The sequence below is a fragment of the Ranitomeya variabilis genome, chromosome 7 (genome assembly GCF_051348905.1).
Source record: "Ranitomeya variabilis isolate aRanVar5 chromosome 7, aRanVar5.hap1, whole genome shotgun sequence".
Taxonomy (NCBI): Eukaryota; Metazoa; Chordata; class Amphibia; order Anura; family Dendrobatidae; genus Ranitomeya; species Ranitomeya variabilis.
In genome coordinates this window covers 193453020-193597198 of record NC_135238.1, presented here as the reverse complement: position 1 = coordinate 193597198, position 144179 = coordinate 193453020, and the positions used below count along the sequence as shown (strand labels likewise).

The window sequence follows — 144179 nt, the reverse complement described above, 5'->3', positions numbered from 1 at the left end:
GACCTGCAAGGTAGCAAGTTTTCAGCATTCAAGCAACAGTGGCGGCAATTTCTCCTCAAAGAAGACAAGTTGAGGTATTTACTGAAAGTGGATATTAAGTAAGTTTTAGTATTAACCAAACCCGGAGGTCATTCTGAAAAGCTTACGGGATCAGCCAAGCTGAGGCATGTCCATAAGGTTTGGTAGCTCCTTTAAGTAGTCCACGGTGTGTGGCATTAGGGACAGTAGTCACAGCACAACAAATAGATATGTGTGGTCCTGTACTTTGAAGTTGTAGGCCCTCAGCATAGCCTGTTATTCATTTTCAACATGCTACACAAGTAAAGTGCTGCTGTCCACAACAGATGAAAAACTTAAGCATTATTCCTGATACCTATTGTACCCATGTTCCAGACCTAGTATACGACAGTTTATTCTCATAAACCTGTCTGTCTTAGTCATTGCGGAGCTAAAGGGTTCCAGTATCGCACAAATTATGGCAGAACATAGTTATAAGGTGTCAGCCGCTGAATCAGTAATACGAGCACACAACCAGGGACCCTTATATAGCGTGTTTTGGGGCATAGAAGTAAACTTTGGCCTGTCGCATTCTTTACATGTTCACCAGTGAACAGAATTTATTTTTTTTTTTTAAAAAGATACTTCCAGCTCTTGGTAAAATTTCTTTAAAAAGTATCATTCTGATACAAAGCAGAAATGCAGAAAGCGACGGGTTTCGAACGGATGCAACCGTTCTTTCTCAAAGCTAGTTCATAAAGAGCACAGCATCCACCTTAAACTCATGTGTAGACAATTAACATATCAAAAATAGGTGGTACAAAAATGCTAATTCTGCAAAGACATTTCTAGTGCAAAGTTTGAACATATAGAATGACAATGGACGAAAAGGAAGGCACAATTGGCTAACGTCAAAAACCTTTTTGTATGAAAAAGAAAAAGAGAGAAAAAAAAATATTTTGAAAAAATATGCTAATAATGATGTACAATTTCACTCTTCAAATTTAAAAATTGGGGAAAGCAAGAGCCCAGGTTAAAGATCCCAAAAGTCTCCCTGGTTAGGAGGCGTCTTCTCAGGTCTCCACCTCGTGCAGATTTATATACTCGTTCCAAACCACATATTTGTAGCGAAGTAACCTGTCTCTGGTGCACAGAAATAAAATGTTTAGCAGCAGAAGAAATATGGCGGCCCAAGCTGTTAATAGCATTAATATCATTCAGTTGTTCTGAGATGCAAACTTTTATTACAACCTTACATGCGCTTCCAAAGGTTGTAAAAGGAATAAATCCTCCCCCATGAGACCGATTGTTACCGGCATAGGCTCAGCAAATGGGCATTTAAGTGAGTGGTTGGATTCATTACAGAGATCACCTAGTTATATTAGAGACTCTGGAGATATTCTAGATCAATTTTCTAAAAAACTATGGTCTGATAAATTTTTATGGATTAGTTGTGATGCTATTTCTATTTATACATCAATACCACAGCATGTAGCCTTTGAAGCTCTGATTTTTCATTTAGATAAATTTAGTATATTCAGTGAGCTGTCATAATTTTTTCTATTCATCAGTGAACAGCCATTACCAGTTATCCTACAGGGGCCAATAATTAAAGTGAACCACTCCAGATGAGCAGATTGATCCATGGTGGATCGAGTTCATGTTGAATTTCCTGAAATTTGCAGTTTCATGTGAATTTGAACACTTGGAAAATCAATTTGTTGTCCACAAAAAAAAACTTGTCTAGCACCATTTCCAATACTGCTGGAGTATCAGAGCGCGGGCTAATATCATATCAGGGTGCACGACGTGAAAAGACCGGATCAATGTGGCCTATGGACGTCAGATGCTGGCACCCACATCCTCTCCGCAGGACCGTAGCCCCTCCAATGTACCAGGTACTGCAGACACTGGCGAAATAAGCAAGAATCCATCATTTTCGCCATCCGAAATTCTACGTTTCCATCGACAATGACAGGAGATGGTGGTAGTGGCAATGGTACTGAAGATGCAAAGTATTTTTTGAGGAGAGATTGATGAAATACATTATGGATCCTAAAAGTAGGCTGGAAAGCAAGGCAGAATGCTACGGAATTGACGATAGTTACGATCTCAAAAGGCCCGATAAATCTGGGACCCAGTTTCCAAGATGGAACCTTCAACTTAATGTTCCTAAAGGACAACCACACCAAGTCAACCACACGCAGGTCTGGACCCATCAAACGTCTCTGATCAGCCACACTCTTATATTTTGATCCCATCTTCTTCAAATTATTAGTAACCCCCTCCCACATGGATGTAATTGATGATGAGCTGAACTGAGGATGAAACCCATATGCCCGGAAAAATGAGGACTTACCAGTAGATTCATGACAACGATTTACTGCGAATTCGGCTATCGGTACGTAAGGTAACCCAATCCTCCTGATTCTCAGACACAAAACACCTAACATAAATCTCCAGATTCTGCCCAATAGACTGCAGGTGAAATGTACAAGAAAATGAAAGATGGATCCCCAGAGGGAGAAACAATATTGGTCAGGATACCATGTATTTTTACAATTCTGCTGATGAAAATTTGTGCCACGGACTCAGCGTTCGGTAAAGCTGGAAATTAGTGATGAGCAAATAGTAAAATATTCAGATTAGGGAAAATCGACACAAATAATTTCTAGCATCCGTGTTTTCGTACCGAATAACAAATCTAATGCAAGTCAATGGGATATCCGAATATTTTTCTGCTGTACCCAACAAATAGGTCTGGTGGAATGAGAAGAAAGCTGAAATGGATGGGAATGAACTAAAACTAAAAGGGAACAGCATGGAAAACATGCCTGCGTGCCTTTCTGACTATCATATGGTATCTGGGAATAATGTTGTCATATTGCACAGGTTTTATGGATTTTTAAAAATCCTACCAAACCAAAACAGTTTTTTTTAACCCCTTTACCCCCAAGGGTGGTTTGCATGTTAATGACCGGGCCAATTTTTACAATTCTGACCACTGTCCCTTTATGAGGTTATAACACTGGAACGCTTCAACGGATCCTGATGATTCTGATAGTGTTTTCTCAAAACATATTGTACTTCATGATAGTGGTAAAAATTTCTTTGATATTACCTGCGATTATTTGTGAAAAAAATGGAAATTTGGAGAACATTTTGAAAATTGCGCAATTTTCCAAATTTGAATTTTTATGCCCTTAAATCACAGAGATATGTCACACAAAATTCTTAATAGGTAACATTTCCCACATGTTTACTTTACATCAGCACAATTTTGGAACCAATATCTTTTTTGTTAGGGAGTTACATGGGTTAAAATTTGACAAGCAATTTCTCATTTTTACAACACCATTTTTTTTAGGGACTACATCACATTTGAAGTCACTTTGAGAGGTCTATATGATAGAAAATACCCAAGTGTGACACCATTCTTAAAATTCAAGGTGCTCAAAACCACATTCAAAAAGTTTATTAACCCTTCAGGTGTTTCACAGGAATTTTTGGAATGTTTAAAAAAAATTGAACATTTAACTTATTTTCACAAAAAAATTACTTCAGCTCCAATTTGTTTTATTTTACCAAGGGTAACAGGAGAAATTGGACCCCAATAGTTGTTGTACAATTTGTCCTGAGTACGCTCATACCCCATATGTGGGGGTAAACAACTGTTTGGGCGCATGACAGAGCTCAGAAGGGAAGGAGCGCCGTTTGGAATGCAGACTTAGATGGATTGGTCTGCAGGTGTCACGTTGCATTTGCAGAGGCCTTGATGTACCTAAACAGTAGAAACCTCTTTCAAGTGACCCCATATTGGAAACTAGACGCCCAAGGAACTTATCTAGATGTGTTGTGAGAACTTTCAACCCCCAAGTGTTTCACTACAGTTTATAACGCAGAGCCGTGAAAATAAAAAATCATTTTTTTCCCACAAAAATGATTTTTTTAGCCCCAAAATTTTTATTTTCCCAAGGGTAACAAGAGAAATTAGACCCAAAAAGTTGTTGTCCAATTTGTCCTGAGTACACTGAAATGCCATATGTTGGGCACACTGAGAGCTCGGAAAGGAAGGAGCACTGTTTTACCTTTTCAACGTTTGACTTTTCAATGCAAAATTGACTGGAATTGAGATAGGACACCATGTCACGTTTGGAGAGCCCCTGATGTGCCTAAACATTGAAATCGCCCACAAGTGATGCAGTTGTGGAAACTAGACCCCTAAGGAACTTATCTAGATGTGTGGTGAGCACTTTGACCCACCAAGTGCTTCACAGAAGTTTATAATGTAGAGTCGTAAAAATAAAAAATCATATTTTTTCACAAAAATGATCTTTTCGCCCCCAATTTTCCCAAGGGTAACAGAAGAAATTGGACACCGAAATTTGGTGTGCTATTTGTCCTGAGTACTCTGATACCCCATATGTGGGGGTAAACCACTGTTTGGGCACATGGCAGAGCTCAGAAGGGAAAGAGCGCGTTTGACTTTTCAATGCAAAATTGACTTTAATTGAGATAGGACGCTATGTCGCGTTTGGAGAGCCCCTGATGTGCTTAAACAGTGGAAACCCCCCACAAGTGACACCATTTTGGAAAGTAGACCCCCTAGGGAACTTATCTAGATGTGTGGTGAGCACTTTGACCCACCAAGTGCTTCACAGAAGTTTATAATGTAGAGCCGTAAAAATAAAAAATCATATTATGTCACAAAAATTATATTTCTGCCCCCAATTTGTTATTTTCCCAAGGGTAACAGGAGAAATTGGACAGCAAAAGTTGTTGTCCAATTTGTCCTGAGTACGCTGATACCCCATATGTGGGGGGACCACCGTTTGGGCGCATGGCAGAGCTCAGAAGGTAAGGAGCGCCATTTGGAATGCAGACTTAGGTGGAATGGTCTGCAGGCGTCACATTGAGTTTGCAGAGCCCTTGATGTGCTTAAACAGTGGAAACCTGTTATGGCTGGACCTAGTGGTTAGGAGCACCGGGGATGACCTGATAGTCAAAACTGCAAAATAGAGCGAGCTCTGGGAAGTGGGAGCTCTGCTGACCGCAGCCCTAATCTATTATCACACACACTAGAATTAGCCGTGGATCGTACCTGACTCTGCCTAGACGACTCTTCACAGCCTGAGAGGTAACTTCCCCTAAAGAGAAATATAGCCTCACCTTGCCTCAGAGAAATTCCCCAAAGGAAAAGAGCAGCCCCCCCACATATATTGACTGTGAGTTAAGAGGAATGCACAAACATAGGAATGAGACAGGTTTCAGCAAAGGAGGCCCGACTTACTAAATAGACAGAAGATAGATAAAGGGATCTTTGCGGTCAGCACAAAAAACTACAAAAAGCCACGCAGAGTGAGCAAGAAACCCCCCGCGCCGACTCATGGCGCGGTAGGTGCCACTCTGCAACCCAGAGCTTCCAGCTAGCGAGACAATATCATGATAGCCAGCTGGACAAAACTTAGCAGGTACTCAGAAATATATTCAGCACACAAATTAACAACAAATGAGCTTAACAGGGACTTAGCTTCTGCTGAAGTAGACAGGTCATCAGGAGATCCAAGTGAGATCTGAACCAGTACAGATACATTGACAACTGGCATCAGGTAACGATCTGAGCAGAGTTAAATAGAGGAACCAGCCCAGTCTTTAAACGATGCAGCTGAGGAAGCCACCTCCAGACCAGCAGCTCCACTTTCAGCCACCAGAGGGAACCCATGGACAGAACTCACAGAAATACCATTCCTGACCACAGGAGGGAGTTCCAGAACAGAGTTCACAACAATACCCCCCCCTTGAGGAGGGGTCACCGAACCCTCACCAGAACCCCCCGGCCGATGAGGACGAGCCAAATGAAAGGCACGAACCAAATCGGCAGCATGGACATCGGAGGCAAGAACCCAGGAATTATCTTCCTGACCATAGCCCTTCCATTTGACCAGATACTGAAGTTTCCGTCTCGAGATATGAGAATCTAAAATCTTCTCCACCACATACTCCAATTCTCCCTCGACCAACACCGGAGCAGGAGGGTCAATGGAAGGAACCATAGGCGCCACATATCTCTGCAACAACGACCTATGGAACACATTATGGATGGCAAAAGAAGCTGGAAGGTCCAAACGAAATGACACAGGATTGAGGATTTCAGAAATCTTATAAGGCCCAATAAAACGAGGCTTAAACTTAGGAGAAGAAACCTTCATAGGAACATAACGAGATGACAGCCAAACCAGATCCCCAACACGAAGTCGAGGACCAACACGGCGACAGCGGTTAGCGAAACGTTGAGCCTTCTCCTGTGACAATGTCAAATTGTCCACTACATGAGTCCAAATTTGCTGCAACCTGTCCACCACAGAATCCACACCAGGACAGTCCGAAGGCTCAACCTGCCCTGAAGAAAAACGAGGATGAAAACCAGAATTACAATAAAAAGGTGAAACCAAAGTAGCCGAACTGGCCCGATTATTAAGGGCGAATTCAGCCAATGGCAAGAAGGTCACCCAATCATCCTGATCAGCAGAAACAAAGCATCTCAGATAGGTCTCCAAAGTCTGATTGGTTCGCTCACTTTGGCCATTTGTCTGAGGATGGAAAGCAGAAGAAAAAGACAAATCAATGCCCATCTTAGCACAAAAGGACCGCCAAAACCTCGAAACAAACTGGGAACCTCTGTCCGACACAATGTTCTCTGGAATGCCATGCAAACGAACCACATGCTGGAAAAACAACGGAACCAAATCAGAGGATGAAGGCAACTTAGGCAAGAGTACCAAATGGACCATCTTAGAGAAGCGATCACAAACCACCCAGATGACCGACATCCTTTGAGAGACAGGGAGATCTGAAATAAAATCCATGGAAACATGCGTCCAGGGCCTCTTCGGGACCGGCAAAGGCAAAAGTAACCCACTGGCACGAGAACAGCAGGGCTTCGCCCGAGCACAAGTCCCACAGGACTGCACAAAAGCACGCACATCCCGGGACAAGGAAGGCCACCAAAAGGACCTAGCCACCAAATCTCTGGTACCAAAAATTCCAGGATGACCAGCCAACACCGAGCAATGAACCTCCGAGATAACCCTACTAGTCCATCTATCAGGGACAAACAGCTTCTCCGCTGGACAACGGTCAGGTCTATCCGCCTGAAACTCCTGCAGAACCCACCGCAAATCAGGGGAGATGGCAGACAAAATCACCCCCTCTTTGAGAATACCAGCCAGCTCAGAAACTCCCGGAGAATCAGGCACAAAACTCCTTGAAAGGGCATCAGCCTTCACATTCTTAGAACCCGGAAGGTATGAAACCACAAAGTCGAAACGGGAGAAAAACAGTGACCATCGAGCCTGTCTAGGGTTCAACCGCTTGGCAGACTCGAGATAAGTCAAATTCTTGTGATCCGTCAAGACCACCACGCGATGCTTGGCGCCCTCAAGCCAATGTCGCCACTCCTCGAATGCTCACTTCATGGCCAACAACTCCCGATTGCCAACATCATAATTACGCTCAGCAGGCGAAAACTTTCTAGAAAAGAAAGCACATGGCTTCATCACAGAGCCATCAGAACCTCTCTGAGACAAAACAGCCCCTGCTCCAATCTCAGAAGCATCAACCTCGACCTGAAAAGGGAGCGAAACATCTGGCTGACACAACACAGGAGCCGAAGAAAAACGACGTTTCAGCTCCTGAAACACCTCAACGTCCGCAGAGGACCAACTTACCACATCCGCACCTTTCTTGGTCAAATCAGTCAGTGGTTTGACAACACCAGAAAAATTAGTGATAAAGCGACGGTAAAAATTTGCAAAGCCCAGGAATTTCTGAAGGCTCTTCACAGATGTAGGCTGAGTCCAATCATAAATGGCCTGGACTTTAACTGGATCCATCTCGATAATAGAAGGGGAAAAAATGAAGCCCAAAAAGGAAACCTTCTGAACTCCGAAGAGACACTTAGACCCCTTCACAAACAAGGAATTAGCACGAAGGACTTGGAACACCATTCTGACCTGCTTCACATGAGACTCCCAATCATCCGAAAAGACCAAAATATCATCCAAATATACTATCATGAATCTATCCAGATACTTTCGGAAGATGTCATGCATAAAGGACTGGAATACAGATGGCGCATTAGAAAGCCCGAATGGCATCACCAGATACTCAAAATGGCCCTGGGGCGTATTAAATGCGGTTTTCCATTCATCGCCCTGCTTAATACGCACAAGATTATACGCTCCTCGAAGATCTATCTTGGTAAACCAACTAGCCCCCTTAATCCGAGCAAACAAATCAGACAATAGAGGCAGAGGGTACTGAAATTTGACCTTGATTTTATTAAGAAGGCGGTAATCTATACAAGGTCTCAGAGAACCATCCTTCTTGGCCACAAAAAAGAACCCTGCTCCCAACGGTGATGACGACGGGCGAATATGCCCTTTCTCCAAGGACTCCTTTATATAGCTCCGCATAGCGGCATGTTCTGGCACAGATAAATTGAAAAGTCGGCCTTTAGGAAACTTACTACCAGGAATCAAATTAATAGCACAATCACAATCCCTATGAGGAGGCAGGGCACTGGGCTTGGGCTCATCAAATATATCCTGGTAATCCGACAAAAACTCAGGTACTTCAGAAGGAGTGGAAGAAGAAATTGACAACGCTGGAACATCACCATGGGCCCCTTGACAACCCCAACTGGACACAGACATAGATTTCCAGTCCAATACTGGATTATGGACCTGTAGCCATGGCAAACCCAACACGACCACATCATGCAAATTATGCAACACCAAAAAGCGAATATCTTCCTGATGTGCAGGAGCCATGCACATGGTCAACTGGGTCCAGTACTGAGGCTTACTCTTGGCCAAAGGCGTAGCATCAATTCCCCTTAATGGAATAGGATGCTGCAAGGGCTCCAAGAAAAAAACACAGCGCCTGACATACTCTAAGTCCATCAAATTCAGGCTGCGCCTGAATCCACAAACGCCATAACAGAGTAGGATGACAAAGAGCAAATCAAAGTAACGGACAAAAGAAATTTAGGCTGTATAGTACCAATGGTGACAGACCTAGCAGACCGCTTAGTGCGCTTAGGACAATCAGAGATAGCATGAGTGGAGTCACCACAGTAAAAACACAGCCCATTCTGACATCTGTGCTCTTGCCGTTCAGTTCTGGTCAAAGTCCTATCACATTGCATAGACTCAGGCCTCTGCTCAGAGGACACCGCCATATGGTGCACAACTTTCCGCTCCCGCAAACGCCGATCGATCTGAATAGCCAAGGACATTGATTCATTCAGACCAGCAGGCGTGGGGAACCCCACCATAACATCCTTAAGGCCCTTAGAAAGACCCTTTCTGAAAATCGCTGCCAGAGCACACTCATTCCATTGAGTAAGCACAGACCACTTTCTAAACTTCTGACAATACATTTCAGCATCATCCTGACCCTGACATAGAGCCAGCAAGATTTTCTCTGCCTGATCCACAGAATTAGGTTCGTCATAGAGCAATCCAAGCGCCAGAAAAAACGCATCTACATTAAGCAATGCAGGATCTCCTGGCGCAAGGGAGAATGCCCAGTCTTGAGGGTCACCACGCAACAAGGAAAAAATGATTTTTACTTGCTGACTAGGGTCACCAGAGGAGTGAGGTTTCAGGGCAAGAAACAGTTTACAATTATTCTTGAAATTCAGAAACTTTGATCTATCCCCAGAAAACAAATCAGGAATTGGGATTCTAGGCTCTAACATAGGATTCTGAACTATATAATCCTGAATGCCTTGTACCCTTGCAGTGAGATTATCCACACAAGAGGACAGACCTTGAATGTCCATATCTACACCTGAGTTCTGAACCACCCAGAGGTTTAGGGGAAAAAAAAGACTAAACACACTGCAGAGAAAAAAAATGGTCTCAGAACTTCTCTTATCCCTCTATTGAGATGCATTAACACTTTCTGGCCAGTTGTACTGTTATGGCTGGACCTAGTGGTTAGGAGCACCGGGGATGACCTGATAGTCAAAACTGCAAAATAGAGCGAGCTCTGGGAAGTGGGAGCTCTGCTGACCGCAGCCCTAATCTATTATCACACACACTAGAATTAGCCGTGGATCGTACCTGACTCTGCCTAGACGACTCTTCACAGCCTGAGAGGTAACTTCCCCTAAAGAGAAATATAGCCTCACCTTGCCTCAGAGAAATTCCCCAAAGGAAAAGAGCAGCCCCCCACATATATTGACTGTGAGTTAAGAGGAAGGCACAAACATAGGAATGAGACAGGTTTCATCAAAGGAGGCCCGACTTACTAAATAGACAGAAGATAGATAAAGGGATCTTTGCGATCAGCACAAAAAACTACAAAAAGCCATGCAGAGTGAGCAAGAAACCCCCCGCGCCGACTCACGGCGCGGTAGGTGCCACTCTGCAACCCAGAGCTTCCAGCTAGCGAGACAATATCATGATAGCCAGCTGGACAAAACTTAGCAGGTACTCAGAAATATATTCAGCACACAAATTAACAACAAATGAGCTTAACAGGGACTTAGCTTCTGCTGAAGTAGACAGGTCATCAGGAGATCCAAGTGAGATCTGAACCAGTACAGATACATTGACAACTGGCATCAGGTAACGATCTGAGCAGAGTTAAATAGAGGAACCAGCCCAGTCTTTAAACGATGCAGCTGAGGAACCACCTCCAGACCAGCAGCTCCACTTTCAGCCACCAGAGGGAACCCACGGACAGAACTCACAGAAATACCATTCCTGACCACAGGAGGGAGTTCCAGAACAGAGTTCACAACAGAAACCCCCCTCAAGTGACCCCATATTGGTAACTAGACCCCCCAAGGAACTTATCTAGATGTGTTGTGAGAACTTTGAACCCCCAAGTATTTTACTATTTTACTACAGTTTATAACGCAGAGCTGTGAAAATAAAAAAACTTTTTTTTTCCACAAAAATGATTTTTTAGCCCCCAGTTTTGTATTTTCCCATGAGTAACAGGAGAAATTGGACCCCAAACGTTGTCCAATTTGTCCTGAGTATGCTAATACCCCATATGTGGGAGGGAACCACTGTTTGGGTGCATGGCAGAGCTCGGAACCGTAAATGTAATCCAAACCCTAACCCTAACTTTAGCCCCAACCCTAACCCTAGGAAAATGGAAATAAATACTTTTTTTAATTTTATTATTTTTATCTAACTAAGAGGGTGATGAAGGGTGGTTTGATTTACTATTTATAGTGGGGGGTTTTAGCGGATTTTTATGATTGGCAGCTGTCACACTAAAAGACGCTTTTTATTGCAAAAAATAGTTTTAGCGTCTCCACATTTTGAGAGCTATAATTTTTACATATTTTGGTCTACAGAGTCATGCGAGGTTTTGTTTTTTGCGGGACAAGTTGCCGTTTTTATTGGTAACATTTTCGGGCATGTGACATTTTTTGATCGCTGTTTATTCCAATTTTTGGGAGACAGAATGAACAAAAACCAGCAATTCATGAATTTCGTTTGGGGGGAGTGTTTAAACCGTTCCACATTTGGTAAAATTGATAAAGCAGTTTTATTCTTCAGGTCAGTACGATTACAGCGATAACTCATTTATATCATTTTGTTATGTTTTGGCGCTTTTATACGATTAAACCATTTTATATAAAAAATAATTATTTTTGCATCGCTTTATTCTGGGGACTATAACTTTTTAATTTTTTCGCTGATGATGCTGTATGGCGGCTCTTTTTTTGCTGGACAAGATGACGTTTTCAGTGGCACCATGTTTGTTTAAATCCATTTTTTTATCGCGTGTTATTCCACTTTTTGTTCGGCAGAATGATAATAAAGTGTTGTTTTTTGCCTCTTTTTTTTTTTACGGTGTTCACTGAAGGGGTTAACTAGTGGGACAGTTTTATAGGACGGGTCGTTACGGACGCGGCGATACTAAATATGTGTACTTTTTTTATTATTTACATAAAGAAATGTATTTATTGGAAAAATATTTTTTTCTTCTTTATTTAGGATTTTTTTTTTTACATATGTAAATATATATATATTTTTTTTACATTATCCCAGGGTGGGACATCACTATATAGTGTCATATCACTGATCTGACACTTTGCAAAGCACTGTGTCAGATCAGCAATCTGACAGGCAGCGCTGAGGCGCTTGCAAGCCACCTCCCTGCAGGACCGGGATCAGCCATCTTGGATCTGGGGCCTGCAGGGAGGAGATGGTCGGAACAACGCAATCATATCACGTTGTTCCGAGGGTCTCAGGGAAGCATGCAGGGAGCCCCCTCCCTGCACGATGATTCCCTATGCCACCGAAACGCTGCGATCATGTTCCGTGGGTTAATGTGCCGGGAGTGGTCCTTGACGGCTCCTGGCACATAGTGCTGGATGTCAGCTGTAATAATCAGCTGACAGCCGGCGGCGATCGGCCATCCTCCCCTGTGAGCGCGGCCGATCGCCTATGAAGTACTATCCCATCCCTGGGAATTTGTCCCAGGTCACCTCGATGGGATAGTACGTCAGATGGCAGAAAGGGGTGTGAGGCTGTGGCCTCTGATACAGCTAGGGGGAGCTGTCTGTTCTCCCCAGAATGTGCATGCAGACAGATGAAGTCCATAGATGTGCATGAGAGTCACGGATTTCCAGTCCGGGTTTTCCATGTGGCTGAAGGCCAAAGGTTTCTGTGTGTGTTTAAAAACCCTGCAGTAAGGGGTATGGGTGTGTCAGGCCGTGTCAGGGGTGTGGGGTGCATGTCAGTGTCAGTCTGGTGTGTGCTGGTCTGCAGAGTGCATGGAGGCACAGGCCAGCAGAGCCAGCACCCAGGGCAGCTGAATAGCCTGGCACCCACAGCGTACACAGAGATGCAAGTCGTCTATGGTACTGGTCTCGGATGTGGACAGTCCTGTGCCCGGAGGTGGATGTCCTGTGCCCGAAGGAGTCGGAAGTGGACAGTCCTATGCCCGGAGGTGGATGTCCTGTGCCTTAAAGAGGACTAGCATGTGCAACGATTGCAAACAGGTTGATATGGTGCCTGGCTGCTATCCGGAGGATATCCTGAACTATGTACGACTGTGTGAGTAAATAGTCTGTAAAGAGACTGTGATACAGCAATGCAGGACACCCACGAGAACTAGTCAGAGGAGGGCTGGCATGTGTAGTGTCTGCAACATATGAGGCTGTGTGTATGGAGACGTATAGAGACTGTGAGATGGCAAATTTAAAGCCATGTGATATGTATTGCTTTGAACCGGTGTAAACTGGTCACTGATATTATCCACTGAAGTTATATGCATTTATGTGAATTGGACTTTAATGCTGTGAAGAAACACATTAAAAGAGACTTTTCTGTTTGAATTTGTGGGTCACTGCTTCTTCACTGTGTACGATGCTACTGCATCTTTACATATGGTGGAGAATGCGAACAGTGTGAAATGAGGCATACCCCAAAGCGTGCTGCATAGCATCATGCAAAGTCGGCTGGAAATTTTTTTTTTCTTCTCAAGACAGCTTGCTGTGGCTTGGCGGCGCCATGAAGATTGAAGGCTTCTGGCGGTAACTCGGTGGGTTATGAAGATTTGCTGTGGAATGGCGGGTCCACGAAGTCTGCACAGCAGGAGCTGCAGTTCTGGCAGCAGCAGCTAGAGGTGCTGCAGTTGCAGCAGAGAATGTGTTTATGTACTATTTTGGGCGTAGAACCTGAAAATATTGAGATACCTGCCATAGGGGTTGCCAAATTAGGGTCAGAGTGTAATCCCGATAGGCTCCCCCTAGAGGTATTGGCAGGAGAAACTGAAAACGTTGTTTTGGGTGGGGATGTCACAGGGTCATACAGATGCCTTATTATCTCGCACCCATACGGGGTAACAAGTGTTCAACCCCACTGGTATGAACAGGGGGGAGGATATGTGAGGCTGTCGCCTCTAATACAGCTAGGGGGCGCTGTCTGTTCTCCCCAGAATGTGCATGCAGATGGATGAAGTCCATAGGTGTGCATGAGAGTCACGGATTTCCGGCCCGGGTTTTCCATGTGGCTGAAGGCCACAGGTTTGTGTGTGTGTGTTTAAAAACCCTGCAGTAAGGGGTATGGGTGTGTCAGGCCGTGTCAGGTGTGCGAGGTGCATGTCCGTGTCAGTCTGGTGTGTGCTGGTCTGCAGAGTGCATGGAGGCACAGGCCAGCAGAGCCAGCACTCAGGGCAGCTGAATAGCCTGGCACCCGCAGCGTACACAGATATGCAAGTCGTCCATGATACTGGTCTCGGATGTGGACAGTCCTGTGCCCGGAGGTGGATGTCCTGTGCCCGAATGAGTTGGATGTGGACCGTCCTATGCCCGGAGGTGGATGTCCTGTGCCCGAAAGAGGACTAGCATGTGCAACGATTGCAAACAGGTTGATATGGTGCCCGGCTGCTATCCGGAGGATATCCTGAACTGTGTACGACTGTGTGAGTAAAGAGTCTGTAAAGAGACTGTGATACAGCGATGCAGGACACCCATGAGAACTAGTCAGAGGAGGGCTGATGTGTGTAGTGTCTGCAACATATGAGGCTGTGTGTATGGAGACGTATAGAGACTGTGAGATGGGGTACGGTCGCCCAGGGAAACTGGACAAGGGAAGACTGGCCTGTTTAGGGACCGCAAATCTAAAGCCATGTGATATGTATTGCTTTGAACCGGTGTAAACTGGTCACTGATATTATCCACTGAAGTTATATGCATTTATGTGAATTGGACTTTAATGCTGTGAAGAAACACATTAAAAGAGACTTTTGTGTTTGAATTTGTGGGTCACTGCTTCTTCACTGCATACAATGCTACTGCAGCTTTACAGGGGTTAAAGGGAAAAATTCTTAGAAACATTTTTTCCTTCATATTTACAAGCATGTAACGCAAAATAAAAATGTAAAAAAAAAAGAAAATAAATTATATCTCCCGTTTAGCATATGTTCACACGGAGCGTTTTGGCTTTATTTTTTCCTTTAACATTTGTGAGGGCTCTCATTCCTGCATTTGGGAGGTTCCTACCTCATGCCAAATAGTTAGCAAGATAGTTGAATACATATTCCCCATCCCTTTACAATGTCATTTCAAACATGTCCATTTGAATTTTGGGTATTGCCCGCTACCACCCTCATGTCCATCGCCATGTCATTATGCGGACCTCGCTTCAAATTTGCAGCGTGCCAGCAGGTGCCATGAAACCTGAGTTTGGTAAGGGCCCTCAGGTCGCCCTTTATCATACATTTGTGAGGGCTGTCACTGCTACATTTGGGAGGTCCCTCCCTTATGCCAAATAGTTAGCAAGATAGTGGAAAACATATTCCCCATTCCTTTACAATTTCATTTCAAATATGCCCATTTGAATTTTGAGCTTTGCCCACACCACCACCATGTCCACCGCCATTTCATTATGCGGCCCTCAATTCAAATTTTCGGAGGGCCAGCAGGTGCTGTGAAATCTGCGTTTTATATGCCCCAAAGTTCATTTTGGCCACCGAATCCCAATGGAGCCACTGTCGTAATGGGTGAAGCCGCTGTAAGGTGAATATAATAAAGGAGTTGGGGGAGCTGTATGATCAGTGTCAATAAATTGGATTCTAACAGACACCCAAAGCATTAGAATTAAATTCTAAATTCTAAATACAGTGCATGCAAGCGAGGGCCTGTATTGTGCTTGAATATGTACAAGCCTCATTTTACTTGGAAGCAGCCTCCTCAAGGGAAAGAGACAGGAGTGCTTTTATTCTTTTATTCCCATTTTTTACATTTTCCATCACTTGCAAGTATTTAGGATAGGTTACCAATGGATATGTATAAATCAGTTCATGTAATCAGCTATTTGAGGATCCAGCTATGATCAGCTGTTATCTGCTCTGGAGGATGCCGGCTATCAGTCAGCAATTTACTGGCAGCAGCCGAGTACTGCACCTTATGTCCTACTAACGTGAATAGGAGACATCGTGCAGGTCATCAATATGTAGCTCACAGATAACCTTTTTAATGTGGATAAATGTAATGTAAAATACCTACTCCAAAATAATCGTACTGTTACATATATATTAGATATAACACAACAGGAGGAAACCGAAAAAGAAAATTACCTGGGTATTTTGCTTACAAATAGGTTAAAGTGCAGGACTTAAAGGGATTGCCTACTTTATATTTAATTTTACAATTAATTTAACAGATATGATTTTGAGGCGCGTCTTAATATACATGTTACAGGTTCTCACTCTGCACTTGCTAATATGGCCTCCCACAAAGGCTGCACAACACTCCTTCCTACAAAATGGTCCCTAATGGTGAAACATGTGACCACTCTCCTCCAATGGAAAACGCCGTATAATTGCGATAAATCTTTTTTTTTTTAAATGGAGTAGGTTTATGTACAGGTCTGGTTATATGCAGCCATTAATAAGGACTGCAAATTTGCAAAATGTGAAATATGTGGTAAATCTGCATCAATTTAGCAACTATATCCTGAAAAAATCTTCATGACTTTGTGCATTTGTGGATTTCCAATTTGCAAATTTTTTGATAGATCAGACGTTTATGGATATAGTAATACCAAACATGCGTATTTTTTTATTTTTGAAAATTCTTTTTAACTGTTTTTTTTCACTTCACCCTTTCTTAAAGTCCCTAAATGGGATTTTAACCTGCGGTCGATTGATAGCTTATGCTACACATTGCATATAGTCCTAATCACGGTCTCCTATGAAGCCCAATCACAGGCCAGGCTTCATGGGAATGACAAAATGGCAACAACATGGATCTTCATTAGACCCTCACCTACTACTGCCACCCATCAGCACCGTGTGATCATGTCATGGGTTGAGAGACAATGGATACCAGGAATGGCGCTGATAATAATTGGAAGAGGCATTTAAGGTGTTAACAGCGGTGATCTGAGCTAGCTTCTATGGCTGGGGTTAGAGACATATACATTGACAACACTTCATGATATAATATTCATAATGGGACAGGAAATAGTTAATGCTTATTTTTTCCTCTTATTCTGTATAATTAAAGTAGTTGTTCACTTTTTACGTATTTGAAAATATATTAAAATGGGGGGTGAATTTCTCCTGAATTTCAGCCTGAAAGGTCGCATCATGCCACCATTGAGTTTGAAATCCAGATGTAGCAGAGGTGGATTACAGCATGAGACAGTACGGATTATCTTTTCATCAGACATTTGAGGAATGTGGTTGTTTATTATTTTTGGTCTTTTACAGGGGACATGGGCTTCAATGGATTGTAGGCAAAAAGGTGAGTATAACTTTGTTTTGTTCCAAATATTATGTGTTTTACTTCAAATAAAGGATTTTATTCTTGTTTTGTGTTTATTTCAAAACATACTATGAGGTTAGTAGTATAGACTACTTATAGACGCCTCTCCATTACTAACCCCTGGGTTTGATGTCAGCTGTCAATACAAAGCGGACAGCAACCCCAATACTATTACCCCACTCGAAACCACCACACGGCAAGTGGGAAGAGCGAGGCTAAGCACCAGATTTAGAACATTTTATATATGTGCCATTTCTGGGGTGGCTGAGAGCTGATGTTGGTAGCCTGGCAGAGGGGCAATATCCATGGTCAGTTCCCAGGCTATTAATATTAACTCACAGCTGTCTGTTTAGCCTTTGCTGGTTTGAATTTATAGGGAGACCCTATGTTATTTTATTCTGGGATCCCTGTAAACTCATCAATAAAGGCTAAGCAAACAAAGTGAGCTGTTATTAATAGCCTGAGAACCATTTGGGAAATTGTCCCTTTTACCAGATTATTAACATCTGTGGGGTTTCCCTCTGCTGGTTATGACAATTATGCTTAAGTCCATGGCATTTTTTCATTTAATTCTAAATTTTACACAGGAGGTACAAAGTGGGTACTGAATACAACTCCGATCATCGTCGTCTGGTCGAGCTGATCACAGGGAGACCAGTCGACAAAAATGAGAGCTGCCTTCAGCAGGTGATGCCTGGGATCAGCATCTTCACAGGTGCCAGTATGTGTCACACTGATGGCATACGGATATCATCAATGTGTCATCAGTGTGCACGTGTGCGGCATGCATTTTGTCCGTGCTGCATGTAAAAGACTGACATGTCTGTGGGTTTTTCACATGAACACGGTCTGTGTAAGAAACCTGATGTGTGCACCACCATTGAATACAATGGGTGTGCGTGTGTCCGTATTTGTGGTTCTTAAAAAATGGACCACATACGAACATAAAAAATGGATGTGGGAAGGGGGCTTTACACAGCACTATCTAGGCTATATTACTACAACTCACATGTGGAGATATAAAACTTACCACCTAATAAAATTACCATGATCCACAATAAAATTCTTCCTGGATTATGTGATTTAGTCATGGAATTGTCCCTCTTTCTCCTTCATATTAAACTACCTTTTTTAGCTTTAAACATATTTTGAAACAATATTTAGGTTCTTAACAAACCTCCTAACACATTAATTGTATTTTCTCAAAATCTGCACCAATATATTTGACCTTATTTTAAAAAACATGTGTCAGGCACAAGCATCAGGCCACAGACTGCAGGTAGGAGGAAGTCGGAGAAAGATGCCGCTCATCGTTTGAGGGAAGTGAGGTAAGGGTAATCCCTTCAAGCCTGTTTTCACCTTCCTGACCAGGCCGAATTTTACAATTCTGACCAATGTTACTTTATGTGGTAATAAATCTGTAACACTTCAATGGATCCAACCGATTATGAGAATGTTTTCTCATTGCATATTGTACTACGTGATAGGGGTAAAATTTGTTTGATATGACTTTATTTGGGAAAATATTGTAAATGTGGCAAATATTTAGTCATATTCAAACTTTTAATTTTCATGCCCTTAAATCAGAGACTTATATCGCCCAACATAGTTAATAAATAACATTTCCCACATGTCTACTTTACATCAGCACAGTTTTTGAAACTTTTTTTTATGTTGGGAAGTTAGGAGAGTTAAAAGTTGACCGGCGATTTCTCATTTTTCCAACAAAATTTATAAAACCATTTTTGTAGGGACCAAATCACAGTTGAAGTGACTTTGAGGGGTCTACTGTTGTGAAATTGGATTTTGGGCTCCCCCGGTGGCCACTGGTGGAATTGAACTGGTGTGCATCATCCTCTCTGTTCACCTGTTTCCATCAGGATGTGGGAGTCGCTATTTAGCCTTGCTCCTCTGTCACTTCCATGCCGGTCAACATTGTAATCAGAAGCCTTTCTGTGCATGTTCCTGCTGCTAGACAACTCCCAGCTAAGTTGGACTTTAGTCCTTGTTTGTTTTTGCATTTTGTTCCAGTTCACAGCTGTAGTTTCGTTTCTGTGTCTGGAAAGCTCTTGTGATCTGAAATTGCCACTCTGATGTTATGAGTTAATACTAGAGTCTTAAAGTAATTTCAGGATGGTGTTTTGATAGGGTTTTCAGCTGACCATGAAAGTGTCCTTTCTGTCTTCCTGCTATCTAGTAAGCGGACCTCAATTTTGCTAAACCTATTTTCATACTACGTTTGTCATTTCATCTAAAATCACCGCCAATATTTGTGGGGGCCTCTGTCTGCCTTTCGGGGAAATTTCTCTAGAGGTGAGCCAGGACTATATTTTCCTCTGCCAGGATTAGTTAGTCCTCCGGCCGGCGCTGGGCGTCTAGGGATAAACGCAGGCTACGCTACCCGGCTACTGTTAGTTGTGCGGCAGGTTTAGTTCATGGTCAGTTTAGTTTCCATCCTTCCAAGAGCTAGTTCTTATGTTTGCTGGGCTATGTTCTCTTGCCATTGAGAACCATAACAGTTTGACCGGCCCGCAAAGGGTTAAATTAATTGACAGAGAAAGGAGAGAAAAGAGAAGTCTGCTGAAGTTGTTTTTTTTTTTTTTTTTTTTCCTTCAGTTCTGAGTGTGCTTGTGATTGAATCTCTTGCAAGTCTGCCTATATTGCAGCCTTTCTCTCTCTCTCTCCTTCTAATCCTGGAATGGCTCTGTGTTCACCTGTTTAAAATGGATATTCAGAGTTTAGCTGCAGGTTTGAATAATCTCACCACGAAAGTTCAAAATTTACAAGATTTTGTTGTTCATGTTCCTATATCTGAACCTAGAATTCCTTTGCCTGAATTTTTCTCGGGGAATAGATCTTGCTTTCAAAATTTCAAAAATAATTGCAAGTTGTTTTTGTCCCTGAAATCTCGCTCTGCTGGAGATCCTGCTCAGCAGGTCAGGATTGTGATTTCCTTGCTCCGGGGCGACCCTCAGGATTGGGCTTTTGCATTGGCTCCAGGGGATCCTGCGTTGCTCAATGTGGATGCGTTTTTTCTGGCCTTGGGGTTGCTTTATGAGGAACCTCAGTTAGAACTTCAGGCGGAAAAGGCCTTGATGTCCCTATCTCAGGGGCAAGACGAAGCTGAAATATACTGCCAGAAATTCCGTAAATGGGCTGTGCTTACTCAGTGGAATGAGTGCGCCCTGGCGGCGAATTTCAGAGAGGGTCTCTCTGATGCCATTAAGGATGTTATGGTGGGGTTCCCTGTGCCTGCGGGTCTGAATGAGTCCATGACAATGGCTATCCAGATCGATAGGCGTCTGCGGGAGCGCAAACCTGTGCACCATTTGGCGGTGTCTACTGAGAAGACGCCAGAGAATATGCAATGTGATAGAATTCTGTCCAGAAGTGAACGGCAGAATTTTAGACGAAAAAATGGGTTGTGCTTCTATTGCCGTGATTCAACTCATGTTATATCAGCATGCTCTAAGCGTACTAAGAAGCTTGATAAGTCTGTTTCAATTGGCACTTTACAGTCTAAGTTTATTCTATCTGTGACCCTGATTTGTTCTTTATCATCTATTACCGCGGATGCCTATGTCGACTCTGGCGCCGCTTTGAGTCTTATGGATTGGTCCTTTGCCAAACACTGTGGGTATGATTTGGAGCCTCTTGAAACTCCTATACCCCTGAAGGGGATTGACTCCACCCCATTGGCTAGCAATAAACCACAATACTGGACACAAGTAACTATGCGGATTAATCCGGATCACCAGGAGATTATTCGCTTTCTTGTGCTGTATAACCTACATGATGTGTTGGTGCTTGGATTGCCATGGCTGCAATCTCATAACCCAGTCCTTGACTGGAAAGCTATGTCGGTGTTAAGCTGGGGATGTAAGGGGACGCATGGGGACGTACCTGTGGTTTCCATTTCATCATCTATTCCCTCTGAGATTCCTGAATTCTTGACTGAATATCGTGACGTTTTTGAAGAACCTAAGCTTGGTTCATTACCTCCGCACCGGGAGTGTGATTGTGCCATAGATTTGATTCCGGGTAGTAAATACCCTAAGGGTCGTTTATTTAATCTGTCTGTGCCTGAACATGCGGCTATGCGAGAATATATAAAGGAGTCCTTGGAAAAGGGACATATTCGTCCTTCGTCATCTCCCTTAGGAGCCGTTTTTTTCTTTGTGGCTAAGAAAGATGGCTCTTTGAGGCCGTGCATTGATTATCGGCTTTTGAATAAAATCACGGTTAAATATCAATATCCGTTGCCACTGCTGACTGATTTGTTTGCTCGCATAAAGGGGGCCAAGTGGTTCTCTAAGATAGATCTCCGTGGGGCGTATAATTTGGTGCGAATTAAGCAGGGGGATGAGTGGAAAACCGCATTTAATACGCCCGAGGGCCACTTTGAGTATTTGGTGATGCCTTTTGGTCTTTCAAATGCCCCTTCAGTCTTTCAGTCCTTTATGCATGACATTTTCCGTGATTATTTGGATAAATTTATGATTGTGTATCTGGATGATATTTTGATTTTTTCGGATGACTGGGACTCTCATGTCCAGCAGGTCAGGAGGGTTTTTCAGGTTTTGCGGTCTAATTCCTTGTGTGTGAAGGGTTCTAAGTGCGTTTTTGGGGTTCAAAAGATTTCCTTTTTGGGATATATTTTTTCCCCCTCTTCCATCGAGATGGATCCTGTCAAGGTTCAGGCTATTTGTGATTGGACGCAACCCTCTTCTCTTAAGAGTCTTCAGAAATTTTTGGGCTTTGCTAACTTTTATCGTCGATTTATTGCTGGTTTTTCTGATGTTGTTAAACCATTGACTGATTTGACTAAGAAGGGTGCTGATGTTGCTGATTGGTCCCCTGCTGCTGTGGAGGCCTTTCGGGAGCTTAAGCGCCGCTTTTCTTCCGCCCCTGTGTTGCGTCAGCCTGATGTTGCTCTTCCTTTTCAGGTTGAGGTCGACGCTTCTGAAATCGGAGCTGGGGCGGTTTTGTCGCAGAGAAGTTCCGATTGCTCCGTGATGAGACCTTGTGCTTTTTTCTCGCGTAAATTTTCGCCCGCCGAGCGGAATTATGATGTTGGGAATCGGGAGCTTTTGGCCATGAAGTGGGCTTTTGAGGAGTGGCGTCATTGGCTTGAGGGGGCTAGACATCAGGTGGTGGTATTGACTGACCACAAAAATCTAATTTATCTTGAGTCCGCCAGACGCCTGAATCCTAGACAGGCGCGCTGGTCGTTGTTTTTCTCTCGGTTTAATTTTGTGGTGTCCTACCTGCCGGGTTCTAAGAATGTTAAGGCGGATGCCCTTTCTAGGAGTTTTGAGCCTGACTCCCCTGGTAATTCTGAACCTACAGGTATCCTTAAGGATGGAGTGATATTGTCTGCCGTTTCTCCAGACCTGCGGCGGGCCTTGCAGGAGTTTCAGGCGGATAGACCTGATCGTTGCCCACCTGGTAGACTGTTTGTTCCTGATGATTGGACCAGTAAAGTCATTTCTGAGGTTCATTCTTCTGCGTTGGCAGGTCATCCTGGAATCTTTGGTACCAGGGATTTGGTGGCAAGGTCCTTCTGGTGGCCTTCCCTGTCTCGAGATGTGCGAGGCTTCGTGCAGTCTTGTGACGTTTGTGCTCGGGCCAAGCCTTGTTGTTCTCGGGCTAGTGGATTGTTGTTGCCCTTGCCTATCCCGAAGAGGCCCTGGACGCACATCTCGATGGATTTTATTTCGGATCTTCCGGTTTCTCAGAAGATGTCTGTCATCTGGGTGGTGTGTGATCGTTTCTCTAAGATGGTCCATTTGGTTCCCCTGCCTAAGTTGCCTTCTTCTTCCGAGTTGGTTCCTCTGTTTTTTCAAAATGTGGTCCATTTGCATGGTATTCCGGAGAATATCGTTTCTGACAGAGGTACCCAATTCGTGTCTAGATTTTGGCGAGCATTCTGTGCTAGGATGGGCATAGATTTGTCTTTCTCGTCTGCTTTCCATCCTCAGACTAATGGCCAGACCGAGCGGACGAATCAGACCTTGGAGACATATTTGAGGTGTTTTGTGTCTGCAGATCAGGATGATTGGGTTGCTTTTTTGCCTTTAGCGGAGTTTGCCCTCAATAATCGGGCCAGCTCTGCCACCTTGGTGTCTCCCTTTTTCTGTAATTCGGGGTTTCATCCTCGATTTTCTTCTGGTCAGGTGGAATCTTCGGATTGTCCTGGAGTGGATGCTGTGGTGGAGAGGTTGCATCAGATTTGGGGGCAGGTAGTGGACAATTTGAAGTTGTCCCAGGAGAAGACTCAGCTTTTTGCCAACCGCCGGCGTCGGGTTGGTCCTCGGCTTTGTGTTGGGGACTTGGTGTGGTTGTCTTCTTGTTTTGTCCCTATGAGGGTTTCTTCTCCCAAGTTTAAGCCTCGGTTCATCGGCCCGTACAAGATATTGGAGATTCTTAACCCTGTGTCCTTCCGTTTGGACCTCCCTGCATCTTTTTCTATTCATAATGTTTTTCATCGGTCATTATTGCGCAGGTATGAGGTACCGGTTGTGCCTTCCGTTGAGCCTCCTGCTCCGGTGTTGGTTGAGGGCGAGTTGGAGTACGTTGTGGAAAAAATCTTGGACTCTCGTGTTTCCAGACGGAAACTCCAGTATCTGGTCAAATGGAAGGGATACGGTCAGGAGGATAATTCTTGGGTGACTGCCTCTGATGTTCATGCCTCCGATTTGGTCCGTGCCTTTCATAGGGCTCATCCTGATCGCCCTGGTGGTTCTGGTGAGGGTTCGGTGCCCCCTCCTTGAGGGGGGGGTACTGTTGTGAAATTGGATTTTGGGCTCCCCCGGTGGCCACTGGTGGAATTGAACTGGTGTGCATCATCCTCTCTGTTCACCTGTTTCCATCAGGATGTGGGAGTCGCTATTTAGCCTTGCTCCTCTGTCACTTCCATGCCGGTCAACATTGTAATCAGAAGCCTTTCTGTGCATGTTCCTGCTGCTAGACAACTCCCAGCTAAGTTGGACTTTAGTCCTTGTTTGTTTTTGCATTTTGTTCCAGTTCACAGCTGTAGTTTCGTTTCTGTGTCTGGAAAGCTCTTGTGATCTGAAATTGCCACTCTGATGTTATGAGTTAATACTAGAGTCTTAAAGTAATTTCAGGATGGTGTTTTGATAGGGTTTTCAGCTGACCATGAAAGTGTCCTTTCTGTCTTCCTGCTATCTAGTAAGCGGACCTCAATTTTGCTAAACCTATTTTCATACTACGTTTGTCATTTCATCTAAAATCACCGCCAATATTTGTGGGGGCCTCTGTCTGCCTTTCGGGGAAATTTCTCTAGAGGTGAGCCAGGACTATATTTTCCTCTGCCAGGATTAGTTAGTCCTCCGGCCGGCGCTGGGCGTCTAGGGATAAACGCAGGCTACGCTACCCGGCTACTGTTAGTTGTGCGGCAGGTTTAGTTCATGGTCAGTTTAGTTTCCATCCTTCCAAGAGCTAGTTCTTATGTTTGCTGGGCTATGTTCTCTTGCCATTGAGAACCATAACAGTCTACATGACAGAAAATGCCCCAAAATGTGACACTAGTCTAAAAACTGCACCCCTCAAGGTACTCAAAACAGCATTCAAGAAGTTTATTAACCCTTCAGTTGCTTGACAAAAAAATTTCTTTATATATTTCAGTGCAGCTGTCACGCTAGGGTCGGGAGAGCCATGACCAGTCCAAGCAATTGCCAATGACCAGTCCAAGCATTGCGGTCTGATCTTGGTCCAATTTATGAAGCCGTGTAACTGCGCTCTAAGTATGATTGGTGATGGTGTGTTGGTGACTATTGCTTTCTTAAAAAAAAATTAGAGTTATTTGTTACTATGTAAGTAAAAGGTGTAGTGCAAACATTGTTACAGATATTATGCCCAGAAACCGAAAAGCTGAACAACTCTTAGTCACTAAATCCCTGCTCTATTTACTATTATTATAGCTACTAGACCGACACTGATTTGCGCACACCCACAATGACACACGCTCTAAGCAAACATGCTACGTTAAGCTCCTGCAAATATTCAGGACATGAGGGAGATTTTGTAAGGGCAGGGCTAATTAGGAAAAGAAATCAAGTGTAGCACAAAAACTAGAGAGTGGGAAAAAGGGTAGGAAAATGTAATATAGCAAGGGCTCAATATAATGAAGAGATTTATTATTATTGTTGTCTTAAATTAAAACGACATAAAAAATGATGTCTATTGAGATGTAAAAATTGCCTAAACACATAATAAATCTTCCAGAATTGTGGGGCATTTTGCTTCTTAATTTTGCCCCAATGGGTATTAAAAACCAGTTATGTCTGTAGACAGTAGTTGGATCTTGATGTTATGCTGGTACCACTTAAATCGCTTTGGGCTTTTTATTACTTTATCAATTATTATATTTTATTTAATAACATTGAAAAAATACCTTTTCATGTTTATACAGATTAGAAACACAACTTTTGTGCAGAGTTTATGATGATCATTAAGCAATGAGAAAAGGTTTCAGGGGTATGACAAAAAAATCAGATGGGAACAAATGTCTATTGCGCATCTTATGTGATTGGGATCATCCATCCATTTTCCCTGACATCATGTGAGCGAAGGTTTGAGGATGTTTAATTTCAATGTCTGATTATATTATTCTCAGGAAACATAAGCCACCAGAGGTATCTGTTCAAACCAGGTCAGGCGAAATAGTTATAGCCTCAATGCTCGTAATGGACCTTTGGCTCCTTTAGAAGGGACCTCCGATGACATTATGTCCAGCGGCTGAGATACCCAACTATCATATGCATTCTGATTGAAAATTCTCCTGTAGTCCCAGCACAAGAAGATGAAGGAATTACCTAGGTCTAACTGTAAGGCCGGGGTCACACTTGCGAGTTCAGCGTGAGTCTCTCGCATCAATACCCGGCACTGCTGCCAGCACTTGGGACCGGAGCGTTCAGTTGCATAGAAAAACATGCAGCCTCAAACTCCGGTCCCGAGTGCCAGCGGCAGTGCCAGGACTTGATGCGCGAGTTTCTCGTGTTGAACTTGCAAGTGTGACCCTGGCCTAATCAATAGTCTCGCAGTGAAGTGCAGGGCATTTTCCTCTATAGGAAATGCTTGTAGCTGTCCTCTGTTCTTGTTGATGAGGCTCGCGAGCTGTGGATCGTTCTCTATTATCCTACATCAGAAACAGGGTCCTGCTTGTAAGCTTTCGATCTGTGAGGAAATAGATGTAAAAAGTGCTTCCTACAGAGGAAAAATATAATATTATCTTTACCATGATTTTATTGCAACTTACATACAATTTCATGTCATTGTGAAGACCTAACAATGTAATAATTGAACAACAAAAATGCAGAAAAAAACACAATTCAGCACAGTAAATTTACTCAAGGATTTGTGTCAATCGGTGCAATAAAATGCTGAAACCGCTAATAATAGCACTTTGTTATTTAATCAGGGCTATCACTAAGCTAAAAGAATTCAAGGATGCAGACGACAAAAACCCAGCCTATTTTGAGATGAATATATCACAAACAAAGGCTAATTGTAGTGTCCCAGTTCCATGCATTTCCACATCCTTATCCCAGAGAATAAATGTAGACATGTTTTAAAGACCTGACCTTAGGAGCCAAGGCTAAATCCTTGAAAGAGCAGCAGTCCAAATCCCTAAGGGCTGTTTTCCCATATGGTTTCTCTCTACCTATTAAAGAGAACCTATCATCCCCAGATACCGTGACAATCTGCAGATAAATATTGTTTGAGCCCTTCCCGACATATGACAAACTATTATGTCATATGTTGAGTTCTAGTCTTTGAAGCAGTCTCAGAAGCTGAGTCTGGATTATTAATGAAAGATGATGGTTGTGATATTCAGCCATTATTTACCTCTAACTACAGCGGGTAGAGCTGAGCTCCATGTGCTGATAATTCCTTACTCTCCGAGAGCGGCATTTACAGCGCATGACCTTGTGCAGCACACTGTACCAAGATCATGGTCCGAGACGGCGCAGTGTTCCATGTGCTCATCAGCCCTCCTGTGATGTGATTGCGGGGTACCGATTGGTTGACATGGCATACAGGGGTCTGTCATGATGGTGCTCCTATGAAAACCAGCCTATGGTGCTTCCCAGAGATTATAATTATGTATCAATATTTTAGAGAAAAGCATTTGCACACTGAATTAAATTTACGCAGATCATACAAACTACGATACTGTATTTTATCTAAAAATATAGATGCAAACGATCCCAATGTTGCACGATACTGTATTCATAATCCTCTAAGACCTGTGCAAAGTGTGGCCCGCAGGCCACATCCGGCCCTCTAGCTTCTCCAGTCCGGCCCATGGATCGAGACAACCAAAGGACTGAAAACAGTGGCCCACAAGCAGGACCCGCTGTCACCGTTGTCTCCTCTGTTGTTAAATGCATTGATGGAGGAAGAGCAGCCGACAGTTTCTTCCACTAATCAGCGTGTGAAACAGGTGATGCGATGATGTCATTTCATCATGTCAGCTGTGCACTGCGGAGAGTCAGTGCATTGGAGACAGGAGCCGAGCACCCGGGGAATGGGAGCGAGGTGAGTATGTAGAGATCTTTCCATGTGTATGGGATGTTTGGCTGAACTTGAGGAGGCTATGGGGGTCATCTCCTGCTGAACATGGGGAGTCTATGGGGGTCTCCTGCTGGACATGGGGAGGCTATAGGTGTCTCCTGCTGGACATGGGGAGGCTATAGGGCATTTCCTGCTGGACATGAGGAGGCTATGGGGGGCTCCTGCTGAACATGGGGAGGCTACAGAGGTTTCCTGCAGGACAAGGGGGGCTATAAGGTGTCTCTTGCAGGACATGGGGAGGTTATGTGGGATGCTCCTGCTGGACATGGAGAGGCTATGGGGGGGCTCCTGCTGGACATGGGAAGGCTATAGGGGCTCCTGCTGGATATGGGGCTATGGGGGGTTCATGCTGGACATGGAGAGGCTATGGAAGGCTCCTGCTCGACATGGGGGCTCTTAATGGACATGGAGAGGCTGTGGAGGGCTCCTGATGGACATGGGGAGGTTATGGGGGCTGCTGCTGGACATTGGGAGTGTGAAGAATGGCACCAGAGAGATCACACAGAATCCCACCACTGCTACCACATGTGTTGAACCTGCACCTCGCAACTGTGCCCTCGCCCAGCCGCCCGTTGTCACCGCTGTCTCAGCCATCTGCATTCACTTGGAATGCATTAGTGATGGAGTCAGTGTCAAAGGCACGGTTACAGTCGTTGTTTTCTATACACAGAGCTGTGACTAAACCAATGCCAGTGCCCCCACCACTCCTGTAACTGAGTCGGACATAGATCTCCCCAAGTATCTGCCTTCAGAGCTTATTTTAAATGTTAAACAAAAGGGCGTGTTATCCGTGTAACATGCATTGACTGACAGTCTGCTCTCCTGATTTACATGTCTCACACTGGTAACGCTACCTTTTATTTAAAATAAGCCCTGGAGGCAGATTCTCAGTGAGATCTATATCCAGCCCATAGATCTTAAAGGGAATCTTTCGCAGACTTTTGCTAAGAAATCTGAGAACACCATGAGGTAGGTGCTGAGACACTGATTTCAGCAATGTGTCACTTATTAGGCTGTGTGCTGTGGTGACTATAACGGCTCCTTTTATCTCTCTAGTGACTCATTTTATTTGTGTATCCACTGCCCCAATAAGGAAGGCACATGATTAAAATGCTCTTTACCTGTGGATTCCCCCTATACCTCTTCAGGTAAATAGCATTTCTGGATGTCATAGGTTCCCTTAATATAGTGATCTGACAAATACATTTTTCTGTTTGCTATGTGGTTTGATGTCCAATAATTAACAATCAAAAGGTTGACTTACAAAGATTTATTTTAGTATTATATTGTATGTGTTGAGATAATTGGCAGTAATTAGTCACTCTGTGTCATGCATGTTTTCTTGGTGTGTTGTCTATATTACATCTGCTGTTCCTGAATGGGCTAGACTTTCTTTATTGCATATAAGTATTTCCTTATGTTTCCTCTGTAGCTTCAGGGTACAACATTTTGTTACCATCTGCTTGAAAAAAAAAAATTAGTGGTCTACGTAGCCCGTGACTTAATTCTGCTAAGTAAGTAGAAACAGCCAAACCTAATAGTATCACCCACCGCAACATGTAGAGAAAGCGTCATTAGTACGAAAGTACAGCAAGTGAAATCAGTGACAATGTGCAAGACACAGATAAAAACATACCGTATATTAATTTATTAAAGTTCAAAAATGCATAAAATTGTTTCAATAGATAAAGTGAGAAAACATAAATAAAATAAATACATACAGTAGGTATTAAAAAGAACAAAAAAGTACAACAGAGCAGGCTATTTATAGGCTAGCAATAAACGTCAAGCACAATGCCAGCAAAATGTAAAGAGGTAGAAAACAAAACAGGGAATTTCCCTGTAAAAGAAAAGTTGGAAAGACCAGAAAAAGTCCTAAAGGACTGTAGTATATTGAGTCAAATAGAAAACCAAAGTGTATACAGAGGTTAAACAACCAACACACTTCCCATGCGTCATCATTTGTCCTTTTTATTTTCTTTTTATTGCTGTTTTTTTATTAGTTATTTCTGTTAAATTAGGTACATATGCTGCATCCTATCACTACACTAATGAGAGCATAATGGCGGCAACACTCATGATCCAGCCTTTCAACAAGCTTTATTAGACTGGAGAACCCAAACAGGAAACCGGACACACAGTAAAAAGTCTTTGTTCGTGGTTTGGTACTGGACAGTAGGTGTCCAGTACGAACCCCAAACTTTCTAGTTCACGTTCAACCTATTCATAATGTGAAATGAAATGCTAAAGAGTAAAACGTATTGTCTCATGAACTTAAACTTTTGTAGCTCGAACTGGTCTGGTGTTCAACTATTTACCACAGGTCTGGCTTCAGGAGTTAGATATACATTGAAGTATGTAATACTGCAGCGCCCCAGAGTCCTGGTCGTTGCAGTAACGTCGCTCTGCCGCTAAGGGGAGTGATGGTACGTCTGATGGCACTAAAAGAGTTCACCTGACCAGGTATCACAGTCACACATTACACTTCACACTCCGGCCACCAGGGGGAGCAAAGGGTTCTATGTATTAGGCCACTCCTCACACTTTGGTAAAACTGGGGGTTGGATAGGAAGTTAGAGAGAAGCTGACTGGGTTTTGCCCAGGTAACATCTAGTGAGAGGGGAGCGTTGCTTGGGAAGATTCAGGGGGGTCCCTGTCAGGGGTGGGATCCTGACAGAGGCCTAGCAAAAGGACAGATCGGTACAGAGCCGTGCCTGCACCTCATTGCGGCGGCATCTTAAGAAAGGACACAAAGCGAAGGATATTGTGGAGAAGTGAGAAACGAGATCACAGCACAAAGGCGATAGAACCAGTAGGAGTCGTGCCCAGAGATCGGCAACATCCTACTGAGGCGCGTAGCCGGTGGCCGGAACGCCGAGGAAGTAATAGACTACGCATTACTTCGAACCAACGGCAGGGCAGTTAACTTTAGGTTGGCTGTCTCACCTTTTACACCTAATGAAGACAACAGAGGCAACTGTGGGAGAGGGGCATCTCTAGGGTCCCTATAAAATAACTCCAGGCCTACCCCGTCATACAGGTGCGTCCTAGCCATATCATCTGGGGGACGGAGAGAGAAAGACCAGAAACATACACGACAGTTGTGAGGACTATCCCGTGGTGCTCAGCAGGGAAGTACTACAACACCCAGGGGCTAGTAGGTAGGCTACTGATTTCCAACTGCAAAGGGAACTCTGGATGTGCCTTCAGACCGGCCGGTCTCAGCCAGCCCTGTTAGCAGTGCTCTGGACTGTGGATACCAAAGCCTTCAGTAAAGAGGTAAAGAGACTGCAACCCCGTGTCCTCGCCGTTTACTGCGACCTACACCGTCACCTACATCTTTAATTGGGCTCCCCTTAGCAGGGCCACTGACCGGGTCAGGCCACCGTGACATCCTCAGAACCGAGAGAGAGACCCGGTACCGAGTACCCCGCTGCCCTGTGCTTGGGGGCCGCTCCAAACCTACATACTGGGCAAGCAAAGTATTGTTAGGCCGGGATCACACATGCGAGAAACTCGCATCTCAATACCCGGCACTGCTGCCAGCACTCTGGACCGGAGCGCTCAACTGCATAGAAATACATGCAGGCACACGCTCTGGTCCCGAGTGCCGGCGATAGTGTCGGGTATTGAGATGCGAGACTCATGCGAGTTTCTCGCAAGTGTGATCCTGGCCTTAATGTAATACCTACATGAACCAAAGCCACCAGAGCAAGAGTTTATCTTTGTTAGGTTTGGGAAACATGACAAGTTTGGCCATGACACTGGTCACACATCTAAAGATCACGATGCAACATTACAGTGTATTGCGAGTGAATTGGACTGCATTGGAACACACAAAGAACCTCAACAAGTCAACAGCCAAAAAATTAAACTGGTTCCAACTTTTTGCAACTGTCACGTTTTCTCAACACCATCCTACTCACTGTGTTCACCGCTATGCTCCTCCAAGTGTTAGGCCATTGTGCTGAACGGCCTCTTGCAGCATCACCAGCACTGCTGCAATTCCCTGTTTCTGGAGAGTCTCCACTCGGCTATAGGGAGGTGTGGCAAGGGTCTGCAGGAATTTAACATCCTGTGTCCTGCAGAGTTTTGTTTCAATGTCCTATTGTCATGCTTGGATATGTGTAAGTCTGGCGGAAAACACAGCATAGAAATACGACAGGATGGAATCGGGAAGAGTAAGGCCCTAAAGGTAGGGAGGAAGGGATTGGACGCCTCCTGACACCAACCTGTGCCTGTCCCTAAACTCCCCTAATGCCCTATGTGGGTCCTCCCCTGCTGCCGTCACATGCCTAGTCCTTGATTGTCTCCGCAATGTACTCTGGCTAGTGCACTGGCCAGCAAGGACGCTAGCCTCACTGCTGCAGATGGTAAAATACAGAGGAAGAGAAACATGGGACAGACAAAGAAAAATGGACAGAATACAGAGTTTCAGGCTCTGCTGCCAAACTCTACAGCAGCATAAAAAACAGCACCAGGAACCTGAACTCCCACAGCAGGAGCAACACCACCGACACAAGAGAGCTCCTCACTCCAGGCTGGTCTGCATAATATAACTATTACCGATGATCAGCTGATGGGTCATGTGACTATTTAAAGGATGGTGCGAGTGGTTACCAACCAACATCAGCTGACCAGCCCAAAAGCAACTGCCAGCAAGAGACAGACATTAACTCTTGCTGGACCAAAAGGAAAAAGTAACAGTTAAATTACAGCAGAACCAGAGCTGCCACGAATCCCATGATGAATCGTGACAGTACCCCCCATTCAGTGAGTGGCCTTTGGACGCTTAAGATCAGACTTCACCGGAAATTATGTATGACAAGGATGCATCAACCCACTAGTGTACACCTACGTAGTCACCTGATCCTCAAGGACATGGCAAACGCAGCCTGATGGTGATGGCAATAACATAGCAAGCTATACACTTTGACTTATGAACAATATCTATTTGCAGGGAAAAATTTGCTAATAATGATGGAGACACTAAAATATGCTTTACCAACAATACTGAATAGACCCAGTCACATCCATATATCTATAATATGCATTATTCACCTCTCTTTAGTTAAAGCTTATTAAGAAAACATATTTCAAATATGAGAGAAAAGTATTTTTATTTCCTTTTATATGTTAAATATATTCATATTTTCTCGCATATAATATCCACATTAAAAACGTACTCCTTGGTTACAGATATTCTTTTAGTAAATGTCAGTGACATTCACCATAAAAATTATTTTGCTTCCTATTTCTGGCTATAGCAAAAAACAAAAAAAAAGAATCCATTTGCAAATCTAGAAAATTACTTTATTTCAGAACAAGCACAAAGTGAACAAGAATACCTGCTTGATTAAGTAGAACTAAAGTATATGTTAAAAAAAAGCATCAAGGACGGAGTGCACATAACAGTCACAAATGCAATGGATTAGTAGAGAATGTATATCAAAGCAAAAATTAGAACTCATTGATTTTTTACTGTGCTGAAATCACTTCTTTCCAGAACTCAACATAGTCAACTGCTATATCCTGAAGCATGAAGGAGTTAATTGATCAGTCATTAAATGCACTGTAAACTGCAAAGTAATACAATACTTTTATGCTAAATTTGCACAATTTTTTCTCCCCAGGTTTTTTTTCATAAATCTATGGCAAATTCACAGCAAAATTCACAGCTTTAAATCCGCCGTGAAGATCCATGACAATTCTCCAACATGATGAGTCGGGGAACTGAAAATCTGCAGAATGCTTGTTTTATGGTGTGGAAGTTTTTCTCCATGATGTTAGGGTCTTCTAAACTTCTTCCACATACAGTTCTGGCAAAAATTAAGAGACCACCATATCAAAACCCTGTCATGGGCAGCCCAATCTCCAGACCTGAATCCCATTGAAACCCTCTGGAATGTAATCAAGAGGATGATGGATAGTCACAAGCTATCAAGCAAAGAAGAACTGCTTACATTGTTGTGCCAGAAGCAGTGTGAAAGACTGGTGGAAAGCATGGCAAGACGCATGAAAGCTGTGATTAAAAATCATGGTTATTCCACAAAATATTGATTTCTGAACTCTTTGTGAGTTAAAACATTAGTATTGTTGTTTCTAAATGATTATGAACTTGTTTTCTTTGCATTATTTGAGGTCTGAAAGCACTGGGTTTTTTAAAAAAATTTTGACCACTTCTCCTTTTCAGAAAAAAAATACAAAATTTATTGCTTGGAAATTCGGAGACATGTTGTCAGTAGTTTATAGACTAAAAGAGCAATTTACATTTTAGTCAAAAATATACCTATAAAGAGAAAAATCAGACAAACTGAACATTTTACAGTGGTCTCTTAATTTTTCCAGAGCTGTATATTGCACTGTAATGCTGCACTGAATTCAGCAACTGATTGGTGCTTTCAAACACACAGGATCAATCCAGAATATGACACCACAAGTATTATGATATTCAATAACTAGTACGTGTCGAGGTACACAATAAATTTAAAGGGAATCAGGTCCAATGTGGTGACAATCTGAACCATCCACCTCTAAGTATATGGGTCTTGACACGAACGGTCACACCTGAGACAAGGGTCTCCTGCCACTGCAGGGTCCCAGTATATATATATATATATATATATATTCTTTTACCACTAGCATTACTTTATTTAGCTCCCCTGATGAATCCCTTCCATTGGGGAGAAAACGCGTAGGGTGATTAACTTGTTTACGTCGATGGTGGGTAATCCGTAGCAGTCTACACTTGGGGACTGTCCTTGTGAGGACAAGGAGTACCGGTGCCAGAGCTTGGTTTTAACCTGCGAGACTCGGCCGTATCTTGCTGTGTGTGATCCCGGCCTAATCCTGAGGGTACATCAATAGTGGAATCTGAAACAAAACACTATAGCTGTTCTTGAGAGTGTGGGGTGTAGCCAATACTGTCTTGAAAGACAGGAAAAATAATTAAAATAGCATGAGAAAAACAAAAAAAACAAACTTAGAGATGCAAAAACATAAAAAATAAAGGAATCATAAACACATAGGTAACACTGAGATTATTAATTTATGTATAGATCAACTGAATGAGCACCGATATTAACATTATTAGAAGACGGAGAAAACTACCGTATATACTCGAGTATAAGCCGAGATTTTCAGCCCAAATTTTTGGGCTGAAAGTGCCCCTCTCGGCTTATACTCGAGTCATGATCGGTGGTGGGGTCGGCGGGTGAGCACTGTCATATACTCACCTAGTCCCGGCGTTCCTGTCGCTCCCCCTGTCTGTCACACTGTCTTCGGTGCCGCAGCCTCTTCCCCTGAGCGGTCACGTGGGACCGCTCATTAGAGAAATGAATAGGCTGCTCCACCCCCCATAGGGGCGGAGCCGCCTATTCATTTCTCTAATCAGCGGTGCCGGTGACCGCTGACAGAGGAAGAGGCTGCGGCACCAAAGACCAGCTGTCCGGGGGAAGGAGCGGGACGCCGGGAGCAGGTAAGTATCGCATATTCACCTGTCCTCGTTCCACACGCCGGGCGTCGCGCCATCTTCCCGGCGTCTCTCCTCTCTGACTATTCAGGCAGAGGGCGCGATGACGCATATAGTGTGCGCGCCGCCCTCTGCCTGATCAGTCAGTGCGGAGAGATGCCGGGAAGATGGCGCCGAGGAGCTGCAAGCAAGACAGGTGAGTATGTGTTTTTTTTTTTTTTTTAATGCAGCAGCAGCAGCTATGGGGCAATAATGGACGGTGCAGAGCACTATATGGCACAGCTATGGGGCAACGGTGCAGAGCACTATATGGCACAGCTATGGGGCAATGGTGCAGAGCACTATATGGCACAGCTATGGGGCAATGGTGCAGAGCACTATATGGCACAGCTATGGGGCAATAATGGTGCAGAGCACTATATGGCACAGCTATGGGGCAATGGTGCAGAGCACTATATGGCACAGCTATGGGGCAATAATGGTGCAGAGCACTATATGGCACAGCTATGGGGCAACGGTGCAGAGCACTATATGGCACAGCTATGGGGCAACGGTGCAGAGCACTATATGGCACAGCTATGGGGCAATGGTGCAGAGCACTATATGGCACAGCTATGGGGCAATGGTGCAGAGCACTATATGGCACAGCTATGGGGCAATGGTGCAGAGCACTATATGGCACAGCTATGGGGCAATAATGGTGCAGAGCACTATATGGCACAGCTATGGGGCAACGGTGCAGAGCACTATATGGCACAGCTATGGGGCAATGGTGCAGAGCACTATATGGCACAGCTATGGGGCAACGGTGCAGAGCACTATATGGCACAGCTATGGGACAATGGTGCAGAGCACTATATGGCACAGCTATGGGGCAACGGTGCAGAGCACTATATGGCACAACTATGGGGCAATAATGGTGCAGAGCACTATATGGCACAGCTATGGGGCAACGGTGCAGAGCACTATATGGCACAGCTATGGGGCAATGGTGCAGAGCACTATATGGCACAGCTATGGGGCAACGGTGCAGAGCACTATATGGCACAGCTATGGGACAATGGTGCAGAGCACTATATGGCACAGCTATGGGGCAACGGTGCAGAGCACTATATGGCACAGCTATGGGACAATGGTGCAGAGCACTATATGGCACAGCTATGGGGCAACGGTGCAGAGCACTATATGGCACAGCTATGGGGCAATGGTGCAGAGCACTATATGGCACAGCTATGGGGCAACGGTGCAGAGCATTATATATATGGCACAGCTATGGGGCAACGGTGCAGAGCACTATATGGCACAGCTATGGGGCAACGGTGCAGAGCATTATATATATGGCACAGCTATGGGGCAACGGTGCAGAGCATTGTATATATGGCACAGCTTTATGTGGAGTATCTATGGGGCAATGGTGCAGAGCATTGTATATATGGCACAGCTTTATGTGGAGCATCTATGGGGCCATAATGAATGGTATGGAGTATCTATTTTTAATTTTGAAATTCACCGGTACCTGCTGCATTTTCCACCCTAGGCTTATACTCGAGTCAATAAGTTTTCCCAGTTTTTTGTGGCAAAATTAGGGGGGTCGGCTTATACTCGGGTCGGCTTATACTCGAGTATATACGGTAATAACTCTAAGGCTGCCATCACACTAGCAGTATTTTACATCAGTATTTGTAAGCCAAAACCAGGAGTGGAACAATTAGAGGAAAAGTATAATAGAAACATATGCTCCACTTCTGCATTTATCACCCACTCCTGGTTTTGGCTTACAAATACGGATGTAAAATACTGACTAAATACTGCTAGTGTGACGGCAGCCTTAGACTCTGACTTGGGAGGTAATGAGGAAATTGCTTCCTGACTTTAGCGAAGCCTCTCCAAGATGGGCTTATAAAAGAAAGAGAATATGATTAAGGTGAATAGAATACTTTAAATTAACAAAAACTCTATTGGGTTTAAACATCTATATAGTATGCTAGTAACAGCAGAGAACATTTTTTTTTGCTAGTAGAAAAGGATCATTAACCACTTTTTTGCTTATGAAGTTAAGAGGCAGCTAAAACAATTTTTCTTGATCCTGATCCAGCTTCAGTATCATATATAATAGCTTTCAATGCTTATTTGAATATGACCGGGTGGGAGTGGGTCAGAAGCCCCCATACACATTAGATGAAAGTTGTTTGAACTTGCGGTGGGACCAGCTGATCATCTGATCTTTGTGGGGGTGTCAGGAAATAGGAAGAAGTTTTTATTACTTCAATTACACATACAGAGCTCTCAGCTGCAGTTTCCTCTGCCTGCCAGCACAGGCTGGAATTCTAAGCCACTCTTCCTCCCTCCCCCCTGCTATATAGCTGTAATGTGAGACCGGTGTGCCAGCAACATTCACTGAGGAATTTTTATGGCTTTGAGCTGGGAAAGCCAGTCTTCTGTCTAAACGCCTCATCCCCCCTCCCACCTGATACCAGCTATAACTGGTACAGCAACTTTCCAACCGCATGGGACTCGTTTGTTCTTGAAAAGTTATGTATAATGGCACCAATCAGGGATATAGATATAAAGGTTACATATTCCGGATGTCCACCGAGAGATCTATAACTCACAGAAATCGCTAGGATCTAAACCCAACGAAATGCAAGGAACGGATTTCTCCGTATGCGGGTCATATATCTACTTTATGTTTATACTTAAAGGAACCCCCATGATGTGGTGAGCATCATGATCATTGTGTTGTTATTCTACAAGGTTCAAACAGTGAGTTATGTATAGAAATGGCTTGTGATAACTCTAAGAAAGGGGAGTATTCTGCCTCTGTTTGAGGTCACCACAGGGGGAGTGCCTTGGTTTTGGGCATGGAGATAAGTGAGTGAGCCATCAGACTTTACTAGCCTTTTGTCCCGGGTCTAGCTGAGAGTCTGTCATGCACTGGGATATATGTTCGCCCTTCCCCCGAGCCACAAGGTTTCCCATGATCTGAAATGATATGAGAGTACTGTAAGTGTTTCTTTTCAACTTTAATCCTTTTTTTTATTTGTAATTGTTTGTACATGCGATACTTGTCTACTTTTATAATATCTTTTCATACTTTTGTAAACACTGCCTACCTTTTTGGAGTAAAATATATAAAATTACTAGCTTTGTTTCTCCTTGCTCTATAACGTACTGTCATGTCCTCTCAAGTGAATTACACTACTAATTTGGGTGGGCTCCGGACCCGTTATTAAGAAATCAGAGCTGGTGGCAGAAGATTTGTCCTGTGCGTTTGGGAGACTTTGTAGCGACAGACGGCATTGATAACTATGTTTCCCGACTGAGTGGGAGTAGTTATATCGCCCTCGCAGCAGCGTGCCCATTAGCCAGGACATAGTAAGGCAGCCTTTCTGGCGACTAATTATCCTAGGTGCAGTACCCTGTCTGACCTGAGGATAAGGGTGGCGCCAGAGAGCTGCAAGTTCCAAACTGGAACTGGGAAGTGGGATATAGATAAATCCCCTTCAGAAAAGAACTGAGCAAACACACAACCCCGCTTCATGGCATATTTGTGTGAGCGGCGGGGATGATAAAGGTATCCTCCCTGGGATATGTGATAGGGGGACAGCACAGCGTGCCATAAAACCCAATATTGGTACAGGTGGGGGGTCTATGTCTGGTTGCTATAATATGATTGCAAACGTGAGGAGGTATTACAGCCAGAGTTCTTATTTTTTCATCACTAATTAGGAAGGTGATTATAATCATCGGCATGCTTTAGAGACCATTTAAAGAGGAGGTCCCAAACTATTAATTATTTTAATTCTAAGTGACTATCTGTTTAATGTAATATATAATCCAAAATCTTTTCTAATATATTTTGTTTAAAAAGTCCCTAATGTAACTGCTTTTTTTTTTTTACTACTTCCTCTTTTTTGAGGCTTTACTTGAGAATCCAGTGCAGGCTGGGATAGTCAAACAAGTTGACATCAGGAAGCATGGGCTGCAAGAACTCCCCCTTGCATCGGGTACTCGGATATGCTCCGAGTATCGCAGATCCCTGCATTTTGGGGGGTATCTAACAGCCACGAAACATGCAGGGCGGAGACTCAAGAATGTCACTCAAGCACCCTGCGATATTTGGTGCATACCCGAGCACCTGATCCAAACTGGAGTAGCGGGCACTCAACACTAATGATGACATATTCAATATGACGACCTAATGTTATCAAATTCTGTGTCGTACCTGTATGTTCATATTGCTCACTATACTCCATTATAAAATCCTTGAGGGGGTATGGTTTCCAAAATGGGGTCACTTGTGTGGGGCTTCCACTGTTTAGGCACATCAGGGGTCTCCAAACATAGTGCCCACCATCGATTCCAGCAAATTTTGCATTCAAAAAGTCAAGCGATGCTCCCTCCCTTCCAAGCTCTGCCGTGCGCCCAAATTTCCCCCCCATATGGGGTATCCGTGTACTCAGGAGAAATTGCACAACTAATTTTGTGGCTCATTTTTTCCTGTGAAAATAAAAAAGTTTGGATCTAAAGTAAATTTTTTTGTGAAAAAAAGTTAAATGTTAATTTTTTCCTTCCACATTGCTTTAGTTTTGGTGAAGCACCTGAAGGGTTAATAAACTTCTTGAATGTGGTTTTGAGCACCTTAAGGGGTTCAGATTTTAGCATGGTGTCACTTTTGGGTACTTTCTGTTATATTGACCCCTTAAAGTCACTTCAAATATTATGTGGTCCCTAAAAAAAATTGTTTGGTAAATTTTATTGGAAAAATGAGAAATCGTTCGCCAACTTTTAACTCTTACAACTTCTTAACAAAAAAATTATGCTTCCAAAATTGTGCAGATGTAAATATGACATGTGGGAAATATTATTTCTGAACCATTTTGTGTGACATGACTCACAAAAATTAAAAGTTTGAAAATTGCAAAATTTTTGCCAAATTTGTTTTTTTCATAAATAAACAAACACAAGTCAAATCAAAGAAATTTTACCACTAACATGAAGTACAATATGTCACGAAAAACTCAGAATTTGTGGGATCCGTTAAGGCGTTCCAGAGTTATAACCTCATAAAGTGACAGTGGTCAGAATTGTAAAAATTGGCCTGGTCATTTTCAGGAGTTGTTTAAGGGGTTGTTTAAGAGCATAGACTTAACCTTGGTGACACCGCCAATTTTGACCTTAAAGGGAACCTGTCACCCCCAAAATCGAAGGTGAGCGAAGGCCACCGACATCAGGGGCTTATCTACAGCATTCTGGAATGCTGTGGATAAGCCCCTGATGTATCCTGAAAGATGAGAAAAACAGGTAAGATTATACTCACCCAGGGGCGGTCCCGCTGCGGTCTGGTCCGATGGGTGTCGTGGTCCGGTCCGGGGCCTCCCATCTTCTGGTCTTCACGCTGCGGCTCCAGCACAGGCATACTTTGTCTGCCTGTTGAGGGCAGAGCAAAGTACTGCAGTGCACAGGCGCTGGGAAAGATCAGAGGCCCGGCGCCTGCGCACTGTAGTACTTTGCTCTGCCCTCAACAGGACAGACAAAGTACGCCTGCGCTGGAGCCGCAGCGTGAAGACAAGAAGAGGACGTCATCGTAAGAAGATTGGAGGCCTCGGGCCGGACCGCGACGCCCATCGTACCCGGACCGCAGCGGGACCGCCCCTGGGTGAGTATAATCTAACCTCTTTTTCTCATCTTTCAGGATACATTGGGGGCTTATCTACAGCATTACAGAATGGTGTAGATAAGCCCCTGATGCCGGTGGGCTTAGCTCACCTTCGATTTTGGGGGTGACAGGTTCCCTTTAAGTTCAAAATTGGCGGTGTCACTAAGGTTAAGTCTATGCTCTTAAACAACCCTTGAAAATGTAGCAGTCTCGAAAACTTGATATTTGTTATGGCTTTTTAAATTACTAAAGTCACACTTAGTTTTTAGATTGGGATTGCAGCTAGCTGTCGGTATTTAGACCTACGTAGTTATTAACTGCAATTATTTGCCATAATCTTAGCCAATAGGTAAGAAGATTTAAAATACTCTAGAGAATATCCTTGTACGGCTCTTTTGTTTTGGACGATGACCTTCTCTGGTTTTAAAAATAACATTCCAGCCCACTAATAGATTAGTTACTAAGCCTAATTGATTTTTCACATGCTTACAAGTTTTATCTGGGAAAGCTGCATTTATACTCTAGTGCCTCCCTGCAAAACGCAGAAGGAAAAAAATACAGAAGTCTCAAGTTCACTTCTTATTAGAGAACATTTCTTTTTAAACCATCTAGGATTTGCATTACATCATTGTACAGCATGACACATCAGAGGTCAGGAAAACTTTCAGATGAAATATTTAGCAGCGACACAAGCTGCCATCGAGGCAATGTGAATGCGTTATGCTTCTGCAAATAGAACTGTATAAAACCAGCTAAATGTTAGTGATTGTTAGGGAACCTGTCACTCGATTAATGCTGCCCAAACCATGAGCAGAATGAATCAGAGTCTGGTTCCATTATTGCATTTCAGAGAAAACAGTCTAAAAATCTGGACCACTGGAATGGACCTGACTAGTCCAATGCAGCCCCCAACTGAGTTTTATTTGCTCCAATCCAATTGACCAACAGGTTTCTCCCATATTTGTACTCAAGGACAGACCTGTCAATTAACTGGAATAAGCTATTTCAAACTATGTTTTCACTGGAATGCTGGAGCGTTTAAAGGGAATCTATCACCAGGTTTTTACTATCCCATCTGACAGCAGTATAATGTAGAGGCAGAGACCCTGATTCCAGCAATGTATTACTTACTGAGCTGCTTGCTGTCATTTTGATTAAAATTACTTTTTTATCCTTTGCAGGTCTAGCAGTTCTCTGAGTGCTGAGCACTGTATAACTCCGCCCACACCACTGATTGGCTACTTTCTGCCTCTGTACAGTGCACACAGAAAGCAGCCAATCAGTAGTGGGGGCGGGGTTATTACAGAGCTCAGGAATATGCTTGACTACCTAGCAGCAGGTTTACTAGTTCTCTAGTGATAATCTCCTGCTGATAAAACAGTGAGTTTATCAAAACTACACTAATCAGCCTGGCAAGTGATACATTGTTAGAATCAGGATCTCTGTCTCTACATGATTCTGCTCTCAGATTATGTGGCAAAAGTCAGCTGATAAATTCTCCTTAAGAGAAAAACATACTGTACCCTTCGGCAGTTGTGCATCCAGGCTCTGATTCATGCTACCCATAGTTTGGACAGAATGAATTAAGTGACAGGTTCCCTTTAAAGACTCATCTGCCATTCTGCTATGTCTAATCAATGCATATATCCACCAATGCACACACTATGGCAGGACTACTACCTAAAAGATTGCTGTAAAGTTGCAAATATGATGTGTAAATTTGCCAAACATCAACTTTTAAACAAGAAATAGTAATGTTGGAGCATTTTTCTTAGATCTTGACGTTATAGCATTCATTTGTTATTCCTCCTGTAAATTTATAAACAGAATTAGAAGAGGATTACTATTTTGGACTAGTGAGCTGGTGGGGCCTATTTAAAAGGGTAACTGAACAGGTAAGTGCTGCAGACCCTTTGTGCTGCAGACCCTTTGTGCTGTATTAATTCTTGAATTTTTGGAGGATTTTTAGGCCTCTTTTGTGCTTTTTTTCCTATTTAAAGGGGTCATCAATTTAGAGTAGAATCTGTAATCCTTTCATGTTAGTCATCATTTCCAATACATTTGTAAGGATATGTGCACACAGAGTTTTTTGAGGAGTTTTTGGGAGCAGAAACTGCATGGAAAATCTCAGAACTCCTCAAAAACTTTTGTTTTTAGAGCAGAAACTGAGCCAAAACTCACAGAAAAAAGGCTCCATGCACATTCCCTTATTGTAAAGTCTTATGATGTGTCTCACCTGTGAAGTGAATCCTTGAAGCCCTTGGTGCTGCCCTTGGCACTTATTATGCTGCATAGATAGGTGGTGTTGGTGGAAAGGCAGATAAGTAAGAAGCATAGTCGCAGATGAAGCAGAGCTGGAAGTATGACAACTGGAACAGCAGAGTCAGAACCGATGCAGCAGAGCAGTAAGAGGAAGCAGCAACGTTTGAGTCACAACTGCTTTACTAGAGTAGGAAAAGTGATGAAGCAGAGCTAACTTAGCAATGAAGAACCGGAAAATCAGCACTGAGTAGTACAAGGGCTTCCCGTATGGGTGATCTGACCAGTTTGGATGATAACATGATATCAGGCTGCACTGCTGTAATAAAGCATCTTTTGGACCAAGATGAGTTTTTATTTCCACAATGCGTTTCAAACGCTGAGCTAGCGTCTTTTTCAAATAAATAAACCAATTATTTTGGTAGTTAGTTAGAAAGTTCATCTGTGAATCTGAGCACAATGTTGGCTACACATATGCATTTAGTTTAGAGAACAATAAAGTGCTTGTCCTGCAGCCCGGTTGGCGACTTTCTATACCTTACCATCACCCTCCAGGTGCCAGCACTGTGTCCCAGCCATCATCTTCCTTTCCATGACAATCCTGAATTGCCACAAGGTCCTGGCAGACTGAAAAACTCCTAGGACTTAACTAAAATTACAATTACCCTCCCACAAAAAAAATATTTCATGAAACCAATTGCTTTGTATTAATTGTGGTGTATGCTTTGCATCTGCAGCGGCTAGAATTTTTCCCAGCTGTTTAGTATTCTGTGGAGACCAAGCAATGATAAGTTGCTAAGCTTCGCCCCCCTAAGTGTCGGGTCACAACATGAAGAAAAAATAAAGGTGAAGGATTACTGTTTGTTTGCCAGATTTCCGCAAGATTTTCTTTGACGTATTTTTTCTTTATTTTTTCATTTTTTTTCCCCTGGTCTACCGTCCCTTTACAAATCGTGGTTAATATCCCTAAGGACAGTAAAGATTATAAGATAGTTCAAACATGTTAAAATTTTAGAAATCCCTTCTTCATATATTTCATGGACTTCCTGACTTTGATTATTTTATCAAAGAAGCCTTTGGGAGTCCAGACGGGTTCTCGGCTATTCTGCAGTTATAGGAAGAAATCATCTGATCAGTGATAAAGTGGAACGTGCAATTATCTCGCGTGTATCTTCTATCCATAAAATTGCACTTTTATACTTGTGCTATTTACATAAATGCATTCTAAGGTCTCATTCAAATGTCAGTGATTTTCCATCAGTATTTGTATGCCAAAACCAGGAGTGTCTCCAAACCACAGAACAGGTGTCAGTCTTTCAATTATATTTTTTCTCGGTATGTTCCGCTCCTGGGTTTAGAATTGAAACGCTGATAAAAAAAAAAAATCACTGTCATCTGAATCAGCCCTAAAAGTGCAACAAAAAAGTTTCAAATCTGCTAAAAATAAACTTAGTTTTACCTCCTGATGGCTACTGATGTATAAGCACAATTGTCGGAATGTAAAATCGTGCAGTACTAACAAAGAACACCACATTATCATCCTTCTTTCAGCTCTAACATGCAGTTCTCATTGCTAAATGTTTTATACTGGCAATAGTGAGGAAATGAAATACCGTATTTTCCGCTTTTGTAAGACGCACTTTTTTTTCCCCAAATTGGGGTGGGGGGGGGAAATGGGGGTGCGACTTACAATCGGAATAGTGAAAAAAAAAATAGGGAAAAAGTGAAGAATCTCTTACTGTGGTGCTGGCGGCGGTTGTGGTGCTGGCGGTGGCTGCGGAGCAGGCAGGCTGGCAGAAGGCAGGGTCACCGGTGGGGCAGTGCAGCGGGCCTGGAGCTGGGGGTGGTGGTGCGGTTTTCTCTGGTGTTCGGGCAGCACAGTGCAGGGCAGCACCATTGCACTTCTGGTATCCGGAGTTTCCGGAATAAGCGCCTGTGCCTACTGCACAGGACTTCAAGAAAATGGCTGCCGAACCAGCGCATGCGCAGATGGAGCTCTTGGTCACTGAGCTCTCGATCTGCGCATGCACTGCAGTAGCTCTTGGCAAATACTAGCTGGCAGCAGGGTGAATACTGGGCTCCGCTGCACACGGAGCCCTAAAGCAGAGGAGGGAAAGAAGCATGATTCTCCTCCTCCTCTGCAGGGATAGATATTGATTAGTGGAGGGAACTGTTGCTGAGTTGACTCCACCAATCAGATATCTGTCCCTGCACAACGTATAGAGTGTCCTCTGCAGATGCCCCATAACAGTGTGCAACCACAGATCCCCCATAACAGTGCGTCACCACAGATCCCCCATAACAGTGCATCACCACAGATCACCCATAACAGTGTGTCCTCCACAGATCCTCCCATATGTGTGTACCCTGCAGATCCCCATAATAGTGCATCACCACAGATCCCCCATAACGGTGCATCACCACAGATCCCCCATAACAGTGCATCATCCGCAAGTTTTTTGCACACTATTTGGCTCAAAATATTTTTTCCTTATTTTCCTCCTCTAAAATCTAGGTGCGTCTTATAATCAGGTGCGTCTTATAAAGTGAAAAATATGGTAAATAAACAGCAATAGTGCATGAAAATAATATAGGGTAAGTACTTAACATGTTTTTTATCACAAAAATGCAAAAACTATCCCAACACTTCATTGTGACCCTAACTGGGATAGTCCTAACTCTAATAAGCACAGTGCTTGGGGATGTGCGAGCCATGTGCAGGAGGAAGAGCGGGAAAGGTGAGTAAATCGGTGTCTCTCCCGGGGGGTGGTAGGAACAGTGCAGGGATGCCGGCACTTCGGATTGTATTTATTTATCATAATTTTACAGTTTACGATGAATGCAGCTAAAGTCTTCATATCAGAATTATAGGCTGTAGACATGTATCACTTATAATCATAATGATTTATTATGGTTTTCTAATGTGTCTGTAAAAAATATTGTCTGTCAGAACAAGTCAAGATTGCATCCTTGAGAATACGATGATCGAGCAGGGAGCCCACAGCTTCACCTCACAGCTTGCGCGTCACAGTCTCGGTGGAACAAGTGCACAGCATATAGCAAAGCAGCTGATTGAGGGAACAAGGCCAGGTGAGCAGGTTTTTTTTACTTTTTTCAGGCAGTCCTATATTGGAAGTCACTGTGGAGCCTCAAAATGTGTAAGGTGACTGTGTGGGGTATCATACTGTTTTGGGGTTATTGTGTGGGAATCATATATTGAGGGAGACTGTAGGTGTGTTATACTATATTACGGGTGTTATGGGGGCATAATACTTTTGGGGTGCAGTGTGAGGGTATCATACTGTGCATATGGGGGCAAATAATTTGTGGAAATTCACTGTGTGGGCATCATATTGTGTGTATGTGCGTGCGTGCGTGTAGGCATCGTTATGGGATCCTAATGCCCGGGCACCATGAAAGGGATATAGTAGTGGGTGGGAGAACTAAGGATTAGGGGCACTGTTTCTTCTGTGTGCTGCAGAATATGTCCCTTTCTAGGACTTTAAAAGTTGAGAGATATATCCCTCTGTGACTGTTCCTATGTGCCATGACCCTGCTTGACACAGCTGAATGTTTTTGTTTGTTTTTTTGAGGGTGGGATTGTGCTCAACATGCCCCCTTACTAAGTGGTCCCAGAATTTCAATGTTTTGAGATTCAGTTACTATATGGACTAATGCAGTATAAATACATTGACTTTTCCTTTTCTTTTTTAGAGACTTGACTTTGAAAGCCTCAGTCATAAATATTCTATTTTCTTTAAAGTAAATTGCCGATAATTCTGCGACTCGTTCACTGTTGGGATCAAATAAGGTGAAGTCCCTACAAGTATTTTATTTGTAATAGTTTTATAACTTTTAACAGATTTACAGTATTTTATACACTTGGTTCTTTTCAAGTCCTTCTCTAAGAACGCAGAAACTCATCATTAATTTTCAGTCGGTGTTTGTTTCCAGGATGAGCAGCGCTGTCTAATACATCAGCACTAAAATAAAAAATATGTGTTTGTGGGAGCAGATTACTCATCATTTTAGGAGGCTGGAATCACTTCCTTGGCTTCCCTGGCTCGTTCTGCAAGTCGTCTGCTCTTGTGAGACTCACACGTCGGCTCCTACATTGATCTGTTTTAGTCTTATTTCACAGTCTGTCTGGTTTTCATCATAGTAGCACTCCGAGGCTCACACTGTGTCCAATGAATAAATGTTAATACTTTTCCATAAATGTGCCATTATTAAGGCCAAATTATTTAAATCTTGCAACGTCTCTGCTATTAATTAGTACAATACAATAAGGAGAAAAATTAAGCTACACTGACCTCATGATAGCAAAAATAAAAGCTAATAAACCAAAAAAAGCAAAAACGTTTCTAATTTTTCAGTATTTGAGTTAGCAATTGGTAAAAATTAGAAAGGAGTAATTGAAACTTTTTCAGCAGAACATCTGAAGTAGCGATCAGCAATCCTCAAGGTTTCATTATACTCTGGATTTTTTACATATTAATTTTTCTTTTTTTATTCTTAATACAGTTCCATATGGTCATATTGTAGAGTTAAAGTAGAATAATGTAGCTACATTATACAAAATAAGATAAAAAAAAATCAATTACAAACCTTTGGGACATAAATGCTGCTTTTGGCTTAATTAGAAAGGTTAGAACTAGAAGTTAATGACGTGTAAACTTTCCTAACAAAGAGGCATCTGTGTCACAAAAGTAGGATTCTTTTTGCACAAGAGAGGATCCTTCTCCTCTGCAGTCAGGAAGTCACTAAATATCCACTCATGATCATCAATTAAAACAGGATCTTAATAAAAGATAAATCAAGGTCATATCAAAGGAAAAAAAAGGGACATTGGCTGTAAATGTGAATTTTGGGCAACATGGCAGCTCAGTGGTTAGCAGCACTGTTGCTTTGCAGCGTTGGGGTCCTGGGTTCAAATTTGGCCAAGGGCAACTTCTGTAAGGAGTTTTTATGTTGATGTAGATTTTTCTCCAGGTGTTTTGGTTATCTACCACACTCCAAAGACATACTGATATAGAATTTGGATTGTCAGTCTCAATGGGGACAGTGATGATGAAGTGCTGTGGAAATGAATGCTGCTGTACAAGGACACAGGCGACCGTATAAATTGGACCACAATGCATGGACTGGCTGGTGCATCTCCAGACCCGAGCATGCCGGCTTCATACAGTGACAAGTAAAAGTTTGGTCAAAATCACTGTTATTGTAAATTAAAGATTTAATGGTCTCTCAAGGGGCTAAATTTACATATGACATTTCCTTTGTATTTTAGGCAAAAAAAAACTAAATATTTTCATCTTTTACATTTTAAAAATAGAAAAATGGGCCTATGCAAAAGTTTGGGCACCCTTTGAGATTTGTGTGCTCAGATAACTTTAACCAAGTTTCAGACCTTCACCCCTTCACCCTCGGAGCTTTTACCGTTTTTTCGTTTTTCGCTCCCCTCATTCCCAGAACCATAACTTTTTTATTTTTCCTTCAATATGGCAATGTGAGGGCTTATTTTTTGCGGGACGCGATGTACTTTTGGAAGATACCATTGGTTTTACCATGCCCTGTAACAGAAAACAGGAAAAAAATTCCAAGTGTGATGAAATTGCAAAAAAAGTGCAATCTCACACTTGTTTTTTGTTTGGCTTTTTTGCTAGGTTCACTAAATGCTAAAACTAACCTGCCATTATGATTCTCCAGGTCATTACGAGTTCATAGACACCTAACATGACTAGGTTATTTTTTATCTAAGTGGTGAGAAAAAATTCCAAAGTTTGCTAAAAAAAAAAAAAACAAATTGCGTGATTTTCCGATACACGTAGCGTCTCCAATTTTCGTGATCTGGAGTCAGGTGAGGGATTATTTTTTTGCGAGCCAAGCTGGCGTTTTTAATGATACCATTTTGGTGTAGATACGTTCTTTTGATCGCTCGTTATTGCATTTTAATGCAATGTCGTGGCGACCAAAAAAACGTAACTTTGGCGTTTTGATTTTTTTTCTCGCTACGCCATTTAGCGGTCAGGTTAATCCTTTGTTTTTGTTTATAGATTGGGCGATTCTGAACGCGGCGATACCAAATATGTGTATGTTTGATTTTTTTATTGTTTTATTTTGATTGGGGCGAAAGGGGGGTGATTTGAACTTTTATATATTTTTTATTTTTTTTATATTTGTAAACACTTTTTTTTATTTTTATTTTGGCATGCTTCAATAGCCTTCATAGGAGGCTAGAAGCATGCACTACACGATCACCTCTGCTACATAGAGGTGAAACACAGATCACCTCTATATAGCAGAAATGCTGGGGTGCTGTGAACGCCGACCACAGGGTGGCGCTCAAAGCAATCGGCCATCAACAACCATAGAGGTCTCAAGGAGACCTCTGGTTGTTATGGCAATGCACCGCTGACCCCCGATCATGTGACGGGGGTCAGCGGTGCAAGCACCTCCGGCCGCACGGCCGGGAGCGCTAGTTAAATGCCGCTGTCAGCGCTTGACGGCGGCATTTAACTAGTTAATGGGCACGGGCGGATCACGATTCCGCTCGCGCTCATTGCGCGCACATGTGAGCTGTACAAAACAGCTGACATGTCGCGGCTTTGAGGTGGGCTCACCGCCGGAGCCCACCTCAAAGCAGGGGATCTGCCAGCTGACGTACTATTCCGTCAGCTGGCAGAAAGGGGTTAATTAGCCTGTTAGGGTTATCATGACTTGTTCACTATCATTGCTAGATGATGAAAATTTTCCAGCTTTATAAAAACCCAGCCTCCTCTAACCTTGTGCCAAATAACAGCAGCCATGGGTTCTTCTAAGCAGCTGCCTAGTATACTGAAAATGAAAATGGGGAAGGCCCACAAAGCAGGAGAAGGCTATAAGAAGATAGCAAAGCGATTTCAAGTTGCACTTTCCTCAGTTCAAATTGTAATTAAAAAATGGCAGGAAGAGTGGAGGTCAAGATAAGGTCTGGAAGACCAAGCAACATTCAGTGAGAGCTGCTTGCAGGATTGCTAGAAGGTAAGTAAGGTACACCTGATGAAGAGACCGGAGTAGCCTCGAAAGCTTGCAATTTCTTACCATCTTTTCAGTTAGCCATAAAAAGGTATCAACCACTGAGGACTCTCAAATCTTAATATTTTTCTATTAATTAAAAAGGAGTTTAACTTCGAATCAATGACATTTATTTTTCTGTATTTCTTAGCCAAGTTAATCAATTTTGGGGATATAAGAGACTTCGGGTTACTTTGCTATTTTTCATACTTAGACATTTGTGAGTTAATTTCATGCACATAACCACCCTCGTCAGATGGTTTAAAAACAAATGATTTATCCTGCATAATGGTATTTCATGTTGTTCTTTCTGCGCTTTTTAGGTCGTTATGGGCATGGACCATGAGACAAGGATTTATAAATGCGGCATTAGGGTGCGTGCTCACGATGAGTTTTTGACGCGGTGAATTTTCACTGCGGTTCAGGAAAAGTGGATGGGATTTATAGAAATCTCATGCCCACTGTGCTATTTTATTCAGCGTATACTTACCTGCGGTGCATGTTTCAAATCTACAACATCTCAATTCCTCTTCAGGGTACGCTGAGTTTTATGTGCAGATTTTTTCTATAGACTGGAATTAAATGCGGAAAATTTGCAGGTAAAAAAACTCATTCTTTTCGGGTGCGTTTTAAGCGCATGTAATCCGCACACGACTTTGTCAGTAACGCTTTATTAAAGCCAAATGCCAGGAAGCATAAAAATAAAGCAGCTTTATTTAAAGCATGACTTACCAGAAAGACACAAAAACCGAAGGATCAAAAGAACGAGAAAAACGCACTAAAAAATGCAATGGAAAAAAAATGTAAATAACCTAATTTACTTAATAGGTACAGAAAATCTACAATATCAGAAACTCACCAAAAGCTCATTGTGAGAATGTAGCCTTAGTCATAGCAAATAGCATTTGTCTCCAATTAATTTTAATGGCATCAAATAATTTTATAAATCATGTAATATTAGCCGTTTCCCAGACTTTACGAAATCAGACCTCGTTTTTTTAAAAAACGGTAATCATGGCTACAATGCCACTTGTCCAGCTTCTTATACTAATTTTAATTTTGAAGAACACAGCCAAATATCTGCAATGATTTTAAAGGGACTCTGTCAAGACTGAATGACTGTTCAAACTAACTACAGACGCTTGGTGCACACTCGCCATGGTCAAACAGTTCAGCACATCTTTGTTCTACATCCATCTTTGCCATTTTCTGGCTCTTGTTAACCCCTTTCTGACATTGGACGTACCATCCCGTCGAGGTGGGGTGGGCCCGTATGACCACCGACGGGATAGTACGTCATATGCGATCGGCCGCGCTCACGGGGGGAGCGCGGCCGATCGCGGCCGGGTGTCAGCTGACTATCGCAGCTGACATCCAGCACTATGTGCCAGGAGCGGTCACGGACCGCCCCTGGCACATTAATCCTCGGCACACTGCGATCAAACATGATCGCAGTGTTCCGGCGGTATAGGGTAGCATCGCGCAGGGAGGGGGCTCCCTGCGTGCTTCCCTGAGACCCCCGGAGCAACGCGATGTGATTGCGTTGTTCCGAGGGTCGCTTACCTCCTCCTCCCTGCAGCAGGCCCTGATCCAAAATGGCCGCGGCATCCGGGTCCTGCAGGGAGGTGGCTTCACTGCGCCTGCTCAGAGCAGGCGCCGGGAAGCCTGGATCTGTGCACGTCAGATCGTCGACAGTGCACAGCAAAGTGTCAGATCGGCGATCTTACACTATAACATGATGCCCCCCCCCCTGAGGCAATGTTATAGTGTAAAAAAAAATATATATAGACATGTGTAAAAAAAAAAAAAAAAAAAAAATATTGTTCCTATAAATACATTTCTTTATCTAAAAAAAACAATAAAAGTACACATATTTAGTATCGCCGCGTCCGTAACGACCCGACCTATAGAACTGTCCCACTAGTTAACCCCTTCAGTGAACACCGCAAAAAAAAAAAACGAGGCAAAAAACAACGCTTTATTATACCGCCAAGCAAAAAGTGGAATAACACGCGATCAAAAAGACAGATATAAATAACCATGGTACCGCTGAAAACGTCATCTTGTCCCACAAAAAACGAGTTGCAATACAGCATCATCAAAGCAAAAAGTCCTCAGAATAAAGCGATGCAAAAATAATTATTTTTTCTATAAAATAGTTTTTATCGTATAAAAGCGCCAAAACATAAAAAAATGTGCCCAAACAGTGGTTTACCCCCACATATGGGGTATCAGTGTACTCAAGACAAATTGGACAACAACTTTTGGGGTCCAATTTCTTCTCTTACCCTTGGGAAAATAAAAAAATGGGGGCGAAAAGATCATTTTTGTGAAAAAATATGATTTTTTATTTTTACGGCTCTGCATTATAAACTTGTGTGAATCACTTAATGGGTCAAAGTGCTCACCACACATCTAGATAAGTTCCTTAGGGGGTCTACTTTCCAAAATGGTGTCACTTGTGGGGGGTTTCAATGTTTAGGCACATCAGGGGCTCTCCAAACGCAACATGGTGTCCCATCTCAATTCCAGTCAATTTTGCATTGAAAAGTCAAATGGCGCTCCTTCCCTTCCGAGCTCTGCCATGCGCCCAAACAGTGGTTTACCCCCACATATGGGGTATCGGCGTACTCAGGACAAATTGTACAACAAAGTTTGGGGTCTATTTTCTCCTGTTACCCTTGGTAAAAATAAAACAAATTGGAGCTGAAGTAAATTTTTTGTGAAAAAAAGTTAAATGTTCATTTTTATTTAAACATTCCAAAAATTCCTGTGAAACACCAGAAGGGTTAATAAACTTCTTGAATGTGGTTTTGAGAACCTTGAGGGGTGCAGTTTTTGGAATGGTGTCACACTTGGTTATTTTCTATCATATAGACCCCTCAAAATGACTTCAAATGAGATGTGGTCCCTAAAAAAAAAAATGGTTTTGTAAAAATGAGAAATTTCTGGTCAACTTTTAACCCTTATAACTCCCTAACAAAAAAAAGTTTTGGTTCCAAAATTGTGCTGATGTAAAGTAGACATGTGGGAAATGTTACTTATTAAGTATTTTGTGTGACATATCTCTGTGATTTAATTGCATAAAAATTCAAATTTGAAAAATTGCAAAATGTTCAAAATTTTCGCCAAATTTCCATTTTTTTCACAAATAAACGCAGGCAATATCAAATAAATTTTACCACTATCATAAAGTACAATATGTCACGAGAAAACAATGTCAGAATCACCGGGATCCGTTGAGGCGTTCCAGAGTTATAACCTCATAAAGGGACAGTGGTCAGAATTGTGAAAATTGGCCTGGTCATTAACGTGCAAACCACCCTTGGGGGTGAAGGGGTTAAAGCCAGAGCTGTTGATCAACTAAGAGAACGGAGGAAATAGATGAAAATCAAGTAGATGGGAAAGTGCACTGAACTGTTTGGTCACATCAAGGGAGCACAGTGCATCTGTGCTTGTTTTGAACAGTCATTTTCTGCTGACAGATTCCCTTTATTTATAGATAATATTGAACATCTATCTCATTAGCTGCAGGAGAAGGCTTAAAATGGAACAGGAGTCAGAAGACTGTCAAATTACTTTATATATATATATATATATATATATATATATATATATATATATATATATATACTATATAATTGTCTAAGGATTACTTCTGTCTGTCTGTCTGTCCTTCTGTCTGTCTGTCACGGATATTCATCGGTCGCGGCCTCTGTCTGTCATGGAATCCAAGTCGCTGATTGGTCTCGGCAGCTGCCTGTCATGGCTGCCGCGACCAATCAGCGATGGGCACAGTCCGATTAGTCCCTCCCTATTCCCCTGCAGTCACTGCCCGGCGCCCGCGCCATACTCCCCACAGTCGCGGCTCACACATGGTTAATGCCAGCAGTAATGGACCGCATTATGCCGCGGGTAACTCACACTGTTACCGTCGCTATTAACCCTGTGTGACCAAGTTTTTACTATTGATGCTGCCTATGCAGCATCAATTGTAAAAACATCTAATGGTAAAAATAATAAAAAAAATAAAAAATCATTATATACTCACCTTTCCCGCTCCTCGCGACGCTCCAGGCAGGTTCCGGTGGAAGGATGGTCTGCGAGAAGGACCTGCCGTGACGTCACGGTCATGTGACCGCGACACGGTCATGTGACCGCGACATCATCACAGGTCCTGCGCGAGAAGCAGGCAACAGAACTACAAGGGTACCATCGGAAGGTGAGTATATATTTATTTTTTATTTTTTAACCTGTCACATACATGGCTGGGCAATATACTACATCGCTGGGCAATATACTACATAGCTGGGCAATACACTACGTGGCTGGGCAATATACTACGTAACTGGGCAATATACTACGTCGCTGGGCAATATACTACGTAACTGGGCAACATAATACGTGGGCTGGGCAATACACTACGTGGACATGCATATTCTAGAATACCCGATACGTTAGAATCGGGCCACCATCTAGTATATATATATATATAATGAAACCTACTACTGAAAAATATAAAGGGTTTAGGCCTCAATCAGACATCTATCTTTCACATATTTCTGTTATATGTGTTTTTTTGGATGAAACATGTACTTGATAAAGTCCATGGAACTATTGGCATATTGTAGATTTTTTGCAAGCCGCTTGTTCGCAAACAAAAAAAAGTGAGATGCACAATTTTGATCTAAATCACAGATCAAAACCAACCATACATTTAAGGCCGGAGACACACTGGTGCGAGAGACGGCCGAGTCTCGCTGGTTAAAAGCAAGCTGTGGTACCTGCATTCCGGAGCTGAGCGTGCGGCTCCATGTATTGCTATGGAGCCGCACGCTCCGCTCCGGAGTGCAGGTGCCACAGCTTGCTTTTAACCAGCGAGACTCGGCCGTCTCTCGCACCAGTGTGTCTCCGGCCTTAGTCTATAGATCCATAGAAAAGCTCAAGCTGCGCGCTGATGGCATCCTAGTTGCATTTAATTTCTGATAGTCTTTCACTGACTGTTAGCTAGGAGGTAAAGTCTCTCCTTGTCTAGAAGGACATGTCTGACATGATAAATTAAGGAGACTTATAGGCCTCTCTGGGAAATAAATATCCAAATTGCCTCTTCAGGGATGAAGACAACTTGAACTTTAGAGCCATTTATTGGAAGATATTGACTTTTAGGATTGCTACTTCTAATAGGTGGCATTAGAGTCCTCATGCTCTCTAAAGAGTCAATTTGCATATTTAATTTCCCAAAAGAGAATAGCATTGCCTATAATTCTCTTTACACTGGCATGTCAGACATGTCACTCTCCACAATGAGAGAAGTTACCCCTTACACTCCAGTCAGTGGCCTCTCAGCCAAATCAGATCTCATGCTTTGCCCTGAGGAGGGGGTAACACCCTGAAACATGTGTTCACAAATTGAGAATCTGTTTTGGCTTTTATGATAAGTCATATGGCAAGGCTCAGTATTGATATTAACTTTTAGGATTGCTACTTCCATTATTTAGCATTAGAGGTCAAGTCCTCATCCTCTCTAAAGAGGCAATTTGCTTGTTTGCTAATAAATACCAAAAAGAATTTAATTCTCTTTAACAAAGTTTGACAATTAATAACAAGAAAATTTTATTCCAGAAATCCTACATATAAAGGACGTAAACCCCAATTAATCAAGGCCGGCGTTGTTAATGCCAGTCTTGTAGAGGGGTCATGTTGTAGTTATACGTGACTGATTCATTAAGAGGCCCACACCTCTTAATGAATCAGGTGCACCATAAAACTGCAAATCTTACTCCAGATAGAGACTGGAATAAGATTAATGGTGTAAGGCAGGGGAGGGGAACCTTAGGCCCATAGGAACCGACCCTTGATGACCTTTTATCTGCTACCCTCCTGGGTCGGCAGCTGTATTTTGACGGCCATTGGCCCATTAATTTCTTCTCGCTCTGTGAGCATGTGCATGGAGTGTTCACTACTGAATACTGAGGTGCGTGCAAAGAAATATTATGTCCTGACTAGTGTTGAGCATTCCGATGCTGCAAGTATCGGGTATCGGCCGATACTTGCTGTATCGGAATTTCCGATACCGAGATCCGATATTTTTGTGATATCGGGTATCGGTATCGAAACAACATTAATGTAAAAATGTGTAAAAGAAAGAATTAAAATAAAAAATATCGCTATACTCACCTGTCCGACGCAGCCTGGACCTCAGCGAAGGAACCGGCAGCGTTGTTTGTTTAAAATTCGCGCTTTTACTTGGTTACGTGAATTCCCGGCTTGTGATTGGTCAGGGCGGCCATGTTGCCGGGACGCGGACCAATCACAGCAAGCCGTGACGAAATTACGTCACGGCTTGCTGTGATTGGTCCGCGTCCCGGCAACATGGCCGCCATTAACCAATCACAAGCCGTGACGTCACGGGAGGCTGGACTTGCGCACTTTTTAAAAAACGCGCGTGTCCAGCCTCCAGTGACGTCCCGGCTTATGATTGGTCAAGGCGCCATGTTGCCGGGACGCGGACCAATCACAGTAAGCCGTGACGAAATTACGTCACGGCTTGCTGTGATTGGTCCGCATCCCGGCAACATGGACGCCATTAACCAATCACAAGCCGTGACGTCACGGGAGGCTGGACTTGCGCACTTTTTAAAAAACGCGCGTGTCCAGCCTCCAGTGACGTCCCGGCTTATGATTGGTCAAGGCGCCATGTTGCCGGGACGCGGACCAATCACAGTAAGCCGTGACAAAATTACGTCACGGCTTGCTGTGATTGGTCCGCGTCCCGGCAACATGGCCGCCATTAACCAATCACAAGCCGTGACGTCACGGGAGGCTGGACTTGCGCACTTTTTAAAAAACGCGCGTGTCCAGCCTCCAGTGACGTCCCGGCTTATGATTGGTCAAGGCGCCATGTTGCCGGGACGCGGACCAATCACAGTAAGCCGTGACAAAATTACGTCACGGCTTGCTGTGATTGGTCCGCGTCCCGGCAACATGGCCGCCATTAACCAATCACAAGCCGTGACGTCACGGGAGGCTGGACTTGCGCACTTTTTAAAAAACGCGCGTGTCCAGCCTCCAGTGACGTCCCGGCTTATGATTGGTCAAGGCGCCATGTTGCCGGGACGCGGACCAATCACAGTAAGCCGTGACAAAATTACGTCACGGCTTGCTGTGATTGGTCCGCGTCCCGGCAACATGGACGCCATTAACCAATCACAAGCCGTGACGTCACGGGAGGCTGGACACGCGCGTTTTTTAAAAAGTGCGCAAGTCCAGCCTCCCGTGATGTCACGGCTTGTGATTGGTTAATGGCGGCCATGTTGCCGGGACGCGGACCAATCACAGCAAGCCGTGACGTAATTTCGTCACGGCTTGCTGTGATTGGTCCGCGTCCCGGCAACATGGCCGCCCTGACCAATCACAAGCCGGGAATTCACGTAACCAAGTAAAAGCGCGAATTTTAAACAAACAACGCTGCCGGTTCCCTCGCTGAGGTCCCGGCTGCGTCGGACAGGTGAGTATAGCGATATTTTTTATTTTAATTCTTTCTTTTACACATTTATATGGTTCCCAGGGCCTGAAGGAGAGTTTCCTCTCCTTCAGACCCTGGGAACTATCAGGAATACCGTCCGATACTTGAGTCCCATTGACTTGTATTGGTATCGGGTATCGGTATCGGATTGGATCCGATACTTTGCCGGTATCGGCCGATACTTTCCGATACCGATACTTTCAAGTATCGGACGGTATCGCTCAACACTAGTCCTGACACCAGTGCCAGCATCAGGACGTACTTTGTGGGAGGAGTTAGCTCGCAATTTGTACGGCCCCCGAAGGATGTCTTAAATATCCAAATGGCCCTTGGCAGAAAAAAGATTCCCCACCCCTGGTGTAAGGTTAGCTGTAGGTCATCATGAATTAGAGGCGGCGGGTGTCATCATGCCCCTCCTCACCCGGCTTTGCCCATTTTGGCTGAGCTGACTGACACTAGTGTAAAAACAACAAAAATTGCAAAACCTTTGGGCTACCTTGCATTGGAATTTTTTTTTTTCGCCACTTTTCAAAGCGATTTCTGACATAAAAACTGATTAATCTGAGCCATAAATAACATTGGACAGGATTATAATATGATAAAATCATATAAAAGGTGGTGGGCAGTGGATAGGACGTGTGATAATTATAGATGCAAAATCAATATGGGTTTACATGATAGAATAGTTGTTTTTTATACAAATAATGGCTCAAAATAGGGTAAACTTATAATTATGTGGCTAATGGAAATAAATAGAATGATATTGTAAATTAATAATAACAGCAGCTTCATGACAAGGTAAACATATAATTAATTAGGATAAGCACCAATAAATAATAATACATGTCATTCCAAAAAAAATATTAAGAATCCACTATGATAGTATTTCACAAAAATCTATGAAGTTATCGTTTATTAATAGTATTGCACAAACCTCATAGAAAGAAATGTCATCGCTGCCAACACCATTGATTATTATTTAGGAAGTCATTTTAATAATGCACCACAAAAATTGTACTGAGCCGAAAGTAACGAAAGCATATCCGTCCTCTCACACGCCACTCCAATGTGCTATCCGATTCAGCTTCACTCTCCTCTCTCTTCTATTTTGATTTTTATCAGATTTTAATTATCTCCAGTTTGATTTATGGCTTTTGTTTGCAGCCTTTGTTGTAATAAAGTTATTTCATTATTATTATTCAAATTTTTTTGCCAACTTTTTTCTTTAATGCAATTCTTTTGGGTATCTGATGTACAGTAAGTGGTATTCGCTGGCAGCAATTTATTTATATTAAGTGTTTACTTTCATCTAATAAAAGGGAGAAGCTTGGAAATCCTCCATTGTTTTGTATACTAAAAAAATCATCCCCTCCATGGATTGGTAGGTTGTTAGTGGTTGTCTCATCAGTATTTGCACCTGTGTTGCCGCCATCTTTGCTGCATTTGTTTGGAGACCTGGGCAGGTAAGCATTGCTGCCCTTTTTCTGCTCCTCTAAAGAATTGGTTGCCCAGTTGGGACAACTCTTATAAAAGGGTTGTCCATTATTATTGTACACTACAGCAGATAAAACAGGGATTCTATCAAAACTGCACCAATCAGCCCAGTAAGTGACACATCGCTGGAATCGGGGACTCTGCCCCTATATCATTCTACTCTCAGATTTCATAGCAAAAAAACAACTGCTGACAAATTTCCTTTAGTGTCTGTGTCAGTAATGACTAAAAGCGAGTGTACACTGGCAGTGTTGTTACTGGCATTCAAAGGAAAGGTTTTTCTCCAGAGTGTGGCTTTACATGCTGCTGTTTTGCAAAGACTACATTTAAACTTGAATATTATGATTGCAAATGATTACACAGGTCAACAAAAAAAATTTTTTTTTCTGGTGTCCAAAATATTTTAATGAATTTGGGGTATTTTTGGGGTGCTGATTCTGAATATGCTATCAGTTTTGCCAGATTGGCTCAAGTTTTTGAGATTTTTGGTATCTTATTTATAGCACTTGTTGGTAAATGCGACGCATCATCTCATTAATTTCTTTGGATTAGTACTTGAACTGAGCAGTTCTCAATATAGTTTTGTGTTAATTAGTGTTCTAAAAGTTTGTTCATAGCTTGATTTTTGCACTAACTTTATGTTGTTGTCTGTTTTCCAGTGAAAAGCATGAACTCATCAAGAAGAAGTTGTCTTAACGATCCAGACTCATTCTGTTACATTTGTGGTGAATACACACTGCCAAAACATAGAAGAAACATAACAGACTTCGTAAAAAAAGTGTATTTTGCCTATTTTGGGGTTATGCTTGGGGACCAAGACAAGTTTTGGGCACCACACATAGTGTGCAAAGCATGTATCGAATTATTACGAAAATGGAGCAAAGGACAAAGAAAAAGCTTCAAATTTGGTGTTCCAATGGTGTGGAGAGAGCCAAAAAATCATCATGATGACTGTTATTTCTGTGCAGTGCAAGTGCAAGGATTCAATAAGCATAAGAAACGAAAATGGGAGTAACATGGAATCTGCAGGAAGGCCTGTCCCTCATTGTGAAGATGTGCCTGTACCTGTGTTTACCATAAATAACAGTCATCATGATGATTTTTTGGCTCTCTCCACACCATTGGAACACCAAATTTGAAGCTTTTTCTTTGTCCTTTGCTCCATTTTCGTAATAATTCGATACATGCTTTGCACACTATGTGTGGTGCCCAAAACTTGTCTTGGTCCCCAAGCATAACCCCAAAATAGGCAAAATACACTTTTTTTACGAAGTCTGTTATGTTTCTTCTATGTTTTGGCAGTGTGTATTCACCACAAATGTAACAGAATGAGTCTGGATCGTTAAGACAACTTCTTCTTGATGAGTTCATGCTTTTCACTGGAAAACAGACAACAACATAAAGTTAGTGCAAAAATCAAGCTATGAACAAACTTTTAGAACACTAATTAACACAAAACTATATTGAGAACTGCTCAGTTCAAGTACTAATCAAAAGAAATTAATGAGATGATGCGTCGCATTTACCAACAAGTGCTATAAATAAGATACCAAAAATCTCAAAAACTTGAGCCAATCTGGCAAAACTGATGACATATTCAGAATCAGCACCCCAAAAATACCCTAAATTCGATGAAATATCTTTGGCACCAAAAATGCTGTTGACCAGTGTTATTTGAAGAGTGTTAACACAAGTCAATTTTTCAACAACATTGATCAAAGTGTGAGATTATGAAGCTACTTGTTCCTAAGAAAATAACTGCCTGCCAACAGACTGTAAATTACATAAAAATAACCTTACGGCAACTCACATGTTAACACATTATAGTGTGTGCAAATCGCATCTTCAGTGAGGAAGAGGACTGGAACTCGATAGCGCCACCTGTTGGAAGCAGCGATCCTACAGGTCACTATTGAACTTTTACCATATTATAATGATAGCAATCAACATCAATGGCAGATTGCAGACAGAATTCACTGGATCACACCCACCCTGGCACTCGGATGGTGTATTGCAGTAATGTAGTGCCGGGTGGTCTTTGCATTGGTGCCGTATGTTGGGGATATTCTAGTTCTGTAAAGTATAACTGGAGCAAGTGACAGAGGTTGTGAAGAGCCATATGAGAAAAACTGATAAAACTCTGATGGTTAAAGTGATGAAAATCTGATCACAAACACTAATGAAACTCAGACGTTTGTGTACGTAAAAAGAAAAATCACGGACATCTGAATAAGGCTTTAAGGCTCCCGTACACATTGGACCAATGTTGGCTGAAACGGCTAATATCGGCGAGTTTGGCCAATGGCGTAACGTACATGAGGGCGCCATGCCCTGCTGGTTGGAAGAAATGTTAATCACACATGTCTGATTTCAGACTGCCGATCACATTGTTGTCTCAGAGTTAAAATGCCGGCCGATGTGTCAGTCGGAGGCTCTCTCAAAAAGAACACATGAGCACTCGGCAGAACGAGAATCAGCTGAGATGACTGTTAGCGGAAAGGCCGGCAAAAGCATTGTTTGACTGACAGCCATCTAGTTTACATGGCCGGTTTTAGACTATGGGGTTGATTCATCAAGACTGGTGTAGTTCATGCTCATGCTACACCTTTCTTGGAGGACTAGTAGGAACTGAATTGACGACACTTAATAAATTCAGTGCATCTTCTCAGTAATGTCAGAGACTGGAGTAACATTTCTGGCATACAAAACACTGTCACTTTTTGGTGAACTTGACAATTGGGTGTTACCATGCCCCCATCCCATCTTGGCTTTTTCTGCGCTCTGCCCATCTTGGCAAAGCTGATTCAAAGTGGCATGAAAACACCCAAAGCTGCAAATATTTGGTGCAACTCCCCATTGTGGCTGGTGTAAAAGCTTTAATGAATCAGCCCCTATGGTTTTTTTTCTGAAACACAACAGCGTTGCTTGCAGTGAGAGAGCCTATCCCTGATCCAGGCAGCAAGAATCCCCCGACAGATTCCCATTGTCTGGCCTCCAATCTGTTGCCCGTCCCAGATTTCACATCTGTTGACTGTCTCTTCTATACGAACAAGGAACAATACTGGATATATACAACATAGCATAGCACAGCGCAGCTTATTCCACTCAATGATGATACTTGTGCTCTTTAATAAATCAATGACTTTATGGCTTTGTGATTCATTAATACAAGACCAAGCCTGTTTCTAATTGCACATTCGGTGGAAATGCGAAGCAATCTCAAGCCATTAATTTATTTAGACGTTGTAAAATCAGGTAATGTTTTAACACTCTGACGCAGGAGTATTATTACAGTGTACTTCTGTGCTTCTGAGTGCTTGGCTATCTAATTAAAGTGCTCTGATAATTGTAGACTTGGTTAAACTAGACGGCACCGAAGACTGGCTCACATTCACAAATCATAAATTACTCAGTATTGTAGCTTCTAATGTTGATCAAGTAACCACATTTAGTTCACAGACCTAAAAATTGGTGCATGCCTACCAAAAATCAGTTATTAAAGACCTGTATACAGAATTAAATGCACCTACCTACACTTTTCCAAGTTTTTCTACGTGTTATGGGCATTATCATATCCCCTTGAGAAAGCACTGTACAAACAAGAGAAACGCGCGTTGGGGTCTTCCTGGATCCAGCCCGGTGCCCTCAACTCCCTCCATATACTGGTAGGCTTTGCTCTCAGCATAACTACCCTTTTTCTATTGTCATTTGACAGTTGCTGACATTGTTCACTTGACTGAGCAGCATTTTTGCCAGCTCTAAGCAGGTTTCAGGGTGTTGATTGGCACCGGTGGTCTTCCTTTTCCGTCCTTGTCCACCTTAATATTACTACTATTTTGTACTTTTTGCATTATTTATCTATTATATGTAAACTAATAAAAATGTATCTTTTTTAACCAAGAAACTCCTCCTTTCTCCTTTTTTACTATGTTATGTGCATTGAACAGCTCTCTGGCGCGGTGGGGGTCCGGGACCTGAGACCTTCAATGACATACTTCAATAAACTGTTCTTTAATGCTCTGTACAGCACGCAGAAGCGTTGCGATCAGGAGGCAGAAGAGCTCAGCTCCAATTTTTACGGTTGTCTGCACAAGCCCTAATTCTCTATACAATATTTTAATGACTCGACTTTGGTGGACATGCATCAATTTTTAGTAGAGATCTCTAGGATATCCTATGGCTTTCTGGTTGTTGGTGGGGGGTGTCCAAGTGTCAGGACCCCCACTGATCATTAAACTCATAGTTTTCTCTCTGCATAGTATCACTTTCCTTAGCTTCCTGTGCAGGAGACTGAAGCACAGTCACATTCACTTCACTGGATGAGCTCCTAAATGTCACACCACCTTCTACCCCTCCCCCGATGGTAACATTTTCAGAATTTCCTAATATGCCATAACATTCAATGAGCAAATAAATAAAATAAAATTTTGGTCATTTCAGTAGCTACTATCATCTCTTTATAAAGACATGAGAAGCGCTAAAAAGCCTCTTTAGTATGTAGTTATTGGGCAGCACCACCTTAGAAACAAGTTTGCCTTATGTTATTTAGGCTTTTAGAATAAAGGGAATCTGACAGCAGGTTTTTGATAAGTAATCTAAGGACAGAATGAGGTAAGGGCTGAGATACTGATTTTAGGGATATGTCACTTTCAGGCTGTGATATTGTTTCCATACAATGAATGTTTCATCACCAGGAGATTATCATTGCCTGGACTACAGCTCTGTGAGCTCTTATCTGACCACACCCACTTCTCTAATAAGCAGCTCACTGTCAATAGACACAGATGGCCCAGTGTGGGCGGGATTAGCTTTCTCACCTCTGCTACAAGATAAATCTAAAAGCTCTGATTGTGTCAGAACTGCTGTACCGAGTAAACTAAGTGATACATCGTTGGATTCAGGGTCTCTGCCCCTAAATTATGCTGCTTTCAGATGAGGTAGCAAAAACCTGGTGATAGATTCTTTTTAAGACCACATTAAACATGGGGAAAGAAGTAAAATGAAATATTGGCAGTAATAAAAACAGGCTTTTTTTCCTACATTTACGATTAATATTTTTTTTAGTAAAATACATTTCCCATGCGGGTAATCCCTTACATGACTATGGGGTGCACAGGTCTAGAGAAGATGGTGGGTGGCATGTACATGAAGCATTTGTTTTGAGCCCTTGCTGTATTATATTTTATATCGATGCCGCCCCAATCCATCATGGTTTTTCGTGATGTTAATTTACGGAACATAGAAAAAAATTCTGCAGCGTCCTTTTACAAGCAGTTCTGCCCGATCAGTAGGAAACAAAGTAAATTGTTGGCTTTTTATGCAGTGCTGATGCATTTCTCAGCGTATCCCTATGTGAACCTGATTTCTTACAGGCTGCCGTGCGAGTGATGCTGACCTACTCTAAGCTCAGGTGTTACTGACTATAAGGCTGCTGTCCTTGCAGACAATGGCATTCTACATTTATTGCTGTGAGTATAAGGAGGTGAAGGCCATTTGCAGCCAGCAGGGCAATGCAGGCAGAGTTTCTCAGGAAGTAAACACATGTTAGGCTGCCCCAGGCATGGAGCAAGCGCGACGTATGCGGAGGCGGGGAGGATGATATACCGTAGATATGAGCACTGGGAATAAGTAGGACGCAAAGTTTAGACAACGTTAGTAAAAATATTATCAAGCTCGTTGGCAACGGAATGATCGTAGTATACATTAATGTAGATGATCCTAGTAATATTCACAAGCTACTGAATGATCAGGTGGTTTTGATAAAAAATGACAGATGTAATTATATATACAGTACTTTAGATTAAAAAAAAATCCTAACATTTTCATCTGAAGCAGGTTATGCTGTAAATGTTTCATTTTGGGATTCTTTTTAAAGGGTTGTCCAGTAGTGATCAGCGAGTGTACTCATTGCACGCTCGGGTGGTCTCCGAATATTTTGTAGTGCTCGGAGATTTAGTTTTCGTCACCGCAGCTGAATGATTTACAACAACTAGACAGGCTTAATACATGTGGGGATTCCCTAGCAACCAGGCAACCCCCACATGTATTCAGCCTGTCTAGCAGCTGTAAATCATTCAGCTGCGTCAACAAAAATTAAATCTCCGAGCACTTACAAATACTCGGAGACCACTGGAGCGTGCTGGGGAAAACCCGAGCAACGAGTATACTCGCTCATTACTATTGTCCAGGAGTGAGATATTGATGACCTTTTCTTACCTAACCTTAGGATAGGTCAATAATGTAGATTGGTGGGGGGTCTGACATATGGCACCTCCACCTATTAGCTGTTGCCAGGTCCTGTGGCCACCAGGAACCTCATAGCACACAGACACCAAATAGCACAGCTCTGTATGCTTAGTTCTGGCCATTCCCGTGTAGGTCAACTCCCTTTCACTTGAGCGTTCAGTGTCCCTCACTTTACCTGGGGACTGAGGCCAAGAACCTCAAATACAATATCATAGTCTATGATACCACTTATTGTAGCAAGGATGACTCCGCAGCCGGTTTCTCTGCAGAAACTCAGCAGAACTCAGACATCCGTATTTCACAGTCCATGTATAGACCACGATTCCAAGACCAATTGCAGGTCTCCTGAGCCAAAACTGCAGCCTAATAGACATATATGAGACGGTTAGTTCAGGACAAGACACTTGAAGTCAGTGATACACGGCTGTCTGAATTTACCCTCCACATTCGGCCATTAATGAGCCTATTAAGTCCATAGCCTGGACTGTTCCAAATTAAATGGAGCCTTTTCTTTCTTTGAACGCCATTCAAGAAAAAAAATATCACAAAGAATTCTGCATTATAATATTAACTCTGCAATAAAGCCACAGGGGCCGATTCATCAAGACCGGCGTAGCGCACGGTCTTGCAACGTCAGCCTTGAAAGAGTACACAATCCCAGATTAATTAAGAGGCACATGCCAATTAATGAATTCTCTAGTAAGTGGACTGTACTGGGGTAGCATTTTTCGTGTAGCAAATTTGATGAATTTGACGGGCAGTATAGCCATGCCCCATACCCTTCCCAGCTCCGCCGTGAAAATGGCTAAAGTCACAATTTTTTGCGTAGCTCCCTCGTTTTGCAACTTTGCAAAGCTGTTATGACATTCTATTGGGTTCAGGTCTGGAGACTGGCTAGTCTCAGGTCTCCGCAAAGGAGATGTGCTCACTAACACAGATTTAGATACATTTGTGAACAATATTGGTGAGAAAATGTCTTAGATCTTTGAGTTCGGCTCATGAAAAATGGGAGCAAAAACAAAAGTGAGTTTGTATTTTTGTTCACTATATTTTGTCCTGATCTCTAGGTTTAGGTGTAGCGGTGCTCAGACCTGCGTATCTTGACAATGCCCACCTTTTGGTACTATTAGAGGTGGTGTGTACTAGGACCACTAGCTTCAATATTTCAGCCGTGTGTACCTGAATAGGGGATATCCTCCCTGGACAAGCTCTGCTTCTGTTTTAAAGGAGAATGTCCCTTTGTTGGATCATAAAGCATTTATGTATAGCGGGGTTGTGTCCCTGTCCTCATTGTTTATGGAAAACATTCTGCAGAAAATAAAAAGGTTAGTTCAGTTATGTTTGCTTTATGCATCATATTACAGTGTCAGAGGGGGCCCCTGTCCACAGTGTATAGAACGCATGCTGCTCCATATTACATGTATGTTATGGGTTCCTTGTCCACAGCATATGGAAAAATGCTGCTATTTATTACATTTACATTACAGGGTCAAGGGGGTGCCCTTTTTTCAAGTTCTTCCAGACAAGTTGTTCCTACATGCCAAAGGAAACTACCATTCTCCTTAAGGAATTCCTGACCAAACAGATTTTAGACTACGTTCACACATTCAGTATTTGGTCAGTATGTTACATCAGTATTTGGAAACCATATCCAGGAGTGGGCGAAAAATGCAGAAGTGGTGATGTGTTTCTATTAAACTTTTCCTCTGATTGTTTCTCGCTTGGTTTTAGCTTATAAATACTGATGAGAAATACTGACTAATATACTCTCGTGTGAACATAGCTTTATCATCAAAATGGAAAATGAGTCTTTCCAGGGCTGAAACCCATGGTAGAAATCTTGTAGCCTAAAGACTTTATGATCAATCTAGACCTTTTGGACACCTATTTGCACATTCCTATTTCAGCGGAAGAGAGTACATTTTACAGGAATGATGTGATTCAGGGAAAAGTTTCCACTCTCCTATCAGCGACAGCGCACGGTGAGACAGATCGGAAAGGGAGTTCTGCCACTAGAGAAGGAAACAAGGGGTACTCCTGATTCTTTCCCTGTGCCACCCTGAGCTCCCCTGGTATCCCTAGACTAGTTCATTCACCCCGTGCGGCGATCACGTTCTTATCCCTGTCTTACCCTGAGTATCACCCTGGCTAGTGAGTAGGATAGCAGGAACGCTAATCCTGCATTAATGTAAAGACACATAAGGGATCACACAAGGATAAAAGAAAACTGCAATCATAAAAAAAATACAAACAAGTGAAATATAGCAAAGGAGAAGGGGAGGCAAACAAAATGGGAATAAGGATAGAGAGACACACACAAATCAATTTCAGGCAGATATCTCCTGATACAACTCCAAATGCCTGCTCCAATCTCGGCACACTCCTCCAACTCCAACCAAGGAAGTTGAAAGCTATCACTGACAACTCCCAAGAGCAAGTGGTGAACATACAGTGGGTACAGAAAGTATTCAGACCCCTTTAAATTTTTCACTTTGTTTCATTGCAGTCTTATGGTAAAATCAATGTTCATTTTTTTCTCATTAATGTACAACTCTGCACCACACACATCTTGACTGAAAAAAAACCTGAAATGTGGAAATGCTTGCAAATTTAATAAAAAAGAAAAACTATGGTCATACCTATTCAGACCCTTTGCTCAGGCACTCATATTTAAGTCACATGCTGACTATTTCCTTGTGCTTCTTGAGATGGTTTTTAATTAAACTGATAGGACTTGATTTGGAAAGGCACACACCTGTCTATATAAGACCTCACAGCTCACTGTGCATGTCAGACCAAATGAGAATCATGAGGTCAAAGGAACTGGCAAAGGAGCTCAGAGACAGAATTGTGGCAAGGCACAGATGTGGCCAAGGTTACAAAAGAATTTCTGCAGTACTCAAGGTTCTTAAGAGCACAGTGGTCTCCATAATTCTTAAATGGAAGAAGTTTGGGACCACCAGAAGTTTTCCTAGACCTGTTCATCCAGCCAAACTGAGCAATCGTGTGAGAAGAGCCTTGGTGAGAGAGGTAAAGAAGAACCTCAAGATCACTGTGGCTGAGCTCCAGAGATGCAGTAGGGAGATGGGAGAAAGTTCCACAAAGTCAACTATCACTGCAGCCCTCCACCAGTCGGGCCTTTATGGCAGAGTGGCCCAAAGGAAGCTTCTTCTCAGTGCAAGACATAAGAAAGCCCACATAGAGTTTGCAAAAAAAACAAATGAAGGACTCCCAGACTATGAGAAATAAGATTCTCTGATCTGATGAGACGAAGATAGACCTTTTTGGTGATAATTCTAAGGGGTATGTGTGGAGAAAACCAGGCACTGCTCATCACCTGCCCAATACAATCCCAACAGTAAAACATGTAAAACATGGTAGTGGCAGCATCATGTTATGGGGGTGTTTTTCAGGTGCAGGGACAGGATGACTGGTTGTCATTGAAGGAAACATGAATGTGGCCAAGTACAGAGATATCCTGGATGAAAACCTCTTCCAGAGTGCACTGGACCTGAAACTTGGCCGAAGGTTCACCTTCCAGCAAAACAATGACCTAAGCACAGAGATAAAGTAACAAAGGAGTGGCTTCAGAACAACTCAGTGACCATTCTTGACTGCCCCAGCCAGAGCCCTGACCTAAACCCAATTGAGCATGTCTGGAGAGACCTGAAAATGGCTGTCCACCAAGGTTCACCATCCAACCATAAGGAACTAGAAATGATCTGCAAGGAAGAATGGCAGAGGATCCCCAAATCCAGGTGTGAAAAACTTGTTGCATCATTCCCAAGAAGACTCATGGCTGTACTAGCTCAAAAGGTGCTTCTACTCAATACTGAGCAAAGGGTCTGAATACTTATGACCATGTCATATTTCAGTTTTTATTTTTTATTAAATTTGCAAAAATTACTACATTTCTGTTTTTTTCAGTCATGATGGAGTGCAGAGTGTACATCAATGAGAAAAAATGAGCTTTTTTGAATTTACCAAATAGCTGCAATGAAACAAAAAGTGAAAAATTTAAAGGGGTCTGAATACTTTCCGTACCCACTGTATATACCGGAGGAAAGTGGCAAACACATTACAACTGAGACAACTCAAGGCAGAGAGCACCAGGAGACAAACAGAAGTGATTAACCCTTGAAAATAACAGAGCAAGGGGAACTTGCACTGCAAATAGGAAGGTCAAGTAGTTCTAATAAAGTAGACATTCATGTAACCAGATGCCATGATCATCTGGCCCCTCTCAGACGCAGTATCCCCGTGACATCTCCTCACCGAATTATCACCAACTTCAAGGGTGTTTCCAAAAATGTCCATTGTGGCCATAACAGCTTTATGTCTTCAAAGAATATGTACAGTATAATTAGTGATGAGCGAATATACTCGGTACTCGAGAGTTCCCGAGCACGCTCGGGTGTCCTCTGAGTATTTTTTAGTGCTCGGAGATTTAGTTTACCTCACCTCAACTGAATGATTTACATCTCTTAGCCAGCTTGATTACATGTGGGGATTCCCTAGCAACCAGGCAACCCACACATGTACTTATGCTGGCTAACAGATGTAAATCATTCAGCTGCGGCGATGAAAACGAAATCTCCAAGTACTTACAAATAGCCGGAGTACACCCGAGCGTGCTCGAGAAATCTCGAGTACCGAGTATATTCGCTCATCACTATGTATAATTCTTATTTAGATGATTGGTTGTTTATGACATCTTTCTCCAATAACTCTGCAGTCTCACCTGTGAAGGACTCTCCATTTTCTCCAGAAACTCAGGTTTCTTTTCAACCTCATCTATATCGAGCAACCAAGAAATTGTTGCTTGATTTCATGGATTACTCTATATAGAATCTTCCTGAGGAAAAGATTTCTAAATTCAAGAAAGTTGGCCATCTTACTTATTCTCCGTCTCTCCCAGTACAATCTGCCCTCAAAGTTCTGGGGTAGACAACTGCTGCCATATTTTCAGGCTCTGCAGCAGGAAATTATTTCTGTCTCAGATTCTCCAAGTTTTCACAACTAGTGATGAGCGAGTATACTCGTTGCTTGGGTTTTCCCAATCACGCTCGGGTGATCTCCGAGTATTTGTGACTGCTTGGAGATTTAGTTTTTGTTGACTCAGCTGAATGATTTACAGCTACTAGCCAGCATGAGTACATGTGGGGGTTGCCTGGTTGCTAGGGAATCCCCACATGTATTCAATCTGTCTAGCAGCTGTAAATAATGTAGCTGCGCGATGAAAACTAAATCTCCGAGCACTCACAAATACTCGGAGATCACCCGAGCGTGCTCGAGAAAACCCGAGCAACACGTATACTTGCTCATCACTATTCACAACAAATCTAATGTTGGTCCCGTTCCTCACTAGAGTTGTTGTGGTGGACATAGCATACCAACCTTTTCTGAAGGAAATGTTTTCAACTGAAGGAGCAAATTGTTATGACTATAGATGATTCTGTTCAATGTTGGGGAGTCCGTTCAATCAAGCAGTTGGTGAGATATTCCTGGTCTTTCCTAAAATAGAATACATTCATTAATCCCTAAAGACTTGCTCCGTTTCACTTCAAGAATCAAGCAAAGACAAGGTCTGGTCAGATCTGAACAGAATAAGCAGTTTTGTACTCTGCATCAATAAGTAAGGGAGCATGAGAAGTCTGAGGGCATAAGACAAGACTGAATTGGAAAGAGTGAAATCTGACTGAGGAAGCCAGCATTTAATAGGTCCTGTGATTATTTAGGATGATTTTCAGAGGAGTCTGAACCCAGCAGAGTAACCTTTCCATGAAGGATTTCCTCAAATAGACCTATGGCTGACCAAGGAACATTGCAAACTGACTCCCTCAGTAAGATGTCATAGATGCATTTGCCATTCCTGGAAAGTCCTGCTTCCTCTCATCTTCCCGGAAGTTCTACACCAGTAAAAAAAAGTTTTGGCCAAAATCATGCCTAAAATTCTAGTAGTCCCGTTCTGTCTCTGAGGAACCTGGTTTCAAGCATAGTCACAGCTAAGGATTAACGAATACTGGAATCGTCTTCAGTACAAAGATCTTCTAATCCAGTCGATTTATTTTATCACCATCAAGATAGACTGCTTATAGGCTAATCAAGCTAGACCGAAGGAAAGAGATGTCTCTCAAAAAATGATTAACTTGATGTCTACTAGAAAGCCTTCTACTAATAGTGTGTTGTCAATGCAGGATTATTCTTTACAAATCTACCTATTGTGCATGGAATTCAGCAAAATGATGTCCATAAGACCTCCATACTGATGTCCGAATGTTACCTGTGTTTTTCATGGAGAGCACTTGTACCTGTGAATGTCAGATTTTTTTTTCCTCAGACGAAGTGGTCCGCATAAAATATCAGAGACATGTCTAATTTTTATCCGAGGGCTGGATCAAAATCAGCAATGAAAGTCAATGGGTCCGTGAAAAAAATGGACTGCACTCGGATAACATCTGAATGCGGTCCAAATTTAACGGACTGTCAGAAAGCAGAAGATGGAGACATTTTTTATAAGAATATCTCTGTGTACAAGAAAATCGGATGACACTCATACCACACTCTGATCAGAATAATTGTCCAGTTTTCTGCACTGCTTGCTCCAGTTTTTATTAAAAAAAAAAAGTTTTCTCTGCTGCAGATGTAGCAGCACACCACTGACTGCAGCTTTGAGTGTACATTGTGCATAGGGAGAAAGATGCCAATCAATGGTGGCGGCGGGGTTATACAGAGCTCTTGAATATGGAGGACTACATGGAAGCAGATTTAATGGTTCTCTAGTGATAATCTCCTGATCGGACTACTTGCAGTAGTTTTGATAAAATAAGTGATACATCGCTGGAATTAGGGATTCTGCTACATTATGCTCCTCTCAGATTAATATACAGATTCTCTGTAAAGTATGCTTACTCGCTATAGACATCAACGTAACATACAGGTGACTCGCTATAGACGTCAACGTAACATACAGGTGACTCGCTATAGACATCAATGCAACATACACTGTGTTCCAAATTATTATGCAAATGACGTTTTTCTCAGATTTTCCTAAATGGTCGGTGTAAATGACAGTCAGTCTAATAAAAGTCATCACCCGCTAGAGTATACATCAAATTTTATTGAAGAAACCTCCCAATGATAACAGTATAATCTCCAAAATGAATAAAAACTCAAAATGCACTGTTCCAAATTATTTGGCACAGTAGAATTTCTAAACATTTGATATGTTTTAAAGAACTGAAAATGCTCATTTGTTGAATTTGCAGCATTAGGTCACATTCACTGAACAAAAAAAGCTATTTAACTCCAAAACATCCTAATAGGCCAAGTTACATGTTAACATAGGACCGTTCTTTGATATCACCTTCATAATTCTTGCATCCATTGAACTTGTGAGTTTTTGGAGAGTTTCTGCTTGTATTTCTTTGCATGAAGTCAGAATAGCCTCCCAGAGCTGCTGCTTTGATGTGAACTGCCTCCCACCCTCATACATCTTTTGTTTGATGATATTCCAAAGGTTCTCTATAGGGTTGAGGTCAGGGGAAGATGGTGGCCGCACCATGAGTTTATCTCCTTTTATGCCCATAGCAGCCAATAACTCAGAGATATTCTTTGCCGCATGAGATGGTGCATTGTCCTGCATGAAGATGACTTAGCTCCTGAAGGCACGTTTCTGCTTTTTATACCATGGAAGAAAGTTGTCAGTTAGAAACTATATACTTTGCAGAGGTCATTTTCACACTTTCAGGAACCTTAAAGGGCCCTACCAGCTGTTTTCCCATGATTCTGGCCCAAAACATGACTCCTCAAGCTCTTTGCTGACGTTGCAGCCTTGTTAGGACATGGTGACCATCCACCAACCATCCACTACTCCATCCATCTGGACCATCCAGGGTTGCTCGACATTCAAATTAGTCTTCATGTATGTCTGGGCCCACTGCAACCGTTTCTGCTTGTGAACACTCTTTAGGGGTGGCCGAATAGTAGGTTTATGCACCACAGCAAGCCTTTGAAGGATCCTACACCTTGAGATTTGAGGGACTCCAGAGGCACCAGCAGCTTCAAATAACTGTTTGCTGCTTTTTAATGGTATTTTGGCAGCTGCTCTCTTAATCCAATGAATTTGTCTGGCAGAAACCTTCCTCATTATGCCTTTATCTGCATGAACTCTGTCTGTGCTCTGTTTCAGTCACAAATCTCTTCACAGTATGATGATCACTCTTAAGCTTTTGTGAAATAGCTAATGTTTTCATGCCTTGTCCAAGGCTTTGCACTATTTAACACTTAGCAGCAGAAAGATTCTTTTTATTTTCCATATTGTTTGAAACCTGTGGCCTGCTTAATAATGTGGAACATCATTTTTAAGTAGTTTTCCTTTAATTTGAATCACCTGGAAAAATAATTATCACGTGTTTTAAGATTGATTTCAGTGATCTATTGAGCCCTGAGACACAATACCATCCAAAAGTTTATTTGAAAAGCGAAACAATTAAATCTTTATGACACTTAAATGCAATTTGCATAATAATTTGGAACACAGTGTACAGGTGACTCGCTATAGACGTCAATGCAACATACAGGTGACTCGCTATAAATGTCAACGCAACATACAGATGACTCGCTATAGACACAACATACAGGCGACTCTCTATAGACACATCATACAGGCGACTCTCTATAGACACAACATACAGGCGACTCGCTATAGACACTACATACAGGTGACTCTCTATAGACACTACATACAGGTAACTCTCTATAGACACAACATACAGGCGACTCTATAGACACAACATACAGGCGACTCTCTATAGACACTACATACAGGCGACTCTCTATAAACACTACATACAGGCGACTCTCTATAGACACTACATACAGGTAACTCTCTATAGACACAACATACAGGCGACTCTATAGACACAACATACAGGCGACTCTCTATAGACACTACATACAGGCGACTCTCTATAGACACTACATACAGGTAACTCTCTATAGACACAACATACAGGCGACTCTATAGACACAACATACAGGCGACTCTCTATAGACACTACATACAGGCGACTCTCTATAGACACTACATACAGGCGACTCTCTATAGACACAACATACAGGTGACTCTCTATAGACACAACATACAGGCAAATCTCTATAGACACAACATACAGGCACATCTCTATAGACACTACATACAGGCGACTCTATAGACACAACATACAGGTGACTCTCTATAGACACTACATACAGGCGACTCTCTATAGACACAATATACAGGCGACTCTCTATAGACACTACATACAGGCGACTCTCTATAGACACTACATACAGGCGACTCTCTATAGACACAACATACAGGCAAATCTCTATAGACACAACATACAGGCGACTCTATAGACACTACAAACAGGTGACTATAGACACAACATACAGGTGACTCTCTATAGACACAACATACAGGCAAATCTCTATAGACACAACATACAGGCACATCTCTATAGACACTACATACAGGCGACTCTATAGACACAACATACAGGTGACTCTCTATAGACACTACATACAGGCGACTCTCTATAGACACTACATACAGGCGACTCGCTATAGACACTACATACAGGCGACTCTCTATAGACACCACATACAGGCGACTCTCTATAGACACTACATACAGGTGACTCTCTATAGACACAACATACAGGTGACTCTCTATAGACACAACATACAGGCAAATCTCTATAGACACAACATACAGGCACATCTCTATAGACACTACATACAGGCGACTCTATAGACACAACATACAGGTGACTCTCTATAGACACTACATACAGGCGACTCTCTATAGACACTACATACAGGCGACTCGCTATAGACACTACATACAGGCGACTCTCTATAGACACCACATACAGGCGACTCTCTATAGACACTACATATAGGTGACTCGCTATAGACACAACATACAGGTGACTATAGACACAACATACAGGCGACTCTATAGACACAATATACAGGCGACTCTCTATAGACACAACATACAGGTGACTCTCTATAGACACTACAAACAGGTGACTATAGACACAACATACAGGTGACTCTCTATAGACACAACATACAGGTGACTCTCTATAGACACAACATACAGGCGACTCGCTATAGACACAACATACAGGCGACTCTCTATAGACACAACATACAGGCGACTCTCTATAGACACTACATACAGGCGACTCTCTATAGACACTACATACAGGCGACTCTCTATAGACACTACATACAGGCGACTCTCTATAGACACAATATACAGGCGACTCGCTATAGACACAACATACAGGTGACTCTCTAGACATACAGGGACTCTATAGACACTACATACAGGCAACTCTCTATAGACACAACATACAGGCAACTCTCTATAGACACAACATATAGGCGACTCTATAGACACTACATACAGGTGACTCTCTATAGACACTACATACAGGCGACTCTCTATAGACACTACATACAGGTGACTCTCTATAGACAACATACAGGTGACTCTCTATAGACACAACATACAGGTGACTCTCTATAGACACAACATACAGGCGACTCGCTATAGACACAACATACAGGCGACTCTCTATAGACACAACATACAGGCGACTCTCTATAGACACTACATACAGGCGACTCTCTATAGACACTACATACAGGCGACTCTCTATAGACACTACATACAGGCGACTCTCTATAGACACAATATACAGGCGACTCGCTATAGACACAACATACAGGTGACTCTCTAGACATACAGGGACTCTATAGACACTACATACAGGCAACTCTCTATAGACACAACATACAGGCAACTCTCTATAGACACAACATATAGGCGACTCTATAGACACTACATACAGGTGACTCTCTATAGACACTACATACAGGCGACTCTCTATAGACACTACATACAGGTGACTCTCTATAGACAACATACAGGTGACTCTCTATAGACACTACATACAGGTGACTCTCTATAGACACTACATACAGGTGACTCTCTATAGACAACATACAGGTGACTCTCTATAGACACTACATACAAGCGGATCTATAGACACTACATACAGGCGACTCTCTATAGACACAACATACAGGCGACTCTCTATAAACACAACATACAGGCGACTCTCTATAAACACAACATACAGGCGACTCTCTATAGACACTACATACAGGCGACTCTCTATAGACACAACATACAGGCGACTCTCTATAGACACAAAATACAGGCGACTCTCTATAGACACTACATACAGGTGACTCTCTATAGACACTACATACAGGCGACTCTCTATAGACACAACATACAGGCGACTCTCTATAGACACAACATACAGGCGACTCTATAGACACAATATACAGGCGACTCTCTATAGACACAACATACAGGCGACTCTCTATAGACACAACATACAGGCGACTCTATAGACACAATATACAGGCGACTCTCTATAGACACTACATACAGGCGACTCTATAGACACAACATACAGGTGACTCTCTATAGACACAACATACAGGCGACTCGCTATAGACACAACATACAGGCGACTCTCTATAGACACTACATACAGGCGACTCTCTATAGACACTACATACAGGCGACTCTCTATAGACACTACATACAGGCGACTCTCTATAGACACTACATACAGGCGACTCTCTATAGACACTACATACAGGCGACTCTCTATAGACACTACATACAGGCGACTCTCTATAGACACAACATACAGGCGACTATAGACACTACATACAGGCGACTCTCTATAGACACAACATACAGGCGACTCTCTATAGACACAACATACAGGCGACTCTCTATAGACACTACATACAGGCGACTCTATAGACACTACATACAGGCGACTCTCTATAGACACTACATACAGGCAACTCTCTATAGACACTACATACAGGCGACTCTCTATAGACACTACATACAGGCGACTCTCTATAGACACAACATACAGGCGACTCTCTATAGACACAACATACAGGCGACTCTCTATAGACACTACATACGTAGGCGACTCTCTATAGACACTACATACAGGCGACTCTCTATAGACACTACATACAGGCGACTCTCTATAGACACAACATACAGGCGACTCTATAGACACTACATACAGGCGACTCTCTATAGACACTACATACAGGCGACTCTCTATAGACACTACATACAGGCGACTCTCTATAGACAACATACAGGCGACTCTCTATAGACAACATACAGGCGACTCTCTATAGACACTACATACAGGCGACTCTCTATAGACACTACATACAGGCGACTCTCTATAGACACAACATACAGGCGACTCTCTATAGACACTACATACAGGGGACTCTCTATAGACACTACATACAGGAGACTCTCTATAGACACTACATACAGGGGACTCTCTATAGACAACATACAGGCGACTCTCTATAGACACTACATACAGGCGACTCTCTATAGACACTACATACAGGCGACTCTCTATAGACACTACATACAGGAGACTCTATAGACACTACATACAGGCGACTCTCTATAGACAACATACAGGAGACTCTCTATAGACACTACATACAGGAGACTCTCTATAGACACTACATACAGGCGACTCTCTATAGACACTACATACAGGCGACTCTCTATAGACACTACATACAGGCGACTCTCTATAGACACTACATACAGGCGACTCTCTATAGACAACATACAGGCGACTCTCTATAGACAACATACAGGCGACTCTCTATAGACACTACATACAGGCGACTCTCTATAGACACTACATACAGGCGACTCTCTATAGACACTACATACAGGCGACTCTCTATAGACACAACATACAGGCGACTCTCTATAGACACTACATACAGGCGACTCTATAGACACTACATACAGGCGACTCTCTATAGACACAAGATACAGGTGACTCTCTATAGACACTACATACAGGTGACTCTCTATAGACACTACATACAGGCGACTCTCTATAGACACTACATACAGGCGACTCTCTATAGACACAACATACAGGTGACTCTCTATAGACACTACATACAGGCGACTCTCTATAGACACAACATACAGGTGACTCTCTATAGACACTACATACAGGCGACTCTCTATAGACACAACATACAGGCGACTCTCTATAGACACTACATACAGGCGACTCTCTATAGACACTACATATAGGCGACTCTCGCCAGTGACTATTTTCCCCCCATTATCACAGCTCTACATCAGTCGGTGACAGACGAGTTGCACAGATGTTTGGCCGTGAGACACGTGCGGTCCCAGACTGATAATGTGCACGGTCGGTTAATAATCGCTCCCTGATCTGGATCTCCCTCTTCTCACCAGCTATAAGGGATTAATGAGCCCCCTAGATTTGTATCCCTGTCTGTCCGGTGCTGTGGAGGGTTAATGAGCGCGCCCCCGGAGCCGCGCGCACACAGCACAGGCCCGTGCACGCTCGCAGGTGGACGCGCCGGGACTCGCTGACTTCACCGTTCTGCAGCGGGGAAGCAATGGGCGGAGCTTTAGTCACCGGGAGAAAGCAGGAGGGGCGGAGCCTGTGAGTGGGCGTGGCTTGTTTCCCTTGATTCCTCTCGCTCTTCTCACATCAGTCTTAGGCCCGCCCCTATGATCCGCCCGCGCCTTCCCCCCGCCCATGTCTCCGCCCACCACCGACTCGCCAGCGCCACCAGCAGCCCGTAGAGGCGCAGTACAGGCGGCTCCCCATTCCCTCCTCCCCCTCCGCCTCCTCCTTCTTCTTTCTTCCGACTCTCAATGTTCGGCAGCCGGCCGGAGCCTGCTCGTTTTCCCCCCCCGGGCTCGGTGTCTCCAGGATTCCCCCCCTTCCCCGGCACGGCATCCAGCGGGCGTGAGAGCAGGGAAGGGCAGAGCTGCTGAGGTAAACGAGGAGCGGGGGAGGGATCCGGGCAGAGCCGGAGCTTTGTTCTTGTTTTCAGCCCCGGAGAAGGCGACGAGGGGGGGCCGGGACTGACTTCACGCATCACTTGGTACAGACACCGCGGAGTGCCCCTCTCAGCGCCCCCGCCCGCCGGACCTGCTGACACCCCCCTCCCGGCCAGTCATAATGGTTCCCCCCAGGTCTGTCCTTACAGCGCCCCCTGTCCTCGGTGAGCGCCCCCACTCTGCTCCTCACACGGGGGGGAATCCCTGGTGGGACTGTGTGATCCGCGCTCCCCCCACGGACAGACGCCTCATTGTGGCTCCCACTCCGGTTATCTCTGCTCCGTGGGTCCCCACTGTCCCCCTCATCCACGGCCGGGAAGGGGTTACACCGCCATCCCACATTCCTCCGCTGTGTAAATATTTACATCTGAGACTTGTCTTATTTACACACATGTCAGAAGTTCTTCATGGAGCCTGGAGTTCCCCCATACTTTACACTGCCATTAGTATTTTCGCAGCACATGTGATTGTTGTGTGTTTATTTATTTATTTTTTTGTTATTTATCTATTTTTTTTTTTTCTCTGTATAAATCCCCAGTATTTGTCTGGCGGGTTTCAGCGCTGTTCACACATCCGATTGTGATCGGTTTTTAAATGGATCCAGTAGAAAAAAGAGAAATGGACGTGTAAAAAACAAAGAAAAAAAAGATACCAAAGTCTCCGGTTTTGGAAGCTTTGTTTTTTTTTTTTTCTGGCGATGTGGTCGGGGCATGAACGGCTGTTATGAGTCATTGTTGAGCGATACCGTCCGATACTTGAAAGTATCGGTATCGGAAAGTATCGGCCGATACCGGCAAAGTATCGGATCCAATCCGATACCGATACCCGATACCAATACAAGTCAATGGGACTCAAGTATCGGACGGTATTCCTGATGGTTCCCAGGGTCTGAAGGAGAGGAAACTCTCCTTCAGGCCCTGGGAACCATATAAATGTGTAAAAGAAAGAATTAAAATAAAAAATATCGCTATACTTTACCTCTCCGACGCAGCCGGGACCTCAGCGCAGGAACCGGCAGCGTTGTTTGTTTAAAATTCCCGCTTTTACATGGTTACGCGAACTCCCGGCTTGTGATTGGTCAGGGCGCCCATGTTGCCGGGCCGCGGACCAATCACAGCAAGCCGTGACGAAAATACGTCACGGCTTGCTGTGATTGGTCCGCGTCCCGGCAACATGGCCGCCATTAACCAATCACAAGCCGTGACGTCACGGGAGGCTGGACTTGCGCGCTTTTGAAAAAGCGCGCGTGTCCAGCCTCCAGTGACGTCCCGGCTTATGATTGGTCACGGCGCCATGTTGCCGGGACGCGGACCAATCACAGCAAGCCGTGACGAAAATACGTCACGGCTTGCTGTGATTGGTCCGCGGCCCGGCAACATGGCCGCCATTAACCAATCACAAGCCGTGACGTCACGGGAGGCAGGACAAGCGCGCATTTTAAAATTGCGCGCGTGTCCAGCCTCCCGGCTTGTGATTGGTTGATCGCGGCGCAACCAATCATAAGCCGGGACGTCACTGGAGGCTGGACACGCGCGCTTTTTCAAAAGCGCGCAAGTCCAGCCTCCCGTGACGTCACGGCTTGTGATTGGTTAATGGCGGCCATGTTGCCGGGACGCGGACCAATCACAGCAAGCCGTGACGTATTTTCGTCACGGCTTGCTGTGATTGGTCCGCGGCCCGGCAACATGGGCGCCCTGACCAATCACAAGCCGGGAGTTCGCGTAACCATGTAAAAGCGGGAATTTTAAACAAACAACGCTGCCGGTTCCTGCGCTGAGGTCCCGGCTGCGTCGGACAGGTGAGTATAGCGATATTTTTTATTTTAATTCTCTCTTTTACACATTTTAACAATGTTAAAATGTGTAAAAGAGAGAATTAAAATAAAATGTTGTTCCGATACCCGATACCCGATACCACAAGAGTATCGGAATCCCGGTATCGGAATTCCGATACAGCAAGTATCGGCCGATACCCGATACTTGCAGCATCGGAATGCTCAACACTAGTTATGACCAGTTTCCCATAGACCTTAATGTTAAAAAAATAAACGACATCCATCTTTTGAGGATGGACAAAAAAGAAAAAAATTCTGCAGTCGGATTTAAAGGAAACCTAAAAGCCCATGAATGTGTCCCGTAATTCCCCAGGTCATAAATCACGTGTGTGAACACGGCCTTAAATCTTCGGCCCCTTGTAGCCTTAAGGCCCCATTGCCAGCCTGTGAGCCAGAATTTGCCACATAGTGGCCAGTTGTCTCGTCCTTGTGCATATACTAAATAACCATTCCCCCCAAAAAAAGATAAATATTGATATTTAGAGGAGTGGGTAATTTTAGCCCAGGATTTTTCCTCTGTACTTATGCCCAGAGTATTCTGTGTCACCAGGATCAAGGGTTTGATATCACAATCTTGGAAAGTTACAAGAAACTTTTCTCACTAGTTCCGTTTGGAATTTCCAAGAGTTCTCAAACTTTTTTTTTTGTTACTTTTTAAAATGGACTCTTACATGTTTTCTTCATCGCTGCCATTTTCATCTAAAATAATGCAAATTTTATATCCACAGGATATCGATAAGGAATAAGTCAATCTCCCAAGATGTCCAGTGATCGGCAGAGGTCAGATGATGAGAGTCCTAGTACCAGCAGTGGAAGTTCAGATGCTGATCAAAGGGATCCCCCGGCCCCTGAACCCGAGGAGCAAGAGGAGAGGAAACCTTCCGCTGTCCAACAGAAGAAAAATACCAAATTATCCAGTAAAACCACTGCAAAGCTGTCTACTAGTGCAAAAAGGTAAAATCATGGCATTGGCCTACAGTAAATAATATTACCATATTAAACAGTCACGGGGAATTGGGGTAGGAGTCCCGATTTCTAAAAAAATGCATCCTATAAACTATGCCAGTCGTAATGGGATTTGATCTATTTGGTTATCAATGAGATTTTGTATCTCTTTAATTTGCATTAAAGGTGTTAATGGGATTGTCACCCAACTTTCCTAAACGTCCGAATGGCTTGTTATATTAGTAGCTATATAAGAGTAAGATATTCTACTAAATAACTGTGACACCCAGCATCCCGCCGATCAGCTGTTTCTCTCCCTGGCAGAAGCAACTGCTCCACTGTATAGTGTGTGTGTGTGTGTGTATATATATATATATATATATACACTGTATAGTGGCTAGATACTGCATATCCACCCCCTATTGATTTGAATAGAGGCAGATGTGCAGTTCCCGGCAGTGGCCACTATACAGTCGATGGAGCCGTGCAGCTCCATAACTGAGCAGTTTTGGACATCGGGAACAGCTGGATGGCGGGATGCCCCCCCCCCACCAACCAGACATTGATGACCTATTCTAAAGATAGGCTATCAGTGTTAAAAGTCCTGGACAACCCCTTTTAATAATGGGTTTAGATATTTGAATTGATACCCACTTTTTCCATCTATGGCCCCCAATTATGGAGCTTATTTAATAATGAACATTGTATATTAAGCTTTTAACTTCTGGGACCCTCTAACCTTGTTGCACAATGTGTGCGATACCCTAGACCCTTTGGGCTTTAGATCTACAATTAAAGGGGTTGTCTTGCATTAAAGCAATACATCTTTTTTTCCCCCACAGAAACAGCGCCACTCTTTTTTTCCTTAGTCTCTATCTGGTATTGAACTTGAATAGGGATGAGCACATGGACAAGAGTGGAACTGTTTCTGGGGGAAAAAAAAAAACACTTTTTTTAAGTGGACATCCACTTTAATATTCCACCTTCAGAATGACTGTAGTTGTAAGTTGTATCACACTTGAGATTTACCAGATTGTCTTCTTCATTCTTGATTCCAGAACTATTCTACAAAATCCGTTTCTGACTCAGACTCCATATTGTATCGGAGGGTTGTTAGTGGGAAGGTTTTATTTGTCATATTTCTGCTGATGTGTTATTACCTCTTGTGGATGTGGATAGACATCCACTGAAAGTCTATTTACAGGCTAAATCCATGTAGGATTTATCTACTAGAAACCCTCCCTCTTCCTATTGATTGTTCTGGGGTTATTGATTGTGATAAGTAAGCAATACTTCACTATGGGGCTCTTGTTTGCACACTGTCACTTGCCTTATTGGCAGATTATGAGGTGGATGACCCATGGGAAAGTTTGGGGTTTTTTCTACCCAGGTTGGAATCCTCACTTATGCCAGGGACCTTCTGATGTGTAGATGATTATTTTACATTTGAGTCCTGAATGTAACATTAGCCGATGAGAAAGTCATTCATGTCTCTCTAGGAAATTCTGAAAATGACACAGATAACAATATAATGAAAATAATTAATTGCCCATTATTGTCTTGTGCTTTTTCTTCTATGACTGTAGTCTGAATTGTCCATTGTAGTGCTGGCGGCAAATATAAGCACTTGGTTTTTAGGACAGAAATTCTACACTGGTGGCAAAATCCATAAGTTTATCTGTGCGGGCTGATCTTATAAGGGTCACTTCTTGATCTTACTGTAAAATTTGGCGATGTGGAATTTTCTTATACTGTCTTAGTTTGGGAATAATGCCACAACTGGAACATGATATGACTTAATTAATTTTGGAAATCCACATGCCATAGTTTAATCTATTCTCCTTCATATTGAAGATGTATGGGCTCGAGATGCCTTGTGCATGCTGCTTAATCAGGAAGACCTCCTTTGAGGTTAGGCTTTCACAAAAGCGTCTATTACATTATGTTTTTGTGTCTTTAATGCTTTGAGTACAGACTCATTATCGTCTGCACATCAGTGTGAATGCATTAATCCATTTTTGCAGGCTGTACGTGTAAACCAGGTGTGATTATTGTGCATCATTTTGAGTTTTAGTTCAGTCACCTCTGCATTTTCTGACCATGATGTATTCAACAGGGGTCTATGCAGCTAATATATGGCGAGACTTGCTAAAATAATAATTACATTTATCCCGATAGAGGCAATATTGGGGAGTCTTATTAATATGGGTGCAGTAGAAAAGTAGTATAGTTGACCATAGTAATTTATCAGTTTTTAGCTTTCATCTTTCTTTCCGGATACCCTTTAAAAAAAATTCTTAAATAGATGTCATGTAGTTTATCAACAGAATTAAAATTTAGCTCCTAGGATGAGAATGTATCTCTAGGGATGTGTCGATCATGTCCAAAAAGCAAATTGTGCATACATCTGTTTTCTTCTAAAATCACCAATTATAGACTGAATTATAAATTGGATTTTTTTTTTTCTCCCGTGTTATTAGAAAGTTATAGATTCTCGTTAATTAATGTACAGAGATATGTTGCATTATTTTTTACTGTTTGTACTCCAATGAGATCTTATCAGTCGCTGTCAATAGTTGGGGAACTTTTTGATCAGATGTGTGGCTGCAGATCTGTTGGAGTTGGAAGTTTTTCTTGTTCTTCATGTTTATGGCTGAATGATGTGTAAAATGATCATGTACATGGAGCCTCAGTCACAGCATTGGTTTAAAGTCATTGTAAAAAAAAACAAAAAACGCTGGGGTTCACCCCTCCCTTTTCTGCCTCATTTGCATATTAGCTAGAAAGGGAATTCTCCCCTGTAAAAAGTGTCTGGCACCAAAACATTTTCACTTTTTCAAGGACGTGGTGGGCTCTTCTTGCTTCCTCCAGGGTCTACATGCGGCATTTCTGCCTGGTTGCCCCTGGAATTGAGCCTCTAAGTTCCTGTGTTCTAGGATTTGGGTTATGCCTCTGAGAACAAAGAGGAAGCAGCCATGTTAGCGTTACTGAAGGCAAAGCCAATGTTGCATTTAACAACATGATGGTAGAGGGCAGTGTATTCCCTGATTCATTTCTGCAGAGTGTCTGAAACCTTCTCATTTCACTTCCAGAATTCAGAAGGAGTTAGCAGAAATAACCCTTGATCCTCCTCCAAACTGCAGGTAGGTAACCATTCCTGTTTTGTAATTGCTTTGTTTCCACAAGAAATTAGCAATCTAATGGCCTCTTAGTTCAGCAGTAAAGGAGATGTTTGGGCTTTGAAACTGCTTTTGATGTGCAAGGAGAATCATTGATAAAGGAGATGGTGCAGCAGTAATTCACACCTTGCATGCTTTATCTCCTGACTCCGGCAAAGTTTTTTTTTAGTTTGTGAATTCTGTGGCGATGAGATCATTATTTTATATTTATTTCTTAATATGTGCAGTTCATGTCTACTGAACGCCTGCATCGGTGTCCTCGTAATAAAGGAAGCTTTATATGCTTTGTGTATAGTCTGCTTGCAAGGTCGAGTACTTCTTGTTGCAAAAAGAGGATTTTCATTGCTAAAAAGTTCTTGAATGCATGTAATAGAATGTACGGTATTATCTTCAGGGTTACAGTGTGAATAAGGGAAAGTTTTATGTCTACTTTTGTTTCCTGTGTTTACACCTTGTTTGTCGTGTTTACAGAAAATATAAATATCCAGCAACTTGATACTGTGTTTCTGTAAATGTGTTTTCTACGATGATCTTCTAAAATCCTTATATACTATTTATTTATTGTTTTTTTTTTTATTATTTGCAACAATCTGCCACCTTGTACAACACGAAGGGAAGAATTAATTTCTATTTTCCTTGACCAGAATCAATTTGCCATCGACATCTTAATAGCCAGTCAACTCAAAAGTGAATGTGTAACAAACGTGGCATTTTATTTTCTTCTTCAATACATGCACAGAAAAAGATTAAGCCACAGTCAAATTTTCCAAACTTACTGATTACTTATAATAATATAGTTTAAAAATTAATATGATTTTTTTTTTTTTTTTTTAAATCTTTTTTTTTTTTTCTGGTCAGTCTCTAATAAAATTAAATTACACCTTAAATTAAATTTAGAAAATTGCTACAACTATAAGTTTAGTGAGGCAAAAGTTTTGATCACACAATTATCAATATCTTGTCTGTTGTACTAGTTCAATGGTCTTTAACCTATGGTTCTCCAAGTGTTTTGAAAATGCAACTTCCAGCATGTACTGACAGCTGCTGAGTGTTGAGGCTTGCTGAGAGCTTGCCCATGGTCATTTTTCAATTTAGATTTTTTTCTCACTTTATCACAGTTTTTCAGAATTCTATTTTTTTGGTCTTTTATGACAATATAAATATCACTGTCAGGTGTTGACTAGTGATGAGCGAATATACTCGTTATTTGAGATTTCTCGAGCACGCTCGGGAGTTCTCCGAGTATTTTCTAGTGCTCAGAGATTTAGTATTTCTTGCGCAGCTGAATGATTTACATCTGTTAGCCTGCATAAGTACATGTGGGGGTTGCTAGGGAATCCCCACATGTACTTATGCTGGCTAACAGATGTAAATCATCACTAAATATCACTAGTATATACTATGATATTGAACACTAAGCTGTGTACTGAGCTGATAACGGCTGGGTTGTTGGATACTCGATAATCTGTTATTGATGGCTTAATCTAAGGGCTTGTGGCATCCTGTAGAGGTAAGTGGACATAGCTGTACACTTGTGTGGCCACCTCTATTCACTCTGTGGCTCAATATGGCTGCTACCAACCACCTTACCTCTAGAGCAGCAATAAAAGTTTTGAAATGGGGGATCCCACATCTTGTATGTCCTATTGGAGAATGGCCCTTATCTACATCATCTCTTCCCTTTTTACAGAATGCACCTCCAGACTAAGGTTTGTAGGACCTATCCCAGTAATTCGCAAGTGAAACCATCAGCCATACAGTTAAATTAACAATAGTGGAAGGAATTAAAGAAGCTGTCCAGTTTAATAAAAAGAATTAAAAAAAAAAATAGGGTCTCAGCTACTTCTTTATTTACAGGGGAGCAGCAGTGCGGGCTTCCTCGAGTCACTGCTGACCTCTTTAAATATCACTTGCCATACATTTATTACATCACTTTCTTATCAGTAGAACATGTCAGATAAGATTTTTTCTTTCCTCTTTTCCCTCTTTCAGCACAAGTTATTATTGTAGTGAACACACAGTCTGCCTGTTTACACTCCAACCCTAATAATAACAGACGTGGGACATAGTGCAAATACTTATACAGTGTGTTTGGGAATGTATCACCTGAGTGAACTTGTTTAGCTATCAGAAATTGTGTCTGGATTCCCACGTTGCTGCATGTGGAGTATTAGGATTTATTTATTAATTATATTTGTGTTGGGGGATATGCAGCAATGTTCCAAAAATTGAATTTTGTTTTGTGCTGTAAATTTTAAAAGTTAAACACAAACTGCCCCTCGGCAGTAGCTGACACAAATAAACTATTCAGTTATCTGCCCTTCTACAGCCTGAGAGCTGAAAAGGGTATGGTGATGTCTTCATATTATCAGTGCAAGCCGTGTAAGGACTTATGCACATACAGAACAGGCTCCTTCATACTCTTATTTGTAAAGAGATCATTTTCCTCTATAAGCAATGCCTCCAGTAGAAAGAATAACAAGCGAAGCGTGGTGTGTATGTATGTATGTATATATATGTATGTATGTATGTGTGTATATATATATATATATATATATATATATATATATATATATATATATATATATATATATATATATATATATATATATATATATATATACACACATATGGTTGTAGTTGAGCTTTTATAAAACATTTAAACATGTTCAGTGTCAACCATCATTTATTCGAGATAGAAGCTAATGTCGTAAAAACCATAGTTTTTTCGTTCTTTACTGTTCTGACTGCTTGGGTTTTTTATGTGTAACAAGTGAGTGTGTAGAGCCTCAACTCTGCGTTCATAAAAATCCTTCAGATTACATATACATATTTTTTTCCATCTAATCTAAATTTTTAAAATGTTTGTCAATTATCCTCCGACATAGTAACGACTAGCTTTCCATCTTGCTACTGTCTCATATAGAATATCGTATTTATAGACAAATGTGGTCAGCAGTGGAGGAAGCCATTGGGGAGAAGAAGGCATTTGACCCTGTAGAAGAGAGGAGATTAGTAGAGTCTATGCTGTAGTCTTGCACTGTATCTTGATCATTCATTTGAGAAAATTGTCTGCTGGAATGAAGGGCTGTGGAGCTGAAGTTGGAATAGAGTCAGTATAAAATGGACCAACCTCGACTCCTAAAACATACAATACTGGGTACAGTGGTACAATGCAGGATGTGCTGTAAATGTTTTCATAAGAATTTGGGAAAGTTATGAAACTTCTGTTCTATCCCTGATCTTAGGATCTGGGGTTTTAGTTGAGATTAATCTGTGCTGCACTTTATGTACATGCTCAGTAGTGACCAGTGCTGTGGAGTCATAGTGGAGATGAATCCGTGCTGCACTTTATGTACATGCTCAGTAGTGACCAGTAGGGTTGAGCGAAACGGATCGTTCATTTTCATAAGTCGCCGACTTTTGGTAAAGTCGGCGTCTCATGAAACCTGACCCGATCCCTGTGTGGGGTGGGCCATGCGGTACGCGATCTGGGCGCCAAAGTCGCGTTTCGTATGACGCGTTTAGCGCCATATTTTCAGCCAATGAAGGAGCGCGGGCAGAGTGATGACATAGGGGTTAGGGGCGTGCACGCCTATCATCATTTTATCGCTTGTGCGCAGTAGCGATTTGGAATGTGTAACACGAAATTTTCTGTGCTGAGAGAGAGAGGAAAAAAGAAAAAAAAAAATCCCCATTGATGTGCATAGGGTTTCGTGTTCCGGCCGATCCTCGACTTTGCGCAGTAATCGGCCGATTTCGCCCGACTCGACTTTTCCAAAAGTCGGGTTTCGCGAAACATGACTCGACCCTAAAAAAGTCAAGGTCGCTCAACCCTAGTGACCAGTGCTGTGGAGTCGGAGTCAGGGAAATTTAGGAGTCAGAGGTTTGGCTTACCGACTTCACAGCTGTGCTTGAATGTCCACAGAATAGGTGATAACTTGCTAACATGAGAATAACCCTCTCAAAGTTGATAATTTGACCCAACCCGAGGTTTCGTTGAAGGAGGTTGTCTGGGCTTACTAACTATCAGATTAGTGGGGGTCCAACACCCTTCAGCCCCACCAAATAGGTTTCTTTCAGCTCCAGCAGTGGTCAGGTGTAGCAATGAACCTAACCAGGACCTCACAACTCCTTTCACTGCAGTGACCGCTGCCAAAATATGCACTTCAGCTTCTATAGAATTGAGTGGCAGCTGAGCCGTTCTTATAAACAGCTGATCAGTGTGGTGAGCTACATGTTTGATCGCCTGTAATCTGATATTGATGACTTATTCAAGGGTTGGGCAATCAATGTCAACCACACTGTTACCAGATAACAAAAAGTGCCCAAATTTTGTTTTCAATTTATTCCTGCTGCTCCCCTGAGTGTTCTGTTTTTGCCTTTTTTTTAAAATTAAATCTGCCATTTAATATATGGTCCTTTACGGTGTTTTCCAAGGGGCATTGCTCACAGGGTATTAATAGAGCCATGTAAAGACCTGCCCAAGAGGATCCTGTAAGCACCACACTATTGAAGACCATAAAAAGAAGCATTAAATAAAAAGGCCCATAACTGGGGAAGAAAAGGGAAACTCAGGAGAGCAGGAAGCATAAAACATGAGTAAGATCTGACCACTTTTGACCTGGTGCTGTTCTCCTATGAGAAGATCTCTTGGCTTATGGATATCCTTTAGGAGGATCCTCAGCTCAGCACTGTTCTAGGGGTAATAAGAAGCCTACAGGTCTGGAAATTCTTCCTATGCTAAAGGGGTTGTTTATGCAGAGACCACCCTTTAATAATGTAACTAATTCTGTATAGGTATATATTGTACAAAACCTTGTAATAGGCAGCTCATCCAGAATCCTTTACCTTGACTGTACGTTCAGTTATTTCATTTATCGTTTGCCTCTGTGAACTGTTCTCAGGCCATTCGATATATATTGTCCCATGCCGGCAGATTGTACGTATGCAACTCGCACTCGCTTTTACATCATCTCACAATGCACCAGTTCGCTCGTAGACTTTGGCCTTGGCTCCTAACTTTTATAGACATTTATCTACGACTGATTATTAGGTAAAATTAAATTTCTCCTGCTAATAGCCGGAGCAGACAATGCGCTTACTGCTTGGCTGGAAAGTAAGGAACTAATGACAGGCCAGCGATAGCGGAGTAAATTGAACGTTAACCTCAGTGAATGCTCTCACCTAGTCCTTTCATCCTTTTGTCATTGTCACTGATAATGGATATTACTGAGCGGCCTTCTCACTAACAATGACTGGCTGTGGGTTAACCGGAGATAAATCACTGAATTGACATCAAATGGGTATTAATCTCAATTGTAAGTCCAGTCCAGGGAGATTCAGAGGAATATATTTTGTATTTAATTGTTCGGAATGCCAGCGGTTATAAAGAGATGAAGATCCACAAATATTTAATAAGAACTGTAAAGATTAGGGAAAGCTGAGGTTTAGGGTGTTCACCATTGATTCAAAGATTTCCTGCATGTGAACAGTGTGGATCTGCGGGTCAGATTGGGCCATTGTTTATGGTTGTACCTTGATATGACCCGATCTGGTGTCCTGAAAAATATTTGTGTGCTTAACATTTTCATGATTGTGCAGCAATCTTCGTTTTGACCAATGGGGTGATTTTACACCTATTATATAACAAGGTGACATACATGTAGAAACCAGAAAAATAAAATATGGATGAAAACCGGATGATTTTTTTTTTTTTTTTTTTTTTATGCTTACTTGATCTTGGCCTTAGGGAGGATTTCAGACGCACCAATAAATCATAAGTTAATGCTCTTTCCTTGCCAAGCACAAGCTTAATTTATTTTGCTTGTTTCCTAGCGAGATACTGCTACTAGGTCATATCATTGGTGCAGCCACACAGGGGCCCCAGGGGTAAGAGGGACACATCCTCCTCCAATGCAGTAGAGACTGTGCATAATGGTGAGCTTTTGGATGGCAAAGGGTCCATATATCCTTGCACTGGGGCCTCTCCTGTCTGCTAGTGGGCGACTGTGTGCTGCCACTCTCGGTTCATGTGGCTATTGGTGTCGTCTACTTCTGGTTTGTTGGACACTTTGCCTATTAGGTTTCTATGATTATATCGTCCATAAAAGAAATAAATAACAAGAGTTGTATGCTATTAGAGTAGTCATGGGTGAGCTAGTCTTTTTTTTTTTTCTTTTGAGCTTCCTTATGGTAAAGAGGTTGGATGTTGGAAAAATGTAATCCTAATTTAACTTTTTAAAAAGGACTGGTTGCAATTTTCTTTCAGATTTTTGCTGTAGTCTTGGAGGGGTTTTCTCAAGACACCACTTCTACATATAATAATAATTTTTATTTTTATATAGCGCTAACATATAGCGCAGCCCTTTACAGTTTTGCACACATTATCATCGCTGTCCCCAATGGGGCTCACAATCTAGATTCCCTATCAGTATGTCTTTGGAATGGGAGGAAACCGGAGAACCTGGAGGAAACCCACGCAAACACGGAGAGAACATACAAACTCCTTGCAGATGTTGTCCTTGGTGGGATTGATAGCGATGCAAGCCTGCAGTGCTAACTAGTGAGCCACCGTGCTGCCTAATATGAGCTATTAGTGCATATGAATGTTATAGGGGAGGATCCTGAAGAAAAAAACAAGATGGTTAATTTTCAGCCATTTTCGTATTATCGTGTATGAGAAAAATAATTGTCAATCCAGAGCGAGCCACATTATACGAAACAAACAGTAATATTATTATTTATTATTATAACGCCATTTATTCCATGGCGCTTTACATGTGAGGAGGGGTATACATAATAAAAAACAAGTACAATAATCTTGAACAATACAAGTCACGACTGGTACAGGAGGAGAGAGGACCCTGCCCGCGAGGGCTCACAAACTACAAGTATGAAAACTACCGAAAAGTAGTAAGGAATGTAACTCGGCGCAATTCATAGTCTTTGTCCCTTCTGCTGTCAGGGCATCATTAGCCTAGTGGCGGATTCCTGTTATGCTGATGATGAAAATATACACACATTGTAATCCTATTTGTTGGAGGGCTGTGCCAAGTTTTGTAGTGTTTCTTGGAAATCTAATGTCTAGTGGTTATAAACCCTATCCCAAGCTCTCATGACCGGATTTAATAATGAATGTGGGGGTATCCGACAGTCCCTCATCCATAGAGGTAACGTGAATGGTGAACATTACTTCAGATATTATGGTAGCCAAGCATTCATTTTTTTTGTTGTTGGTTGTTTTACATAATGGGGCATAAATAAGGAGGGGGAAAAGGGAGACAAAATCAAACAGTTGCTAAAGGTACCTTCACACTAAGCGACTTTGCAGCGAGAACGACAGCGATCCGTGAAGTTGCAGCGTCCTGGATAGCGATATCGTTGTGTTTGACACGCAGCAGCGATCTGGATCCCGCTGTGATATCGTTGGTCGGAGCTAGAAGTCCAGAACTTTATTTCGTAGCTGATCACCAGCTGTCATCGCTGGATCGGTGTGTGTGACACCGATCCATCGATGTGTTCACTTGTAACCAGGGTAAATATCGGGTTACTAAGCGCAGGGCCGCGCTTAGTAACCCAATATTTACCCTGGTTACCATTGTAAAAGTAAAAAAAAAAACACTACATACTCACCTTCTGATGTCTGTCACGTCCCCCGCCGGCGGCTTCCCTGCACTGAATGTGTCAGCGCAGCGCTGGTCGTCCGTAAAGCAGAGCACAGCAGTGACGTCACTGTCCCCATCTTTGGACAAATCGAACATGAGAGGAAGTCTGGGCTGCAGCTGATCTCTGACTTCCTCCTCATGTTTGATTTGTCCGAAGGTGAACACTAACGCCAGCGCTGATCGGGCACCGGTGTCACAACAACAGCAGCACGAGAGCCCCAGGGATGACAACTCTTGACACCGCGGGAACGGTACCAGCATGGGAGGTGATTATAGGCTTTATTATTTTATGGGGGCCAGTCAAAGGGTACGGCAAGAACTTGTCCAAGTTGTGGACAACTTCGTTAAGTACCCTTCTTGCCTACAGTTCAGTGTGTGATTCCTATACCCACTCAGGTATGTGTAGTAAATGTCTCCTCGTTTATGCATAGGACTAATAAAGTGTGAAAAGAAAAAAGTGCAAACTAAGCATAGACGCTGCCTGCACGCCCCTCTGCTCTGCTCACTCCTTCATACCTTGTACAAGTAGCAGTTTATTTGTATCTGCGTACGTATGAATGAGCAGAATGGCCTAATGGCTTATTTGAAAGTGTAACATGGAAGGGCTGGAGCTCCACGCAGACTGAATTCCATTAGGAATTGCATCATTTGCTCAGCGTGTAAACAATACTAATTCCATTTATAGTCTGGACATCTCCGAGAACACATTTTCTGTGTTGTACTTTAGGCCACAGTTTATAGATCTACTGTGCATACAGATCTGGTTTTAATTTTTCTCTAATGTGAAGAAAAACATCAGCATCTGGAAAAAATGTGAATTAACTCTGTGACAACATCTCTCTATAAAGGGGAAAAAAAAAAAACGGATTGCCAGAGACCTGTGGCGTGTGTGGCGGCTGCCTGATGATCTTTTTCTCCCTGGTACATATTATTTCTGGTCTTTGGTGTACTTGTTGGAAAGCATCACTTTATGGAGAGGCTTTCTAGTAAGCTTTGTGCCCCCTACCAAGTCTGATTAGTCATAGCTGCAGTGTAAAGTAAAGCGGACAGAGCGGCATGAATGTAGCAACACATCCACAGTAGTTACATGGGAACATGACAGTTCTTAACTATTAAAAAATAAATAATAAAAAAAGGTTTTCTCGCTTACTGCTGTAATGTCCTCGTCAACTCTTTCCTGAACCATGGATTGAATAACAGTTATGCTGTGAAATTCTGACGCTCGCTCTGCAATTTGTGTTGGTCCGTCATCACACGGCTTTGTGGTTTTTCAGTATGCCGTTAATTGCGCTAAAATAAAAGCTTGTGTCTGCGGCCATGCCTGGTTTCCGTGAGCAACACCCCCCACTAAATAAATAAATAAAATATATAATCTTTTTTTCTGCCTAGAAAAAAACATTTTAATAACCATTTTCTACTATTTTTCTCGTTTTGAGCTACAACCTTTAAGCCGAGAAAAAGGCTCACTTTGGTTAATACTTATTGCACCCTCACTCAACTTTTTGACCGGCTGTGGACATTTGGAGCAATACCACTAATCTTTAGGATTCTTTTTGTTGGCAACTGTAGAGATTTATTAGATTTTCTTATTCATGCGTCCAAGGCTCATGGAGATATTAGTTTTCATATACCGCCTGTCATCTTTATGTAAAGCCTTGCCTTCATTCATTGACTGGAGCTTATTCCTAATATTATTAGCTAGTAAACAGAAGATTGGTATTTTCATATGTCAATTATACGAGCGTTATCGGACTTGTGTCCTTTCTGCCTTTTAGTCATACTTCTACTGGCATTGGGTATTGTAATGATCTATGAGGACAGTAACGATGAGGCTGGATTCACAAGCAGTGGTTTTGCTGTGCTTTTTTTTTCTATAGCCAAAACCTGCTTTCTTGGCAGTAAAGACCATGCTTTCAAAACACTAATTTTGCAATTTTTTTTAGCTGCATTTTATTTTGTGCAGATTATATGTGTGATTTGTCTACTCTACATGTTTAAAGTGATTTTTTTGTTTTCCCCAAAAAGGAAACAAAAAATGCACAAAAAACATGCTTGTAGCGTTTTTGCACTTTCTATGGTTGAAAAAACTGAAAGAATTGATGGGATGACCATTTTAAAAATATTCTGCAGCTGTCCAATTCGGTCAGGAAAAAAAACAAAACAAGCATGTGCATGAGATTTCCGAAATCTCATAGCTCTTCTCAATACTGTAAAATGCAGCTTATTTGTATGAAAACCCCACTGCATGTGAACATTGTAGTGACATGGGGACAGTGACACCGGGGTTTAGGCCAGGGGCGCTAGCCAAGAATGCGAGCCGATACACAAGGAGACAGAAGACCCAGGTGTGTAGAGCACACAGGGCCTGAGCTAGGCAGGTCACATGATCACAGGGCGGAGCTAAGCCGGTCATGTGATCACGGGGCGGAGCTACCCGTGAGTGGGCGGAGAGCTGACCGTGGTGCGGAGAAAGGTGCGCAAACTGAATATCGAAGTCAAGGCAAAGCCAAGGGTCAGAAGCCAGACTAGTACAAGGTAACCAAGGGCAAAACAGACGAGTAAGCAGGGCCGAGCCAACGGGTCAGAATACCAGGAGGGACAAAGCAGTACCAAGCAGGAAGACAGAGACAGTAGTAAAGGGACAAACCGGGTCATACACAGCGAAACTCGCACACGTAGGGGAACAGCGATTACAGAACAGTAACCTGGGTCAGCAATCTCTAGCCAAGTAAACAGAACTATCATTGACACTGGACCCAGGAACTACCAGCATTAAATAGCCACCCTAGAACCAAAGAAAGGCAGACAAACTTAACCCTGACCTGACCAGGACGGAGCAGAACCGCCCCGTCCTGTCATGACAAACCTAGCCTAATGGAGGTATTGGATGTTATGATCCATGGTAGGATAATGCCAACATAAACTAGGTCTTACCCTTCGAATTTGCTCTTGGACAAGCTAAGCCCTGAGCATTTGCAAGAAAATGAAGACTCCTCTGTAGCTGACACTATTACAGAACTTGCCAAAGAAAAGGATGGGATAAGTCTCCTTTATAAATCCGGATACCCCATATGAGGAGTCTTTACGCCAGTAATCTGTGTACAAATCAATAGTCCGATGGACGATTTCTGGTGGTGTGCTGTACTTCTGTATCATACCCATCAGGTTGTTTTAGTTGTGATCTTATCTCATTGTGACCGTGGAACTTCAAGATATTTGGGAAAGGTAAAGACTTTTCTGCCAAATGTAATTTAGCTTTAGCCTATTTATTTGTTATATTAATCATTTGGGCATTTAATTAAAGTAAAACTCACCCCCAAAAAATCCTTCTGCTTAATTCAAGACATTTTATTTTCTGGGAGCTGAAAAAAAAATTCTATTAAGCAGCATCTCAGGCAGGTCCCGGCTCTTGCATTTTTCATGGGAAGCCTCTTCTGGTCAGGGCCGCGCTGGTTATTTCTAGCTTGCATTATTACCCCGAGGCAGGTGCTGCACAATCAATATCATTGCTCAATTTCCCACCAGGCTGTTATTTTAGAGGCTGTGTTCACTGATAAATGTGTACAGAATAGATTGTGCATGCTATATATAATAAAATATCTATTTATTGCTTTTTCCTGTTTTGCTAGTTCAGAGTTCTATGTGTTAATTTTTCTATAAAATATAAATGTAAAATTGTGATAGGATTAATGAGCATCTGTCAGCGAGGCTTAGTGACTGTCTGCAGCCTACCTGACAGTATTAGCTAATTGCTAGGGATTTCAGCAGCTGTAGATGTGTCTTGCTTCAGGGAAGTGGTTGCCCTCTTTAAATATGACCCGTCCTTTCTAATATCAAGTTCATTTTAGTAAATACTTGTATTTCCCACCAGATAACCATTCTGGAGCATCTTTTCTTATTTTTATCGTAAGCCAAAGCATAGGAAGAAGTTGTAACTTACTTGAGGAGTAACCCTTTTTGGCTGTTCTAAAAACTTTTATACTGAATTGTTTCCACCAGTTTTCCCCTTTTTTGTCCCCTCAATTCCTTTCAATATTCCCAGAGCTGTGCTCCAAATTGTGTGGAACAAAGTTGCTACTGTATGTCTTCTCCTGTACACTAAGAAAAGAAGCGATCCCACTCCCTGGTCTTCCTGATATTAACCTAGTGCCTCATATGTTCTGGAATTATATTGTGTCCTGGATAAAATGGAAATTATATATACCTGTAATCCAGATTCATGGCACCTTCTGATCAGGTCCCATCATAGATGATGGATTAGGACCAGAAAGAACCAAAACCTTCTCTACCTACCTGCGAGGACACTGAATGAGCTCATAAGTAAAGAGGAAACCATGCTGAACGCCTTCATTATTACAGGTTATCAGAGATTTGTGCGTCCATCAGTAATAAGTGCCGGAGTCTACATCTCCGTCTTGTAGAGAAGCCGTGTGGACAGTATATGTGATTTGCATTATAGAGGACATTCTGGATCTGGTGTGACTGGCTCATATTCATCCAAATTTATTCATGGAGAGAAGACATCTCATTAGAGTTGGTGTGAGTTGATTTGCAGGATCCAGGTTGATCGGCCAGCTCAGTAATCTATGACCGGCACACGGGAGCCCTGAGAACTTCCTCTTGCCATCTGGCATCCATGGCTCTTTTGATTAGCCGGTTTGGCACAGCATCATTGTTGCAGCGTGACTCGCATGTGACGGTGCAGTATGCAGGCTAATCAAAAGAAAAGCCACCGATGCCGAAAGGTTAGAGGTGATTCTCAGGTTTCCCATTCAGTGACCACTAGTGATGGGCGAGTATACTCGTTGCTTGAGATTTCCCGAGCATGCTCGGGTGTTCTTCGAGCATTTCGGGGTGCTCAGAAATTTAGTTTTTCCCCACAGCTGCATGATTTGCGACTGATAGACAGCCTGAATACAAGTGGGGATTCGTTAACAAACAGGCAATCCCTGCATGTATTCAGGCTGCCTAGCAGCTGTGGCGATTCAAACTAAATCTCCAAGCATGCCCAAATACTCGGAGAACACCCGAGCACGCTCGGGAAATCTCGAATAACGAGTATACACGCCCATCACTAGTGGCCAGAAAAAAAAAAGAAGCCTCTTACCTGATGGAACATGTGACATTCTATTAGGAGGCTAATCAAAAAAAGAGCCATGGACATTGAGAGGTGGATGGGGGCATGGTGGTTCAGTGGTTAGCACTACAGCCTTGCAGCACTGAGGTCCTGGGTTCAAATCCCACCAAAGACAGCATCTGCAAGGAGTTTGTATGTTCCCCCCATGTTTGCGTGGGTTTACCCCGGGTTCTCTGGTTTCCTTCCACACTCCAAAGACATACTGATAGGGAATTTGGATTGTGAGCCCCAATGGGAACAGTGTCGATAATTTCTGTAAAGATCTGTTGAATTAATGGCGCTATATAAGCAATGCATAAAAGGCAAGGTAAGAGGCTGTTCTTAGACTTTTGTCTAGCAGCAATAGATTACTGACTTGATAGATGGACTCGCACCATCTGTCACCAAAGCCTGGTTCACACGGTTTCTACTTATGTGCCCTTGCTTTTCTAGTGACTTTTTTTTTTCTCTGCCTGTCTGGTTGAGTTGACTAATGTGTATTATTTGTGTGTTTGCATATCTAAGAGAGGGATGTTCAAATGTCCTGTATCCTCCCAAGTGCTATATGCCTGCATTGTGTGTCCACCCCTGACCAATGTAAGCCATTGCTGCGGTACTGGATTATGGCATAATGCCTGCCTTGGATGAGTGGCAGGGCAGTCTCTGGAGTCTTTAGCTTTGATATGCAGTAAATTAGTGTCATCGGGGCCCGTACCTGTACACGTATGTGGCAATAATCTGGTGTTCTGCAGTAATCATGTAAAAAGCCAAGAAATAAAAAAAACAAAACTGGCATTTCTGTAATGCGTTTTGATAAGTGACTTGTCAGTATAATATGACGGCTTTTAATCTTATTGCCTTTTGCATGGTAAAGGCTGTAGCTTATTAGATTCTAAAACTGATTTTATGTGTGCCAGGTTCTCTTTAAATTAACATCACTCCATTATCGAGTTCAGACTTGGCTGCCAAAATAGCCGTGTGTGCTGTCTAGCAGTGTGACATCGAAGGCCTGTCCCCCCTCCTCTACCCTACTGGCACTTTACCAGCTCTTTAATTGAAGTAATGTTTTCCGCATGTCACTCAAGCAGAGAAAAGACTTCAACAGCTTACAGAAGTGAATTTCAATATGCTACCATTTTTTAATAAGGGTAGACTGAGATTGTAAAAACGCTACAGTGTTTTTATTCCCCAGAAATGAGACGTAGTCTATCCCGCGTGGACTCAAATTGGTTATGACGCTTTTCATTCTTTCTAAAAAAAAAAAAAAAAAAACCCCAAAAAATAGATAAACTACTTTGCGGCATTTACGTTGAAAATCAATTGGTAGCACATGATTGCACACTACGAGGCCATATACAGTATGTTGGAAGATTTTCTCAGCATGTAGACCAAACTTAGTGAGCTGATCTTGTGTAGCGACTTTTGTGCCTGTAAAATGACATTTTAGGGTAAGTTCACACTAGGCGTTTTTTCAGCATTTTTTTTTTTTCTGCAGCAAAACCTGAACTCTTGGCAGGAAAGAAGCTGCATAAAAAAATCATGGTTTTTCTTGCAGTTTGTGCTGCCGTTTTGGAATGCTAGGTTTGTCTCTTGTTCATGCTGTTAAAGTTTAGTGTTAAAAATAAAAACAAGGATCCGGTTTTTGCACAAAAAATGCAGCAAAACCTGATATCTGCATTGTTTGTGCGTTTTCATTGTTTTTCAACCACCCTTTCTTTTCACTGAAAGAAGTGACATGCTCCAGTGTGCAAAAAACCAAGCAAAGCACAAAATCCTGATGACAAAAAAAAACAATGTGGGTGCATGAGATTTCTGAAATCTCATAGACTTTGATGGCACTGTAAAACACAGCTGAAAATTTGCAAAAACGCCTAGTGTGAACTTATAGATCAGGCTTTTTACTTCCCAATTTTGCAGTTTTCAGAGCTGAAATCTCGCAATTATCCCTGCTGTGTTCTCTGTTGATAACTCTGGATCGATACAAGAAGAATGACCTCATATTTACAGTATTCATCATATGGCGGGAGGGAGCGTTCCATTCAGCAGTGTCTTCCTCTCACTTCTGTCATTCTCCATCTCTGGTTCTAGTACAGTTGACCTCAAGATCTCCAACGTGTTTCACAAACATCGGTTTATTTCTTCAGGGCTTGGTGGTTTAGCAGGACAAGATATGGAAACAAGATGACAATATCTTCCATTTGTTATGCACTACAGCACAAGCCGTAAAGGCCTGTATACAGAGAGACCATCTCCTTAATGGATCAATCTGCTCTAACCATACAGCGAACTAAATAATTATTTGATCCCTTGCTGATTTTGTAAGTTTGCCCACTGACAAAGATATGAACAGTCTATAATTTTAAGGTTGGATTAATTTTAACATTGAGAGATAGAATGTCCAAAATAAAATCCAGAAAATCACATTGTATAAATTATATAAATCTATTTGCATTTTGCAGTAAGAAATAAATATTTGATCTACTACCAACCATTAAAGGGCACCTGTCACCCCGTTTTTTCAGTATGAGATAAAAATACTGTTAAATAGGGCCTGAGCTGTGCATTACAACAGTGTATTTTGTGGACCCCGATTCCCCACCTATGCTGCCAAAATACGTTACCAAAGTAGCCGTTTTCGCCTGTCAATCAGGCTGGTCTGGTCAAAAGGGCGTGGTGTCTTCCCCCAGATCTTGCTTAGTTTTCCGTTGGTGGCGTAGTGGTTTGCGCATGCCCAAGGTCCCGAATCCACTGCTCAGGGGAGTTAAAAGAGCGCGATGTGCACTATTTCATTGGTGATCGGTGGAGGCGGCCATCTTCCTTTGGCCGCGCGTGCGCAGAAGCGGCGCTCTGCTGGCCGCGGCTTCAGGAAAATGGCTGCGGGATGCCGCGCGTGCGCAGATGGAGATCGCGGCGGCCATTTTCCTGAAGCCGAGATGCGAACTCTGACATAATAAAAACAAGTGCAATATTCTTAAACAATACAAGTCATAACTGGTACAGGAGGAGAGAGGACCCTGCCCGCGAAGGCTCACAATCTACAAGGGATGGGTGAGAATACAGTAGGTGAGGATAGAGCTGGTCATGCAGCGGTTTGGTTGATCGGTGGTTACTGCAGGTTGTAGGCTTGTCGGAAGAGGTGGGTCTTCAGGCTCTTTTTGAAGGTTTCGATGGTAGGCAAGAGTCTGATGTGTTGTGGTAGAGGGTTCCAGAGTAAGGGTGATACGCGAGAGAAATCTTGTATACGATTGTGGGAAGAGGAGATAAGAGGGGAGTAGAGAAGGAGATCTTGTGAAGATTGGAGGTTGCGTGTAGGTAAGTACCGGGAGACGAGGTCACAGATGTATGGAGGAGACAGGTTGTGGATGGCTTTGTATGTCATGGTTAGGGTTTTGTACTGGAGTCTCTGGGCAATGAGCCAGTGAAGGGATTGACAGAGGGGAGAGGCCGGGGAATAGCGGGGGGACAGGTGGATTAGTCGGGCAGCAGAGTTTAGAATAGATTGGAGGGGTGCGAGAGTGTTTGAGGGGAGGCCACAGAGCAGGAGGTTGCAGTAGTCAAGGAGAGAGATGATGAGGGCATGGACTAGGGTTTTTGCAGATTCTTGGGTGAGGAATGTACGGATTTGTGAAAAATTTTTGAGTTGAAGTCGGCAGGAAGTGGAAAAGGCTTGGATATGTGGTTTGAAGGAGAGATCAGCGTCGAGGATTACCCCAAGGCAGCGAGCTTGTGGGACTGGGGAGAGTGGGCAGCCATGCACTGTAATGGATAGGTTCGATGGGGGGGTCGCGTGAGATGGGGGAAAGAGCGATGAGTTCTGTTTTGTCCATGTTAAGTTTCAGAAATCTAGCGGAAAAGAAGGATGAAATAGTGGACAGACATTGAGGGATTCTGGTTAGTAGGGAGGTGATATCTGGTCCAGATATGTAGATCTGTGTGTCATCAGCATAGAGGTGATACTGGAAGCCATGAGATTCTATGAGCTGTCCCAGGCCAAAGGTGTAAATAGAGAAGAGCAGGGGCCCAAGGACTGAACCATGTGAGACTCCGACAGATAGGGGGCGAGGTGAGGAGGTGGTGTGTGAGTGGGAGACGCTGAATGTCCGGTCTGTTAGGTATGATGAGATCCAGGATGCCAAAGGATGAGAGGGTCTGTAATAACAGGGAATGGTCCACTGTGTCAAAGGCAGCCGACAGGTCGAGGAGGAGGACAGAGTAGTGTCGCTTGCTCTTGGCGGTTAAGAGGTCATTGGTGACCTTGGTTAGGGCAGTTTCAGTGGAGTGGTGTGACCGGAAGCCAGATTGTAAGCGGTCAAAGAGGGAGCAAGAAGAGAGATGGGAGGACAGTTCAAGGTAGACGTGTTGTTCCAGTAGTTTGGAGGCATAAGGGAGAAGTGATATAGGGCGATAGCTAGATACAGAGGATGGGTGAAGAGAAGGCTTTTTGAGGATAGGTGTGATGGAGGCATGTTTAAAGCTTGAGGGGAAAACACCAGTTGTTAGTGATAGGTTGAAGAGATGGGTTAGGGTTGGGATGAAGACTTTGGTGAGGTTTGGGATGAAGTGGGATGGGAGCGGGTCAAGTGCACAGGTGGTGAGATGCGATCTTGAGAGTAGAGTGGAGAGTTGATCTTCTGTAATGGTGGAGAAGTTGGATTTGAAGGTGGAGGGCTGGGAAGTCGGGAGGAAGGGCTCTGGGGGTTGTTGACCAAAACTGTCTCTGATGTTATCAATCTTCTGCTTGAAAAATGAGGCAAAGTCTTCAGCTGAGATAAGTGGGGAGGGAGGAGGTGCTGGGGGACGGAGGAGAGAATTGAAGGTTTTGAATAACTGTTAGGGTTGTGAGACAGGGAGGATATGAGAGATGAGAAGTAGTAGGTTTGTTTAGCTGTTGTGAGTGTGGTCTTGAAAGTAGTGAGGGACTGTTTGAATGCGATGAAGTGCTCGTTGGAGGGGGATCTTTTCCACCTGCGCTCAGCAGCCCTGGAAGCTCGCCTCAGTTCTTTGGTCAGGCTGGTGCGCCAGGGCTGTCTGTTGATTTTGCGAGCTTTGGTATGTGTAAGTGGGGCAGTAGATTCCAGAGCTACAGCTATTGTGGTGTTATATAGAGCGGCAGCGTCATCCGCATTGTGTAAAGAACTTATGTCTGTGAGAGGGAGGAGGGATTCAGAGAATGAATGTAGGTCAAGATGTTTAAGATTTCTGCGAGGGTGTGAAAGTTTGTGGGGTGGGGATTGTAGACATGGAGTGGAGAGGGAAAAGAATGTGAGAAGGTTGTGGTCAGAGAGAGGAAGAGGTGAGTTAGAGAGGTTAGATAGGGAGCAGAGGCGGGTGAAGATGAGGTCCAATGTGTGACCATCTTTGTGAGTGGCTGCAGAAGACTATCATATGACCCCCTCCAAGTATCCTGGTGTACTGGCCTGTCTCCTGGTAGCATCTCCAGCCTCTGGACACTACGCTGACAGACACAGCAAACCTTCTTGCCACAGCTCGCATTGATGTGCCAGCCTGGATGAGCTGCACTACCTGAGCCACTTGTGTGGGTTGTAGAGTTCGTCTCCTGCTACCAGGAGTGTGACAGCACAACCAACATTCAAAAGTGACCAAAACATCAGCCAGAAAGCATTGGTACTGAGATGTGTGTGTGTGTGTGTGTGTGTGTGTGTATATATATATATATATATATATATATATATATATATATATATAATAAATTTATTTATACATTATACCATAAATACTTCAGTGGGGTGGGAAATGCAGCAGCTACTGGTAAATTTCAAAAATAAAAATAGATACCAATAAAAGTTAAATTAATTGAGACATCAGTAGGTTAAGTGTTTTTGAATATCCATATTGAATCAGGAGCCCCATATAATGCTCCATAAAGGTCATGATGGGCACCATAAGATGCTCCATAGAATATTATGCCCCATATAATGCTGCACAAAGGTTGATGGCCCCATAAGATGCTCCATACAAAAATATGCCCCGTCTGCTGCTGCTGCTGTGATTAAAGAAAAAAAATACATACTCCCCTCTCATCGCTGGGGGTCTGGTGCCGATGGCGCCACTGGCTCAGGCCCCCGGCACTTGCAATATTTACCTGTCCCCGTTCCACCGCCGTGTGCCACTTTGTCTTATGGGTCTCTGCAGTGACTGTTCCGGAAGATGGCGGATGGCGCGCACTAACCCACGTCATCACGCCCTCTGACCTGAACGTCACAGCCAGAGGACGCGGAAGACAGAGCCCAGCGGTAGAACGGGGACAGGTGAATATCACATGGCTCACCCTGCCCCGTCATACTTGCCCCCTGGCGCGGTCTCCTCTATGTCCCTGCTTCTCCGATGGTCTCTGGCGCACGCTGGCAGCTTGTTCCTGTGTTCAGCGGTCACATGGTACCGCTCATTAATAGTAATGAATATGCGCTCCACGCCTATAGGAGTGGAGTCGCGTCCATATTCATTACTTTAATGAGCGGTGGTACGTGACCGCTGAACACAGGAAGAGCTGCAGGCACCGGAGACCATCGGAGAAGCGGGGACGTGGAGAGACCGTGTTGGGAGCAGATGGTATGATGTGACAGCTGCCGCTCCCCCTCCCCCGCCGACCCCCTGGGACAATGACTCGAGTATAAGCTGAGCGGGGCACTTTTAGCCTAAGAAAAATGGGCTGAAAATCTCGGCTTATAATCGAGTACCAGTATATATTTTTATAATCCTAATAAACTTTCATTCCAGGTTAAATTAAAGCTATAAAATGGATTAAGAAAAAAAAAGTATGTATGCCAAAAAGACAAACAAAATACCCAGCGTATAATAACCTGAATTTAAAAAAGTTTTTGTTTCTGTTGATATTCCAATTGTCCATTGGCATATGCCAGCAGGGCGATGAGGATAAATAAGGATGCAAATTCTCACTTATAGAAAAGGAAATAATTCAGTTCAAGCTATTTTGGGTCAAGCGTGTCTACGTTAAAAATCCACTTTTCAATCAAATCCAGACCTTTTAATTTTTTTAAGAAATTCCCTTTTCTTTTGCTGACAGGGATTTTTTCCAAACCAAAAACAGATTTGCCTTTTTAACCCCCTTCCTTGTGTTTTAAATATAATGGAACCAAGAAACTTTTTCATAACATTATTAAAATGGTCTTTAAATGGAGTCTGTCAGTAGGATCAACCCTCTTAAGCCGTCTGTATGGGCATGTAGGTCATAGACAGTTACGGTAAATACATTGGTACTTAGATATCTGTAATCCGATGTCTTATTCCAGAGAGATCTAAGTTTTTCTTTATATTTAAATGAGCTGTTAAGATCCTTGGGCTGGACATAACCTCTAGAGCCAGATTCTCAAGGAGATCTATCATAGATGAAAGGGGGCATTACCAGTATGAGACATGTAATGACTGACAGTCTGCTCTCCTGATCTACATGTCTCACACTGTTAAGGCCTCCTTTCATTTAAAATAATCCCTGCGTGCACATTCTCAGGGAGAGCTATGTCCAGCCCATAGATATTAACAGCTCATTTACATATTAAGAAAATGTGGATTTCTCAGGAATAAATCAAAGGATCATAGATATCAAGGTATCATTGTGTTCAACTTCCTATGACCTACATGTCCATATAGATGGTGAAGGGATCAGTCAGAAGGCTGTATGAACTCAGATGGAGATCGCAATGCTCATACTGGCCCGGTGGGTCTCCCGACCTGAGCATGATGGCTGTATTGAAATATATGAACCTGCCACTCTCAGGTTGGGAGAGCCACTGGCCAGTCCGAGCATTAAGTTCCGATTTCTGTACGATTTATATGGCCGTCTGAATGCACCCGTAGGAGGGTTGAATATTCTGACAGGTGCTCTTTGATTCTTCTCTGAAGATTTATTTATTTTTTTTGTACTTCTACAAAAACTCGGATAATGGCAACAATGGCATAGATGACCCATTTTGTGTAAAGTGTGATTGTATCTTTGATGGTTAATGAATACTTACAATCCCTTACTTATATCCCTTGTAAAGACAATGTGGTTTCTGAAAATGGTGTCAAATTTTGTACTGATTTTATAATAATATTTACTGTTTTCCCCAATTACCGTATATACTCGAGTATAAGCCGAGAATTTCAGCCCATTTTTTTTATGCTGAAATTGCCCCTCTCGGCTTATACTCGAGTCATACCCAGGGGTCGGCAGGGGAGGGGGAGCAGCAGCTGTGTAATAATACTCACCTGCTCCTGGCGCGGTCCCTGGTTCCCCAGGCGCCGCAGCTTCTTCCTGTAGTGAGCGGTCACATGGTACAGCTCATTACAGTAATGAATATGGACTCCCATAGGGGTGGAGCCGCATATTCATTACTGTAATGAGCGGTACCATGTGACCGCTCACTGCAGGAAGAAGCTGCGGCGCCGGGGGAACCAGGGACCGTGCCAGGAGCAGGTGAGTATAACGCAGTGCGCGATATTCACCTGCTCCTCGTTCCGCCAGCCGCCACGTCTTTCCCGTCCTCTGCACTGATGACTGTAAGGAGCATCTTATGGGGCCATAAGCAACGTTTGTGGAGCATTACATGGGGCAAATGACTGTATAGAGCATCTTATGGGGCCATAAGCAATGTATGTGGAGCATTACATGGGGCAAATGACTGTATAGAGCATCTTATGGGGCCATAAGCAACGTTTGTGGAGCATTATACGGGGCAAATGACTGTATGGAGCATCTTATGGGGCCATAAGCAACGTTTGTGGAGCATTATACGGGGCAAATGACTGTATGGAGCATCTTATGGGGCCATAAACAACGTTTGTAGAGCATTATACGGGGCAAATGACTGTATGGAGCATCTTATGGGGCCATAAGCAACGTTTGTAGAGCATTATACGGGGCAAATGATTGTATGGAGCATCTTATGGGGCCATAAGCAACGTTTGTGGAGCATTACATGGGGCAAATATCTTTATAGAGCATCTTATGGGGCCGTAATCAGCATTTGTGCAGCATTACATAGGGCAAATGTCTGTATGGAGCATCTTATGGGGCCATAATCTGCATTTGTGCAGCATTATATGGGACATATTTTAATATGGAGCATCTTATGGAGCCCATCATAAACTGTATGGAGCATTATATGGGGCTCCTGATTCAATATGGATATTCAAAAACACTTAACCTACTGATGTCTCAATTAATTTTACTTTTATTGGTATCTATTTGTATTTTTGACATTTATCGGTAGCTGCTGCATTTCCCACCCTAGGCTTATACTCGAGTCATTAAGTCATCGAGTCATTAAGTTTTCCCAGATTTTTTGTGGCTTAATTAGGGGTAACTAGTTTCTCTCATAAAGTTTTATTATAAAATCCTCTATACTATCATCACATTGTGAAATAAGGGGGATTATGAGCTGATCACGCTCTCCATTGTCACCTTTTACATGTTATGTTACATATTACTTCCATATCCTCTTACAGTTAACTTTTTATAATGTTTATTTTGAAAATAAGTAATTCTTATTCCCGCTATTTCCTTCATATGTTCCTCAATATTTTCACAGTTGCTATGCACTTAAATAAATAGCCCCTTTAGAACATTATGGAGCCTATTTGGGAGATGAAGACTGAATACAAAAATATAGCTGTTCCCATCTCCTTTCTATATGCTTAGTTAATATCCCATTCTCAGATATATAAATTGTCAAAAGTCTAAAAAATTCATGGATGTCAAACTATATGATGGAGTAAAGGTCAACAAGAATTAATTTCTTGTTGACCTTTTGAATAATTTAACCAAGGAAGGACTCCAATAGTTTCTGTCCTTCACCAAATAAATATCACATCATCAAAAAACCTACTGCAAAACCGTACCAAGGACGCTCCTTGGGAAGATGCCATCATGTTCCCAGTACCCCATATATAAATTTGTGTAACTTGGTGTGAGTCTGATCCCCATAGCAGTCCCCCGTGTCTACAGATAAAATGTGTCTTCATACTTAACAATAATGCCTGCATGTTTAGGGGACTGATTCTCATACTCCAGGAAAAAAAAGCGCATTGCCTCAGAGCCTTTCATCTGTTTATATAGAGGGAGGTGATGTCTACTGTCATCATTCACGCTCTACTCTCAGGAATCTCTAAAATGTGCAATCTGCCCTTGAGGAAGGCTAGCAAGCTCCTGATGCATTTTTGTAGATATAAGTCAATATATTTGGATAGATTTTCAGTTAAGGTACCTTCACACTAAACGACTTTACAACGATAACGATAGCGATCCGTGACGTTGCAGCGTCCTGGATAGCGATATCGTTGTGTTTGACACGCAGCAGCGATCAGGATCCCGCTGTGAGATCGCTGGTCGTTGCTGAAAGTCCAGAACTTTATTTCGTCGCTGGATCTCCCGCTGACATCGCTGAATCGGTGTGTGTGACATCGATCCAGCGATGTCTTCACTGGTAACCAGGGTAAACATCGGGTTACTAAGCGCAGGGCCGCGCTTAGTAACCCAATGTTTGCCCTGGTTACCATTGTAAAAGTAAAAAAAAAAAAACATACTCACATGCCGGTGCCCGGCGTCCGCTTCCCTGCACTCCTCCTGCATCCTGTGTAAGTGCCGGCCATAAAGCAGAGCAGTGACGTCACCGCTCTGCTCTGTGGGAGATGCCGGAGATGTTCGGAGCTGACACAGGATGCAGGAGGAGTGCAGGGAAGCGGACGCCGGGCACCGGAATGTGAGTATGTGTTTTTTTTTTTTTTACACTTTTACAATGGTAACCAGGGTAAACATCGGGTTACTAAGTGCGGCCCTGCGCTTAGTAACCCGATGTTTACCCTGGTTACCAGGGGACTTTGGCATCGTTGGTCGCTGGAGAGCTGTCTGTGTGACAGCTCTCCAGCGACCACACAACGACTAAACAGCGACGCTGCAGCGATCGGCATCGTTGTCTGTATCGCTGCAGCGTCGCTTAGTGTGAAGGTACCTTTACTCACTCTTTCTACCAGTGTTAATAAAGTTATCTGATGACTTTACAAATCTTATCAGTGGGGTCACTACCCAGCAATCGGTTTGCTTGTCTCTTGGTTTCTCACTCAGAATTCGTATGGATTAATCATAACCTTTCTTGTATGAAATTACTATCACATCGCCTTTGACAGCCATTCAGATTTTAATGTTTTCTGTAAAACGATAATGGCATTTTGTTATGAGAAACTAAGATTTTATTTTAGGGTATGTGCACACTAATTTGTTTTTGCTCAGTTTTTTGGAGCAGGAACTGAGCAGAATCTCTAAGTTTTTGAGGAGGATTTGGAAACTTTCCACCTAGTTTTTGCTTCAAAAACTCAGCAAAAAGACTTGATGTTCACGTAACCTTAAACCTCAATGTTAGGGCTCATACTCACTTGCGCGAGACTCTGATGAGTCTCGCACGGCAATACCCGGCACTGCACCCGGCACTCGGGAGCGGAGTGTGCGGCTGCATGTATTCCTATGCGGACACACTCTCCGATCTGAGTGCCGGCAGCAGCGCCTGGTATTAACATGCGAGACTCGGATGACTCTCGCGCAAGTGAGCATGAGCCCTTACTTTGATTTTTTTTCACACATCAGCAATGGCTAAATTCTAGAAGGTCTTGAATGCCTCGGAATATTCCTTCCGATGATTAAAGTTTGATTTTATTTGCTAGAGATGCTTGAATGTATTTTATTTTTTTCAAATCTTCTATTTTTCTTTTATAATTGTTATAAGTCTAAATTATGCATACATTTATATATGCCCACAAACAGATCAAATTCATTAACCTCTTAGAGACAGGGAGGTTTTTCATTTTTTGCAGGATAAGTTGTACTTTTTGAATGATCCCATCCATTTTATCATGTGATGTAATGGAAAATGGGGACAAAAAAATTCCAGGCGTAGCGAAGTGGCAAAGAAAGGGAAATTCCGCAGTTTTTGGGGGGTCTTTTTATTTACAGTGTTCATTTTATGGTAAAAAATGACCAAGCAATATGATTCTCCAGGTCAGTACGATTACGTGGACACCAAACATGCAAACAAAGTTTTTGTTTTATTAATGTGGTGATAGCACTTTTTTACTTTTTATTTAGTGGTAATTTGTATGGTCTTTTACAAGGGCACATTGCCCATAGGGTAAGGGCTCATTTAAACATCATACATTCTATGTATGAGAAAAACTATTGAATTTCATCAGTGATTTTCATCATTACTATCCGAACTTTCAGTGTTTGGTCCAATTTTTATCTATTTTTCTTGCATGTGAAAAAATAAGTTTTTCGACCCTCTGCTATCTAAAAGTCTGTGAAAATCAAGCCGCTCTCAGATGCCATCCAATTTTTTTATTTTTTTTAATGGGCCCTTAGATTTGCATTGCCGATTTTGATCTGGCCCTTGGATCAATATCGGACGTGCCTCTGCGATTTTACGCAGACTGGACAAAAATCAAAGACTTGGTCATCCCCATTCACTTATCATAAGCCTGATTGCTATCCGGAAAAAACGTGGATAGCGCTTGTACGTAAAAACAGATATGTGAATAAGCCCTAATGATGCAGAGCTGTCTAAAGCTATGTCTACAGAGACTACTGGGAGCACCAACTGCTAGGCATAAAGATTATTCAAATCTGCACAATTAAAGGCCCAGATCTCTGGAACACAATCTTGCCACTTTGACCTTGTGGCACGTCCTCCAAGATTCTCCTTCCTCCTTTAACTAATATTTACTAAGGTTAAAGATCATTTGATCATCGATTCTGCTTGGATCTTAAGGCCCCGTCTCACTTAGCGACGCTAAAGCGATCCCGACAACGATACAACCTGTCAGGGATCGTTGCTGCGTCGCTATGTGGTCGCTGGTGAGATGTCAAACAGTGAGATCTTCCCAACAATCGCTGCTGCGATCTCACTGTTTGACATCTCACCAGCGACCTGTACAACGATGTCACATGGGAGCTATTATGACGATTCAGTGTCTGAGTCGTCAACGAGGTCGTTAGTAAGGTGTCAAACACAGCGATGTGTGCTACCCAGCGGGACCTCAACGATCAAAAAAAGGTCCAGGCCATTCCGACACGACCAGCGATCTCACAGCAGGGGCCTGGTCGCTGCTACGTGTCACACATAGCGAGATCGCTACTGAGGTCGCTGTTGCGTCACAAAACTTGTGACTCAGCAGCGATCTCGCTTAGTGAGACGGGGGCTTAAGTTTCACATTAGTGTTTGCTTTATTTGTATTAACCCTAATTGCTCTCTACTTTTGACCCTTCTGATCCCGTCTATTTCCAGATTATCAGGTCCTGCTTGGTCCCTCATTATTTACACATTTTTGCTTTTGTTTTTCATGATCTAATATCAGTAATTGATCTCTAGAGGTTCAGATCTATGAATTGCCAGGAAACATGGTGTATGTGTTTGTCGGTATTCTCTATTTTTATTCCCAATGTTTGTGTCTGCATTAGAGTCTCTATCATTGTTCTTACATCTAATCATAACTTGCTAGTGGTTTAGATGCTATAAGACCTTTTATATACCAAATCCCAAATATCCCAAAAGTTAGTTCTCTAGCTTTGTGAGCGTGACTGTATATACCCAAAGACTTTATTTATTGAGCCCATAAACTGCTCTGTACATGCAGCTAATGCAAAAGCCGTGGACTTCAGAGCAGTATTCTGATCGGTGGGACTCTATACAGCACCTAGAATGTATAACAGTTTTACTAAAATGATGATGATTACCCTTTAACAAGTGGTGAGATCACTTTCGCTCCCCCACCACCGTGGGATATTTTGAATGTTTTAGGGTATGTGCACACGTATCTGTGAGGGCTGCGGATTTTTCTGCAGCGGATTTGATAAATCCACAGGGCAAAACCGCTGCGGTTTTTCCTGCCGATTTATCGCGGTTTCGATTGTTGTTTCCGCTGCGGGTTTACACCTGCAGTTTTCTATTGGAGCCACCACACACAGACGTATCCAGGACATGGGCTACAAGTGTCATTTTTCTTGTGTCAAGCCACTCATGACCAATAGACAATGCCAGAAGCATCTTACCTGGGCCAAAGAGGAAAAGAACTGGACTGTTGCTCAGTGGTCCAAGGTGTTGTTTTCAGAGTAAATTTTGCATTTCATTTGGAAATCAAGGTCCCAGAGTCTGGAGGAAGAGAGGAGAGACCACAATCCAAGCTGCTGGAGGTCTGGTGTGAAGTTTCCACAGTCATTGATGGTTTGAGGAGCCATGTCATCTGCTGGTGTAGGTCCACTGTGTTTTATCAAGACCAAAGTCAGCGCAGCCATCTACCAGGAAATTTTAGAGCACTTCATGCTTCCCTCTGCCGACAAGCTTTTTGGAGATGGAAATTTTATTCTCCAGCAGGACTTGGCACCTGTCCACACTGATACTGTTGTTTTTAAACCAGGTATTGGTACTGTTCTTGATTGGCCAGCAGACACACCTGACCTTAACCTCTATAGAGAATCTATGGGGTATTGTCAAGAGGAAGATGAGTGACACCAGACCCAACAATGCAGACGAGCTGAAGACTGCTATCAAAGCAACCTGGGCTTCCATAACACCTCAGCAGTGCCACAGGCTGGTCGCCTCCATGCCACGCTGCATTGATGCAGTAATTGATGCAAAAGGAGCCCCGACCAAGTATTGAGTGCATTTACTGAACATACATTTCAGTAGACCAACATTTCCGATTTTAAAATAATTTTTCAAGCTGTGTTAAAGTATTATAATTTACTGAGATAATGACTTTTGGGTTTTGCCATTAAATGCCTTAGCCTTAAGGAAGCAGTCTTGTGAATCTTTTTATCTTCTTTAAACATGTGTATATAGTGTGAATGTATTATTGTACTCACTTACCACTGCTATCTCCGGTGTGAAGCGCTGTTCTGCTCCTCTTCAGTGATGTCACCACTCTTTAGTCTCTATGGATCACACTACACGTGAGCCTTAAGTCTATGGTGCCTCTTTCTGGCGCTCCATAGATTTAAATTGTAAAAACCACTTCTAGGTCACACAGAACACAGAGTGATCCTGATAATCTGAAGATTGCTGACGTCATATAGAAAAGGAGCAGAACTCCACTTGATACCTGAGAGGCGGTAGGTGATTATATTAATACTCTGACACTGCAGTATATACACAAGTTTAGGTCTCCCGATATCTTCCATCACGTAATCTCCGGTCCTCCCAAGACCTCTTTCTCTCCTCCACACTTATTCGCTCCTCACCCAACCGCCTCCAAGACTTCTCCAGAATATCCCCCATTCTCTGGAAATTTTTTTCCCAAACACGTCCGACTATCAACCACATTCGAATCCTTCAGACGTAACCTGAAAACCCACCTCTTCAGGAAAGCCTACAGCCTGCATTGACCCCGCTGCCTCCTCACCACTACCGGAGCTACCGCCTCACCAACACCGGTGCTCCTACAACCCTCAACCTATTGTCTCCTTCCACACCATCCAATAGCATGTAATGTAAGCGTGCAAGGGCAGGGTTCTCACCCCTCTGTATCAGTCTGTCATTGTTAGTTTGCTTACTGTAAGTGATATCTGTAATTTGTATGTAACCCCTTCTCATGTACAGCACCATGGAATCAATGGTGCTGTATAAATAAATAATAATATATTGAAGGTATACATCCTCTATATAAAGCTAGAATTTCAGGTACAGAACAGTCTATAATGCCCAACATCCATTCTATTTTTTGACCATTTAGGCTAGGTTCACATTGCGTTAGGGCAATCCGTTTAGCGCTAGCGGATTGCGCTAACGCAATGTATTTTTATGGATCGCGTTTGGGGGTCGCGTTAACGTCCCCGCTCTTGCAGACCCCCGATCCCCGATCTGCGAGAGCGGGGAACGGACCTCGGGCGCGCCGCGGACGCTGCAAGCAGCGTCCGAGGCGCGTCACAGAAGAACGGCACATCACTAGCGTGAGCCGAAAAAGGCACGCGCTAGTGATGCGCTGCTGGCGAACTTAACATTGCTGTCAATGGGTGCGCTAACGGACCCGTTGCACGGCGTTAATTGCGACATTTTCGCCGTGCAACGCTGTCCGTTAGCGATCACCCATTAACGCAATGTGAACCTAGCCTTAGAAGTGGTAGTCAGACAATACGTGCCCATGCCTTCTATAGGAGGTCAGACAAATTTGTCGCCATTGGTAAAAAGCCTTTATCATGTTCGCTTGCTATAACATGTGCATTACATCAAAAGTGCAGATCGTTCAAAGCAACTGCCTGGTTAATTTTAATTAGAGGATTTCTCAAGATAGAAGCTTTGTCATAATAATGGGGATTAACTTTGAGTGTTTCAGATATGAAGGCTATAAAACTCTCAGTGAATAGCAGGGGAATGATTGATACATTTTATTTTGGAGAAATTGCTTAAAGTAGGCAGCGAAGCATTAACATCACTAATCCTTTGTGATTTTTAGTGTAATAGAAACACATAGTTTCGTTTTGCTTTAAATAACTCAAAAGGAAAACTTGCTTTATCTGGAATGGTTTGCGGATTATTCCATCATAGGAATGAGCCCATATTTTACATGGTAATGTGCCGCTCAGTAATATCCATAATGTCTATATCATTCATCTTAATGAGTTACTTAATCACTTCACACAAGCACTATGTCAAGGTCATTAGGAATCCCTTTTTCTCGGTGGTGGTGTATTATCTCCGATTATTTTTGAACAGAATGTTAATAGTAAAATGTAAATGCGCTACAGAAATTGATGACTTTTTTTTACTAAATGTACTCTTTTATTCCTCCGAGTGGTTTGATGCCCCAAGAGCCTTTTATTATTTTCAAGAGAAATCCTGCTGCGATATGGCAACTTTCCCTGTATTTGGAAAATCAAATAATAGAAAACATAATACCGCCTAATTAGAGAGAAGCCGCGCTTTGGTACGAAATGCAAATGGACAATTCAATAGGCGCAGTTTTAATACAGGGAGTTCATTTTATAAGTGCTATGTTACGGGAGTCAAGTTACTTTTTTTCCCCCCAGTTTTAACATTTTTAGTGGATAATAATTTGCTTGAGAAATCTAGGCTGTAACTGTAATTTATATTTTGAAATTGTTGTAGTATTAATATATCAAAGATAATCTTCCAATTATTTTATTAAAGAGGTTATGATTGGCAACTCGTGTAGGTACCGTATATACTCGAGTATAAGCCGACCCGAGTATAAGCCGACCCCCCTAATTTTGCCACAAAAAACTGGGAAAACTTATTGACTCGAGTATAAGCCTAGGGTGGAAAATGCAACAGCTACCGGTGAATTTCAAAAATAAAAATAGATGCTCCATACTGTTCATTATGGCCCCATAGCTGTGCCATATAGTGCTCTGCACCATTATTGCCCCATAGCTGTGCCATATAGTGCTCTGCACCATTATTGCCCCATAGCTGTGCCATACAGTGCTCTGCACCATTACTGCCCCATAGCTGTGCCATATAGTGCTCTGCACCATTATTGCCCCATAGCTGTGCCATACAGTGCTCTGCACCATTACTGCCCCATAGCTGTGCCATATAGTGCTCTGCACCATTACTGCCCCATAGCTGTGCCATACAGTGCTCTGCACCATTACTGCCCCATAGCTGTGCCATATAGTGCTCTGCACCATTACTGCCCCATAGCTGTGCCATTTAGTGCTCTGCACCATTACTGCCCCATAGCTGTGCCATACAGTGCTCTGCACCATTACTGCCCCATAGCTGTGCCATATAGTGCTCTGCACCATTACTGCCCCATAGCTGTGCCATACAGTGCTCTGCACCATTACTGCCCCATAGCTGTGCCATATAGTGCTCTGCACCATTACTGCCCCATAGCTGTGCCATACAGTGCTCTGCACCATTACTGCCCCATAGCTGTGCCATATAGTGCTCTGCACCATTACTGCCCCATAGCTGTGCCATACAGTGCTCTGCACCATTGCCCCATAGCTCTGCCATATAGTGCTCTGCACCGTCCATTATTGCCCCATAGCTGTGCTGCTGCTGCTGCAATAAAAATAATAAAACACATACTCACCTGTCTTGCTTGCAGCTTCTCGGCGCCATCTTCCCGGCGTCTCCCTGCACTGACTGATCAGGCAGAGGGCGGCGCGCACACTATATGCGTCATCGCGCCCTCTGCCTGCAGTCAGTGAGGAGAGAGAGACGCCGGGAAGATGGAGACAGCGCCCGGCGTGTGGAACGCGGACAGGTGAATATGACATACTTACCTGCTCCCGGCGTCCCGCTCCTTCCCCCTGCCTGTGTTCGGTGCCGCAGCCTCTTCCTCTGTCAGCGGTCACCGGCACCGCTTCATTAGAGAAATGAATAGGCGGCTCCGCCCCTATGGGAGGTGGAGCAGCCTATTCATTTCTCTAATGAGCGGTCCCACGTGACCGCTCAGGGGAAGAGGCTGCTGCACCCGGAGACCGTGGGACGGGCAGGGGGAGTGACAGGATCGCCGGGACTAGGTAAGTATGCCTCAGCGCCCTCTCCCCCTCACCCGCCGACCCTGCCACAGACCGTGACTCGAGTATAAGCCGAGGGGGCACTTTCAGCCCAAAAATTTGGGCTGAAAATCTCGGCTTATACTCGAGTATATACGGTACCTTCTATGTAGCCGGACTATTAAATGGATGCCTTCAGTGGATATTACAGTATATGTGTATGTATACATGTAATATATGTAATATTGTAATATATGTATGTATGTATGTGTGTGTATGTATATATGTATGTATGTATGTATGTATGTGTATATATATATATATATATATATATATATATATATATATATATATATATATATATATATATATATATTATATAATTTTTTTTTAAGTTCTGCTTTTATTAAGCCACGCGATTACATCAATGTTTCAGTTCCTCTTGAACTCTTTTCCAAGCCTATATATCAAAGTTCTGTTGCAAAGAAGCATATGTATATGTGTAAAGGGAATCTGTCAGTAGGATCCCCCCCCCCCCAAAAGCCATCTATATGAGAATGTAGGTCATAGCTGAATAAAATGATACCTTGATATCTGCGATCTGATGTCTTATTCCAGATACATCCACGTTTTTCTTATATGTAAATGAGCTGTTAAGATCTATGGGCCGGACATAGATCTCACTGAGAATCTGCCTCCAGAGCTTAGTTTAAAGTAATGTCTCTATGTATTGCTTTTATGCACAATGCAGTCTTTTTTCTCTTTTCCTTCTTACTATAAAGGCCTCCCGCCGATGTCAGGTTTGTGGGCATGGCATTTATTTTATTGGCTGGACTGATGGTCATTTCCGGTTTCCTCGTGGTAAATATTAATTGAAACAGGTGAGCTGCATTGGTCGCTAGACTCATGGACCCTGTATGTTAACCCCTTTCTGACCTTGGACAGGATAGTACGTCCGAGGTCAGATACCGCACTTTGATGCAGGGCTCCAGCGGTGAGCCCACATCAAAGCCGTGACATGTCAGCTGTTTTGAACAGCTGACATGTGCGCGCAATAGCGGTGAGTGGAATCCCGATCCACCCGCTGCTATTAACTAGTTAAATGCCGCTGTCAAACGCTGACAGTGGCATTTAACTACCGCTTTCGGCCGCGCCGCCGGAAATGCGCTCCTCGCCGACCCCCGTCACATAATCAGGGGTCAGCGATGTGTCGGCATAGTAACCAGAGGTCTCCTTGAGACCTCTATGTTGCTGATGCCGGCCTGCTGTGAGCGCCCCCCTGTGGTCGGCGTTCATAGCACACCTGCATTTCTGCTGCATAGCAGCGATCTGATGATCGCTGCTATGTAGCAGAGCCGTTCAGGCTATGCCAGCTTCTAGCCTCCCATGGAGGCTATTGAAGCATGGCAAAAGTAAAAAAAAAAAGATGTTTAAAAATATGAAATAAATAAAAAAAATATAAAAGTTTAAATCACCTCCCTTTCGCCCCATTCAAAATAAAACAATAAAAATAAAATCAAATATATTGATATTTGGTATCGCCACGTTCAGAATCGCCCTATCACTTAAAAAAAGGATTAACCCGATCGCTAAACGGCGTAGTGAGAAAAAAAATTAAAAATTCCAAAATTACGTTTTTTGGTCGCCCCTACATTGCTTTAAAATGCAATAACGGGCGATCAAAAGAATGTATCTGCACCAAAATAGTATCACTAAAAACACCAGCTCGGCACGCAAAAAATAAGCCCTCAACCGACCCCAGATCATGAAAAATGGAGATGCTACGGGTATCGGAAAATGGCGCACATTTTTTTTTTTCTTTAGCAAACTTTGGAATTTTTTTTCACCACTTAGATAAAAAGTAACCTAGACATGTTAGGTGTCTATGAACTCATAATGACCTGGAGAATAATAATGGGAGGTCAGTTTTAGCGTTTAATGAACCTAGCAAAAAAGCCAAACAAAAAACACACATGGGATTGCACTTTTTTTTGCAATTTCACCGCACTTGGAAGTTTTTTCCCGTTCTCTAGTACACGACATGGTAAAACCAATGATGTCGTTCAAAAGTACAACTCGTCCCGCAAAAATAAGCCCTCACATGGCCAAATTGACGGAAAAAATTATGGCTCTGGGAAGGAGGAGAGCGAAAAACGAACAAGGAAAAACAGAAAATCCTAAGGTCATGAAGGGGTTAAAGAACTAAGCGCATGCAACAATATATAGCTGATGTGACATTTCGCTTCTTTCTTCAACAAGCTGAGAATATTTTTACATCACAAGCTCTTTTTAAATCGTGACATGTACCATGCAAGAAATCTGCTGGCAGTGCAGAGAACTAGAGGCTCATTATTTGTGTATTGTATGGCTATAAGGGTACGTTCCTATGAAAAAGTGCAGCTAAATCCATAGCCATAGATTGCAAAGAGTGAAATTCTTGGTGATCTCTTCTTCTTTATGCTCAAATTTACTTTTCCAGAGTGTGATTGAGATTTTCTGAATTCTGTACTATGCAATGGATTTTCTGCACGCAAATCTGTAGGAGAAAATCCATTGCGTATTTAACCCCTGGGAATGTACAGTTAAAATCTAGGCTGCAGCTCACAAAATTCATGGGAAGTGAACCACTCTGTATCAGTATTTATAAGTATGGATGCTAAACAATAGTATGTGGACCGCACATATACACATAATGCATTTTACACATACAAAGAGCACATGTATACACAGAGCGCATACGAACATACAAATATATGTATACAGAGCACACGCGCACACACACACACACACACACACTTGTACATGCACAGAGTACACCATGTATACACAGAGCGCATACGAACATACAAATATATGTATACAGAGCACACGCGCACACACACACACACACACACACTTGTACATGCACAGAGTACACCATGTATACACAGAGCGCATACGAACATACAAATATATGTATACAGAGCACACGCGCACACACACACACACACACACACTTGTACATGCACAGAGTACACCATGTATACACAGAGCGCATACGAACATACAAATATATGTATACAGAGCACACGCACACACACAAACACCCCCACACTCGCGAATGCACGTAGCACACACACTCGTGCATGCACGGAGCCCACACCCACACGTGCATGCAAGGAGAGCACACATACAGAGACTATAATTTGCCTCCACACATCCCCACAAACAGTATAATGACCCCCACCTAGCCCTACATATAGTATAATGGCCCCCACCTAGCCCTACATATAGTATAATGGCCCCCACCTAGCCCTACATATAGTATAATGACCCCCCCTAGCCCTACATATAGTATAATGGCCCCCACGTAGCCCTACATATAGTATAATGACCCCCACCTAGCCCTACATATAGTATAATGACCCCCACCTAGCCCTCCATATAGTATAATGGCCCCCACCTAGCCCTCCATATAGTATAATGGTCCCCACCTAGCCCTCCATATAGTATAATGGCCCCCACCTAGCCCTCTATATATAGTATAATGGCCCCCACCTAGCCCTCCATATAGTATAATGGCCCCCACCTAGCCCTCCATATAGTATAATGGCCCCCACCTAGCCCTCTATATATAGTATAATGGCCCCCACCTAGCCCTCCATATAGTATAATGGCCCCCACCTAGCCCTCCATATAGTATATTGGCCCCCACCTAGCCCTCTATATATAGTATAATGGCCCCCGCCTAGCCCTCCATATAGTATAATGGCCCCCACCTAGCCCTCCATATAGTATAATGGCCCCCACCTAGCCCTCTATATATAGTATAATGGCCCCCACCTAGCCCTCCATATAGTATAATGGTCACCATTTAGCCCCCATATAGTATAATGCACTCCTCATAGTCCTGGATACCATTACAGTTGAATGTGCAATGCGGTGCACATTGCTGACATTATGCCATGTCGACTCACTTGCCTCTTAGCGGCTGCGTGGTCTGCAGCTCTTAGCGGCACACCACTGTCTGGGGAGGTGGGGTACCAATTTTTCTTCCTAATGCCTTCCCTGAACATAAGTCCAGACCAGCAGAAGTGTTTTTAACGTGGCTGCAAGGACCTCAACAGCCAGAATTAATCTGATATTCATTACCGACGCTGATAACGAATTATAACGAGTTAAATGTCCTAATGGGTATTTCCTTGAGATCATGGCATATAATGGTGCAGATTCATGGGCGTCACATGTGCGATTGACGTGAAACTTTGTCATGTGGTTTTTGTTGCAATTGTGGCGAGATGCAATAAATAATAAACCACATTCAACCTTCACACAAATCTCTAGTGGAAACTCCGGTCATTGAAATGTTGAATTTTAACCCTGGATCTTCCATTGCAAAATGTGATTTGGCAAATAAAATGATTTTGTATTACGTTGCGGTAATAAACTGATCTGGTCGGTGAACACAAATTTAGTTTTATATTATTACCACATTTTGAATCGCTGTGTTTGCCAGAGCATATTACTGGCTGGAACGCGGTTTTACAACATATTTACAAAAACAATAAAATGAGTATAATGTGGATTTGTAGTCTGTGGAGACAAAAGTCCCCTGCCCGAATGCCTTACAAATTAGGTACATTCACTGCTAAATATATCATGCCTTCATTTCTAAACAATTAGGGATTTTCTGTGATAATTCGCCTCTAGTTTACTTTTTGATAACCAGTTTGCAAATGGCTTTAGGTTGTAATCGAGCAACAATGTAAACCTCTTTATTTTTTACAACTAAACTGATGAGTTTGCAATAAGAGCTGAATCCGTTTTGATGTCTGAGTACTGTCCGAGAATTGGGCCAAATCAGTTCATGTTGCAATATTCTCAGATGTTTAATTACGTATTTATTTATCATGCTTAGCTTATTTACCGCCATCAAGTTCCACAGCTCTTTACAGAGATTGTGAGTCCCAGTGGGTACAGTGATGATCTAAAGTCATCTGTCGTAGCTGCCCATCGTCTGTCGTGGGAAGAGTCTAGAGATCCCCATACACATCAGATGGCCAGAAATTGGCACATTTTGTTGTCATCTAATGTGTCTGTTATTTTGGAAATGACCCATTATCCCCTATTCATAGTATATGGGGTAAATTACTATTTGCTGAGGGTCTGATTGCTATGACCCCCAGCAATCACAAGAACTGGTCCACTACATTCGTTGTTTATGGGATTGTCGGGGAAAGCACAGTACAATCCTCGGCTCTTTCCAGCAGTCCCATAGACAATGAATAGAGCAGTTATTGAACATATGCACCAAGGCATCATTCGAGACAGACCTCTGCAGACCCTCGATGTCTGAATAGCGGAGGTTGGCAGTCGTGAGACTCCTAGCAAATAGCAAGTTAGCCCCTATCCATAGGCTAACAAATTTCATGTTATTTTGGTCGCTTAAATACATCTCTAGTTTTGCTAAAATCCACCGCTGGACGAGTTTAACTCCTGGATTACGTACTGGGGTAGTGATGATGGTCTTTGCTCAGTTACTCGCATTGTGGTGAGTAGTTTTCTGGTTTCATACAGCCGGTGATGAAACTTGCACTGTTTTAAGGCTGTGTGCACACATTCGGGATTTTTCGTGGTTTTTTGGCGGATAAACCCGCTAAAAAAAAGCTTACATTAAGCATCCTATTATTAGAATGCAATCCGGAATTTTTGTGCATATGTTGGATTTTTTTCCGCAAAAAAAAAAAAAACGCATTGCGTGAAAAAAACGCAGCATGTTCATTAATTTTGCGGATTTTTCTAGTTTTTGCTGCTATATTATTGAATTGAGGACGCTCCGGAAAAAAAATGCGAAAAATCCGCAATAATAAGCGCAAAAAAGCCGCATGCAGATTTCCTGCAGAAAAAGTCCTGACTTGTGCACATAGCCTTAATGATCGAGCTTTGTGCACCTTCGGTTTGTCACCTTGCAGCTGAGCGATCAGACATATTTCCTTTTGTATTTTCACCATTTTTAAAGAGATGTCATTACTGATATTGCTGTCTGAATCTAATTCTAGAGCACTTCTAGGGATTTTCTGACAGGCCAGAACGTTTCATCCAAATTTGTAGTTTTGCTGGGAACCCAATAGTCATCCTACATATCGTACTGGGTGACTCTAGATCTGCTCACTCCAATGTATGGGAAAAAAATTTCGGGAAGTCTTCTCATTTAGATCTAAATCTGTCCAGCTGTTTACCCGCTATTTATTCCTAAATAGTAGGAAATGGTGGTGCTTCATTCACATCACATTTTAATAATTTGTTTTTCATGTTTCTTTCCTGCAGCTTTTCTTCTGCACATCTTAATAATGTCACATGAAAATGAATGAGAATTGAAAGAAAAATTACTAAATAGTAAAATTAAATGAACATGGCTGTCTTCTTTCTCTATGATGGCTATGTCATCAGTTGGTTAAAGTGATCGTTTTGTCGATGATTTTTAATTGAAATCATCCATCCTAAGCGACTTTAGACTAATGCATACAGTCACGGCGAGGAGCCTCATACACAAGAGATAGGGTGAACCAACGTTCAGCTGACAACTGTCGATCGGGCTGACGCTGTCTCTCTCCAGCTCTCCGTGCAGTGGAGCGCTCCTATGTTCTCTAATAGAGAGCAGCAGCTAGACTCCTCTGGTAGTGACTTATCTTGCAAGAACAAAATGATTTAGCATTATGAAATCATACATGCCGGATCTTTATTTCATCTGTCTGGGGAGAGTTGGGAATCCCTTATACACATTAGACGGTCAGGTAGACAGTCCAAAAAAAGACCTTTTTTCAGTAGATAATTTTTTTATTTCATGTAGGTATATCCTCAAGATAATGAGGACTCTTGACGTGGGTTGCGAGCTTCTGTATTTTGACCAAAATATGGACCAATACCTCATGCATTATATACATTTTTTTTGCATGTTTTTACTGCAGGGTGCAGGCTGGGTCCCTCCAGTGGAGGCTGGGTAATGTGGGGTGTCTGGCCTATGGGTGCACATTTGGTATTGGCAGCCATGTAATAGGAGAGGCGCTGGTAATAGGCTGCTATACGGATAGAGGTGAATCTCACGTAATGGTGTGACTGACACCCTGTGCCACCTGTGTGCAATTAGGCTACGTTCACATTTGCATTGTGCGCCGCAGCGTCGGCGACGCAACGCACAACGCAAATGTGAACGCATGCACAACGCAGCGTTTTGTGACGCATGCGTCCACTTTTGCATGGTTTTGGGTGCAGAAAAAACTGCAACTTGCTGCGTCCTCTGCGCCCTGATGCATGCACCACAGCGACGCATGCGTCACAAAACGCAAATGCAACGCATGTCCATGCGCCCCCATGTTAAATATAGAGGTGCATGACGCATGCGGCGACGCTGCGGCGCCGAACGCAAATGTGAACATAGCCTTAGAATACTAGGCAGACACCCCATGGATATTTTTGGGGTTAGTAAGTGGTTGTTTTCAGTATTTTGCACTTGTGGTACCCCTACCTTTATCATGGGGGTCCTGCTGAATCCTGTTTGTGCATTTGTGTCTGGACATGGTATTACAAGTATGGCTGCTTTTTATCTCAGTGATTTTGTCACATTGTTCAGACCAGTTTGAATCCGCTCTGTCAAGAATGGTGGATCTGCGAAGAATCCAGGATGGAGCATGGCCCCATCCGCTCATCCAAATCCTCAGAAGTTCTGTCGTGGCATTTTGCACTGCACAGATGCTACTCTAGTCCTAGACTGAAGTATCATTTCTATTACAGGTGCATACCATTCCTTTATAATGTATTTTGACTGGTCAATATCAATACTGAGCAAATAGGAGAAATAAGCCACGACTCATCAAGACCAACATTTTTTTCTCTATAGTCTTGATGATGAAGTGTGAAGTGTGCGGGAGTCAAATGCTGCAGATTCATTAAAGGGAACCTGTCACCCCCAAAATGGAAAGCTAAGAGCTAAGCCCACCGACATCAGGGGCTTATCTACAGCATTCTGGAACGCTGTAGATAAGCCCCCATGTAACCTGAAAGATGAGAAAAAGAGGTTAGATTATACTCACCCAGGGGCGCTCACCCAGGGGCGGTCCGGTCCGGGGCCTCCCATCTTCTTACGATGACGTCCTCTTCTTGTCTTCACGCTGCGGCTCCAGCGAAGGCGTACTTTGTCTGTCCTGTTGAGGGCAGACCTTTCCTGGTGCCTGCGCACTGCAGTACTTTGCTCTGACCTCAACAGGGCAGACAAAGTACGCCTGCGCCGGAGCTACAGCGTGAAGACAAGAAGAGGGATGTCATCCTATGAAGATGGGAGGCCCCGGACCGCGACACCGATCGGACCACCCGCCCAGGTGAGTATAATCTAACCTCTTTTTCTCATCTTTCAGGATTCATTGGGGGCTTATCTACAGCATTCCAGAATGCTGTATATAAGCCCCTGATGCCGGTGGGCTTAGCTCAACTTGCATTTTGGGGGTGACAGGTTCCCTTTAAAGACACATAACTCCCATCAAAACTTGTATTCTATTAATATATTGCAGTCATCATATTATACGGCACTTTGTACTTACAAGTGCTCCTTTTTCATTTCTACACAGTTAATTATTCTCTTTTCCATTAGGTCTATGACATTATGTGATTTAAAATCTGACTAGCTAAATCCTTCTAAGCTCTATGTAGAAACAGGAGGTCAATTTTCCCTGCATGAGTCATAAGTCACTGCAAAAGTTCCTGGCAGGAGGGAGAGGGAGCAGCTGGGTCAGTATTTGAAGAGGTGAATGATTTCTGCAGGGACAAGAGACTTCCTGTTTCTACATAGATAAGAGAAAAGAGAAGAGTGAGCTGCATAGAAAAGCAAATTGAGCAATTGTAATTACGAAGTGCTATATAATGTGGTGATCGCAATATATTAAGAGGATAAAAACTTTGATGGGAGCGCTTGTTTAAGAGGTTCCCACATCTTAATGAATCAGGAATGTCTGACGAGTGGCGTATACCTCTGTGCACCACGCCAGAAATCTTACACCATTCCATGACTGGCGTAGGAAATGCCACAGTTGGGCATGAATTAGACCCGCTGTGGTGTGACGCTCCAGTCCTTCCCTAGCTCTACCCAATATTGGCAGAGCTGCATAAAGCTGGTCAGAAAACCCCAAAAGTACCAGCAGCTACATTTTTACACACCTTTTGAGCTGCTCGAAAATTTTGCAAAATTCCAAAGAATTTTATATCAGAAATTGCTTTGAATCTGGTCCATTATCTGCAAAATCTGGAGACTAAGAGTAGAAACATTTTAGCTGCATTCAATTGTGAATCATAATAAATTCCTAAATATTTAGACTCTTCTCACTAGCAGTTTGGACTGAATTATGCCTTTTTTTTTTTTTTTAAACAGCGTTTTTTGACACCGGATCTATTAGTTAATTTCTGTATTGGATTGCTAATAACCGCATTATACTTTTTTACATGTTATAATGACTTTATAAGTGACTCCCAAACTGAGCGTGGCTCACGCGTGACATTAATGTATCGGTAAGCTCCCGTAAATGTCATCTGTTCAGCATGCTGTAGAAATCCTTACCCTGATTTATTAGACATAATGCACCTCCAGCTGTAAAAACAAACACATTACGGAAATAATCTCCCACTTATGAGGTTTTCCAGAGCACATCTTCTCCAATTGAGGGAGATGGTGAATAACGCTGGTCTGTCCTGTTGTATGTTATTGAGTAATTGTCAAAGTTTGTAATGTTGATATATTTTTTTTTTTTATGTCCAATTTCTTAATTTGCAGTTTGTTCTACTTCTTTCATTGCATTTTTATTTTCCTGTATTGGATGCGAGATGCCTGCTTCTGACAGTATTATCATCTATATATTTATTACTAATCTCAAAATTTACTCCAATGAAGAGATATGGCCAAATTACCGTTTTGCTTTAACAAAACTAAAGAAATTAGCCGGAACAATTGTTGGTAGAAGTGCAGTGTGTAAACCTCAATATAAATGGAGGCAGAGTAGGACCAAGACACGACTGTTCAGACACCTGCCCCTTGCGAGCTATATTGACAAAATGCCCAATCCAAAAAAAAAGGTGAGTTAAGCCCCTGTTTGTACAAAGTACATACAAAAAATTAAAGCAAACCAAACAAATGAGCCGGAACATAAGTTGATAGAATTGCAATGTGTAGGTGCACATTCACACTGTGGCCATTTAACAGACAGAACCTAAGCTAAAAACAAAATATGCAAATACCCTGCAGTAAGTAAATAAATTACTAGTAATAGTACATGTAAATAATATAGGGTGCTTATTTGACACGATTTTGATCAAAAAAGCATAAAACCCATCCCACTGCGTCAAGGTGTATCCATTCAGAACAGACCCTAACTCTATAAGAGTTAGGGTCCGGTGTTATTTATATGTACTATTATTATTCATTTATTTACTTGCTGTAGGGTATTTGCTCATTTTGGTTTTATCTCAAGTTACCTCTGTCTCAAACAGTTGTGATTTCAGGTGGACTTTTACATTTTTAGTAATTTTTTTTTTCTAAGTTTCATAATTCTGTTCTTGCAATTTAATATCAATTTATGGCTCCGTGCTACATTTTCGTGCTAATATTTAATTTTCTTCTTTATGGTACTGCTGTATATAGGACCTGAACAAGACTTGTAGCATATAGAGTACTTTGTTATTGCAGTGTGTAGAGTCATGGACAAAAATTTTGAGAATGAGACAAATATTAATTTTTCCAAAGTCTACTGCTTCATTTTTTCTAATGTCAATTTGCATATACTCCTGAATGTCAGAGTGATCGGCTTAACAGCAATTACTGTACTTGCAAAGTCAATATTTGCCCAGAAAATGAACTTTAACCCCCAAAACACATTTCCACATCATTGCAGTCCTGCCTTAAAAGGAGCAGCTAACATCGTTTTAGTGATTGATCCATTAACACAGGTGTGGGTGTTGATGAGGACAGGGCTGGCGATCAGTCATGATTAAGTAAGAATGACATCACTGGACACTTTAAAAGGAGGCTGGTGCTTGGTATCATTGTTTCTCTTCAGTTAACCATGGTTATCTCTAAAGAAACACGTGCAGCCATCATTGCACTGCACAAAAATGGCCTAACAGGGAAGAGTATCGCAGCTACAAAGATTGCACCTCAGTCAACAATCTATCGCATCATCAAGAACTTCAAGGAGAGAGCTTCCATTGTTGTCAAAAAGGCTCCAGGGCGCCCAAGAAAGACCAGCAAGCGCCAGGACCGTATCTTAAAACTGTTTCAGCTGCGGGATCGGACTACCAGCAGTGCGGAGCTTGCTCAGGAATGGCAGCAGGCTGGTGTGAGTGCTTCTGCACGCACTGTGAGGCGGAGACTCTTTGAGCAAGGCCTGGTATCAAGGAGGGCAGCAAAGAAGCCACTTCTCTCCAGAAAAAACATCAGGGACCGACTGATATTCTGCAAAAGGTACAGGGAGTGGACTGCTGAGGACTGGGGCAAAGTCATTTTCTATGATGAATCCCCTTTTCGATTGTTTGGGACATCTGGAAAACAGCTTATTCGGAGAAGAAGAGGTGAGCGCTACCACCAGTCTTGTCTCATGCCAACTGTAAAGCATCCTGAAACCATTCATGTGTGGGGTTGTTTCTCAGCCAAGGGAATCGGCTCACTCAGTCTTGCCTAAAAACACAGCCATGAATAAAGAATGGTACCAGAATGTCCTCCAAGAGCAACTTCTCCCAACCGTCCAAGAGCAGTTTGGCGCCCAACAATGCCTTTTCCAGCATGATGGAGCACCTTGCCATAAAGCAAAGGTGATAACTAAATGGCTCATGGAACAAAACATAGAGATTTTGGGTCCATGGCCAGGAAACTCCCCAGATCTTAATCCCATTGAGAACTTGTGGTCAATCATCAAGAGACGGGTGGGCAAACAAAAACCAACAAATTCTGGCAAAATGCAAGCATTGATTATGCAAGACTGGACTGCTATCAGTCAGGATTTGGTCCAGAAGTTGATTGAGAGCATGCCAGGGAGAATTGCAGAGGTCTTGAAGAAGAAGGGTCAACACTGCAAACATTGACTTGCTGCATTAACTCATTCTGTCAATATAACCTATTGGTACTCAGAATATGATTGCAATTATATTTTTGTATGTGATATAAACATCAGACAAACACTAATAAAAATCAGAGGGCAGCAGATCATGTGAAAATATAATTTTGGTGTCATTCTCAAAACTTTTGGCCATGACTGTAGGATTTGATCAGTGAACATAGGTTCAAGTCTCCCATGTGGGTCCTGAAGAAATAATAAAAAAATGTAATTAAATATTTTTATATTTTGATGGGTCAGATTTACATTTTTAACTCCTAGTGTAAACAAAATGCCATTACTGCTGTTTTTCAGTCACAATATTGTCCCAACAAAATGCAGTGAAATGTCATAAAAACATGATATTTATACCATAATAGCATTGATAAAAAGCGCTCACAATGCAAAAAGCCGCTCCACCTAAGGGGGAAAAAAGTTACTGGTCTCAGAAAATGAGTACCGGTACTAAAAATATGGTTATACAAGCAAAAATCACACTGAAAGAGAAAAAAGCAGCCACACTTGTAATACCATGTCCAGTCACAAATGCACAAACAGGATGCAGCAGGACCCCCATGATAAAGGTGGGGGGCAGCACAGGTGCAAAATACTGAAAACTAACCCATCAAATATCCGTGGGGTGTCTGCCTAGTATTCTACCTGCATACAGGCTGCAATTCACACCATTACGTGAGATGCACCTCTATCCGAATAGCAGCCTATTACCAACGCCTCTCCTATTACATGGTTGCCAATTCCCTATGTGCACCCACAGGCCTGACACCCCACGTTACCCAGTCACCACTGGAGGGACCCGGCATGCACCCTGTAAAAAAACATGCAAAAAAGATGTAAATAATACATGAGCTATTGGTCTATATTTTGGCAAAAATACACAACCCGTAAAGGGTCCTCATCATCTTACGGGAACAAACAAAAATGGCTACTCAAAAAATAGTTTACTCTCACCATAATCATACGTACATAGAAAATCATGTTGCAGGGTCATAATCCTTTGATAGCAGCAGATGGTATATATTATATCATGCATATTGCCGATGTGTACATGTAGTTTGTAGAGCATAAAATGGTTAATGGCAGAATTACTGTTTAGCATAGAACAGGCTAAAAAACAGGTGGCTACTCTTTGATTTCCTTGAACTCTTTTCAGAAACATTATTACTATATTTGACAAACGTAGAAGAAAATAATGATTTCTGTGGATGTTCTGTACATGCGTTTGATGAAACATTTCGTCCATTCTTCAGATGGCAGCAGGAGGACTTATTATTGTTGAATGCCTCTTATGAGGGTCACTTTCCCTAGAAGAGGAGCTGTGTTCCTGCCGGCACTCTGCCTATTACCGAGCGTATAGCACTGGTTCAGATTACTTGTTAATAGCCGCTCTTATCTATTACATTTTTGAGTGATTGAGTTGCGTCTTATAAAACTCAGGAATGTTGTCATCTGATTTTATTGTGGTTGTTAATTTTATAGCGCAGAATTATGTTACTACTTGCTGCTGGTATGGATAAAAAATGGCAAAAATCTCATTAAAACATCAGTGGCTGGTGGTGTGGCCAATCTGTAGCTGAATTTTCTCTTCTCTCTCCCAGTACAATGCCGTATGGCGATGTGCTGAATGCGGACATGTTGGTTGTTGGACTATGTTTCCCTATTAGGATGTCAGTCTTTACAATGGTACATTGAATTCCTAAAATGTAACGATGGTAATATTGCGTACGGTTATTAAAGGGAATTTTCAGGAGTTAAAAAAATGCTTCTGCTCGAGAGAAAAATGTAAACCCTCTAGCCGGGCAGCTACACTACTTGCCTTGTCAATGTATTAAGAGGTCTTACTGGGGCATTTTGGTAGACAAGACAGCCACCTTCATGGTAGACTCCAAGAGAGGGTCAGTTTATTCAGTGAAGCAACATTATCTGTTTTTGTTTTTCAGTAGGCAGACAAACCCTGGTAGTCTTTAATTGCATAAATTAGGGCCCATTTACACCAACCTATTCAGGAATGAGCGTACATAAAAATGTTCGTTTCCCAATTCTCGACCTGTCCAAACTGACCGGCAACCACTTAACATATGCAAAAACGTTTGTTCGGAAGGCAAAATGTTTTTTAAGGATGCTTATAGAATTTTCACTCTAGACATCGCCCTGTGTAAACAAGGTCTGCTGAGAATACGATCGTGCTGCATGCATAGATCATGTTAACGTTTGTTCTGTGCACATGGATGTGCGGTTAGTCTGTCTAGTAGGCCATTATACCATAGTTCATTGGCTTGCTTGTTGCCGATCGACTATTGTTCAATTGTTGTTGTCTACCAGTCTAAATGGACACTTAATTCCCTGGGCTTACAGTCTTTCCAGGCTAATTTAAAGTGGAAGAATTATTATTATTATTTATTGTTAAAACACCATTTATTCCATGGCGCTTTACATGGGAGGAGGGGTATACATAATAAAAACGAGTACAGTAATCTTAAACAATACAAGTCACGACTGGTACAGGAGGAGAGAGGACCCTGCCCGCGAAAGCTCACAATCTGCAAGGGATGAGAATACAGTAGGTGAGGGGAGAGACCTGGTCGTGCAGCTGTGTGGTGGAAATGGGTCTCAAAGAGTTTCCATCTGAAAGGGGCCAGAGAGTGTGAGGATATGGAATTTGTTTCTGGACTTCGTAGTGTTTATACACAAGAACAAGTTTAGATGTAGAAGTGGACACACAGCATTTGATGACTTCAAGTCCAATGGTGTTCGGGCACATTAGAACAAAGGCGAGTAAACCTGCTGATTTTTTTTTGCAGGGCCCGAATAAATATCTGTGTTCAGGGGCATACGAACTTTACCCCAACAGATTATGCCAGGGGTAAGAAGGATCTGTTATGTTACATTTAAACAGATCTTTTATACCCTCTGTAGAATTAAGTCCCTTCCAGAGGTCCACAGCTTATTCCCCTCTTGTCAATAAAAATGTGTGCATGTTGATCGATTGAACGTGTGTCTTGGCGTTCAGGAGGAATCACTGTAAGCTGAATGTGGATTTATCCGATTAGTCAATTTTTGTACTGTGAAAAATTGTTCCAACCTTGCAGCAGTCGTGTGATACCCCTCTAAGGTACAGCTGATTCCTGCAGATCCCTGCGATTAGCCTTTTTTTTTTTTTTTTCAGGGATTTCTTGTAACTAAAATGAATTGCTAAAGGGGTTGTCCAGTCTTCTGATAAGTCTACAGTCAACTCTGTGACTGCCTACTTCTGAATCCTGACAGCGTGCCATGCTCACACTCTCAGGATTCACCAGTATCTCTGGTGAGAGCGGGTGTTCATGTTGCTGCAAGTATACGATTTACATAATTCCAGCCACATTTCAAATAGACGTGTGTGGCAGAGCACGTCTAGTCAGAATGTGACTTCGTATATGCAAATCGTAGACTTGTGCTTACGCGACCACCTGCTTTCACTGGCAATATCAGTGAATCCGTACAGTATGTGTGCCACACACTGTCAGGTTTTAGAATACTGTATAGAGTCACACAGAGTTGACTGCAGACTTTTATCATAAGACCGATCTTCCCTTTTAACCCTTTCGTATTGACCATGTTTTCACCTTCCTGACTTCTGACCAGGTAAATTTTTTCAATACTGACCAGTATCACTTTGAGGTAATAACTTTGGAATGCTTCAAAGTTTCCACGGATTTTGAATTTTTTTTCTCGTGACATATTGTACTTCATGTTAGTGATAAATTTAGGTCAATATGTTTTTCATTTGTGTGAAAATGTTGCAATTTTCAAAATTTTTATATTTATGTCCTTAAACCAGAGTTTTACGGTATATTACACTAAATAGTTAATAAATAACATTTCCCACATGACTACTTTACATCAGCATCATTTTTGAAACAATTTTTATTGTGTTAGGAAGTTTGAAGGGTAAAAAGTTGATCAGCAATTTCTAATTTTTTCAACAAAATTTACAAAATCAATTTTTTTAGGGACCATTTTTTTGTAATAAAAAATGCCCAAGAGTGACAGGATTTTAAACATTGTCCCTCAAAGTGCTCAAAAGCACATTCAGGAAGTTTATTAACCCTTCAGGTGCTTCACAGGAATTAAATGTGAAAGAAAATAATACAAATTTAACTCTTTCGCACACAAATGTTAATTTAGCCCCAAATTTTGCATTTTCACAAGAGTAACAGGAGGAAAATGGACCTTACAATTTTTTTGTCCCAATTTCTCCCGAATATGCAAATACGCTATATGTGGAAGAAAACTACTGCTTGGGTGCATGGCAGGGCTAGGAAAGGAAGGAACGGCATTTAACTTTTGAAATGCAAAATTAGCTAGAATAGATTGCCTAAACAGTGGAACCCTCCACCACCATAAGGGACCACATTTTGGAAACTACACCCCTCAAGGAATTTATCTAGATGTGTGGTGAGCACCTTGAACCCCCCGGTGCTTCACAGAAATTTATAACATTGAGCAGTGAAAATAAAAAAAAATCAAATTTTCCAACCAAAATGTTGCTTTTAACCCCAAATTTTTAATTTTCACAAGGGTAACTGAACAAAAAGACCGTAAAATCTGTTGTGCAATTGTTCCGGAGTACGCCGATACCCCATATGTGGTAAAAAAAAATAAATAAAAAATACTGTTTGGGTGCACGGCATGTGACTCTGAAGGAAAAGAACACCATTTTATTGGTTGGAATAGATTGTGGATGCCATGTCACATTTGAATAGCCCCTGACAAGCCAAAACAGCAGAAACCCCCCCACAAGTGACGCCATTTTGGAAACTACACTTCATGAGGAATTCAGCTAGGGGTGTAGTGAGCATTTTTAACCCTCAAGCGATTCACAGAATTGTATAACATTGGGGTGAATAAATTAAAAGTTACAATTTTGTTCCACTAAAATGTTGGTTTGGCTCCAAGTTTTTAATTTTCAAAAGAGGTTTTATTTACATTTGACACTTTGATCGCGTGTTATTCCACTTTTTTTGGGTGGTATGATGAAAAAGCATGGTTTATTTGGCATGCTTTTATTAACGTTTTTACGGCGTTCACTGTAGGGGTTAACCAATGTGACAGTTTAATAGATTGGGTTGTTCTGGATGCGGTGATATGAAATGTGTGTACTTTTTTGTTTTTACATAAACTTAAGTATTTACTGGCAACCCTCGGCTCTCACTTAATCATGTCACCCTTGCCGCAGGGGTGAGAGAAGGAGCCCATTCTCTCACAATCTTCTAAATGCCACAGTCGTTATTTATGGTGGCATCAAGAAGATAAAACAGGGTTAACCTTATCTGGATCTGAAACAATCGGGTCTTGATAATGTCGCTGGTGCAGAGCTAGCGTTCTGCATCAAAATCCCAGCGCTTGGAGGTGTGTGAGGGTCCTGAGCGCTGCAAGATCGCCAACCATAATCAAACGTTGGCGCTGCACTAAGCCAAGCAACCTCCAATGTTTATTTCAGGGCTTCGGAGTCGTGGAGTTGGTATAAAATGGCCCGACTCCTAAAATATATAATAAATTGGGTACAGTAGTACAATGATGAATGTGCTGTAAATGTTTTCAGAATTTGGGAAAGTTATGAAATGTCCTATAAATGTCTGTTCTGTTCCTGATGTAAGGATCTGGGCTTTTAGTTGAGATGAATCTGTGCTGCACTTTATGTACGTGCTCAGTAGTGACCAGTGCTGTGGAGTCGTGGGTGAGATGAATCTGTGCTGCACTTTATGTACGTGCTCAGTAGTGACCGGTGCTGTGGAGTCAGAGTCAGGGAAATTGAGCAGTCGGGGAGGTTTTGCTTACAGACTCCACAGCCCTGGTTTCTTTAAAGTCGGTGGTTGGGAAGCGGTTAACCTAAACCACTCTTTCTCGGTTTCTTGACATGGTCCTTATGATTCCTAGCCACTTTCAATTATTTTGCTGAACTTTTTTTTAACATATCAGGAAATATAAAAATTGGTCAGGTTTTCTTTTACTGGTCCAGTTAAATTACATTTTAATATATCCAGTTTTTACCATTGTTTGTGGTGATTACTATATTAAATTCCTTTATTTTCCTGTTTCTAGTGCTGGCCCAAAGGGTGACAACATATACGAGTGGAGGTCGACTATTCTGGGACCACCTGGATCAGTTTATGAAGGAGGAGTATTTTTTTTGGATATCACTTTTTCATCCGATTATCCATTCAAGCCACCAAAGGTAAATCGAGCTCTTCCGAGAAACCATGTTGTCACTTTCTATAAAATCGAGCTGGTCCAGTATTTCTGGAGACTGGTGTCATCTCTTGGAGCTTGTGCTGTGCAGTGACACCGTTTTGGATGCCACCTCCTTTAATTAAAGCATGAGGCCATCTATCGCTGTGTTGCTTATATTTGAGACACTCATTTCAGTGACTTGGCCAGAAGTTTGACTAGTGCAGACTTCTGCATGTCCCAGCAGATCAGTAACGTGGAGGCGTGAGACTGTAACCGGACTATTGACAGCAATACTAAATCTGACTCGGAGGAGACAAATATAAAATTGCAAGACCCGAGCAGACGTTTTACATCTAGGACAGACAGAAATAAAATACTCTACTTCTCTGTTTTTAAAGAAATGACTGCCATAAGTGAGCTCAGCCATAATCTATGAAGCCGTGCTCTCTTTTGGAACGCGCACAAAAAGTATTATTATTTTATAAAGAGAAACCAGGGATTAGGTAATGTTAATACTGAATTCTTATCCAATAGATATTTTGCCAGTATCTGCTCATAAAGCTTTAAATTGTGATGTCCAAAATATCATCTAACAAGTGTTATAGACACATTATAGTACGAGGAGCCACGGGACCTTTTTTCCTTTCCATAATATGTTTGGCTGAAATTTTTATTTTCCAGAAGTTAAATAAGAGAAATAGTATTATATGTTAACTTTTAATACATGTATTTCTGTTATATGCATATATATAGCAAATGTTGGATTAGGCTCATGTGGTTGGGGTCCATTTATAATGATTTTGTTTTGGATCCAGCTTTTGAAAACCTAAGTGATCAATTTTAGTCACTGCAGGGAAAATGTAGTATTGTATGGAAAATGTTCAGATAAGTAGACCTCCATGTAATGCTCGGACAGGCCCAATTTTCCAGAGGGAACCTAAACGGCTCTCAAACTTTTAATCCATAGAAAGTGGTCTCCAATAGGGGACACCCCTCTTTGTCCACATGCTCTTATGGAACATGGTGAAAGGAGAGACAACCCTTTAAAGGGAACCTATCACCAGGTTTTCCCCATACAAAGTAGGGTCAGATCCTGTACGCCCTCATATACAGCATTCTAAAATGCTGTATATAAGTCCCCAATGTGCTCTACATAATATAACACAAAAAAATGGCTGTTATTTTACTCCCCTATGGTGCAATCTACTCCTGTGGTCATCACAGGTCTTGATCTAGCGCTTTCTCTCTTCTTGTGATCACCGTCCTCCATCTTGCTTCATGTGGATAATGTGTCCTATGTCATCCATACCATGTTCCCCATCGTGCTCCTGCGTAGTTGTACTTCTCTTTGCTCTGCTGAGGGTTGAGCAAAGTATTTTGCATGCACCGGCACTCTTTGTTCTTTTCCCCGCACATGCATATTTTTGCTCTGCTCTCTGCTGGGCAGAGAGAAGTACGCCTGTGCAGAAGCACAATGGGGGGACATGGTGTGGATGATGTAGGACTCATTATTAACATGAAGCAGGAAGGAGGTTGGCGATCGCAAGAAGAGAGGAGGTGCTGGATCACATTTAGTAACGCCCATCAGACTGGGCCACCCCATGGGTGAGTAAAACGCAAGCTATTTTATGTTATGCAGAGCACATTGGGGACATATACAACATTCTAGAATGCCCTTAACAGGAGGAGTACAAGTGCTGGCCCTACGTTACATGGGTAAAACCTGGTGACCAGTTCCCTTTTAATTAGAGAAAAAATAGAAATGTTTAAGCGATCCCAACAAAGCAAAAGTAAGGAAAACGCAGAGCAGCAATCAGCAATATTAACCAGGTTGTAGATTTTGCACACTTAAAGGAGTTGTCCCCTGAACAAAAGATCATTTTAATCAATAGGTCTTGGCATAATAACAATTTCCACAATTGGATGTGTTTTAAATAAAATGTTTGTGGGAAAACCCCTTTAAGTTCTTCAAAAATGTGCAACATTTGTGGTTTTCTCTGTCACCCACCACTCTTCTAACTTGGCGATTCTAAGCTAAATGGACCTTTTGCCAATCACATTTCAACAAATTCACTATAATTTAGGATGGAAAGTGGCTTAATTTATAGTGTGAATCGACTCTGGTCCATAACATTACATCAGCCCCGAAAGATGCACCAAACTCATTAATGGGCGAGTGTTGGGCATCTTAATTAGTTTCTCGCTTCTTACTCCATCTACTTGTTCTTTGACTCTTGATAAATCAGCCCCTAAATACTATATGAATGAAAGAGGGAATCTGGGTACATTGCAGGGGCAAACCATATTGGGCAGGAGAGCAATAACATTAGCAGGTTTGACAATTGGAGAATAAACCTGAAAATGACATGTTAACCTCCCAATCTGCTGCATAGCATTCATAATCAGAGGAATTTCCTAATTGATTATCTGTGTTTGGTCTTCTGCAAAATAATAGGGATTGAAGCAATTTCACTTTTTTTCTGTCAGTTCAGACCTAAACGGGTTCTTTGCTTTAGACAATCCCTTCTTTGTTAGAGTCCACTGTCAAAGAGCTGATCATACAGTATCCCTCCTGCAGGGAGCCTAGGGATCTGTGCCGAAACTTAGGAGTAAGTGTTCAGCTTCCCTGCAGCACGACCAGAGGAAAAATTAAGCATTACACAGGACTTGATTGAATCCATGGCTAATCCATCTAATGCAGCAGAGACCGAGTCTTCCAGAGCTAGAGCGGAGATTTTTGTAACCGTGATCCATTCAGGACCAAAAGTCAATAAAGAAACCCTTTATCTCTAAATTTTGTATTACCGTAGTATATATGAAAGCTATAAAGTTTTATCACATTGGACATTTCCATTATTATTTATGACCTGATGATTTCATCAAACCCATTTCCACCTATATTCAGTTTTTTTTCTCCAACTGTGTCCAAATTCATAAAGATTGATCATTAATATTAGCACATAGCTGTGACACACTTAAAAGTAAGGTATTATGTCCTCAGCGTCTTATCATTACATCCATTGTGTTTACACCTAATGCCCCCTTGTTTTTCTTGAATTTTAGGTCACTTTCAGAACCAGAATCTATCACTGTAATATCAACAGCCAAGGAGTCATCTGCTTGGATATTCTGAAAGATAACTGGAGTCCGGCATTGACTATATCAAAAGTTTTGCTATCTATTTGTTCCCTCTTGACAGACTGCAACCCTGGTAAGCCGATATATGAAGGAAATGGGGCGATTCAACAGATCGTAGGAGTAATCCAATAATAGTTGCGTCAAAGGCTAGATATATGGTGGAAGTGGTTGCATGAAGTCCTGTGGCCGCCACAGAATAGACAAGTTAGCAGTGGTCTCCAGACAGTGGTAGCTTCACATCTACTGCAGGCTGACAGTGAAAGTTTCCACTAGCGTCCTACCCCATCGCCTAGAAAGAGACGTCATTGAACAGACAACACCCAGGAGGCTGTAGTGTAATGTAACATCCAATACAACTGCCATAAAATGTAGAGATATCGAACATCTAAGCCAGAGTCCGCTGTGTGCACAATTGTTAGGAAAATTGTGTTTTTGGTGATTAATTTTATTATTGAAGAACTAAAGAGCTGTCGGTCAATCCAAAATGTTAATAAACCTGAATATTTAATAAAGTAAAAGTGAGGTTTTGATCTGTGGACTATCAACTTTTTGGGCAGCACCAATCACAGCCCCCCTCAGACACTCATCAGAGAGGTGACTGATTTCCTTCACCCTAAGGCTATATTCACATGTTGTGTTTTTGCTGCATTTTTTATGCAAACTGAAAGCTGCGTTTTACATTACCGGGAAATGCTGTGAGATTTTGGAAATCTCATGCACACGCATTGTGGTTTTTTTTCCTGATTGAAATGGAAAACTGCTATGTTTTTTGAAAACTGCAGCATGTCCCTACTTTTGCCTACTGAAGACAGACACCCAGATGCAGTCTACTATATCTGAGTGTCCACCTCCGGAGGCATATACACCAGGAATTGATGCACCTCAGAGCACACGTTGACTGTTGGCACCATTATAATCTATGGTCTTGTCTGTGCATACGCCGAATCCTGTTTTGCGGGGGTTTCGGATGCAAGACCCAACGGGACCACTGAATGTGGGCAATAACGCAGTGTGAAAGGAGCATTGACGAGAGCAGGCCTATGCGTGAGCTACGCCACGGTTACTTAGGGCAGCTTGGTTTTATCAGACTTTGCTTTAAAACTTATGTTGTCACTTCTTCCAAACAATTAATACGACTGAACACAAATTTTATTTATAGGACACAAAACGGACTTGCATCTACAGCCCCTTCATGGTTTATCCGTGCTTTTGAGGATGCTGCATTTGCTGGAGTTGTATGCACAGATTGGATGTATTATGGTGAAGTATCTTGCTGATGGAACCTCTTTCTTTTCTTCTTTGTAGCTGATCCCCTGGTTGGAAGCATAGCCACTCAGTATTTGACCAACAGAGCAGAGCATGACAGGATAGCCAGGCAGTGGACCAAGAGATACGCTACATAAACTGTACAGCGTGAAGAAGCACAAGGCATCTGTACAACATGCAAGGAATCTTTATAGCCTTTACAATACGGACTTCTGTGTATATGTTAAACTGATTCTACTCTCTGCTTTTATCCTATATGGTTATACTGCCCCCCAAAAAAGGTAAATGCTATCAAGAGTAGAAGTTTGTAGCTGTAGATTAGTCATGTTAAAATGCCTACTTGCAAGTCTTGCTTCTTTGGGATATCAAAATGTATTTTGTGATGTACTAAGGATACCGTTCCAAACCAAATATTATTATTATAGTGCATTTTAGCCTAATTCATTATCTGTATGACGACGTTATTAAAGTTAGCTGTAGATTACTAGAAAATGTCATTTGTATTAAACCCAGAAATATTTCCAATTATGTGGTACACGCTGTTGTGAATACTGTTTAACCTTTGTCAGTTTGTACTGAAGAATTTCCTTTATCCCTTTGTAGCTCAGAGAGCACCCAATGTATTACCCCCGAACACAATAAACATGTTCCCTAAGGTGTACGTTTCTTTGCTCCCATGTGATGAAATCAATGTTCTTTATTGAGCAACGCACAACGGGGTTCTATCCGGATTTAACCCATCAATAATTTTAATACATTTTCTGATAATCTCTGATTTTGATTCCTAATGTAATTTATGGCTCAGCTTACAAAAAGGAATAATTATTCTTTGCTTCTTTTTGCTACGGAATTGAGATAAATAGACAGATCTATGTAAACCATATGGAGAAAACTATTGGGATACACGTTTTTAATCATTGAATTCTGTTTTTTCCTCCAGTCCCATTGCCACAAATGTATAACCCCCAACCCCTGACCATGCCCTCTGCCATTTCGACCATTTGTGGAAGAATGGCTTATTCTAAAGAGCTCACTGACACCAGCGCAGTCATGTAAATGTCATCGTCGTAACAAATCTGGTCATGAAATTTCTTCTCTCCTTAATAATCCACTATTACCTGAGCGTGATATTACTATAAAGTGGAAGGAACTGCAACAACTCGGCCACGAAATGTAGACCACACAAAGTTACAGAGCGGGGTCACCGAGTGCTGAGGAGCAGAGGGCATAAATGTCAGCAACGCTCTGCTGACTTCATAACTGCAGAGTTACAACCTACTCCGGCATCAGCACAGGCAATCCTCTGCATATATAGTGACGTTTCAGACAGTCCTTAGGCCTTCATCAGAACTAGTGGTTTACAAAAAAATACATTTTATTCATAGTTCCACATCCGCCCCTGGAGTTCCAAGTCTATAATGTTCACTATGTTTGGAGTGGAATCCTACGTGAGCACCTATCTTACTAATAGAAGCTGTGTGGAACTCTTCTATTATCAGCACAAACACTGCGCATCTGGAGCTTCATGTCCAAGGATCTACATGCAAGCCTTATATCACCAAGCACAATGCTAAGTATTGGATGGAGTGGTGTAAAGCCTCTGGAGGAAATGTATTCTGTGCAATGACTGATCACTCTTCTCTATCTGGCATCTGATGGATGAGTCTGTTGAATGCCAGGAGAACCTTATCTGCCTTACTGCATAGTAAAGTTTGTTGAAGTAGTTAAGGTACCTTCACACTACACGACTTTGCAACGATAGCGATCCGTGACGTTGCAGCGTCCTGGATAGCGATATCGTTGTGTTTGACACGCAGCAGCGATCTGGATCCTGCTGTGATATCGCTGGTCGTTGCTGAAAGTTCAGAACTTTATTTGGTCGTTAGATCGGCGTGTATCGTCGTGTTTGACACCAAAAGCAACGATGCCAGCAATGTTTTACAATGGTAACCAGGGTAAATATCGGGTTACTAAGCGCAGGGCCACGCTTAGTAACCCGATGTTTACCCTGGTTACCATTGTAAATGTAAAAACAAACAAACAGCACATACTTACATTCCGGTGTCCGTAACGTCCCCCGGCGTCTGCTTCCCGCACTGACTGTGAGTGCCGGCCGTAAAGTAAAAGCAGAGCACAGTGGTGACGTCACCGCTGTGCTGTGCCTTAGGGCTGGCACTCACAGTCAGTGCAGGAAGCAGACGCCGGGGGACGTTACGGACACCGGAATGTAAGTATGTACTGTTTTTTTTTTAACGTTTACACTGGTAACCATCGGGTTACTAAGCGCGGCCCTGCGCTTAGTAACCCGATGTTTACCCTGGTTACCCGGGGACCGGCATCGTTGGTCACTGGAGGGCTGTCTGTGTGACAGATCTCCAGCGACCACACAACAACGCTGCAGCGATCGGCATCGTTGTCGATATCGCTGCAGCGTCGCTTAGTGTGAAGGTACCTTTAGTGTTACCTACCTAATTGCATTATACTTCCTCTACCAAACTTTTTCACAGTTGCTATATCACAGTCGGGCACAAAATGTTTTTCAGGGGTTGCCCTAGGCACCTTCATTCCAGTAAAGGGAAATCTTAATGCTTCGGTATACCAGCACAAGCAAAATCAATGAATACATGATTGGGGGAGTTTGGTGTGGAATAACTTGACCGGCCACAGAGTCTTGATCAACCCCATTCAACGTCTTTGGGATGAACTAGAAAAGACATCGCAAAAGAGATCAAAAATCGGCATCTGATCTCACAAATGCTCTTCTGGATGATTGAGCAAAACTTCCTAAAGAGCCCTTACAAAATCTTGTAGAAAGCCTTCCCAGAAGAATGGAAGCGGTTTTAGCTGCAACGTGGAACCAACTCCATATTAATGCCTCTGGATTTAGAACTGGAGGTCATGTACTTGCATGGTAAAAGTTGGGACTGAATGTCTTATGGGACTATTTTTCTTGCCTGTTCCCACGCTTGTCATTGAATCAGGGAGGCATATCTCTTTAAAAATGCTTGTGAAGGTTTCCATGATGGCGATTGTTTAATACAGCCTGAGGCTATGTGTATGCTGTGTCAGATGCTGGCGCAGCCAGTGATAATTTTCTTGAGCTTGCTTCACCGTCGTTATTGCAGTGGCTTTCACTCTATACAGTTAGTATAGAAAGTGGGTGGTTTTTCAAATGCAAGCCACATAAGGAATGAGCATGCCGCTTTTTTTACCCTCTCCAGGGTTTCCGAAGCCTATGATATATGGCAGAACGTGTACATAATGCACAGCAATGTCAAAAACGACATTGCTGTGTACATTTTATGGAGCATTTTTGTGGCACATTTGCAGCGGGATTCCAGCTGGAATCAATTTATTTCTATCTCCGATCTCGAACATTTATGGCAAGATATATCTGTTAGATGCCGATCCTAAACGTAGTCGTTTTTTCAACCTCCTCTGTGTTGGTTAGACTATGAAATAATTTTGCTGTAGGCTTTTAAGTAACATCTGGCATTCATTTGCATTTGCCGAACCGGAGAGTAAAAGTTCTTTTTAAAACATGGGAAAATTCACTACAGCACATAAAAGACTTTGCTTTATTCTAACAGTCGGCATATATAAGTCTATAGTGGCTGTTTTTGACCTGACAGGTTCCCTTTTAACAAAATGTGTGTTACCGTTTAAGCGCTTGATTAAAATGAAGGGAGAATACTTCAACTCTGAATTACTCTGTTTTGTGTACTTGGAGGCTAAAATTACATAAAGGACGCCTTGATGGATAGAGTGAGGTTTGCTTCAGACGAAGGTTTAAAAGGGAACATAAACATGTAAGTTTTCTGCAAGAGCTGTGCACAGGTTATTATTTGGAGAGGTTAGCGGTGTAGGAACAGTAAGTTATCTGTGTAATGTAAGAAAGCGTTAGGACTAGTGATGAGCGAATATACTCGTTACTCGAGATTTCTTGAGCACGCTTGGGGGTCCTCCAAGTATTTTTTTAGTGCTCGGAGATTTAGTTTTTCGTGCCGCAGGTGAATGATTTACATCTCTTAGCCAGCTTGATTACATGTGGGGATTAACTAGCAACCAGGCAACCCCCACATGTACTTATGCTGGCTAACAGATGTAAATCATTCAGCTGCGGCAATAAAAACTAAATCTCCGAGCACTAAAAAATACTCGGACCCCCGAGCGTGCTCAAGATATCTCGAGTAACGATCTTGTCCTGCAAAAAACGAGCTGCCATACAGCATCATCAGCAAAATGGGGGCGTGACCGGATGCTGAATGTGACCGACACCTAGTCTGTGAGGGTTCCAAGCCACGAGGCTGTCAGCAGCTCATGCCGGCTTCATAGAGTTTCTCAGCCGCCAAGGACTTTTTGTTATAGTTGCTTCCCGTTTCTGAAGCTGTGTTGAGAGATACTATAGAGATACTACAAGCTGCTTCTCTTTTCACGGAGCTGTACTGAATGCTGGCTGTTCCTGTCAAAGGAATTTGTTCACTGCTTATCATTTACAAATTACATGATGACTCGCGGGAAGAGTAAGCAAACATCACCTCCTAGACTGCCGGACTTCTATCCAGGAGGCCAGAC

General features: G+C 42.5%; 1 protein-coding gene and 1 long non-coding RNA gene across 2 annotated transcripts; one reads left to right on the top strand and one right to left on the bottom strand.

The window, feature by feature from the left end:
- Positions 1–66704: 66704 nt before the first annotated feature.
- On the bottom strand, positions 66705–79198 carry LOC143784388 (uncharacterized). Its single transcript, XR_013217773.1, has 3 exons — positions 79032–79198; positions 71012–71128; positions 66705–66922 (listed from the first exon to the last, which is right to left on the bottom strand). It is a non-coding gene; the product is annotated as an uncharacterized LOC143784388 (long non-coding RNA).
- A 136-nt stretch (positions 79199–79334) lies between these two features.
- UBE2E3 (ubiquitin conjugating enzyme E2 E3) lies at positions 79335–140259 on the top strand. Its single transcript, XM_077272597.1, has 6 exons — positions 79335–79587; positions 82215–82440; positions 85524–85574; positions 135072–135204; positions 138264–138411; positions 139644–140259. Exons 2-6 carry the CDS (start codon positions 82247–82249, stop codon positions 139739–139741), a joined length of 624 nt encoding a protein of 207 aa, XP_077128712.1. The 5' UTR covers positions 79335–79587; positions 82215–82246; the 3' UTR covers positions 139742–140259.
- Positions 140260–144179: the final 3920 nt, after the last annotated feature.

Excerpts from the sequence above, each read along its gene's own strand:
- UBE2E3 (XM_077272597.1), top strand. The coding sequence starts at position 82,247 with ATGTCCAGTGATCGGCAGAGGTCAGATGATGAGAGTCCTAGTACCAGC. Across the intron at positions 85,575-135,071 it reads GATCCTCCTCCAAACTGCAG|TGCTGGCCCAAAGGGTGACA; the intron begins GTAGGTAACCAT and ends TCCTGTTTCTAG. Across the intron at positions 138,412-139,643 it reads CTTGACAGACTGCAACCCTG|CTGATCCCCTGGTTGGAAGC; the intron begins GTAAGCCGATAT and ends TCTTCTTTGTAG.